The 141,621-nt window shown below is 44.2% G+C and overlaps 10 protein-coding genes, 1 long non-coding RNA gene and 1 other non-coding gene across 19 annotated transcripts in view; 9 read left to right on the forward strand and 3 right to left on the reverse strand.

Moving 5' to 3' along the window:
• The window catches only part of nova1 (NOVA alternative splicing regulator 1), a 27,023-nt gene extending 7,504 nt beyond the window's left edge, over positions 1-19,519 (forward strand). For both annotated transcript variants that reach the window (XM_068600124.1, XM_068600125.1), the window contains exons 2-4: positions 1,820-1,963; positions 10,369-10,535; positions 10,913-19,519. In XM_068600124.1, the coding sequence (XP_068456225.1) occupies positions 1,820-1,963; positions 10,369-10,535; positions 10,913-11,932 (1,331 nt within the window). In that variant the 3' untranslated portion in view covers positions 11,933-19,519. The remainder of the gene's footprint in view (positions 1-1,819; positions 1,964-10,368; positions 10,536-10,912) is intronic.
• A 6,382-nt stretch (positions 19,520-25,901) lies between these two features.
• capns1a (calpain, small subunit 1 a) lies at positions 25,902-32,795 on the forward strand. The gene is made up of 11 exons (XM_068601120.1): positions 25,902-26,012; positions 27,143-27,199; positions 27,290-27,326; positions 27,424-27,516; positions 28,057-28,114; positions 28,291-28,355; positions 28,798-28,866; positions 29,298-29,376; positions 29,912-30,028; positions 30,890-30,948; positions 31,040-32,795. The coding sequence occupies exons 2-11, from the start codon at positions 27,153-27,155 to the stop codon at positions 31,064-31,066; spliced, it is 651 nt and encodes a 216-aa protein (XP_068457221.1). The 5' UTR covers positions 25,902-26,012; positions 27,143-27,152; the 3' UTR covers positions 31,067-32,795.
• A 245-nt stretch (positions 32,796-33,040) lies between these two features.
• On the forward strand, positions 33,041-36,067 carry zgc:153990 (uncharacterized protein LOC768125 homolog). Of its 2 annotated transcripts, none has more exons than XM_068600877.1 (5): positions 33,041-33,297; positions 34,047-34,253; positions 34,529-34,939; positions 35,034-35,087; positions 35,176-36,067. In XM_068600877.1, exons 2-5 carry the CDS (start codon positions 34,127-34,129, stop codon positions 35,631-35,633), a joined length of 1,050 nt encoding a protein of 349 aa, XP_068456978.1. In that variant the 5' UTR covers positions 33,041-33,297; positions 34,047-34,126; the 3' UTR covers positions 35,634-36,067. The 2 variants fall into 2 exon arrangements, with proteins under 2 accessions (XP_068456978.1, XP_068456979.1); XM_068600878.1 differs by lacking the exon at positions 33,041-33,297 and adding an exon at positions 33,312-33,729.
• A 10,162-nt stretch (positions 36,068-46,229) lies between these two features.
• dlb (deltaB) lies at positions 46,230-51,159 on the forward strand. Its single transcript, XM_068600790.1, has 7 exons — positions 46,230-46,524; positions 46,628-46,867; positions 46,987-47,044; positions 47,209-47,466; positions 48,594-48,955; positions 49,350-49,566; positions 49,696-51,159. Exons 1-7 carry the CDS (start codon positions 46,474-46,476, stop codon positions 50,412-50,414), a joined length of 1,905 nt encoding a protein of 634 aa, XP_068456891.1. The 5' UTR covers positions 46,230-46,473; the 3' UTR covers positions 50,415-51,159.
• A 1,380-nt stretch (positions 51,160-52,539) lies between these two features.
• ppp1r14aa (protein phosphatase 1, regulatory (inhibitor) subunit 14Aa) lies at positions 52,540-59,732 on the forward strand. Its single transcript, XM_068600819.1, has 4 exons — positions 52,540-52,752; positions 55,365-55,445; positions 55,682-55,714; positions 58,040-59,732. The coding sequence occupies exons 1-4, from the start codon at positions 52,549-52,551 to the stop codon at positions 58,217-58,219; spliced, it is 498 nt and encodes a 165-aa protein (XP_068456920.1). The 5' UTR covers positions 52,540-52,548; the 3' UTR covers positions 58,220-59,732.
• Positions 59,733-64,571: 4,839 nt separating this feature from the next.
• Positions 64,572-73,351, forward strand: exoc3l2a (exocyst complex component 3-like 2a). Its single transcript, XM_068600092.1, has 12 exons — positions 64,572-65,110; positions 66,118-66,335; positions 66,819-67,569; positions 67,676-67,790; positions 67,873-67,983; positions 68,067-68,167; positions 68,349-68,459; positions 68,544-68,679; positions 68,966-69,088; positions 69,194-69,349; positions 70,252-70,373; positions 72,580-73,351. Exons 1-12 carry the CDS (start codon positions 64,572-64,574, stop codon positions 72,899-72,901), a joined length of 2,805 nt encoding a protein of 934 aa, XP_068456193.1. The 3' UTR covers positions 72,902-73,351.
• A 5,965-nt stretch (positions 73,352-79,316) lies between these two features.
• On the reverse strand, positions 79,317-79,398 carry trnas-cga (transfer RNA serine (anticodon CGA)). The gene has a single exon. It is a non-coding gene; the product is annotated as a tRNA-Ser (tRNA).
• Positions 79,399-83,393: 3,995 nt separating this feature from the next.
• LOC137802399 (uncharacterized) lies at positions 83,394-86,926 on the reverse strand. Its single transcript, XR_011079967.1, has 3 exons — positions 86,816-86,926; positions 84,498-84,645; positions 83,394-84,399 (listed from the first exon to the last, which is right to left on the reverse strand). It is a non-coding gene; the product is annotated as an uncharacterized lncRNA (long non-coding RNA).
• mark4a (MAP/microtubule affinity-regulating kinase 4a) lies at positions 85,723-111,619 on the forward strand. 6 transcript variants are annotated; one of them, XM_068600209.1, is made up of 18 exons: positions 85,723-86,480; positions 89,164-89,361; positions 90,385-90,438; positions 95,051-95,099; positions 95,469-95,534; positions 97,616-97,686; positions 97,782-97,838; positions 98,406-98,642; positions 101,099-101,218; positions 101,310-101,409; positions 101,524-101,633; positions 101,830-102,016; positions 102,859-103,070; positions 103,654-103,757; positions 104,256-104,540; positions 105,917-105,999; positions 107,541-107,597; positions 107,646-111,619. In XM_068600209.1, exons 1-18 carry the CDS (start codon positions 86,427-86,429, stop codon positions 108,026-108,028), a joined length of 2,427 nt encoding a protein of 808 aa, XP_068456310.1. In that variant the 5' UTR covers positions 85,723-86,426; the 3' UTR covers positions 108,029-111,619. The 6 variants fall into 6 exon arrangements, with proteins under 6 accessions (XP_068456310.1, XP_068456307.1, XP_068456306.1 ...); XM_068600206.1 differs by having other exon boundaries at positions 102,844-103,070; positions 107,541-107,585; positions 107,692-107,841; XM_068600205.1 differs by having other exon boundaries at positions 102,844-103,070; positions 104,256-104,539; positions 105,904-105,999; positions 107,541-107,585; positions 107,692-107,841.
• A 165-nt stretch (positions 111,620-111,784) lies between these two features.
• On the reverse strand, positions 111,785-115,765 carry ckma (creatine kinase, muscle a). Its single transcript, XM_068600210.1, has 8 exons — positions 115,670-115,765; positions 114,171-114,378; positions 113,888-114,042; positions 113,565-113,697; positions 112,923-113,094; positions 112,675-112,798; positions 112,399-112,588; positions 111,785-112,272 (listed from the first exon to the last, which is right to left on the reverse strand). The coding sequence occupies exons 2-8, from the start codon at positions 114,361-114,363 to the stop codon at positions 112,094-112,096; spliced, it is 1,146 nt and encodes a 381-aa protein (XP_068456311.1). The 5' UTR covers positions 114,364-114,378; positions 115,670-115,765; the 3' UTR covers positions 111,785-112,093.
• Positions 115,766-125,029: 9,264 nt separating this feature from the next.
• nccrp1 (P1, F-box associated domain containing) lies at positions 125,030-129,595 on the forward strand. The gene is made up of 6 exons (XM_068600785.1): positions 125,030-125,257; positions 126,457-126,537; positions 126,631-126,727; positions 126,887-126,982; positions 128,310-128,445; positions 128,530-129,595. Exons 1-6 carry the CDS (start codon positions 125,122-125,124, stop codon positions 128,674-128,676), a joined length of 693 nt encoding a protein of 230 aa, XP_068456886.1. The 5' UTR covers positions 125,030-125,121; the 3' UTR covers positions 128,677-129,595.
• A 702-nt stretch (positions 129,596-130,297) lies between these two features.
• The window catches only part of slc8a2a (solute carrier family 8 member 2a), an 18,546-nt gene continuing 7,222 nt past the window's right edge, over positions 130,298-141,621 (forward strand). The window contains exons 1-4 of the mRNA XM_068600170.1: positions 130,298-130,430; positions 139,879-140,297; positions 140,913-141,050; positions 141,495-141,621. The exon at positions 141,495-141,621 is cut by the window's right edge and continues 101 nt beyond it. Of these exons, the coding sequence (XP_068456271.1) occupies positions 139,950-140,297; positions 140,913-141,050; positions 141,495-141,621 (613 nt within the window). The 5' untranslated portion in view covers positions 130,298-130,430; positions 139,879-139,949. The remainder of the gene's footprint in view (positions 130,431-139,878; positions 140,298-140,912; positions 141,051-141,494) is intronic.

A 141,621-nucleotide genomic window follows, 5' to 3' on the forward strand; every position in this document is an offset into this window, starting at 1 on the left:
GGAAATATAAAGATCAGATGGCCAGAGATGAACAAAGCTGCTTACGTGATGTCTATGTTCAGGTTTATCTTTATTTCTTGAGCATCTTCTCAGAAAAAGGACATACTGACCAGCACCTGATATATTTACTAGCTTCCCGATGTTGGTGATGTCTGGGCTCTTGGGTAAATGCACGTAGGATTTGCTCTGAGGTTGTCTCCCCAACTGTGGCTAATTAATCTTAATCAAAAGGGAAATTCCATTAACAATCGTTTCAATGTCTGCATACTTGTCAGAGCCATTGATTGTGAGCACAAAAACAAGCCTGTGTCTGAATGCAACATGAGGGGCATGTTAATGCAATAAGGAGACGAGCTCCTTGTGGGCTGTGAAATGCCTTAATGTCACAATGCCATGTTCATTCACATCTGAATCTAATGAGTGTATTACTGAGGCAACAGGTTGGTCTCAGTGCAGGGTGGTCCACCTCCATCCATCGTCTCTCCTTCCCACCATGCCGGTCAAGCCCCCCTCCCTATCCCATACCATTCACGAGAAGATGCAGTGAAACGGTGGCGAACCGTGCGGCTTCGCATCGGGGGGAAAAAACGTATCACGCTACGCTCAAAAAGCGTGCTAGAAATCTCATCCTGCAAAGATGGACAGAGCCTTTCTCCACATCTCTGCCCGCTCGAGTGACGTCACCCTTGAGGCAGCTGCAAAAAGGATCGAACATGACGTCATTGCATCGGAATCAGCATGCAGAGGAGATCATTTGTAACCAGTGCTGATAACGCACCTGTGCCAAGTGTTTACCATGATGTCATCAATGTGATATTCAGAATTCAGCGGGGAATCACATCCGCTCCACACAGCTATAAATAAAGCGGTTCTGATGTATTGTTGGTGGGTTCTTTAATCAAATTGGGGTCCGAGCTCAATATGTGGCTGATTGCTTTTTACTAGATTAGCGCGCACGTGATCTGGGTTTTCTTGGAAGGGACGCTTTTCCCACTTTGGTGCTTATTAATTGTTAATTAGCATCGTAGGAGAGAGGAAGTTTCTCAAACTGAGACGGAGAACCATGTTTGCCTGCAAATTCTGCAAACTGACGGGCTGTCAATCAGCGACTGCTACAAGCCACTGTAAGCCACAGAAGCCCCTTCCAAAATGGAGGAGATTTAGACCATCTTGGCAGTATACCCTATGAACAAATCTGTGGGATTGGTTCCCATATGTTCTTCTCACGTCTGTTAATTACGAGGGATCACTCTGCATTGGCATCCATAAGCGGCATGGGTAATGGCTTCATGTGTTTGCGTGTAGTCCTCTGTGTGTACCTTTCTGTCTCAGAATATCGAGGCTACCTTTTGCAGACAAATTGGACTGGCGCTGCACGCCTTCTGGTCATGCTCGAAGAACGATACGTAACACTGGACTCTGGTTTTGTATCCAGTCAAGAGGTTTTCTAAAACTCCTTGAAAACAGTTAAAATTAGACCTCTGCAAACTGGAAAGGAGGTCATCATTTACTCTACGAGGAAAATCTGGGACAGGACACAGAACATGTCACAGTCTCTGATAAAATGTGAACGCACTGAAAGCTGCTCAAAGGGCTTCTTCCAGATCCCTTCCCTTCACCAGAGGAACACAGACACAGGATATATCATCACCTGTCCCCATATAAGTTCAAGCTACGTGTCCCTATTGTGAATGTTCTGCTTATTCAGGGTATTGGGGTGGGGGGGCTGGGCACCAAGATGGCATGTATGATGATGTGCAGAGCTGCTTTATGAGACGTGACTCTTTCCCACTCTCTCCCTCCCACTCTCTCCCCACAGAGGAGGGCGAGTACTTCCTGAAGGTGCTGATCCCCAGCTATGCAGCCGGCTCTATAATCGGCAAGGGTGGCCAGACCATCGTACAGCTGCAGAAAGAGACGGGTGCCACCATTAAGCTGTCTAAATCCAAAGACTTCTACCCAGGTAAGAATGAATGACTCCGTCTTTAAAATCGTTGACCATATATTTATGTATGTATATACTTATGAGAGGAAAGGTCTGACTTATTACCCAGCTTTGGTGCAAGAGCACTTTTGATATGTCCTCTTCGTTTGTCAAGTAATTCCAATCCATTTTAATCACAGGCCGTCCGTAAACACTTAGAACTTGAGTATCCTGAAGTCCTTGGGGTGCTAAACATGTTGCAGCGTACAGAAGCAGCATTTAGCTCTGGAAGGCCATTTTGAAGTTGCTTGGCTAGCAGGTTGCGCCACTGTGCGGCACACCCGGGGGCGATTGGGCGGCCCTCCCTACCTGGTGCCTCGGCGTAATGCAGATGTCTGCACAGACTCCACGCGCAATGTAAGCCGATAAGATTTTCATGGACTCAAGCCAAGACAATCAACTAGACTACACACACTTTGCACACACATCCCCAAGGCTAATATCATTAACAATAGGAGCCACTTTAAATCTTGTGTTTGCCAGAAATGTTCTCATACGTTTCTTGGAAATAAGTCATTGAGCATGAGAGAAGCATTAAAAACGACTCCTCAACAAAATAAATCTTAGTTCACTGAGCCCAAAGCCAAAAAAAATCTATGTTGCCTTAAAAGAATAGACCACAGAGGCCCGATGTCAAAACAGAACAAAAGAAGGCCTTCCCAGGAACAACCGGGTGTTCAATGACATTATAAGAAAGAACATCACAGCACTAATTTACTACATTCATATTTGTGAATACTCCTAGACATAGTCAGATTTTTAATAGACAGAGACCAGACAAAATGTAGCTGTTGAGGCTTTCAGGGGGTCTCAAGTGTTGCACACTGAGCTGCGCCCTTCATTGCAGGTTTTGTTTATAGTATTCACGTTTCATGTCGATGCATTCACTCACTTATTTGGGAAGATTGCACAGGAGGAGGGGGGGGGGGCATTTATTCCCCCCCAGAAAATGAGAACAAACTCAGTGACGCAGAGGACACGGCATGCATGGAAGGCAATAATTGTGCCGAGGAGAGTCTCGCTCAAAAATGGCAACAGGGGAAGGGCACTCGTGCAGCTCGCTGACCCCCATCACACGGAGGTCACAACCGACCCGTCTTATCCTCCGAACACAAACGCCTGAGCCGTACGGGAATCCGTCCGTTTGTCCTTCATGCCTCAGAGGAGGCTCCGACCTGCTGAAAAATAACAGGTGCTGAGCGTCTCGCTGCTTATTAGGTCCAGATGTTTCGGTGATAACTGATGCAAGCAAATAATCCCTGTGTAGTTAGTATAGTTTTTACTGTATCGACATATAGAATATATAATCACCTCTTTCGATAGGACATACTTAGCGAGAAATACAACAGTTTTTTGTTTTATTATTTTATTATATGGTCCACAATCCGTCATTTTGTTTTATTTAACTACTTCACCGATAAAACATAAAGATTGAAATCAATTGTCCATCATTATGGCGAAATTCATTATTGAATCTGTCCCGTGACCTCTGCAATTTCAGTTTTCAGTTTCGATAATTTCGAGCCCAAAATATCACGCTATAGGAAAAAATGCACAACATGGTTTGAATTTGACGTGTTCTGTAGGGAGTTACGTGTGATATATTGGACTGACAGAATCGTGGCAAAGAAGTAGCCGGCAGAGCGTCGGGGGAGAGGGAAAGAAGGATGTGCGAGCAAATATTTCTCCTGTACTTCTCTCTTCGGGCCATGTTTCTGCTCGCCGCGATGAAAGGACCCTCGTTCAGAGGGCACGGCCCTGAAATTCTCCACATACGAGGCCAACTATGTACGAGAGGGAACCAAGCATGGCTACTTTATTGGCATGGCAACAAATGAAAAGAAGCGATATGTATCCTTATTTCTCTCTTTGGATTGTGGATGTGTTCATAGGCCACCACCTGCTCGGCCCATCCCCCTACTCATTATCGTGATGAGTGAGAAGAGGAGTTCAGGGAGAGGGTGCTGGCAACGATTTGATTGGGCGGTTGCTCGGGCCCACACAAGTAAAATGAAAGAAGTACTGCTGTACGCTGCACAATAGTTTAGAAGTCAGTCGAAGCTAAAACTTTTTAAAAAACAACTTGGTGAAGTTTGAAACTGTAAGATATACAGAGTTTTTGAGGCCAGCAAATCCAGCATGTCAAAGTTCCCAGCTACATCCGGTTTTATCGCACGTTCATTGTTGAATCAGCTGCAATATGGGCTACTACAGCATGCTAATGCCATTACACACAGTTCACGCCCTCCACTCTCATCCTGCGGCAGCCTGAGCACACACTCCAACCACAGCACAATCGCACACTAGAGAAATCAAGGGACAACAACCGATGCAGCCATTTTCCCCTGCAATCCTTTCTGTGACGGCTCGGTCTGAGACTCCCACACCGACCTTCGTGTCTCCCATCCGTCAGCGTAAACCGCGATGAGACCATCAATGCAAAGGTTCTTGATGGGGACTGTGCAACTGTGGTGGGCGGAGGTGGACGGGCGGGGACGCTGAAGCGTTGTGTGGTTGAGGCATGATTGTGTGACAAAGGGGAGCAGGCCCAGAAATAGCCCATTTCATTCTCTCTCTGTGGACATGACCCCTTCTCCCAGCTGTAGTCAAGCTGCTCCGACGCACGCCAAGTTTCCTCTTTCCTCCTCCCCACTCACTGTTTTTTCTCACATTTGGTTACTGGTAGTTGGGCGAGTTCAGGCCAGATAAGATGACATCATACTCCTCTTAGAATTCTGTTTGCATGCTTGCCTCTTAACGCATGGGCAGTTACTGTTTTTGTTTTCACTATTTGGTTTGAACCCACTTCAACTGTTGCGCGGCTGGATTTACTCAAGCCCCCATAAATGCAGCGTGCTATGCGTTCACCCACTTGTACCGCGCAATCGGCACACAGACACACACACACTCACTTGCACACATCCGCATATTTAAGCAGCTGCAGTAAGAGCCGTGGGAGTTCACGATTCGCACACAAACTTAGAAACTAAACTTCAAACTCTCTCGCTTGGTTCAGCTGGCCTCTGGCCAAGTAAGTGTATTGAGTTACTTTAAGCAGCACTAACAGATCAGGGTGTTGTGATGTCATAGAAACACTGGGTGTATGTTTTCCATTATGTGATCATTAAAATATCAATCGCAATATGTGACCTCATACTGGCAAACACCACTGTTCCATTTCCTTCCAAAAGTAGCAGACAGAGAAACTACAGCAAAGGCACAGTTTGCAGTTTTTCAGCTGTTTCTCCATTTGCAGTATATACTGTTCTCACTAACACTCCCTATAGGACAGTATTGCATCTGTCTGGGATGACATCATGGGCGGTGATTTCAAACTAATGGGAACTGCAGTCTTTTTCTCTCTGCAGATTCATGTTTTTGCCTTCAGTGCACAACATTTCTTCCTGGTGAATAGTTGTTACGCTGTAGTATTCTGAAGTACTGTTAAGCTTTATGATGCAAGCACATGACCTGATCTTAAGGAGGTTAGTTTACTTGTCGCAAGGAGTGCTGCTGAGCCTGTGAACACAGATGATGATGCAATCAGGGCTATCGCAGCTTGAGCTCATTGAATTATATGTTTAACTGAGAGCCTCATTTTTTAACTATGAACAAAAGGTCGAAACAACGTCTTCGACCTTAACCAAACCTAGACATTGTCAGGGAGTTGTACATATGTATATCTTACCTTTCCATATCCTGTCATTTTCACCAAAATCCAGTGTAAGCAAGCTCCATCGCACTTCACTGTAACTGGCTGGTTCAAGCGTCATGATGAGCTGGAGGCTTGACAGGTTACATATAAAAGTACTCTAAAACGGTTTGCTAATTAATTTATACTCAATAACATCTACAATGTTTTTAAGTCTTGTCATTCTGTGGTTTAGTTGCGACATGCACGCCATTTCAACCCGTTTCAGGCGAGAGGTTTTGTCAAAGACCTGCTGCCCTACCCCTGCGTTGATGAAATCTTTGCTGGGACACGACAGAGTTGCATTATGAGAAAACATGATTCAGCATTTTTGGAACCCAAGTCCACACTAAAGACTAAAAGTCAGGACATCTCATTCTTTGTATGTGGTCAATTGCAAAACCCCCCATGACTCAGTTCAATGCTAAATGTCCCCCAAACCAGTGGCTAGCTTGGCTGTTAAACGTATTCTTTGCCTGCACACTTTGTAATCTTACTTCCGTTAACTTAGCATCACCAGCTTTTGTAATTCTTTACTTGCCAAAAACTTGTTTCTCAGTTTTTGAAAAAGATCAGGCAAGAAAATATCAATTTAGACATCCCAACGTGTGATTAATTTCCGCCAAATTTCCGCTGAGGAGCTGCCAGCTGTTGTTAGACCGGCCAGTCGGCGTAGAAAGGGCATGTCTACAGCATTTTTGCAAAGTAGACACAGTTCTGCGGTGAATGTTAACCTTAGCGTATTCAAGAAATTAAGAAAATGAAATGAAGAAACGATAGTTATCCAGTTTACAGCTAGCTGACTTGCTCGCTAGTAGCATGCTTGCTAGTAGCTAGCAGATCGACAAACAGACAGGTCGGTTTAATTTGCTCGCTAGATGAACTGCTACTTCAACTCTCTGTGAGGACCATTGTCTACCCTTTTAGCATTACGAGGTATTGGAAAAAACACTATCGGCATGTTCTCTTTAATTTAATTCAGTTCATTTTGTCAAGCCCAAATTCATAAATGACAAATTTGCCTCTGAGGGCTTTACAATCTGCACACAATCCCTGGGACCTCACAGCGAATCAGGAAAAACTCCCCCTCAAAAATCTTTTGTCTGCGGTGGGACTGGCAGGTGTACCGTGTACGTGTTTTGATACTTTGATCCAGATCAAAGTACAAAATATTGCACAGTGACGACCAGTCGTTTTCCAGTTCATGTCTTGTTATAATTGTGTCCGCAAAAATTTGCAATTTGATGTGATTGACATGTATTCCTGATGCATACTTGCCTAATTTAATAGTCCATTTTGATGGTTATATATTTGTTAAAAGAGAAGTCTGGTGCTATTCTCTATTTTTCTTGTTGTTGACTAAACCGGTTTTATAGACCCAAACCAACTTTGAATGTATTCTACTAACAAGCATTGTGTTTGTGTACCAAAGCACCAATGAGCCACACCGGTGTACTGGGTGACGACGTGTTCCTTCATTACCATGAACACACACACACCGCAGGTTATTTCGCAACCACCGACCTGCTGCCCCAGATACTCACTAAAGCAGTGGTTCCGAACCTTTTTTCAGGCATGTACACCCGTGAAATATTCTTTTGGCCAAGTGCCCTCGAACCAGTGCAAATAATTTGTGGTTAAAAAAAAAGATGTAATACACAGCGCTGTACCATTAGTGTCTTATTTAATATTGAATATTTACAATTCTGTTTATAAACTATTTTTAAAGGATTTTTTAATGGGAGCTAATTTTAAAAATATATTATTTAAAATCTCACGGACCCCCTGGAATGCCTTTGTGTACCCTCATTTGAGAACCACTGCACTAGAGCGCCAAATGAGTATTGAAAATAGTCTGCGACAAATGCCCATTTTCTGTTGTTTGCACAGTTATTTATTAAAATTACTGAGCTTTCGAAAAAAAAAGCCAATGGGCTCGGGTCTGAGAGCCACTGACAGGCTGGTGAAAGTAGTGAGCAACGGACTAATGCGTCGTTGATACCAGTTTTTTCATGATATTTGTTGACATATAACAATAAAGTCCGATATTGCCAACCTTACCCATTATCCCCTTAAATGACAGTGTTCGACCAAAGATTGTTTATAGCAAACAATTGCAGTTGTTAAGCTACACATACCTTTAAGTCCATCCTGCGAGACTGCACTTTGTGTCAGTATTTCCTGTAAAAGTAAAGTCCCAGGTGCATTTTAATGCGACACGGACATCTGATCCTACTGCAGATTTCTGCATGCAGGTATCCTGTTTCTCCCTACAATTGTAATGTATTGGTAAAAAAAAAGCATTATTTGACTGTCATACTGCGTATTAGTACCAGGTCAGTCAGTCAGTAATTTATCTGGCTAATGCCAGAAACAAGTCTACGATAAGCAAGGTGTGTTTACTTGTCTTTTTCAAATACGGCAACAGTGATTGTTCTGGTCAGGTGGTTTCCGAGTTTGTTTTTGATTTAGTGGATATAAATAGCATGCTACAAAAGTTCCCCACATTAAAATCCCTGTTTACGTTTAAGAAAAGCGTGCCATATGGCAACAGCGGGACATGATGGATAGATACAGCACTCGGATATCCAGCAAAAACATTTCCAGCTCAATTTGTAGTGTGAATAATTACTTTGAAAAATCTGCTGATGTGATGACAGTAATTACGGGTGATACTTTATGTGTGGCACGCTAAGAGTCTGAATAAATCCAACGAAGGAATTGGACCAGCTGAGGCAGAGGCAGGTTCTCATCGCAGGAAAGTACAGGCGACAAGACAGAAGTCTTGAAACCTTCTTACTTGAAGGCTGAGATGTGTTCTCTCAGGAGCACTGACACCTTGTTCACTCCCCTCCTGCAAAACAAGAGGACGAGCCAACTCCTAGCTTTTATTATGAAATTTGTAGCCTTCCAGGCAAAAGATGATGTAAGCAATTTAGAAAGTGAAAAGCGCTGAGAAAGTAGCATTCAGATATAATCCTCATGGTGTGTGAAGAGTTGTCGTCATATATCATGGTCTCTGCCTTAGGATGAAGTGACCTGGGAACAGCTCTGTCAATTCTTTCTAGATGTGGATATGTTTAATGAGAGGTTGCTGTACCAAATGAAGCAGAGGGACCTTCTCACCTAGCAACGAATGTTGGAAAAGTGAAGAAAAAGCAACGATTGCTGAAAGCAATATGTCTCTGAAGGATAATAAGGAAAAAAATCACTGTCAGAAAGCCCTATTTTTTATGTTCACCTCGAGCGTAATTGAGTTTTGCACACGTACTACTTCCAACCTCATCATATTTTATATTTTGTATCCTGGCTGCATACACAAGAGCATTTCACACACCATAAATAATGTCCTTTTACCATTTCCTCCGGCATAGAGACCTTTTAATAGAAACCATATGGAATACCCAAGTTTATCTCGTCTTTTTCACTGTTGAACTGACTGTGGATATAGGACATTATCATACATGATCTTGTATGATGAATACATGTGCGGACATTAAAAAACAGGACACGCTTCAGTCGGCCAGGAACTTTTTTTTTGGTTTAATTTGGTCACTGTAAGTAAAAATAAGGGTGTAAAATGTGCAGGACCTGTATCTACAACTTTTTTATTTATATATTCGTTGTGCATTTATGTCTGTTATTGAGAACTTAAGAAACTATGGCAATAAATAAATGGCAAAATGCGGGTCAAGTGTCATTTTCCCCATAGTGCCCAATTAGAGGTTCCTACTGCTTTTCCTGAAATACTTGAACCAACCCTATTGGCTTTTTTTTACAATCATTATTAGACATGTCTATGGCATATAACCAATCAGGTTGGACGTTGACTAATTTCCCTGGATTCATTTTTCGCATTTCCTATCCGGTTCTGATAAATGGCCAGGAGGGCCGATACCGGTCTGTGTGTATCTCCCAATCTTGCAATTTGAGATTCACTTGGATTAGAAATGAAAAGGCCAACAATGAAGTAGAGCAGCGCCTCTCCGAAAGGCCGTATCAGCTGCTCTTCCTATCTGCAAATTCGACTCAATTAATAAAGAAACTGTGACACTTTCTTTCTCACTAAAATATTTGCCTTATTCAGATTCATGCCGGGAGACATTTCCTATTGACTTCAATCGGAGTGAACAGTGAAACGCTAAAGAGGCAGGAAGGTCGATACAAAAGGGAGAGTGTTTTAAAAAATCCTGCAAGCCAGCATAAAGGACTCGCTGTTGCATCACCTGTTTCCACAGCTCGGCCCCTTTTCCATGGCAACGGAATGCCGGTTGGGTCGTCAATGTGGGTGTAGAAATAAGCCGAGAGGAGGAACAAGCGTGTGTGTAGTCTATTAGAGCTTCAAGGCAAGGACGGGCTCAGTAATACAGCCCTGAAAGAGTTACATCATTGAAGAGGAATCCTCCCCCAACCGCCACCCCCCCTGTGGCTTGCGAACCAAACACGGCTCTTTCTTTAAGCCGTTTCTCTGTTGATTGTGTAAATGAAGTAAGCGAGGAATAGCTTAGTAATTGCGTCTCTTTGTGAAATGTCAAGGAGCATTTTTCATTGCCGAGACTTCATCACATAAATGTAGACTTTCGTCCAACCCCGAGAAAATCCCTCAAATCTGCTCGCCAAGTACACACTCGGAGCACATTGCAGGAACTCATCCTTTGTGTTTGTCCTCTCCCTTCTTTTGTTTTCATCTCAGGAACAACAGAACGCGTCTGTCTGATACAGGGTACAGTCGAGGCCCTCAATGGTGTCCACAATTTCATCGCGGAGAAAGTCCGCGAGATGCCCCAGAGCGCCCAGAAACCCGAGCCGGTCAGCATACTGCAGCCGCAGACCACGGTCAACCCAGACCGCGTCAAACAGGTGAGATACTGTACAAGCAGTGAGGTCACGAGGATGTGTGGTTGCTGCGTGGTGGGGAGAGGTCCCTTTCAGGACACCCTATTTATTAGTCATCTGCCTTACTTGTTCTCTGGGCCATGACCCGCAGTCTGGTGGGGTCAGGAAAATGTGAGAGTATGTGGTTATTTTTACCTACAGTCTTTCATAGCAAGACAGAGCCGTGTGGCAGCTGCAGCCTAAACCCTTGGGATTAACAAATCGCTGAGTAAAGGGGGGGGGGGCTGGTACAGTACTCTGACTCAGTGAGAGACATCCCTCTTCCCGTCAACCATTTATGCTGTTAAACCTTTCCCTTGTTACCTTTTTATGGCTACTTCAATCTTTCTATTTCTCTACAGGCCAAATTGATCGTGCCCAATAGCACAGCTGGGCTGATCATTGGCAAGGGCGGAGCCACGGTCAAAGCGGTGATGGAGCAGTCAGGGGCTTGGGTGCAGCTCTCTCAGAAGCCAGAGGGCATCAACCTGCAGGAGCGAGTGGTGACCATCAGTGGGGAGCCTGAACAGAACCGCAAGGCCGTGGAGATCATAGTGCAGAAGATCCAGGAGGACCCTCAGAGCAGCAGCTGCCTCAACATCAGCTATTCCAACGTCTCAGGCCCAGTGGCCAACTCCAACCCCACCGGCTCCCCTTACGCCAATACGGCCGAGGTGCTCCCCAATGCAGCCGCAGCAGCCGCCACCGCCTCCAGCCTTCTGGGCCAGGCCGGCTTGACAGGAATGGGCGCCTTCCCCGCGACCATGTCAAGCTTCTCTGGCAACGATCTGCTGGCCATCACCTCGGCCCTCAACACGCTGGCCAGCTACGGCTACAACACTAACACCCTAGGCCTGGGCCTCAACCCTGCAGCCGCTTCTGGGGTCCTCGCTGCAGTGGCAGCTAGTGCCAACCCGGCCGCTGCCGCCGCAGCCAACCTGCTGGCCTCCTACGCTAGCGATGTCTCCGGCGGTGTTGGCCACCATGCTGCGACCCTTGGGGGGTTCTCGCTGGGTTCTCTAGCAGCTGCTACAGGGGCTTCCAATGGTTACCTAAATGCTTCATCCCCACTGATGGCCTCCTCCTTATTGGCAACAGAGAAGCTGGGGGACGGGGCCAAGGACGTGGTTGAGATCGCTGTGCCCGAAAATCTGGTCGGTGCCATTTTGGGGAAAGGAGGGAAGACGCTGGTGGAGTACCAGGAGCTAACGGGAGCCCGCATCCAGATCTCCAAAAAGGGAGAGTTCATTCCTGGTACTCGGAACCGTAAAGTTACCATAACAGGGTCGCCAGCCGCCACGCAAGCAGCGCAGTATCTGATCAGCCAACGGATCACTTACGAGCAGGGCGTGCGCGCTACCAACCCACAAAAGGTGGGCTAAAAGGAAAAAGAAGAGGAAAGAAGGAAAGGATGAAGACAGAGATAGAAGGGAATTGAGAGGGTCACGATGAATAGAAAAAAGAAACGTCCAAATATCTGTTCAATATTTCCGTATCAAATGAAAGAATCACAAAAGGAGGAGGTGGGGGAGACAACCAAGATAAGTGTGTGTGATATGTGAATGTGTTTTTAGGACTGACGTCCTGATGTTTTTTAAAAGTTTGTGTCGAGTCCTTTTGACGATGGTGATCAGAGTAAGCTGAACTGGTCCACTGCCAAGCTGCAGATTCAAGGGTGAGGCCGCAGGGTTTCACCCTCCTCCAAAACCTCATAGCTGTTCAGTTTTTTTTTTTTGGTTTTGTTTGGGTTTTGTTGGTTTTAATTTGAGTTGCAAACCTCAGCTCCCGGTGAGTTGAGCGAGTCGGATGAAGCTCCAGCCAGCTGATAGAGCTGTTTTACAAACCTTGCTCTTTGCGTACAATGCAGAAGGCGTTGTGAACAGGAGAGAGGTTTTATGACAAGCACCTGAGGTCATCTCCGTCCACGGGGAAGCAATCTGCGCATAATTTCTTTAAAGAAGTCATATCTATGTTGACGTCTGTCGAATTCTGGCTCATATCATAATTGAAGTTTCTAAATTTGGGTATTTTATATTTCCATCCTTTATTTATTGACATGGTCTCATTCAAACACAAATAGATTATTTAAACCTGTGAATGCAGGTTGATCTGAATGTAAAAACAATATTAGCCTATCGCTATTTTTTATTTACAGGGATCAAATATTGTGTTGCAGTGAAAGAAATGTATAACTTAAAAAAAAAAAAAAACCCGGCCTGGACTTCACTGCTGCTGAGTATAGTTCAGGGGTTGAATAATCAATGTGAGAGGATAGAGGAGACACACAGGAATGTATGAATATATATTTTACACAAAACACATCCTCGATGATGCTCCCACAAAACCCGGAAGCACATTTGCATATTCAGTCACAGCTACAAACACACGGAAATATGTCGTTTAACCCTTTCTTGGTGCTATAGGATTAGGTTTTTATCTCCTTCTACCATGAAATCAGAACCCCTCTGGCGACTATTAAACTAAAATAAGCCGGTGTGTCGTCCAGCCCGTTAGACGCCCATTGGATCTCACCCAAACGCTCACCTTATAAAAAAGGATTGATTTCAGCCTGTCACGACGAAAAGCAATCCAGTCTTAATATCTCAAGTCCATCCTCGCTCCCAATGCAGGTTTTTTATTTTCTTGATCTTCGGAGAAAAAAAAAAATTGTCCATACTACATTTTCCCTGACGATACGTTTGCCTTAGTCACACATTTCCCAAGAATTAACTTAAAGCTCAGACTACCTTGAAGCAGTGTCTCACCAGTTCAGTCGGCACTACAAACGCGTTTTGATAAGAAAAGCTGTATGAACCAATATCTGTGAACAAAGAAACTAATGCCTTTACATTAAGGGTACCAAATAGTCAAGAGACACACACACACAGACACACACACACAGACAGAGACACACACTAACGAAAGGGAAGTAGAATGACACTTGAAAAGAAGGGTTTGGACTCACTTTGTTTTCTGGGAGCCGTCCTTCCCAATTTGCATCGAGACAAAACAAAACAAAACTTCAGTTCATCAGGCAGCCTGTTATCGTTCCCAAAAACACGTTAGCGCTCACTAACTGCGGGCGGATTAAAACGCCGCGCAATGTTTGGGCATCGTTGTCTTTTTATGGGCAATCGTCGGTCTAATGCAGGGAGGCTAATTGTCCCGAGCACTCGAAGATTACCGTGGCTTCCTTCTGTGCTGCTATCCATGGTGTTAATCCTGAGTACACTGGGTCTCTGAAGACTGCACTGTGAGACATTAAGACAACACAATGTAAAGCGTGTCTGTCCCCCGCTGGGACGCCAGTATATTTCAATGTGCACATCTATGTCATGTAAACCAGACCCCACCAATACTGACAGACGGGATATATTATATTATCCACAAGAGCATTTATACTCCAGCGTCTTGTGATGTTTCTGTTTACCAGCACCAATGCACTGCACTTCAATTAGCGGGCCGTTTTCGTTCTTTTTTTTCTTGGTTTCCTGATCAGCGTATCACAAATTATTCCCACCGCACGTTCCTGTTACGTCCACGCTCTAAAGACATCTTTCAATTGTCCCCATCAACCCAAGCTCTATGACCAGCTCCCTGAATACGCGGCTGTGAGGGTTGGTGCTGAGTGGTGTCCCGAGAAATTCAGAACCTCTCCCGTTTGGGTTTTCTTTTCTTTCTTTTGGGAAATTTAACGAAATGCCTTTTTCATTTCCACAAATTCACGTTTGAAGGTAAACGGATTGGAACCGATCCTTCGCGTCCGAACATTGCAACAGTGAGCCTTTTACTTCCTAAACTGAAATCTCTCCTTTCACACACGTCCTTGAAGGCTTTCACGCTCATCCATGACTACAATCTGGCCACTAGTGAAACCGTAGCGTACGGTTAACCTTTTACTGCCCAAGATTTTTAGCATATAATAAGATACAAGCACAAAACAAGGGGATGTTTTATCAATGCAACTGGACTGCTTGACTGCAAGGGGGGCTCTCCGATCATGACATTGTGCCAAACGCTATTTCTCTCCGCCCTCTCATTGACTTTACTCTTTCTCTCGACATTCTTACCCCCCCCTCCCTCACTCCATTCCCCCTTCTCCTCCCCCCGCATGTTGCTGTTTCTCCACGATCCGAGACTCCTCCCGCGTCTCCCGGTCTGTCTGTGCTTCTTCCTACACCGTGCTCTCCCCCTCTTTCTCCCCCCAACGTCTTGTCTTCTCATGGGTGGCACGCTGGCGGTGGGAGTTATGCACTATAGGTCATGAGGGTATGAAAATATTTCCCCCAGGCCGTAGAGTTCACAAGGCTAAAAATGCACAGAAAACACCTGCCTCCGAAACTGTGACGCCCACGAGACCAACCAGCAAACGTTAGCTCAAAGTATCAAATCCCCTCGATTGAAGAAGAACAAGCGTTTAGACCGTCGACTATGGCCTTTGAAGGGAAGAGAAAGTGTTGTTGTTGTTTAGTTTTTTTTCTCTTCCTCAAGAAGGCAAATCTCGCTCGATTCGATATTCACTCGCCGGCTGAACCGACCGTTAGCAGCCTCTCTAAAACAAAGCGCAGGAAGGAACGGAACGCATACGATGGCGCGAGCAAGGCGGGAAACGTGTTTGTGACCTCAAGCCGAAAACAATGACATCCTTTATGCATATCCTCTTATCTGAAAAATGACTAGAATTCATTTCTGTGGAAATACAATATGTCATGTCATATGATCTATATGTACTTTATTGTAGCTATTCTAGTTTGTAGTCCAAATGCAGTCCAGCGTTGTCGATACAATGTGAACTATGTTATATTTGTGTGGATGATGAGAGTGCCAACTAAGCCTGATTAAGATTAGCTTCGCGATTTGTTTGTGCATTATGATGACTCATCATCAACCGGTGGTGTCCATATTTCTGTCATTGATGATTTAGTTTGACAGTAAGAAAATGTAAAGAATATTGGAAGCAATATAGTAGCATGTTGTCCTGTTTTGTGTTCTATGTCTGTTGTATGAACCTTTGAAATTACTAAGATTTTGAATGAATAGGTTTACATGTACTTTTTGTAAGTTATGAAAATGCTGCTATTTGATAAGTAAACTATACAAAAATATTTTAGTTGAAAAGATGTCTGGTCTGTTGATTAGAAACATGCTCTAAAAGGCTGGAGCATAAAACGAGGTGTATAGAATGCTATACAGTATTGGTAAGATAGTAAAAGTAATAATAGACTCCATAGTACAACTTGTGCCAAACTAGACCTCCGCAGCTTCTGAAAATTGTAGATGTGCGATCAAATGTTAGATATCAATAACTTGTTTAGAAGTGCTGATCAAGTGCCAATCAAACACCGTCTCTTTTAAGTTAAGAAAAAGATAATCAAATACATGACTTAAGAAAAACAAAGGACAAAGAACTTTTTTGTGCATTGTTTTATCCCATAGGTACATAGAGTAAGAGTTAAAGATTGTGATTTTTATGGATCCATGTTGTTTTACACACCATGCATCCCTTGTGTGTTTGTTTGACCTGTGGCTTCAGTACTGCTGTCTCACAAAATGTCTCTATAGGCCAGCATGGACTAAAGCATAACATGTTATAAGCATTCATAACATACCATTAACAATCAAAAATGTGTTTGTGGAGTTAGGTGTTATCTTTTTGCACGTCTTCTATTGCATGGTATCAAAGTCAATTATGGAGGAAAAAAAAAAAGCTACAAAAATCTGCGAGGTGTTTCTCGCGAACATTCAAAGACATAACGCTGCATGCGGTCAAATGTAAAGCACTTAAGTTTACTCGCCTCATGTTAAAAAAAAAAGAAAAAGTGTTGTTTTTTTTATGTTGTGAGTTGGGAGGGAGCTCATTATCGTCATGTTGGCCCGAAAAAAAAGACACACACACACACACACATCTCAAATCAGATTCTCATCTATCAAGTTCATGTCTCTGCACATCATCAGAGAATATATTTTGATTTTCAGGTACAGTGAGGAGTATTAAAAATGTGAAACAAGCAAACGTGAAAATGTTATTCAGTGCATTGGCTCCTTGTGTTTTTGTTTTTTGGAGGATATCGGGCATGCGTTTCTTTCTACTAACAGGTTGAACCTCATTGAACCTGTCCCATAATGTACTTTGGATTTTTGTCACAGCTTGAAAGCCCAGATCTAATCTATGAATGTACCCATTTACTCCTTTTTTTTCTGTTGAATGTTATATCAGTCTTTCATGTAAATTCAGGGCAGGAATGTCAAATACATGTAGAGTTAATATCTATGTCAATAACAGATTTCAGCTATAGTCAGGTAGGCCTCACGCGGCCACAGTCATGATCCAGATATGTTTTTAACACAACTTCCGATTCGCTGTCAACATTATCTTGTTTGTTTGGTGTTGCATAAATGCACTTTACTGATCAGTGGGGTCATATTGGGTATGAAATGAAGCAAACCATGTTGGCTTTCAACAGTTAGTTCTTTTCTTTATTGTCATTCTTTTTTTGCTCTGATGTTACTTTTATTTATTAATTCCCTTTTCCTGTATGGTCTCATGAATGATGGATAGGGCTGGAGTCTCAAGACGACATATTGAAAAGTAGCACCTGTTTCCTCACTTGAAGGCATCTCCTTCACATTCCCTTCAGCAGAGGTTTGTGTCAATCACCGAGTGCTTTGTTTTTACCCACCGTGCGAAACTCGGAGGGGGATTTGAACATTTTCGGCCCTTTTTTTAAATTACTAATTTAGAATGATGGTTTTCATTTCTCCAGCAAATTGGGATTGGGCTGAATGCACTGAGGGCAACCCTGTCCCCTTCAAAGTCACGCTCCCATACAACGAAACTGTGCTCTCGACCACGTTCAGAGGGGAACTAGTTTTCTCCTGGAACACTGTTGCACTTTCTAAAAGGTCTGGAGAACGTGGCAAATGACGTAAATTGAAAGAAACCCCAAAAGATGCCATAAAACTAATTGGTTTGGTTTGGTTTGATAAAAAACTTCCCAGTTTGGCTGAAAATAACCAAGAAATTAAGACAAAACACAACTAAAGTATTTGGTTTAGTTTCGTAAAAAAAAACATATTTTGCTTCAAATCACACCAAAATTGAAATACACCAAACAAGAACGCAGCCAAAGTACTGGGTTCACATGAAACAAGTCCTGTGTTTGTTTGACCCATCCACCACCTTCGTCTCCTCCCTTCGAGGACACACGGCGACTCATTTGGAAGTTATTTTGTGATGCGTCAAAAGCGAAACGTGATCCACGACAACCTTTGCACTTCACTCTGCGGTTGTGTTGTATGGGAGCGAACCTCTTAGGAGACGGGCCTGATGCACGCTCAACATCTGGCTGATGTTCCAGTCAGATCTTCCACCTCCACGTGATACAAATCACAGAGGAAAGCTATGAGACTTCGGAGTGGTCAGGGCCCGGTTAATGTCAATTGATTGTTTTGTGCCACAGACCCCTGTCGCTGCGTCTACTGCTTCCCATCTGAATGCCAGTTGAACTACAGTATCATTCCAAAAGTTGTTGTGTTTGTATTTATTCTCACTCCAAATGCGTCCTGGACGTTCATCCGCCCCCCCACAGAGCCCTCTCACGAGAAGGCGAGGACTGGTTTTTAAAACACCTCAAACTGACTACACTGCTCGTTCCTCTCTTAAAACAAGCCTGTTCTCCCTGAGTGTCACTCTCTCAGCCTCCACGACGTCGCCCTTTGTGTTTCACCGAGCATCTGCTACTGTGTCCGCCCCTTAAAAATGGATTAAGGTATTAATCTGAGCCCTTTTCGTCTGAGAAAATGCAGGATTCTTTGCCAACCTGACATGAGGCCATTTTTGTCTTTGAACCTCTGAACCTCCCATGAACTTAGTTGACCTTCTTCAGCCACGAGAACTCATTCATTTATGTGTTGGATATTTGACGCCACTTTATCTGTCAAACTCTGCGAGACTGTTCTTTTCTTTGCTGGTTATCTGGACAATTCTGCAGGGGTTGAACGCTTGCTTAGGTGTGAGCTGAAGGGAGCATGCCAATACCTTGCAACCATTTCCACGTCATTGTACATTTTCTTTCCGGGTTTCGGTTTTTGACTTTGTTTAACCTCTGTTCTTTCCATCTCAGAGAAGAAAAAAATGGACTGACAGCATAAGATCAAATATTCCAACCTAAGAAAAAGTGATGTTTTCTTGTTGATTGGGTACATTTCTCTTGGATGTTAGCGACAACGGTTCTGTCTTTCGTTTGTGACGAGGAGAATCTGTGAAAGTCCACAGTGTTAACTACCTAAAGGGCTTTCTAGGACAGCATTTATATGTCTTTTAAAATGAAACTATTCAGAGATGAGAGGGAAATGTCTTTTTGTGCCATTTTAGAGAAAAAAAAAGAGAAAAAAAAGTGTGAGACCTTTTTATGGCAAATATTTGTCAGCGAGAGTGCCAAATAATTCCATACTGAGCCAAAAGGCAGCCAGCCTACATAATTAATGTTAGATCACTGGAATGGTTACGTCCCATTTCCACTCCCCTTGAAAAACATCACCCTAATTGTACAACGTTTGAGCTCATGTACCATTATTGTTATGCTGCCAGTCTGTTTTCTGCTTTTGTCAGAGAAACATCTCAGAAGCAGTATATTTTCTAAATGACACACTGTTGGTGAAAAAAAAAGAAAAAAAAAGAAAAGGCAACAGCTACTATGGTGAGGAAAATGAGAAAATGAGAGGATTTTAAAAGTGTCATTGTTTTTATTATTAGTTTATTTGAACATTATTCATTAATAGATTTAACGGTAATGACTATTTAATGTAACTGTAGTACTGTGTTTGTAAAAGAAATTCAGTGAGTTGTGTTTTATGACTCGTGGACTACCAGTGAAGTCAGCATTTCAGTGTTAATAATTGAATTGTTTTTTAAAGATTATTTTTGCGACGGCAACAAAGAGTCATTATAAATGTTCATTTTAACATCACTTGTCTTCTGTTCTTTTTTCTCCCCACCTTGTCCCTCTGCGCCGTCTCACTTGAGTGAAAGGTTGAGTGTTCGCACAATTGCAGCCAACACGTTCTATGAATAGATCGATTTCTGGGGTGCTGAATCCCAGCATTTCTTCTTTAACATGTTTACTAGGACTTGGATGCTCATATATTATGAGGAGTCAGAATGCGGTGCAGCAGCTATGTGGTGAAAAGCAGAATCACTTTCACACCTGGTTTACATGGAGGGATTTGATAGTTGGGTTTGTTTCATAAAAATAGAATAGGAGCAGAACGGACGATGAACTGTTGCCGTGGTAATGGAGTGCTACAGGAACGAGTCCTTAAAAAACAGGAAGTGAGTCAGCGCGGCTCCTTCGTCTCCAAGTCAACAGGTTTTTTTTTTTCAATGTCTTTTTGGTCAGATGTCTGAAACAATGTCTCTAAAAAAAGGCGTTTTTGCTAACAAGAGTCCAAATGAGAGGACTGAAGGTCCTCACTAGAACACAAGTCCCCCTTTAGCTCGGTGGTGGAGACGTGAGGTCACGTGACCGTGGTGCAGTTCCTTCATAGCCTGACATTAGCGTTTTACTGCTGCCAATGTATTCACTCCTAAAAAAAACATAAAAGTGGAAAAAACTTCCAGAAAATAAGGTCTGTGTTTGCCTCAGAGATTATTTACAATGTAAAGACCTTGTTGTCTTTCTGTTGAGGGAAGCAGTGTGATTCTAACTTCTGGATTTTATTAAAAAAATGCATCATCCCTGCAGCACTCTAGTACGAGTACAAAAGAAAATAGCGATAGAGCTGAATCGACATCTGTTAAGGCCAATTCATACTTTCTTTCTTACATACTTTGTAAAAGGGACAGCCGGTGTTGTGATAAATACTGTTTCCCTCCAACCGTTATCCTCAGCCTAACCATGGGCAGTGATATTTGAACAGGAGGGGAATCGATTTGACAGAGGATGACTTTGACATAAACCCGGTATGGCGGGACAATACACGCACACACACTAGACGCTGATGCAGTCGTTTTACACGTCAAACCACCAGGAGTGAGTCCACAACTTGCCTTAAGTCGGTGTACTACCCGACGGTACACATAAAAATGGCCGCCGTTCTACTGGAGACTTCATTTAGGACCTCGTTACGCGAAAGGTCGCTCTGTTCTGGTCAGAACACACTCACACACGAGCATTTGTTTTCATTTTGTTAATGCACTAGGTTTGTAACCTCCTTAAAAAACGTGTTTTTGTGATATTTGTTGAAATTCTTTTAACATCCAAACAGCCATCAAAACCTCAGGACTGTAATAAGCTTCATTTAGTTTAGCTCAAATGTAACGATTGGGCGGTCTACCTGCTGACCCCGCTATGTTCATGCACTCGTTGTTCATCACCGGAGTCTTCCACAAGCTGCTACTCTGTCAGCTGTGAGTACTAACAACGCCCATGTTGGTTGTTTAAGTTCCTCCTGATCATTTTGGGGGAGTGGCATCGGAGGGAAGACTGAAAGGAGGGATGTCAGTGTTGCCGACTCAGCGACGTTCTGGCTAGATTTCGCGTCTTTAGGAGCTAGTGCTGCTTTCATTGGATAAGAATTGGCAACACTGGGCCAGGATCTTAATTTGGACACTTTCAAGCGTGCTCTTGCTGGTTTCTCAACATTACCAACCCTATAGATTTAGGCCTCTAAAGGCCTCTAAGGATAGTTGCCAGGAGATTTGTCTCCTCGTGATCACATATTGGTGTCTACAAAGTAAACTGATTATGGGATTTTACAGGCGAAGGTCATTACACTATTTTCACAACCTAAATGTCCAGCCCATTCACAATGGTATTTACATTATTATGGAATATCTGAACCAAAATTGTTCAAACATGCTGATGAAGAAGTTGGGAAATGTCAATCAAGCACAGTCTATGCACACCTACACACCCAGAGAAGAGGTCTAATGAGGTAATATCAGTAAAAACAGCGCGCTAACATGCTATCATATTTAGCAGGTATGCTAAATACCAGCTAAACATATGCTGATTAACAGGAAACATGAGTTTTGGACGATTCTATCAAAGCTAAATATTTCAAGTTGGTCACAAACTAAAGTATTGACCATTGAAATGTGTTTTCTCAACGAGTCTCCAGATGAAACATCAAAAGGTATCACAAGTCATCCTGATGGGAACATGAATTATGTCCCTCAGGATGAATCCAGTAGCTGATGAATGCAGTCACCCAGAGGTCTTTGAGATATTTCAGTCTGGACCAAAGTGTTGTAAATTAGATTTCATTTGAGAGTTCTCTCTGTTATGTCAGGGGATAATATGACGGGCATCTGATATTCAATGCGAGCCAATATTGGTAGAATACATCAACATAAGCCAGGCATGGCCGGGTTGATCATGAATACGCTGCCAGAGCCAGGTTGACACAGGATTATTGGTGCACTGCACAACCTAATGAAAAGCCATTTACTCTCGTCCGTATCATGGAAGACGATCTCTGTATGAGCTCTGAGCACAGCTAGTGGGTACAATTCAAAGTTGACTTACAATGATGTCCATGAGCCACCCAGCGCGCGGCGATCCTCCTATGCCCTTCGACCTCGTTCATCATCCAGCCAATACATCCCTAATCTGCTGAGCTTAGTCACACAAGGGAGCACGGCGATATCACACACACACACAAACACACACGTACAGGGCCGTAGCCTTAGTAAGTGCCCACAGTATTTCCTCTGGGGATCTGGGCTGTTTCATCAACCCCCCAGCTGCAGTTTAGGTTGTAAAAAGTTTGGGTGTTGAAACTACGGTCCGCTGGTCGTTTTAAATAGCCCCGCCTTTGTCCTCTTCACGCTGCAGCACTGAATTCTTCATTTTCTTATGCGAAATCATGACGTCAAAAAAATCTCAATCTCAATATTTCGGAGAGTTACAGCGCTTTCCCTCTTTTCTCAGTTTCCAGAACTCAGAGATAAACGTTTATTGCTCATTTGACGAAGATACCTTTGCAATATAAAATATAAAATATTGTTCTCCCTGGTTGCTCGTGGATTTCAGTGAAAGAGACGATCCTCTGAATGACTAACGACCTTGCAAGTACGGCCTGACACAAATGCAGGCATTATAAGTCATCGGCTATATAACTACCCTGAGGTGACTGCTGTTTGGGGAACGACATGCCGCCATTTGTATTCATGAACTCTCTCTATCTTTAAACCCTGGAAGTTAGAAGCAATATTTAGAGAGCTTAAAATATCTGCTACGTAGTTTAATGTCTCTATGAAAGACCACCGTAATCTCAGTCTTAATGATCTCATTTTAAACCTCTATCTGCTCTATTCCCACTGTACAATTTGTTTCTTCCAACCAAACAAAAAGCACCTCCCTTCACATTGCAACAGCAACAAAATCCTCCCACACGTTGCAGTGAAATCTTAATGTAAAACATTCTGCACATCTCAACCCATCCGACGTCTCCTTTCCACCTAGAATTGAGGTGTAAAACCCTGCAGCAGTATACATTTAAGGCACATTTGATTCCGGCTGTGAGAGAGGGCAGCAATGGGCTTGAATGATAAAATAGCGTTGTCAAGGTAACAAGTTGTTCTGAAGACTGCAAATATGTCGCACCGGGGGATGCTCCTATACAATATCTCAACCCGCAGCCTCCGTAGCGCTGAACCACCCCGGCTCCTGCGTTTCACTCCCTCGGCGTCAAGCAGGTAACTGCAGATGTAATATGGTTTGCATTCATAATTCAGGGATTTTTTAATAGCCGGTCTACCTGCATCAATGTTATTGAAATTATTCCCCTGCAAATCTCATTTGCAAAATCAAACCATTATAGCTGTCGGAAACCTTGAGGTGGCACGTGGGTTTCTTTCATGTGATGAATGAGAGAAAAGAAAAGGTGGGGACTGCTGGAGAATAGAGATGCACTGACTGAGGCACCCTTTAACATGGCTCCTGATGTAACCATGGATACCTCTATTTCATGGATGGAGTAATTTTAGCTGGAGTGGGATCTGAAGGACAGATATCACTGTTTCAGCTCTGGAACATCACATTTGATCACATCTTAAATATCAGGTTACACTCTTGAAGCACAGCAGTAAACAGCAGTTTAAGCCTGTAGGGTTGAGAGGATTATAAGCCCAGCAGGTGAAGAACGTTGAATTTGAAGGAAAACTGCAGAGTCGAGGTCAGGAGGGGAAAACTGAATCATAATCCCGATCCCTGCCACAAGGCCGATGCTCACAGATTCTTCGTCCCGTGAGCTTTTTAAGGGGCCAGGAAGGTGTTTTGAAATTGAACATGATTTGTTGTTCGTGGACACGCTGCCATCATACATGAATCCAGTCTCTGAGTGCAGGATGCTAGTGAGACTTATCAGTGGGGTGAGAGAGAACTAGAGGAAGTGTCTGCACTGTCACGGCGACCATGATCGGGCCGGCCACGAGGGATTAGAGGAGATGTAGCTGCACGATAAAGACAGAGCAGCACCTGTCTATAAGACAGGCAACGAGACACTGCGTTGTCAAAGTGTCAGAACACTCTTCTGCCAAATAAATTCACTTCTTTAGGGGCGGCTTTGGACGGGGAAGAGATTATTCTAATCTATCAGGAACTGTGCCATGATTAAATCTGGACACCAACCAACCAACACTGAGCTTTATGGGCCTGACTTGAATGCAGCAGTGCAGACGTAGAGAGTCTCGTCAGCAAAGGAAAACAGTGACATCAGCCGTGGCTATACGCTGAGCTAATTGTACACTTATGGAAATGACCTGGACCTATTTCTGAATGCAGAATATCCAGTAATATGTGTGCTATAATTCAGCTCCTTCAAATGCTCTCTAACTCCACCTGCTGGTATTATCCAGTGATTACATTTACACACACACACACACACACACACACACACACACACACACACACACACACACACACACACACACACACACACACACACACACACACACACACACACACACACACACTGGCAAATAAAGAAATCTGCATGTACAAAGACTGGCAACTGGAGGGGGGCTGTTATGTGGCTGGGCCTCCTGGCCTGTGCAGGGCGTGTGGCAGGAAAGGCAAATGATTGATGTCGATATTTGATCTTTGTGCCAATATTCAAATTATTTATACTCGCCCATTTTCAGGCCAGTTGGCCCAAGCATTTTGGTGGAAAGCGAAGTGCAGCTTGCTTGATATGTCACCCTGTTGAGATTACAAGGCGATCTGACTGATGGATCTTCCTGTGGAGTGACACTGAGTAGAATGATTACACTGCAGGCTTTTGTGGATTCTTTTTTTGGGGGGCTTCTGTTGTTGGTTCAACATTAGAGATATGGCAGAGAGATGGGGAAGAACAACAAAGGACCCCAGTACAAGCCAAATGGGCTGTGAATTGGCAAGAATCTGGCGATCTGTTTTTTGCACGCAATAAGGTTGTTTTGAATTTGAAAGTATTACTTAACAGCGTATATATTAATAAATGTATATGTGTGCATCACAATTGTACACAAAATGATTAATTAAGTTCTACTTATTTGTAATGGATTTCCTACGACAATGCACTTCCGAACATCGCACTCCTGCTCATCCATTAAGCGATCATTGATCGTCATCTGCCGGTCTCATTTTGACCTTTCTGAAGGTCATAGATTACATTAGGCCTCAACATTACTTAAGCCCTCAAACAATCAAGAAAGATTAGGATGTGACAGACTATACGTTTCAGATCATAATAAATAAATAAAAATTGAACCAAGGTAACTAATATATGTAAACTTGGCACGTACTGCTAACTGTTCATACTAATGAGAATCTGAATAATCTTTATTGGCCAAGTATGTGTACACATGCAAGGGATGTGACTACATTTTTTAACATTGATTGATCTTACATAGACATTTAAGCAAGGAACAAGGACAACAAAACTGGACAGAAATGCTGAATGGACATGGGACTGGATGATTTGTAGGCTACAGCATGTGCATGTGTATTATAAAACTATTGTAAATTGATGCAATTATGGACTACTCATTAACAAAAACCTCTGTACTGCGCATTTATATTGACTGCCAAGGACTTCCTGGAACTATGTGTGGTCTACCTGTGTTGGTGGTCGGCTCTGCTCCAGGCCATAGCCCTCTTACATGTAATATTTAATATGTGTTGCCTATATGAAACTCATGTAATGCACGCAGCAAGACGGCGATAGCAATTGCGCAAGTCTGCTTTGGCCCGACTCTTAAAATCTCATTAAAGTGTTTCGCATCAAATCGAACCAATCGATCTCGAGTCTGAAACCCGAAGCGAAGACGGAAACGACTGCGGTGAACCATCTCGCAACACAGCTGTTCTTTGTAGCGCCAGTTGGGGCGTGTTGACGGACCATCCTGCAGGCTGAGTTTATAGCAACTCTCCAACTCCAAGTACTCTGCTCGACTCGATAGAGCGCTGTCGCCTCACGGTAACGTTACATACACACGTCAAATTTTCGGTAACCAAAGTGTCGTTTACCTGAAAAGAAGATAACAATATTGGAACAGATATTTGATAATAACGGTGGTTTCAAATTTTGCTGAACATGACAGATAGTTAGCTTGACGTTAGCTAAGCTAGCTCGCGGTCGCATATTTACAGGCTGCCGTCAGTACATTCCTTTTTAAATCCACCCTGTGGAGAAAAGAGGCTGTATGGCGTCGACAGCACTTCACTGAGCTGAGGCAGTCGTAATTGATTAGACAAACAACAGAATGCTGACATAATGCTGTTATACGAGCGTAATGTTACGTTACAGTGCAACGGTGGAACACGTTAACTCACCCAATCTGAGCAATAACGTCACGTTGACGCGGAAGTGGCACATTTAGTTTCGTTCTCATGCGCGTTTTAAAGTTCAAAGAAGACATGTTAAAATGTCCGATTAATCAAGATCAGGAAAAGCTTTAATTGTGAAGCTGTTTTTCGCAATTTGGGTGCGGCATTGCATTTATTTTCCATAACAGGAAAAGATTTGAAGTTGGGGGGGTGGCCACTAATTGGAATGTGGGATCGAGAAAAACACAAGACATGGCTAACAAACTGAACCAGGCTGTTGTTTTTGTCGTGGGTGAAATTCATATTGAATTGCCTAGTCTCGTCCACGTGTTTTTGTTTTGTTTTTCAGTTTTTGTGTGTGAACCATTTACTACTGCTTTATGATTCTTTTTAATTAATAGTATTTGCATAGCTATAGCTATATATATATATATATATATATATATATATATATATATATATATATATATATATATTACCAGACACTGATTTTTCTTGGGATTTCTGAGACGCAGACCTTTCCACTGCACCAGACAAGAGCAGTCGCAGCACGTTGCAATTCAGCCGAGCTCTAGTGAATTGCTATAGTGACTAATACTTTTTACCACAAAAATACCACAAGTGTATTACTCTAACCACACGTGACCACTGCTGCCATTCATTTCTCATTGTTTTTTTATTCTGCTAATGACATGTAGATTTACATGTATTAAACCCGTGCTGCTTAAGTCAAGAATCAGAATCGTTTCCCTAAATTATTGTTACGTTTTGCATTCGCAGTTAAAGGAAGATGTTTCTTGCCAAGAAATTCCTCGGTGGCATCATCGATGTTGTCAGGTGAGAATCGCAAAGTTTTAACTGTCAAAGTAAAAAAAGAAGTGTGGTTTGAGACTTAACCTTTTGGCATTTTTAACCCTCTCTTTACAGCAACATCGACCCAAACCAGTTTTTGCCTTCTGACCCTGTGAGTGACTTTACGTGACATTACCTGCTCCGTCTGACCATCGCTCCCCTAACTCTGGATTGTAATGTTTACTGTGTACTGTGACTCTCTCCCGCAGCCTCCACCACGCAGGCCAGTTGTATATGCCGAGCAGCATGAGAGTGACGAGGAGAAACAGTTCCGCAGGGTCTTCCAGCAGCTCGCCGGAGAGGTGAGTGCTATATCTACCTTTACCTCTCTTTGAAGCTCTGTTGGTTTCAGCAGTAATCGCACAATGAAGTTGAATATATATATATATATATATATATATATATATATATATATATATATATATATATATATATATATATATATATATATAGATATATATATAGATATATATATATATCTATATATATATAGATATATATATAGATATATATATATATATATAGAGATATCTATATATATATAGATATATATATATATATATATATATAGATATATATATATATATATATATATATATATAGATATATAGATATATATCTATATATAGATATATATATATATAGATATATATCTATATATAGATATATATCTATATATAGATATATATATATATATATATATTCAACTTCATTAATACTCGAAAATTAACTGTTCAAAAAACATTTCAGCAGCATTCATTTTGTTCCACCATACAGTTGAGAATCTGTACAGGTTTCTGTTAACTTTGTAATGTTCACACTGTAAAATATTTGTCCTATAGGACATGGAAGTGAGCCCGGCAGAGCTTATGGACATCCTCAACAGAATCATCACAAAGCGTAAGAAGTGCACCATGTTGAGAATCTAAATGCCTTTATACACCGGGGCGGGGGGGACTTGATAAATATACAACACGAAAATGTACTTTACAAAAAATATTGTATAGTATGTATACCCATTTGTATGTGTCCTTTGAAAAGAGATGTACAACATAACATGGTTTGTTGCATTTCAGATGGAGACCTGAAGACGGATGGTTTCAGCATCGAGTCTTGTAGGAGCATGGTTGCAGTCATGGATGTATCCTTTCTATCAGTCGTGGCTTTATGTGTTGTATGATCTTGGCGGCGGTGATATGAAGCCAACCGGCACAGTAAAAAATACACACACACTCAACTGACTATAAAGAGATGTGTTTGCTCACCACACTCCATCACACCCACAGCTCGTTGAAACACAGTGGACTATTACTGCCACAATGTGGACATCTGGATAGATTTCCACAATCGGGTCGCGCCTGTTCCCCTTTTGTCCCGCTGTATTGGATGTTTGGGGGTTAAAATGAAAACAACAGTTGACACTAATTCACTACTGTGAATTCTTTACCAACAAGAATGAGGAAGTCTTGTAAATTCACGCCTTGGGCAAATACAGCGTGTCCACAGGTAATGCAACTGTTTGTTTAAGATGGAGCTAAAAAAGAAAACAACGTTGTTGTCTGTTCTCCTGAACGCTGTGACAGAGTGACAGCACTGGGAGACTCGGCTTTCATGAATTCAAACAGCTCTGGAACAATATAAAGAAATGGCAGGTGAGTACAGCGGGCCCATTTCATCTGAATGTACAGTGTGCCACACTTATTATTTGATTAACTTCCATTTTTTACATATGCATACATCCATATACTGTGTTTATGAAGGGCACACTATTAATGTGGAATACATTCTTTAATTTCCTATTGAATTTATCAAAGTAATAGCCAGTTTTATCTGTGACGTGAGACACGGTGTTGGTGCTTGTTCAATTAATGCTACCAGACATTCCCTCACTATTTTTTCATTCTAAAATCAATAAAATAATATTCCTTTCTAAAGGAATTCTTTAATGGCATTTCTCAAATGGTTGACACACCCATATTGACAGGTTGTTAGAAAGAAAAGTGTTTATTCTTTTTTCTAGGTTGTGAATCATCTTCTAAGGAATTGTCTTAATGCTTTAAGTACTTTTCTGGTTATTGTTTAGGGAGTGTACAAAAGCTATGACGCAGATGGCTCCGGTGTCATCGGTGCAGATGAGTTGCCCAATGCGTTCAGAGCCGCTGGTGAGTTCTTAATTCTTTTTTGTATTTCACCTATTGTTTAAATGTTTGCAGAGCTGCTGGAATGATGCAGTCAAAATGTAACTTTATTAATGCAAGTAGTAGCTATGAACAATGAGCACATTGTCTGCTTTACAATTTAAAAAAAATTCTAATATACACTTTTTGCAAATATCTTCACACGTCATCATCAGTTAGTCATTGCCTGATGTGTATGAGTATTCAGAAAGTGTGTTTTAGTTATGCAAAAACCTGTAAAAACCACAGGTAACGCGATGAGTCCAGCAGGACTTCCAATGATGCTTCTGATTAACAGTTTGACAGTCATGTGGCTGTGCATGTTTAACCAGAAAAGAATGCGTTTTTGTAAAGTGGTTTCATAAGACAGAAACCTGCATAGAAACAAGAGAGCAGACAGTCAACCTTTTCTGAACTCTGTTGAACGCCTCACGTCTTTGAGCTGCAGTTAATGGTTTGAATATCACACCGGTGTTTTGTATATATTTGTGTTCTCATCATCTGCCTATCTCTTCCCCAGGCTTCCCACTCAATGACCAGCTGTTCGACATGATAATCCGCAGATACAGCGACGAAAGCGGCAACATGGATTTTGACAACTACATTGGCTGCCTTGTGAGGCTGGACGCCATGTGCCGTGAGTCTGAAAGACCAGTGCCGAAATAAATGGGTTCAGTGTGATGGTTTAGCAGCTGTGTGAGATGAATGATTAAGGCTGAAGATAACATAAGATAGAACTTTATTGATCCCGGAGGAAGTTTTATCAAAGATTACAACAGAATAGCAAAAAACAATAGAATACCAAACATATACATGACTAGAATAACAATTATGAATTGTAAAATAAATAATACCGACAGTATAATATACAGTAGCAATAAAAGTAATGCTGCGTTCACATGAATTTTTGCGCCTCGTCAAAGGGGGCGTTGCTTATCTCCGTGAAAAGAGCTATCGTTTCTGCTATCGACCATGAAAGAACTAACCACTTTCTGCGTTCCACTTGTTGTGGAAGTCCCAAAAACGTCAAAACATCAAACGCCCTCGTGTTTGAGTTCATAACATCATCTGCAGCCGCACACAGCTCAGTGAATTTCACCGACTCCTCCAAAAACTGGCTTATCGCCATGAAAACAGACACCATTTTTGCCATCCAGCATGGAAATAACCACTAGTTCTGCTTTATACTTGTTGTGTAAATTCAACAAATGCGTCAGAACATCAAAACTCCATCGTGCGTGTGTTCATAATATTATCCGTAGTCAAATGACAGCATCTGAATGACGGCCGCTACCAGCGCTAGTTTTAGCAGCAGTTTGGTGAATAAATAAATTCTATAGCGTATAAGAAGTGACGCTTTCACCAGTGCCTAACCAAAACTAAAATAGAAAAATAATATTGCGAATCCTGAAAGTTATATTGTAGTGTCCGATTTGTCAGTTGTTCTTTCTGTAGAAGGGGGAGGTGTTGGTTGATGATGAAGTCTGTTCTGATTCAGGTGCCTTCAAAACCCTGGATAAGGATAACAACGGGACTATCAAAGTCAACGTTCAGGAGGTAAGCAGATCTCAGCTCTTTGAAATCTCAGTGGGGTTTGACTGGAATTCAGAGTTCTATAGTCACCCTCTCTGCTCTTGTGTCTTTTCAGTGGCTTCAGCTGACCATGTACTCTTGAGTCCAGATGACGTCGTCCCTTTTGCTTGGAACCACTTTGTTTGTTAGCACAGCATATTTTCTCAACCACCCCTACAAACTCCCTGTTATTCAGCAAATCCCTTGTGTGTGCAGGTTTCTTTTTTTTCCAATTTAAATCAATGCAGGCGTAGTGGGATTGTTTGTCGTTCCATTATACTTATGAGACAGGAATTACTGTATTGACAACCCAGAAAAGCACAAACCTGCACCCACAAAGGTCCCCATCAGGTTCATAAAGACGACCGGATGCTGAACTGGTGTCATTTTGGTCCGCTCTTTTGGCATTTGCTTTTGACCTTTTCCGTGCCCCGAGAGGCAGGCCAATATCGAGATGTTTTATAGGCAGTGAAATTTGTACAAATGTAATGTGAAAAAGCAGGAAGCTTCATGTTTGTATGCGGCTGGTCTCACAAAGATTATATGTCAAGAGGGATCTGTGGCGGTAGGCCAATCATAGTTTTTGCTCTGATACCGTTTTACCGCCAAAATGCAGACGTTGGACAAAAAAAATACATTTTTCTGCTGGAGTGAACAGAAGTAAACAATGTAAAGCTGTAGCTTGGTTAACCATGTTTCTGTTTGTCGTTTGGATGCGTGCACAGTTCTTGACAATGCTTTTGCCTAAATATATAGCCGTCTTAGAAGTATGTGGGCTTGTAGAGATGATTGATCGACATCGTCGCATCTGCTGTTATTTATTGTTTTGCGTTACACCTTTAACGTTCTCATTGGCACACATAGTTTAAGTGAAGTCTCAGAAAAACTCCACCCAATTTCAACCTGAGCAGAGTGACTAACTGGAAAAACCTGGGAGATTGTGCAAGGGCCTTAAAGAGAGCGTTAATGTAACCAAACAGCAAATCAGTCCTTGCCGTTGCATGCTGCATGTTTTCAAATTCAGAGAATAACTCCAGTCAGTCAGTGTGTGCACACACCTGTGTATCCCAAAGAAGAGGTCTAAATGTGGGTAGGTTTAGGGAAACGGGTATGCGTGGACCACGACTTTCATCTTTATAATGTTACACTTGTAGCTAAAGTTTTACTATTTGTTCCGTCTGACTCGACATTCTCCACCTCTTCTGCTGTCTTGCATTGGTGTTCTATTTGTTAGACCACATTCCTATTTATAATCTTTGTGAAACCAGCCCTACGCCTCACTGACTGGAGATTCTTCTTCACTCAAACAACAATGTGGGACAGCTTGCCTTTTTTTTTATTACTTAAAGAATATTAAGTTAGATGTGTAAATTATGGTACACTCGCACCACAGCCTATTGCAAGCAGATTATAGTTGTATCAGAGTTGCACTGTATATGCATAGAAGTAAGGAATGCCAATGCTTTCTCCTACTGATATACATTAACATCCGAAGAGGCATTGACTTGTTTGGGCATGCTAATATGTTGCCATTTCAATGCAGGTAATGCAATTTGAGCATAGCACCCTCTTATCTTTCAGCTCACCAACCACTTTACTTATTGCTGTGTACTTGTTCAAAATGCCTGCACCGGATAACTCCAGCACAATGTGTAAATTGATAATATATAACGTGTGTATGCCACTAATGCATGCAGCCAATAGTAGAGACAGCATACAATTAAGTGTTCTTAACCATGTAGTTATAGCCACAGCCATTAAACTGTTACTGAAAAAAATGCTGGGTGAAATAAATACCTGTGCCATATTTGGAATAAAAAGGGTATATTATATGTGTCAATCTCATTTTTGATGCACTACGAACACTATGATGCACTATGCTGTTACTGAGCTGTGTGTGTGTGTGTGTCTGTGTGTGTGTCTGTGTGTCTGTGCGCGCGCTGATTGTTGAAACAAGTCAAGTTAGTCTACGACACTAGGGAATATGCATGCTTTTCAAAATAAAAGCACCGTGTTACAACAGGGAAAGTGTAAGAAATAAAACGAAGTAATGTAATTAGCGAAATCACAAGATGGATCTTCGTTGTCGTTTAACGTTGAACGTGAAAGCAATACTTAACTCCTGTACTATAGCTATACTAAAATCAGTACGTCCGTCAATAATCATTCAGCCGGCTGCTCCGACTCAGCGAGCCAACTCTCGCTTACGAACGTTACCGGACATCTTTTGTGTAGCGTTAGCTTCGCACTGGCTAGCTTGACAGTGGCTATATTGTCCTTAAGGAAGTTTATCATTACGTTTCTGGACCAAATCCCAACTTCTTAGACTTGGGGGTATGTTCAACATCTCATTAACTTTTTTGTCGTTATGGTATCCCTCATGAGGCAAGGTTACGTGAACCAAGTGCTTCATTAGCCGTTTTTGATTAACGTTGCGTTAGCTGACGTCTTGCTGCAAAGAGAGCTAGCCGAGTGTGTGCTGTTGTGTAGCATTAGACCAACGCTAGTGGACGAAATGCATGTTCCACCAAATGAGGGACATTAAAGAGATTATTAAGCGTAAACATATCGGGGCAGTTTGGGTATCACGGTGTCGTTAACGAAAAACTACGAGTGGGCGCTACATATAGCTTTAGCTAGCTAGTTAGCTAACCAGGCTGTCGCGTGCGTAAAGCGACTGTAGCATCGTCCATTGTCCATTCACTCTCACAACTAGCACTGACATGTTTTCATCACGATAAACCTGCTCCATTCCCCCGATTCACGGTATGAAAACCGCTAGACCTGTGCATGTAACTACGTTACAGTTAAAATGTTGACCATATTAATTCATTATTTATTCAGCGGTCATATTTAACCAACCGGTGTCGTTATTCCCGCACCGCACGGTCATTGCCCAGCTGTTGAGCCTGAACGAACGTTAATACTCACATTACTTCCCTTATCATATGTAAAGTCAACCTTTTGTGCGGAGACTTTATTCTCGGTCTCAAATGTGATTTGTGAGCTCGAGTTCATGAATTGATACAGAAGTGATCCACGTGATTAGATTCATCAACGTGCTCTTTTGACTTTGTTGTTAGCACACCACCGCATGACAGACAGCTGAAGCTGAAGCTCAGCAGAAACTACCAAATAGCTGGACAAACACCGCGGAAGGAGGATGTCTTCGCCAGTGTACTCCAACCAGGAAAGTATTATCCGCTTCAAGAAAAGAAAAGCTCGCTTCTCTTTCAGTGAAGTCCACATCCTGTTGGACGAAGTGAGGAAGCATCGGATGGTTGTTGTGGGTATGTGATTTTTAAGTTTTTGCTGATCCCAATCAGAGTTTATATGAATACACTTCAGAATTTGTGTCTGGGTACCCAGGAAGTGGGTGATAAAAAATATGAAATGAATAAAGCTAAGCAGACGAAGTACAAGGGGTTTGGTGATTCACAGGCATAATAGGCATTACATTAAATCTGTGAATATTATACAATGTTGAATGTGACCTGATCACTGACTAAAGGCATTGGAAAGGATGTGGTTAAGGACATTTTCTCTCTCTCCTTACCTCCCCAAGGCAAATTCAATCGTGGTGTGCAAACAGACGTGAAGAAGCGAACGTGGGCAGAGATCACCGCACGTGTCAATGAAATCGGGGAGTGCCAACGGGAGGTCATCGAGGTCATCAAGAAATGGTCAGACCTGAAGTGTGACACTAAGCGGAAAGTGGCTGCCATGCGGTCGGGGACGGTGCCCAACAGGGGCCTCAACTCTCGTCTCTCCCGAGACCTTAATCAGACTGAGAAAATAGTGCTGCAGATCCTGGAGATGGACAGGGAAGATCAGAGCTCGGCTGACTTTGGTCCCTTGGGAGATGATGACTATGTGCCAGATGAGGAGGAAGAAATGGATGAGGAGGATATGATTGGAATGCAGAGTTCTCCAAATGGCGCGTTGGACGTGCCCCCAGCGACCTCCTACAGCACGAGTGAGTGCCCTAAACGTCTTGATCCCATTAGTGAAGCTCAAATTTCTATGTATCACACACACACAAACCATTTAAAATGCTTTGAATGTTGCAGGGGACACTTTACAATCAGCCTTTGATGTGCAGTATGAGGTACCTGCAACAGAAGGTGAGTTGTCAAGATTTAGAAGAATGTTCGCAACATGTTTGAGCAATAAGAAAACATTCACGAGCATTTTTTTTTTCTTTGACTCAAGATGCTGAAGCTGCATTTGGCGACTCGGACGATGACCAAAGGGATGAGGCGCCTCCTTCCACCCAGGCTGCAAAACCAACAGAGGATCACCAAGCAAACAACGGCCTCCAGAAACAAGGACTGCCACAGACGCCGTCCGCTCTGTGGTCCGCGCCGGTGCCACCGGCGACGGCCTCGCTTCCAACGTCCGGTCAGCGCTCACAGAGCACGAGGGACAGCATCCTGCACAGCGCATCGCTGAGCCTTCAAGAGCAGCACGCCACCAACATCCTGCTGGAAACGGTCTCGCGCTCCCTGGAGCTTCTGTCCGAGTCGGTGCAGCAGCTGGCGGAGACCCAGCAGGAGTTTGTGCGTGAGTCGCTGCAGCTCCAGCGGGAGACGGTGCAGGTTCTCAGAGACTTCACAGGCGGAGCCATCTCGCTCATGCACGACAAACTGAACGGGCGGCCAGCGTTATAGTGGGCGGCCGGCGTTATAGTGGGCAGACGCCCAGTTGCACCACTGACTTTATTTTTTGCTACTGAAAGTGAGTCTCCTATCACGCTGTGTAAGCGTTGTTTTTTTTTTTTTTTTACAACCCATACCCTACATTAATAGTCTTTTCCATTCTTTTAATGTTGACGTGCAAAGAATGAATCTTTGATTTAGAAAGAGTCTGGACAAATCCATTCATTTGTCCTGGTCTAAGTTCTAGTTGCATTAGTGTCTGGAGATTATCACAAGTACTGTAATGGTGAGTGGATTTCTGCACCTGGCCATTATATGGTCTATATGTCTGAGTGCTAAACAAGGTGTGTTAGATATTTTTGAAAATACCTGTAACTGAATAAGTTGTGGTTGTCTGTCTGATTTTTTTTTTTTTATTTGTACAATGCAAACATGAACACTTGAATAGGAACGTTTTAATAATTTCTTTTAAATATGAATAAATCCCTCATGTATTTAAACAGAACAAGCGTAATTTTACTTGCAGTGAAGTGCGCCAGCCACTGAATAAGGTGTCCCGTCCACTCTATTTAATCCATCTGGATCTTCCCTGTCTGGTGTTTTATCGTCTTAAAGTCCGTATTTTGTATTGTTTACGGAGCTTAACAATTTTAAATATTCTTCGAATTTTCGAATAGAATGTTAGAAACCCTAAAACAGCAGTAATGGTTCAAATGTTTTCAACAACACTCAGGATCCTCATTGGTTCGGAGGTTTGTGCTCAGACTTTGCTCTAAAACCTGTAAATGTGGCGTCAGTTGTTTGGCATTGTATATCGTAGGCACCGGCCCCCTCTGTGTAGTAATCCGCCGCTGAAAATAGTCCCTAACACACACATTGCCCTCGGTTTGAATAACCTCCAGTACCCAGCTGAGTTTAACCTTTTCAAATGAAACTATTTGTGTCATCTATTTTAAAGAAGTAGGTGGGATATTTACAATATGAACAAAGACTGTAGCTGTATCCTTTGAGCGTAGTCTTTTAGGAAGTGTAAAGTATGAATCTTTGTTGTGCTTTACTGAGACACATCTTGACTCTGTGGTCAGATGGAGACAAAGGCCCAACAGCCACAGATGTCCAGCCAGTGCCGCAGCTTCACAGAAGTTACAGTAGGGGGCTCTGCAGCCCAGTCAGAGGCCAGACTGCTGCTGAGACATGTGATGAAGCCGTGTCCATTGTTGCCTCTTCTTAACAGTGTACAATGCACATGGCTATGTACAATTGAAATAGTTTTTCAAGTTCCGTGAGTCAGTGTCACAAATCCTGCCGGAACCTGTGCTCAGAGCTGCAGCCTCTGGCAGACGACGGGCCCCAACAGGAGACGTGAGAAAGAGCCAACCGCGACGAAATGGGGGAAATACAGTACAGTGCAGGGCACTAATTAAAATGATCTATCGCTAAAAATGACACGAGAGAGGTATTTAAGACAAATGATATCAAAAATATAAAATCTGAGCTGGTTGTAGTTCAATTAGACACCGGAATAAAGCTAAAACTAACACTTGTGTTTAGTTTCCTATGTTAGTAGCTTTATTGCCTAACGCACTGCACTCCTTGTGGCATTAGGTAATCTCCACAGCAATGAAACCGTCTCATTAACGTAGAGCGATACTGTCAAATGCATCTTTCCAACAGAGGGATTTCCCGTTTTTTTTTTTTAAATGTGTGCATCCTAAAATGCGAGCCTTAAAATACTTCTTTCCATTTACAAAGTTTGTTAGACCAAGCTAAAGCTTGAGATGAACACTTGAACGTTTCCACCTTTTATCATAAAGATGCATCTGCAAGGATGTTATTAGATTTTAGGAGGGGGGGTGAGGGAGGGGTTGCCTGATTTGCTCCATTCTTCCATTCTTAATTACACATGAAAAACACAGACGCGAACGCATGCACACACACACACACACACACACACACACACACACACACACACACACACACACACACACGCATAAAGAGGGAGAGTTAAGTCACACTGCATTGTTCCCCTCTGCAGCCCCTTCTGCTCTCAGTTGGCTAAACAGCTGCCGGGGGGCGGCCCTGCGTGCCGCAGCAGAGAGGAGGAGGAGGAGGAGGAGGAAGAGGGGGAGGAGGAGGAGGGATGCAGCAGGGGTTCAGCAGTCCGCTGGGGGCTTCCCTTCCATATAGTTGGAAGGCCGGGGGGCAGCATTAGTGTCTAGCTTGGGGGGGGGGGGGCTTGAATAGGCAGCTGTATTCACATTGTGCTCCGGTCTTTTACCTTCAGTTCTTTACGGAGCCCTTAAACCTGAGACTTAAGCCTCTCTGAAAGGGCATTATTCACTTTGAGTACCATAAAACTGTATTCTGCCCCGTCTCCTTTCTTTAGAATAAAATACGCTCTCTTTTACTTAGAAAGGGAATATTTACACTAAATCTGTGCTTGATTAAATTCAGATATTGAATTCCTGCATAGCTGCATTTCTCTGTATACTTTCCCACAACAGTTTATGTGAGTGAATCTCATGCTGCATGATGTTAGGGATCAACAATCGGCTTATCCAAAGTGAATATATACAGTGAGTTAGAACTTACCTTTACTCGCTTTGGATGAAATTGTTATCTAAATGTAATGTAATGTAACTAGTTTCATGACATATAAACAAACTGCATATAAGAGAGGAGTTTGACGCCAGTAGAGCCGTTATATGTTGCTCTATTCTTCATCTTTCTCCCAGCGGTATCCTGTAGACATTTGTTCACGTTTCTACAGAGTTGCTGGACATCTGGCCATAAGAGGCCTGGACTTAGAGAGCCACAATGTAAAGGGGGGAAAATAAATCTCTCCATCGATCTGTCCCTCTGCAAGTCTATATGTAAGTTCCCTCCCCCTTTCTATTGGCCCAGTTGACCCCTGTGCCCTTTTCCTTTTCTTCAGTTTTCCCCCCCACCTGTTCTCATTCCCTCGTTCCTCCCAGCTCCCTCTTTCATCTGCCATCTGCCAGCAGAGGACCGAGTCTGGGCCCGCGGAGCCAAAGGTAGGAAGGGCTGGAGGAAAGGCCGCTCAGCCTGGACGGGATTGAATAAATGTGATGCCTCCTTTTGTGCCGCGACAAAAGAGTAATTATACATCTGCTGCTGAGGCAAACAGTTGTGCTTCGTTTTCCTCGTCGTATCTGTTGACTCGGGGTGGAGTTACGACGTGATCACATTTGTCAGGCCCATATGTTGAGGCAATCATCAGATTGTATATTAGAGGACTTTCATATCACATGTTTTTGGTAACGCCCATGTCTATGATGCATTATAAACATTGTTATATTGTTAGAACCTGTTTATAGCACTGCAACACATAATAAGTACTAAGACAAATGTCATAATGCGTTAATGGTAACACATTATAAGGCATTTAACAACTTGTAAGGTTACGTTTCATAATTAGTAATTGCTGGTTTCTCTTTGGCCTTTCTTCTTCGAAGCCTCATAGTGTACTATAATTCATAGGTCTAATGCATATAATCTTTTTAATAACATAGCATAATCCCTGGTATAATGCAATATAATGAAGCTCTGCAAGGATGAGTTCTACACCAAGACACGAGTCAGTACTTTTGTTTTTTCCAATGTGTTGTTGGTGAGATATAAGGTTTGATTTAAGGTCTGTGGTTGTGTAAAACATGCCTGGTGTATATTGGGATTAGTTGGGCATACTTACTAGAGGCTGTGCAGTTGGGTAATGGGGACATGCATGCTGTTGTTTTTTTATATATTGAATGTTGGCTAACATTATGGTGTAGGGGTTTAAGCTACTGCCTCTGAGCTGCTAACATTTGTCACACATAAGTCCTGGGTTCAAGTCCGAATACCTCGCAGTGTGTGGATCTCCTCATGTTAGATGAGTGTTACCTGGTTTCCTCCCACTGGTTTAGTGACCCATGATTATGACTACGAAACCCGTAGTTGGAAGTCAACAATTCGAAAAAAAGAAGAAAAAAAACCTTTTGCTATAAAAAACAAAACCAATTTCCCTTTGGGGATTAATAAAGTATCTATATAATATTATATCTATAATATAATATATCTATTTTTTTAATATATATTTTGTTGTCTCTGGGATTTAATAGGTTTTTATTTTGATATTTTGATATGTGTGTATATATATATACATTTTTATACATACTATGGTTCAAAAGAAAGTTTGAGCTCACTTAGAAATGTCCTTATTTTTCAAAGAAAAGTACTAATTTTACATTTTTAAATGAAGATACATTGTTAATGTGGTAAAAAAAACTATTCTAGGTGGAAATGTCTGGTTGCTGAAGAGATTTAAAGGTTTTGTCCCACAATATAAAATATGTCAGTAAATCCCTCTCTGGTGAGTTTTGAAGCTTTCATGTGTCTTAAAAAAGAAAGAGAACCAGTGTGACGGGAACTTGGTTAATCTACAAAGAATACATCAAACCTGCAGGGCTCTATTTAATTAATATTACTCTAAGTGGTCATTGTTGGCTTTAAATAAATACATGCATGAACAACACACAAAACAACTCCTTTAGCAAACAACAACTAAGTTATTATCACATTATACTGAATTATAACAGGGATAATAATACATTATAAGAAAAATAACACAATACGTTATAACTATGGGAATTAAAAAACAAATGACCCAAATTATTATGATACCTGATTTCTTAAACGTCATTATACAATCAATAGCAGCAAACACCTAATGTTTATGCAAAGAGAAAGTAATATGACTGTTAGCAATGTTAGCACTGTTAGCACTGTTAGAACTGTTAGCACTGTTAGCACCATTAGGACTGTTGGCACCGTTAGCACTGTTAGCACTGTTAGAACTGTTAGCACTGTTAGGACTGTTAGCACCATTAGGACTGTTGGCACCGTTAGCACTGTTAGCACTGTTAGAACTGTTAGCACTGTTAGAACTGTTAGCACTGTTAGGACTGTTAGCACCATTAGGACTGTTGGCACTGTTAGCACTGTTAGGACTGTTAGCACCATTAGGACTGTTGGCATCGTTAGCATTGTTAGCACTGTTAGAACTGTTAGCACTGTTAGAACTGTTAGCACTGTTAGGACTGTTAGCACCACTAGGACTGTTGGCACTGTTAGCACTGTTAGAATTGTTAGAACTGTTAGCACTGTTAGAACTGTTAGCACTGTTAGCACTGTTAGAACTGTAGGACCCGTTTTATTTTGTTGAGAAATGCTTCCGGTCCCGTGTAGAGCACCTTAAGGGGCTCAGCAGGAAACAGGACCATCAAGCCCCAAAAAACGAGACAATGAGACGATTCACAGCAGCACATTAGCGGTTGGTCCCAGGGGATGATGGATGCGGTCGCACCACGTCGAGCTTGCAAGCTGTTCATGAATAATGGGCCCAAAACAGGACGGAGACACCTGAGCCCAACTCTTTGTCTCCAGTAGCCAACATACCGACATTATAGATCAGAACAACGTTAGAGAGGCACTGCCCAGCAGCAAGGAGGCCCTGATTTGAAGTTTATGGAATAGTGATAATGGGTGAGTATGAGTTGATGCATGACTGGTGATTAATGGCACATTATGATAAGGTTGCAATGGATCAATGAAGGAAATGTCATGTTAAAAAATAACAGTTTTTGCTAAAAACTTCTTTGCCTAAACTATATAAAACAGCACAGAGACAGCATGGTGAACATGACTAATGACCGTCTAATTGCATCAGATGAAGGACTCATGTCTCTACAGTATCTCTCTCTCTCTCTCTCTCTCTCTCTCTCTCTCTCTCTCTCTCTCTCTCTCTCTCTCTCTCTCTCTCTCTCTCTCTCCCATCTGTTAATGTACCATGATTGCACATAACTAACTTTGCTTCTTTCCCAGAGTCTTTGTGCTTTCTCTCCTCACAGGTTGACATGGATCGTGGTTTTATCTGGACCATGTTCCTGCCCCTCAGTTACTGCTATTTTTATTATTATTAGTATTGCCAATATAATTACTGCTTTTATTATCCTTATTATTCTAATACATCCAATGTTGCTGCTATTATCGGTATTCATAACTTCTTCATCATCCTACTAATCTCATGACATGAATAGTTTCTGTAATTCATGGAATCTGCTGTAACTCTGTTAGGTTGTTAATTCTGGTCACATGACATCTACAGCTTCTGTCCACCCGGGGAGAGGGATCCTCCTCTGTTGCTCTCCTGAAGGTTTCTCCCTCTTTTTCTCTCTCTTCCTGAACTGATGTGAGGTCCCGGGACAGAGGATGTCTATGTGTACAGATTTTAAAGCCCTCTGAGGCTAATTTGTCCTTTGTGATTTGGGTTCTATAAATTAAACTGAATTGAATTGAATTAAAGACGTACACATAAACAATTGTATGTTTTTAAAGGCAAACAATTGTTGATTCAAAACTATATCAACTCTTCCAAAAATGATGTATTTGCATCACATAAACAGCTCTCACATGAGTTCAAACAAGATTTTTTTTTTTATATTTATAGCGTGCTGTGAATAAAGACTATGAACACAAATATATATATTCTCAATACTTATCATACTATCAGACACAATTACGTTAATTAACGGGAGATGAAATGAACATTTTACAGTATTACAATGTTAATAAATACAATACAAATGTAATTACAGTCCTCTAACACACTTTTTAACTGCCCTACACTGCTCATTTAGAAAGGATCTAATTGGTTACAGGTGTTAGTGCAGAATATTGTATATCTAATATGTATTTCTAAATTTTAAAGTCTCTCTGTAATGCACGGTGGTCTAGATTAGTGTCTAAATGCTCCCTGTAAATATTTCCACTTGGCTTAACTAATCTTCAGAAGTCTAATCATGAGCCTTAAAGAGGAAGTAAAGCGTGTGTGTGTGTGTGTGTGTGTGTGTGTGTGTGTGTGTGTGTGTGTGTGTGTGTGTGTGTGTGTGTGTGTGTGGGCGTGAGGCTAAAGGAAGAGTAGACTGACTCAGGAGATACAGTACAATATTGTCCATCCTTGTCCCGGCCAGCCAGTGATTTGCCTACTAATGCACCTCCAGAAGCCTCCCGCCCCTCTGAATCAACCATAAATTAGCCGAATGGGGGATGTGTGCATGTCTCGGTACCCGACGTCTCTGCAGCATCCAGCATCTTAATGAGATCAAACAATCAGCCCAATGACATGCATATACATTTTAGACTGTGTGCGCACCTCCTATTGTCCCGCAGGCAGACAGCAGGCTGGGGCTGCAGGAGCGGCCACAACAGGTCGACTTCTCCCCCGAGAGCCTGCGGGGGTCAGATGTGCAGCAGCTATACCCCCCTCTCTTCAAGAGTCCTCAGGGAGAGGGATCTCCAAGCTGCTGTGTGCCGTGGACGAAGCAGATGCCGGCCACTCAAACTCGTGGAGGTCGGCCGGGTGGGGCGGGGGGTGTCTGACATGACTCCTCTTTGGTTCCCATGCCCCGTGGCACACTCGTGTCACACTCCTGCCAGTAATACAGATGACAACAGAACGGGGAGCGCCGCACACTGTCCATCTGCTGCCCTGACACAAAGACACCGGCCTCCTCCGCCGCCGCATGGACACACGAGGACGAACGCTTACGTCCCCCAAAGAACACAAGATGATGACTGTCGGACGGTGGTGTGATGGATGGGAGGATGTGCTACACACACACACACACACACACACACACACACACACACACACACACACACACACACACACCAGGGTTGATATAGACACAGGTGTCAAAGAGGTGTTAGTCATATATCATTTCCTTAGTCACTGTACATACTTGTATTTCACTATATTTACTTCCTATATATACTTTGTATTTTTGCACTTTGTATTTTCTTAAATTGAATAAGCTCTGCTATTTTATTGCAATGTATATATTCAATATTTATTCATACTTAATATTGTAAGTCTCCTATATAACTTTGCTTACTGCTGCCACAAACAAATTCCCCCTGGAGAGGAATAAAGTATCTATCTATCTATCTATCTATCTATCTATCTATCTATCTATCTATCTATCTATCTATCTATCTATCTATCTATCTATCTATCTATCTTTCTATCTATCTATCTATCTATCTATCTATCTATCTATCTATCTATCTATCTATCTATCTATCTATCTATCTATGTGGTCAGAACATTTTCATTATGACAATATGAAACAGCTGATCAGCTGTGGGGGTTTGTGATTTTTTCTTTTTTTTCTTCAGGATTGTGATTTATTTATTTTTTGATAGAGCAGAAGAGGAACTTTCATCTTGTTTCACAGCCCAGATTTCCTTCCATTCTTCCCTGGAGATTTCATTTTGAATCCGAGGTAAAGTACCACAATCCTGTGGACCGGGAGCAGCCACTGAGCCGTGTGGCTCACAGTCACTGTGAGAAGCATCTATTTACCAGCTCAGATCATACTGTGTAACTTTGGCTTGTGCTGTGTGTGTTTATGTCCACAACTCATGTTGTCTCATCTTTGTGACAGTTCAAGCTCAAAATATTAGTCAGGAGAGCACTTTAAAATAAAGCCGACGTTGTAAATACACTGTTATTGTATCTCATATTAGTCATTCTTATCACTCTTTTGTTTATGAACTACAGAAAAAAATCTACTACAGTAAATCTAAATGTCTCAATGTTCTAAGGGACAGTCCTGGGATTCCTTGGAGACCTTTGGGCCCCCTTTTTAGAATCCTTGTTCTGGACTCAGGAGTTTGACCTAAAACTTTTGTGAGCTGCTCCTCAAGTCTTTGTGTGCTCTTCTGCTTACTTTACATGCGCTTGTTTCCTTCTCGCTTCTCCTGGTTGTCCTGGAGGAAGCGTGCCAGGATACAGAGGACGCCTCCTCAGGCACGCGTCCTCTCTGCTCGTTAGAATATGAATAGACCCCCCCTCCCTCAACACCACCCACCTCCTATCGCCGTACAGACACGTGACGTGCTCAGTGTGGGATTCATAAACAGGGCAGACATTTTACACCACGTTGAAATCTTTGACTTTTCCTCAGATGTTTTGTCCACTCAGGTCTGAAAACAGTTTTTATACCGTGTGTGTTATGTGAAGATGGATCACATCTATATGTCAATGACATCACTGTTATGATGCAGAAGTGTTAAACTCGCCTCCTGGCGACGTCCAAGAGAACCAAACACAAATCAAAATGTTCTTCTTCTTCTTTTACCCTTTTATCATGTGTTGTCTTCAACATTTTGATCCGGATGCTGCTCATGGTATAGTCAATAATGCGGGTGTATGAGAGCAGAAGGTCGGATCTGTGTGTGTGTGTGTGTGTGTGTGTGCGTGTGTGTGTGTGTGTGTGTGTGTGTGTGTGTGTGTGTGTGTGTGTGTGTGTGTGTGTGTGTGCATAACACACAGTTTAGGTGTGTTTAGCCTCGAACCAGCGACAGGTGCTGAAGCTCCTAAAATCAATACGGGGTGAGCGGTTTGTGGGTGCGTGTGCGTGCGTGCGTGTGTGTGTGTGTGTGTGTGTGTGTGTGTGTGTGGAGGAGGGTGAGGGGGACGCTTTGGGGAGACAATAGACGCGGCTCGGAGCCCCCACACGGTCGACCATGTGCCGTTGATTACCATACAGCTGTTCGCATGAGCTCCAGACAAAAGCAACATGATAGTCCAAATTCCCCGCGCGCGCACACACGCAAACACACACACACACGCGCGCGCGCGCACACACACGCACACACACACACACACACACACACACACACACACACACACACACACACACACACACACACGCACGCATCTCTTCCCCCTCCCCGCACCTCCTGCCGGCCCAGGAGCGCGACATGGACTCCTCATGGAGGCCTAGAGACGCACACAATGCGTTCTTATCCGGGACCCTGCCCCTCTTTGTCAAGCACACACGCGCCAGAGCAATTATACTGTTGGGTGTAAAGAAAGAAAAAGGCTGGACGCTATTCTTCCCCGCTTCCTTCTGATCTTTGTTCAGGGTGAGGATCCACATAAAGAAAAAGAGAAACCTTTCCAAACAATGATCTATAAATTGTTGTTCAAGTTAACTGGATGTTTGATGAAACGCGGAGGCCTTCAGATCGAGATTCACTGTTGACACATTCCCCCAAATCTGATCGCCTTATCTGAAGTTTATTCTCTTATGGCGTGTTTTGGGCTAAATAGTCGTACTTATTTCACCCCTTCACTTATTTAAAACAATATATAAAATGTACTGTATCACCAAAAGTTGTGTGTTTGCAGTTTTCAAGCCTTTTGCAGAGGGTTAGTTGAACATCGATGCTTTATGGTCTCGCTCCTCTGGCCGCTTAGGATTCATGCAGTAATATAATACGCATATCTGCCGGCACCAGCTTCTTATGCATATTCCTATGAAGCCCACGTCCAGGTGTAATGTGGGTTTTCTAAATCCCCAGGCGCCCCCCAAGCCCCCTACCTTCTCCCTCTCTCCCCCTCTCCACTGTGTCCCCTGGGGTGTGCTTCGGCTCCGCCTCCCTGGCCGTGACGCGCAGCCCCGGAGGGTATAAAAAACACCCAACGCCGGTTACGCACCAGAACCAAAACAAGAGGAGCGCGGAACAGCAGGAGGAGAAGAGACCACCATCAGGAGAAGAGTCCACCATCAGGAGAAGAGTCCACCATCAGGAGAAGAGACCACCATCAGGAGAAGAGACCACCATCAAGAGACACGGATTTTATAAGAAACACCGGACTTATCGCAGAGTTCAAAGTGATGACACTTTTTTGACTTTTTCTTCAACATCTATTAAGGAATATCATTGCACGAGACGAATGCGCGCATCTACTTAGACGTGGAAAGCAAACTTGTGAGAGGAAATGGCACATCTCCACCTGAGATACCTCCTGGCGCTGGCTCTAGTGCACGTGGTAAGTTGGCTCTTGTTGTTGCGGGAATGACGCACTCAACGTGTCTTTTACGCGCAGCGTGCCTGACGTTGCCTTTTCTTTTTTCCCTCTCTCGCTATTGCAGGTTTTGTCCTCCGGTGTGTTTGAGTTGAAAATCAACTCCTTCCACACGGCGCAGCGCATCTGCAGGAGACACCGGGACTGTCACATCTTTTTCAGGATTTGCCTAAAACACCCGGAGGACGTGATCTCCGCGGAGCCGCCGTGCACCTTCGGCACCGGACACACCAACGTCATCCGGGCCGATCACACCTCCATCTCCAGCAGCGCGCCCATCAGGGTGCCCTTCCACTTCAAGTGGCCGGTAAATAGAAGCTCACTGCGGTGGAGACAGTTCAGACCAAGTTGATCTCCCGTTGATGTGTCACATATGTCGATATGCATCATGGCCTGAATCTAAACGACTTGTTTCCTCTCTTGTAGGGAACATTTTCGTTGATCATTGAAGCCTGGAACGCGGAATCTCCGACAGAGTACACAGGTACGGTTTCCTAAAGCACAACACTCCCTGCAGCGTTACACACCAGAGGCTTCACACACGCTGTTGTGTCGTGGAGGCTCTCCATCCATCCATCCATCCATCCATCCGGCGCGCGCAGCATCCTCCAGCATTGTGCGGTAAAGATGTCGCTTCCTTTTCCGCAGACAACCAAAACAACCTGGTGAGCCGCCTGGCCACCCGCAGGAGGCTGGCCATCGGAGAGGACTGGTCCCAGGACGTGCACTTCGGCGAGCAGAGCGAGCTGCGCTACTCCTACCACGTCTTCTGCGACGAGTACTACTTCGGGGACAGCTGCGCCGAGTACTGCCGGCCGAGGGACGACACGCTGGGCCACTACACCTGCGACGAGGAGGGCAACCGCATCTGCCTGGAGGGCTGGAAGGGGAACTACTGCTCTGAGTGTAAGAATAGACCCAGAACCCTCGAGCAAGGCACCCACACTATGTTGTTTCCTTTGGAGAAAAATTCAATTCATTCATTCAATTCAAAAACCAGATTCAACCACACATTCCCTCAATGAGATGGATTTTAATGTTATTTTGTAGTGTTGTATGATTCCCAAAATATAATTTCTTAATAAGTCATTTATAGTTGTGACAAAAGCCTATTGACTCTCGACTTTGTTTGTAAAGCGCTTCTCAAATCAAAGTCACAAACTATTTGACACTACTTGGAAACACTTTAGCTCCAGTGAAATATGATGCAGCGAAGAGAAGTGCAGCGTCCAGTCAAATGGCAGGAAAGGAATAAAGTCATTAAGTTAACAGCATCCTTGTGAAAACAGTTTACTTAAATAGAGGATGGCTCTGCACGAGTTTCCAATCCGGAGCTCTCCAAACACCAACACAAACCAAACACACTTCAACATGTGAGCAAGTAAAGATGTTCAGAGGATAGAGGGGGCTGAGTGGAGAAGTACACAAGTCAGTGATGGACCACATATTTGCAAAGAAAAGACCACCCAAACCTTTACTCCCCATTAGACTTGTAAAATCTAGACTCAAGTTTTGTCAAGGCGGGGATGAAAAGTGTTTTTATCCTTCTCTTTTTTTTTGATTCTTGATTTTACACAAAGACTGGAATCTTTTCAGAGTGTTTTATTCCTCTGACTGATGTCCCGCTGGGTTGTGTGTCACTCTTTTGCAAGACGGTCTCCAGCGTTCCATCTGCTTTTTGTTCTCTGTTACAATGAGAGAAAGAGCTGAGGCCCCAAATACACACATATACACACACACATGTACACACACACGCTAACACACCCAGATCACCTTGAAAATGTGTGTGTGTGTGTGTGTGTGTGTGTGTGTGTGTGTGTAATTGGGAGATAAAAGAAAGCGTTTTTCTCCGGCAGTGTGCCTGCCAGCTGCTTGGCTTAATACTTAACCAACAGTGAAGTCTGGAGCAGGGCTGGGGTCAGACAGGGGGCCCTTTACGTGTGTCTGTGTGTGTGTGTGTGTGTGTGTGTGAGATGTATGAGAAGGCGTGCCCATTGTAATCACACACCCTCCCTTTCCCCGCTCCTCCGCAGCCATCTGCTCGGCGGACTGCAGCGAGAAGCACGGCTACTGCGAGGCCCCTGGGGGCTGTACGTGCCGCATGGGCTGGCAGGGCCCCTCCTGCAAGGAGTGCGTCCGCTACCCGGGCTGCCTCCACGGGACGTGCAGCCAGCCGTGGCAGTGCACCTGTCAGGAGGGCTGGGGGGGTCTCTTCTGCGACCAGGACCTCAACTACTGCACCAACCACAAGCCCTGCGCCAACGGGGCCACCTGCACCAACACGGGCCAGGGCAGCTACACCTGCACCTGCCGGCCCGGCTACGGGGGCACCAACTGTGAGCTGGAGACCAACGAGTGCGACAGCAACCCCTGCAAGAACGGAGGCAGCTGCAACGTGAGTGCACAGTTATGATGCAAAAAATGTAATAAACAAACCCTTTAATACTCATTCTGATGTTTTGAGTTTTAAGAAAAACAAACAGTTGGGTGAGGAGACAGGGATTTTGCAATAGCAGTATAATATAAAAAATTGCACCTGAGGGAATGGAATCTGGTGTCAGCATCTTAAATGCAGCTATTGCACTATAGTGGCACCAAAAGTGTGTCTTCTAGTGTGAGCATAGTGGAGCAAAAGGTGAAATTGGCGATGACGTTTCACGCATTAGTTGTTGCTGCTGCAGCTGGACCGCATAGTGAAGATGAACAGCCCTTCTAAAGAAATTGAACACCTCCAACAACCAGACGTCTCCTCCTAACCCTCCTCGTCCCCTCCCTCCCTCCCTCCTCAGGACCTGGAGAACGACTACTCGTGCACCTGCCCGCAGGGCTTCTACGGCAAGAACTGCGAGATCATCGCCATGACGTGCGCCGACGGGCCGTGCTTCAACGGCGGCACCTGCGTGGAGACGACGACCGGCGGCTACACCTGCCGCTGCCCCGCGAGCTACACCGGCTCCAACTGCGAGAAGAAGCTGGACCGCTGCAGCAACAGGCCCTGTCTGAACGGTGAGCGGGCGACACCCGGTGGCCGAAGTGCGAACTGTCGCTGTCGACGCTCCTCGCAGCCGACGGCGCTCGCACAAAGTTCACGCAGAGAGCGTAAAGTGTTAACGCGTGTCCTTCTCTGTCCCGCAGGCGGCGACTGCCTGGACCTCGGCCAGAGTGTCCTGTGCCGCTGTCAGGCGGCCTTCACCGGCGCCAACTGCCAGGTGAACATCGACGACTGCGCCTCGAGCCCGTGCCAGAACGCCGGCACCTGCCAGGACGGCGTGAGCGACTACACCTGCTCCTGCACGCTGGGGTACACGGGCAAGAACTGCAGCGTGCGCTCCGACGCCTGCGGCGCCCGGCCGTGCCAGAACGGCGGCACCTGCTTCACCCACTTCACCGGGCCCGTGTGCCAGTGCCCCAAGGGCTTCATGGGTCCGAGCTGCGAGTTCACGCTGCAGCCCAGCTTCAAGCCGGCGCTGCGCCAGACCTCGCAGCCGTCCTCCGCGACCCTCACCGTCTCCTGCGTGCTGGCCGTCGTGGCGCTGGTCCTGGCCACGGGCATCGTGCTCTTGAGGAGGAGGAGGAGAGGGCAGCAGGGGAGGAAGCAGCTGAATGACAGCGCGGTGTACAACGACTTGGAGACGGTGAACAACCAGGGAGGGAGCGAGAGGGAGGCCTTCCTCGGCCCCAACGGCTTGTTCAAGATCAGCAACGGCACGGCCCGCCTCAGCCTCTCCCTGTGCCCGGACGGGAGGCCCGGATACCGGCAGAACCCCGCGGAGAGCAGCCTGGTCCGAGGAGAGCGCCAGGACTTCATGTGGAGGGACGAGGCCGGTCTGGGTTCCGGCGCGGGGCTGAGATGAGAACACGTGCACGTTCTGGAGGAATAATATGGATATTAGCACTTGCTGCTCCTCGCGCTTCACGCACAGTGAAGAAGGAGCGAGATGAAAACCACTCTGCTCGTGCAGAAGATAATGTACCATTACATATGTAAGCGTGATATTGACAAATGATTTACTCTGATGGAGACGATTTACAAAGATTATTGAAAATGTATATGGGGCAAAGCTCTTCCACGTTCAAGACCCAAAGACATGAATAATATGATTCCCTCTTCTTCATAGGACCTACAACTCAAACCAAAAACAGGAAGTCACACTTTGGAAAAAACTGCCCCCAAAAAAATACGTTTGCCTGGGTTATTGTTTGTAATATGTTTGATTGTTTCTCGTTTGCTTTTTAAAACATTGCATTTTTTATTTTTTTTTGCTTTTTCAATCTTCCTTTGGACATTATTTCCTTATTGTGCGTACCATCATTTTGTATTCTTTATATTATTTATTTATTTGAGAACGTATGTTTAAGGCTCCACTTTGATTGTCACAGATGTTGAAATATATATTTATATGATGCCGAATGAAGACCGACGCTTGATGTTGTACTGGATGTTTCATTGTGTGGAATGTCCCAAAGATATTCAGAGCAAGTGTGAGAAAGAAAAACAGTCAGCCATTACTGTAATTTATATTTATATAGCGTATATACTACTGACCACATTGCTCCTTCACGTGCCATTTTTTGTGTTCATACCAAAGTTTGTGTTATGTCATGTTTCCACTCACATTATTTAATTTCATCATGTTGTGTTTGTGATGCATAATAAAAGATTTGCTTTGATGCGACTCTGGATGGAAGTCTCTGTTGTGATGGTTTTCTCAATTCATCGGATGCTTTTTGTTAGTATAAGAAAAGGTATCTTTCCTGTTTTCTCCAAAACTAAAGCAGCAAATACTTTAAGAAAACAATAAGACATTTTTGACAATCATATCAGTTTCTTCAGACTTTGACCCTTTCAATGGGACATTACATGACGTACGGTAATAATGATGCTGCTTGTTGCTGCGCTATCATGAGCATGCAGATGTTTTAACATATTTGGAAGCTCAGTCTGAGATCCTATAAGCTTTATTGAGTCTATAATAATCACAGACACTCAGACCCTTAAGGACAACATACCCCTAATTACAATCACAATATTTAATATCACTGCCACTACAGTATACATCCAGTCTCTTAATAATGTATATATATTTTTAATAGTAGTTTTTACAATATTTTACCACATTGGGTAATGGTCTCTGATGCTATCACCGACATATTGATGCTATCCCAGACACCAGACATATGCCAGACTGTAAACACCGAAGAGGAGCGGTGCTGTGGGAGCGGCGGCGGACTCCAGGCTGTCGGTGCGCATGCGCTGGAGGGCAGCAGAGCGCAGCTCTTTCGCCTGGATGCGCCATATGAGCAACCGCAGCGCGTTTCCCCACCTAGAGGCACGATGTCGTGTTTTCTCCACCAGTGACCTCCAGTACACTGACATGCTCTATACGCTTGGGGGAGGTTTGTTTCAAATGAACTCCCTGGAGTTCAGTAGGACCAGTCATTCAAACATCTATATTATCTATAGGACACTTTTTGAAATGGATTTGACACCTGGAACAAAGTCCTCATGACCTCTGCTTAATCTCTCTCTCTTGTTCTTTGTGTGTGAGTGTGCGTGTGTGTGCGTGAGTCTACATGATCACAGGAGTGGGGATCAGGTGAGTCTGCTAATCCCCAATCAACTATCGGCTTTAAAGACCGGGGTTCAACTCCAGCATGGACTCTTTTTTTATGCACAAAAACTCATGATATTATTATGAAACTGGAAACCTGTAATATCCTATAACAAACATCCTCATGGGCTGTTTTCGTGTGATTGAATCATGCGATGGCTCACTTTGCTGTTTGTATAGAACTCCTGTAAATAAACACGCAGGACGCGACGTCTCTCTCTCTCTCTCTCTCTCTCTCTCTCTCTCTCTCTCTCTCTCTCTCGCTCTCTCTCTCTCTCTCTCTCTCTCTCTCTCTCTCTCTCTCTCTCTCTCTCTCTCTCTCTCTCTCTCTCTCGCTCTCTCGCTAACCAGTCGGACCAGTCTCCGGACCACAGCCATGGCAGCCGATCGGAGTGCGGCGACGCGCGAGGAAACGGACGAGCTTCATTCATCGGAACCGGGCTCGTGTCTTCTCCACGGCGGCCCCATCCCGAAGAGGCACGCGCGGGTCACCGTGAAGTACAACCGGAAGGAGCTGCAGAGGCGGCTGGACTTGGAGAAGTGGATCGACGAGAGCCTGGACCGGCTGTACTCTGGTCAGGTGGGTGCAGACCGACAGAAACCTCTTTTCTTTTTTTTTTTAGAATATCCCCTACTGATATATAATAAAACATACAAAGTCCCTTTAGTGAAATATGGCAGGAAGCTTTAAATACACTGTCTGGCCCAAAAAAAAAAGGTGGCCACCTGGATTTAACTACTACTGCCTACTGTACAAGCCTGTGGGGGCAGTGCAATGATCCCGGGTTGCTGCAGTTGCTCAGGTCAAGGTTCAGCAACGACCAGGTTCAGCAACAACCAGGTTATTCCATCAATGGATTGTTTCTTCTCTGATGGCACGGGCATATTCCAAAAATGACAACGCCAGGATTAATCAGGCTCAAATTGTGAAAGAGTGGTTCAGGGAGCGTGAGAGATCATTTTCACACATGGAGTCCAGACCTGAACCCCATTGAGAATCATTGGGATGTGCTGGAGAAGCTTTGTGCAGCGGTCGGACTCTACCATCATCAATACAAGATCTTGGTGAGAAATGAATGCAACGCTGGATGGAAATAAATCTTGTGACATTGCAGGAGCTTATCAAAACAATGCCACAGCGCATGCGTGCCGTAATCCAAGCTGAAGGTGACTTTTTTTTTGGCCAAGCAGTGTATGAAGTTATTCGACTTGCAGAAGGCACATTGAGAGTCCTGAGGCTCATGGGGAGGCCTCCTGTGGGTGAGCTGGTGGGGTGGGGCACCCTGCTTCTCCTTACAAGGCCATCAGCATCCTATGTGCAGGTCCTCCTCGGTCCCCTTCTTGGAGATCTATATCTTTCTCTCAGCTGGCCTTACATGGGCAGTGTGCAATGGAAAGAAGGATGAATGATTTAGAAAAAAAGGGAGAGAGGGGAAGGTTACAGGGGAAGGAAGGCGCCGTTGTATAAAACGCTCCCAGGAGGAGGTAAACACTGCACATCTGGCTGCAGAGGCCGCCGCTGGGAACAATTACTGGGGGAGAGGACGTGCATATGTTTGGACATCGAATGCAGAGTTTGTGTTGAGCCAAATATGTTGATCGTGAGAAGATATAATTTTAGAGATTATCTCAATGATTCCTATCACTCAATCAGCAAATTCCTATCACTCTCTTGAAACACTCCGTTATAGCGCCTGTCTCTTTAAGACCTCAGACTGCTCTGATTGGCTTACAAAACACCTGTGGAGCACCTTTGCAAAGGTATGGTTAAGCCTTAGGTGTAGATATGGACTGGTTCTGTATATTCTAATGCGTCGGCATGTGAGGTATGAAGAGGAGCCACATCTGATTGGCTCGTTGAATCACATGACAAGCAGCCCACACAAAAACTGGCCAGGTTGCTTATTCCCCAGTTTGTGTGGTTGCTACTCCAGAAGTGTGTGTGTGCACGAGCAAGGGACTTCTTTGTGAGGTGTCCCCTTTATAGGGTTTGAATCTGTTTTGTTGTAATATGGCCAATTATGATGGCCACAACAAGACAAGTATGATTTCGCTGGACCGCATCATGTCACACACAGACTCAGAAAAGCCGTATTGTTGTATTCTAGAGGCGAAGGACCTGCATGAGTTAAAGGGACGAGAGCGAGGTGGCTGCGTGGAGAGCTGGAGTCCTGCATGTGTCACGGTGTGGACGGGACTGTCCCGTTTCTTTTTGCCTGCTCAGCTGGTACAATGGCTGTTTGTTCCAACAGAGCGAGCCACTGTTCCAGTATGACATGAACATTGTTGCTATTCAGCCCCCAGAAGCCCAAACATGCAAGTGATGGACGTGCAGTGTGTGCAGGCTCTGGGATCCAGGTCTTCAGTTGCACGTCACACTCGTGACATTGTGTTTATTGTGCAGAAATACGTTTAATATGTTGTCTTTGGTGGGAGAATTTAAGAATTGTTGGGTTTTCAGTAACCTATAAATATGCCGTTCATATTCACGTGTTAGCATTAGTTGCCGTGCTCCTCCTGCACATTGGAAAGGTTTCAGTTGGTTACAATCTGCAACTTCACCACTAGATGTCCCCAAAACCTCCATATGTCTGAATGCTGCTAAACTCCATGTCTGACTGCTGCTAATACACACTATACTAGAATAATATAGTCTTTCATAGTTTCCTAATGTATGTTGTTTACATGTTAGTTTAAACAGTTTGGGACTTTATTTTATTCCTATTATAACAATTCACTTCATGTTGGACAGAAGAGAAACGTACTTTCAATCTTCTGTTTGTTTGCACAAATGGAAAATTGACAATAAAACGGACTTTTGACTTTGAAAACAAAACCTCCTCACTGGCCCTTTAAAAAAAAAAGAAATCTAGATCCAAAGAGTTTCAAATAATCCCACATTTTTTAATCTGAATTACAGGGGAAAATAAACCTTGTGCATATAACATATGTACTTTACTAGAAGTGTGATGTACTGTACGTCTCGCTGACGCATCGGAATAAATGTCACTATATCAGGACAATATTGGTTACATTTGATGACCGAAGGGAGGACTTCAGAGGAAGAGCGAGGTTCAATCAGTTAAACCAGCTGTGTGTGTGTGTGTGTGTGTGTGTGTGTGTGTGTGTGTGTGTGTGTGACATTGCGCGACACTCTTTAAGCTTGTGTGTTTCTCCATGTGTTCACATCAGGAAGGGGAGATGCCAGACGAGGTGAACATTGACGACTTGATCGACCTTCCTTCTGACGAGGAGCGGGTCAAGAAGTTACAGGTAACGTAACCTGCGTGTCTATGAAGCTGCATCATCTTCTCCTGCATTGATGGCTTCATGTTACTTCACAAGGAGAGTTTCTGCTCAGAGATCAACACATGTTGTTCAGAATAGGCCTGTTTTGAAAGAGTTAATATCACTGTGCAGTTTGAAGGGAAACTGTTTATGGTGGAATACTGAAAATGAAGATAGGATTGTGAGGCTGCGTAACAACATAATCTCCCTTCTGTTGACAGGAGCTTCTTCAAAGCTGCAGTAGCGACACAGAGGTACGTTGTTAACTCTGAAATGACATTTATAAAACGACACAAGTCATGATGCATAATCAAATGCAGCACACACACACACTGCCACGCTGTCACATGCTCTTAAAGTGATGCTGCAGCTTCCGACACCTGGTCCCACAGTCACTCCGCATCCCTCAACAATGGCTTTCTGTGGCCGTTCACTCTCCATTCGAAGCCCAAGACAATTGGATCTTTCTGGACTGGAGTGTCGCCTCGCTGTGGGCCGGTGGGCCGAGACAGCACAGTGCGAGAGAGCGGGGAGGGTCAGTGTCGCTGCTGCTCCTCTGGCTTAGTTTATAGGACTCTGGCGTGGAGCAGCGTTATAATAATGCATCGCATTTATATGGTGCTTCTCTAAGTACTCAAAGTCACTTTACATAACAGTTAAAATATCCTAAAAGATAAGCAATAGAATCAAACAAATACAAGCGGTAAGAGAGCACACAGTCAGGCATTAAAAGCCGTTCTAGAGAGGTTTTGATTTGTGATTTCAATGTGGGGAGGTCGCAGCAGTCATCATATGTTATAACACTTTGGGGTCCTGAAGTATATTGAAGCAGGTTTTTGTTTGTAATCATTCTATCCGGTTTGAAGTGGACATTGACGCTCATCTTTTTTTAAAGCGTTGCACTCCCCCATGTACACATGCTCCTCTGTCAGCCGGCAACAGGTCTAACGTTTGCTTACACAACAAATACCCCAGTGTATATGGGGTTCATACGAGGTTTATGTGGTTATCAATGAAGTGGACTTCTGCCAAAGTTACATTTCTTTTCCAAGACAGCTTCTGTAATGTTTTTTTTCATACTGAAAAGACCATAACATTAGAAGATTGATCTCCAACCGTTAAAGCCTTATTTTAACTTCAGGTAAACTCTGGACTGTATATTTGGACAGTGGATTTAGTTCCTCGTCCCTTTCACTGGAAATGCGTTTAAAAGGGGATCTCCTAAAAGCTCGTGTGGTACAATTAAATGTTTTATTCAAACAGAGATGCTTTCAACAAAAAAAAAGGTTTCCAAGAAATAGGCCTGAGTTAGTAATCTGGAGGCACGGCCGGACAAAACCCTCTCATGGCTCTTCCCTTCCAAATGTAAAATAGGCTCAACATATAATTAACTTTATTATTGTCCATAAGAAGAAAAGATAATCCGTACTCATACAATTGTTTACAGTCGGTCTTAATTAATGACCGGAGCTGCTTGTTTTTGCCACCTCAACCTGTGTGCTGTTGCCATAACACAGTCTATCTGGACACATCAGCTGTAAACTGAGTACCACACTAAGTCAGCAGCACAAGAGGCCAAACAAATGCTCAAAGCAGTGGAGTCGACTGGCGACTTGTTTCCCGTGTTCAAAAGTTCTCACCCTCCCTGGACTCCGCTGCTCTCGCTCGAGCTTTTCCATCTATGGATATGTATATATACAAACGCTCAAAAGGCTCAGAAAAAAGTGGTGGAAAACGACTAAATGCTACACTTATTTGCCACTATTTGAGTTTCTTAACTCCTACTTGCTGTTTGTTTAATGTTCTGGTCAAGGCTGTTTTGTTTTACTCATTTAACGTTGGTCTTGGAACACATAGCTCATCTAGATTACTGGCTTTTACTGTAATAGTGGTTTCATTAATGGTGCCAGTCTGGGATTGAGATAAAAAAAAAAATCTGTTGCACCACAACAGATCTTTTCTCACGGTATGCTTTATAAAAGCTCTTTCTAAAAATGCCTAAATTCTGCATGCGTTGCCCATACTTTTAAGCGTAGTTATTCTAACAGCTTAACATCTTTTCAATCCTGCTCATGTTACACACCCTGCTATTGACATTCAGGGTTTGACCAGTTGTTTGGTCAGTTGTACATTTCAGTGTAAAGTCAATATAAACTGTCTTAAGTTGAAAGCAACACAATTAGTGTAGCAGAGAAGTTACAGTCATTAAAAAGCTTGAGGAAAAGGTTTGTGATGTCCTTTATCTTTGGAAATGCCAGCAAATCCCTTAAAAAGACCAAAAGCAACAACGTGTTGGACCGGCTCTCGGTGCTCTTCGGCTTCCTGTCTGTGGCTCTAAACAAAAAGACATCTTTACCAGATGTAAGAAACACAGGAGAACATAATGGATTTGTTGAGTCCGGGCTATATGTCAAGATGAACAGTGATATTCGATAAGCTAGTGTGGGAATTAGGACTCACATTTATGTACACAAAGGACAGTAAATACTCCCGTACGTGGTCAGATACCAGGTTGTGGACACATGTAAAAGACATGCTGGAGGACTTCTCTGCCCCATGTGACCTCTGCTCCTCCTCAGACCTTCACCAGAGAGCTGGTGGCCAAGCTGGAGGGAGTTCACAAGCAGGAAGTGCTGCAGAGCGAGGGCATCGAGCATCCGGTCATCTGCCACAACCACCCTCGCCACGAGCCCTACCACTTCAACAACCCACAGCACTCCCACCACACCCGGGGCCAGAACCAGAACCAGACCATCTGACTCCTCCCTCGCTCCCTCCCCTCCTTCCCCCACCCCATGGAAGGCAAAGAAGGAAACTTCTATCCTAAAAACTCACTAATTCGGACGTTTTGTGGCGTTAATGCTCACAGTGATCATGAGGCGGTCACTGCTCCTGAGCAAAAAAATAGTCCGGCATGTAAAAAAAACGACCGTAAAAACACAACCACGACACTTTTTTATATTTTCCAAAATATCAAACTATTTAACCACATAAAAACCTGTTGACGTTTCTCATGGGAGGATTAATAGAGCGCTGCAGGAAGTATGCTATGCTACATTTTTGAAAGTAATGTAAAATAAAGAAACAGGACATTGACTCAGGAGACTGTTGTTGATGTCCTGTGTGGCAACAAAAGTAGAAGATTTGTACTATTATTACGTAGCGTTGTTACGCTTGTTACGTAAGAAAGTTTGCTAAGTTCTTATCTATGCACACTAGTTATGTTTTGTCAATTTTTAAACGCAAGCCATGATGTGTTTTTTACCCTGAAACACATAGTTTTGACGCCGGATAACCGCCGTGATACGAGGTTGATATGAATTAAATTATGAAACCTGTTTTTGTTTCAGGAACACCATCAATACATCCCGCCGTTTGCAAAACTGTACAATGCCAACATGGTGGGCCTGTAAGAAGGTCTGTGATTCACGTTTTGTTTTGCGATGTAAAATTTGACCATGAATGTCCCTTTTTTTGTGAATTTTGAATCCTTTACGTGTCTTAAACCAGCCAGGGGCAAACAAATGGCTAAATGAAAGTAGGGGACTGTAACATGAGCTATTTACTCCTGGTGACTATATGTACATCAAACATGGAACGAGTGTTCGCGTTTGAAGATGAACTCGCTGAGCGACACGTGTGAGTCTTCATCGTAATCGTCCGTTTGTCACAGAGCCTTTTTGCTGCAATAATCTAAAGTCCAAGGGAAGAATCCCAGCGGCTCTCGACGAGGGAACCAGTGTGACGCTAACTTCCGGGTGGACCTGAATAATCCCTGCAGCACTTTATTAGCCAAGGATGAGACGTGGAATAGAAATAGAGTTACAGCTCTAAGAGCAAGGGCTTCGCTCTCCAGATGCCCTTCATCACAAATAGTCCGTAATCATACAGGGAGAAATGCGTCATAGAAATATTCGTTTTTTCCACTCAGTGTTCCCAAAAGACATTTTATTTGCGGCATCAAAACCTGTGACTCTCACTTTTACTCGACTGGAACAAGCTGTCATTATCTTGCTCTTTAGTAACACAGATCAGATGCACATATACGTCTTATTTAACATCTGTTCGATTATGACGGTCATGAATATCATTTATCATCATGATTACGGGACACGGAGATAAACCCAACATGTTATGATGTGACACTGTTTGCATTGTGTGTAACACTTCACTGTCATTCATCCTTCTGTTTTCCAGATGTGTCGTTACATTTACTACATTTTGATTCTGTAAAGAGACACTAGTACTTTGCAGGAATTGCTAATAAAACAATTTATCTCACAGTGTGTGTGTTTCATGTACTCTGCTGTGCTTTGGCAACGCATGTGTGGATCATCTGAACATTGAGAAAGGCAGTACCAGTTGATTTACGCTGTCACGTCATCGTCTTTGTGGCTTCAATGTTCAGTTTATTGACACTGCAGAGGTTGTAATCTAAATCTAGTCTTCTTACAATGTTCTGTATCAGAGTGGTACATTAGATATTCATGTTTTCTTGCTGGCCAGGATGCTCTCATGGAACATTTGTAGCTCTAACTACAAAATATAATGTGCCATAATTTGTAGATATCTCTCAAAATGACTTTTGGATGTCATCCACGTAATCTTGACGAGTACTTCAGTAACGATTATTTTTTAAGTGTTTTTGTTACCTAAACCTAACTAAGTTGTTTCCTGTGAAGACAGAAGTTTATTTAGAAAAAGACTGCACGCAACGAGTTGAAATCGACTGGATTTCATAAGAAAACGCAAACAAAATGGATAACCTGCATTGGGAGATCTCACAGGAACTATTGTAAGTCGTCACGTAGCCTTCGTTGGAAACAACTTCTAGTCACAGGAATGAGGCATCATCCACGATACATGGTGTCCACTTCCAATGTAGTGCACGGCAGTTGTCAGGGAAAGAAAAATACAAAGCAAGATCTCAAGTCAGTGATTACGAAAAAATATAACGATCCTAAACTTTTACTAACAAGTCCAGAAAAAAAAGTCTACATAAAATCTAGGAAGCTTTGTTTCAAGAACGAGTCACTTTTATTAAAAGTGTGATTCTTCTGCTGACCACAGGGACTTCTGAGTGTTGATCAGAATAAGGACTACAACGCATTTCCTCGATGGCTGACCTTCTAAAGGTGATCCATAATGGAGACATCACACCAGTGGCCTCAGCATCATGCTTCATGTGGACCATGTCATGAACGAGATGCCTGGAGCTGACCGGCTGAAACACATTGATTATGGCAAAACCAGTAAATAACTCCACGTATAAACATGCGCGTCGCCTCCAGAGGGCCTTTACAGACAGCGGCTCTGCAGCTCCCTTTGGCTGCTGAATGATGATAAAACGTGACAGCCGAGACTCTTCTTCCCTTTCAGCCTTTTTCCCACTGTGAGACTTCGTCCTCACTTGTAACACCAACAAAGTTCCTGCCGGTTAAATCCCTTTGGGCGGGTTCAGTGTTCGGAGAGAGGCAGTGATTTGAGAGCCTCTTGCTAATACTGCTGGGCTTTACTTTTCACTCTTTCTCTGGGGAAGTCGGTATTGGCAGTAGAAAAAGTACACAAAAATGTTTCTACAAAAATAATAAAACTATTTATACCGCACAGTAAAAGTCATTTAAATGTTTACTTCAAGTAAAGAGTGAAAGGGAGACCTTATTATAATATAAATGGTCTTGCAATACAATATGCTGGTTTAATGTATAATAATGCTAGTTTGAGTTTGTAAACGTAAACAGTAACATTTTAAGGACACAGGAAGTAGTATCGAGTTGAAGTATTTTTGGGGCCTTCTGTCAGTTACTTCGAGTAGTCACACGGTGGCTGTTTGGATGTTTAATTTAATTTGATTTATAATTTTGATAATTTTTCACATTACATTTTTTGTCTTTGTCAAGAATATTTGTGGTTATGCTGGGACAACATCCCAAGAAAAGCTTTCTCGTTTAATTTGATCATATGGTATGTGGATTTCTTGATTTTCCATTCCATTCCATTATCCGAACCGCTTATCCGGACTGTGGGAGCAAGCCGGAGAACCCGGAGAGAACCCACGCTGACACGGAGAGAACATGCAAACTGCACACAGAAGGACCTGCAGACCAGTACCCGAACCCCGCCCAGACTGGGATTTCCTGAATGGTTCTGTTTAAAACAATGTATGAATACATTAAATAATATAAACAGAGAAGCATGAGCTAAAGGCCATGTTGGACTACAGGTTTGGCTGCTGTCATGTTGCTCACTGGAGAGGGCTGCCGCCTGCTGTCCTACACCAGACTGTCCACTAGGTGGCGATGGGCAGCCACGGTGAGGAGCCTACAGGTTTGTTTGCTGCTCCTCCATGGGGTCTCTCTGAAGTTTTTTGCTTTGCTTGGTTAATTTGTTTTTAATCACACAACTCTGAGTCATACATCCCTCAACTGTTAACGCTGTGTTGTCTGTGTGACCTTGAAGCCGCAGACAACATGGCAGCAGCGGCGGCGGCGGCAGCGGACCGCCACGTTAACTCGTATCAGTCCACTTAAAGTCTTCCGCTGAGGAAGATGACACTGATGATGCTGCGTGAATGGAATGTCGGACTCAAGGCCACCGAATCATCCTCGTCCATCATTATCGAGAAATCTGTCTCAATGAACACACGCACACACACACACACACACACGCACACACACACACGCACGAACACACACAGGGTGTGTGTGGAGCTGATAAAACACGTAAAAACACCACAGAGGAATGCTCCGTCCTATCCTCTACTGTATGCAGTTAGTGTAATTAGAAGGGTCCCCAGGGTGCCGAGGGGGCGGAGGGTCACTGGCATGTGGAAGAGGAGGGGGCGGAGAGGGGGGGGGGGGGGGTGAAAGGACGGGACGGGCCTTTCCTCAGGAAAACATATCACCTTCCACCACAATAGAGCCCGTCAGGAAACCACAGGCAGCCACATTGCTCTCTTGAGTCACAGAGTACTCTTCGGGCACGCTCTCACACTCAGCGGTCGCACACACGCATGCAACACACTCCACAGACCTGGCAGCCCGCACAGCCAGCACACTCCAGGATGACACTGTGCTGAAAGCACTGCAAGTTCAATCTCATCGGGTAAGTGTCAATGTGTGCCTGTGTTTTCTCTGTGGACGGTAGTGTGTGTGGGCATTTTCTTTTTTGTTTGTGTTGCCTTTGAATAGGGTTGAACCAGTTGATAGAATTAGGGGGCACAAATGTGATTTCAGGGGGGATTGTGGTCTGACTTTAGTTCTTAAGATGTTTCAAGCTTCGAGGGCCGAAAGGGCTCGATGAAGATGGAGAGCCCTAAAGGATGGCTGCTCTCCTCACGTCCCTTTTAGTTGCTCATCAACACCTTTACAGGGTTTCCTTGTCCTCTGAGATGTCTGTTTAATGGCAGGAAGATACAAGGTACAAGGCTGTCAGTCAGAGAAATGAAAGTTCAGGTAGTTTACAAAGGCATGCCACAGTTTGAGTTTGCCTCAAACTGCATAAAAGCTGAGAGAACCATGGACAGCACAACAGAGTGTGTGCTTCCTTTAGCCGTACACAGCATTGTTTTTAGGATGTCAAGCTGATGGGCAGTTTTCGAAAGTTTCCTATCACCCCTCCAACAAAATAAATTGGGAATTAACAAAGATGTTTAAATTTATTCAGAGTGTATCACCGAGCCAGAAATCTGGGGACGTGGATAATATTTGTCTCGGATGTATTTCTACGACTAAATGATTTCAATGCCAGGGCGTCAATTGTCCCCTTAGTTATAGACGGCAGCTTGTTAGCACAAAGTCATTATTTTGAATTTAATGTCCCACTAAAAACAGACGGTTGTCCCCACGATGCAGTGGAGCAGCTCAGTGGGCAGCAGCAGGAGACTGTAGGGAGACAAGGAAGCTCCAGGTCTGTGCATTCAGAACGACGAAAGTAGATGTGCATTTTGCAAATTCAAAATCAGGAAGGTGGCTATTAATTCAGAGTGTTTGCCCATATGTGCTCTACCCAACAGCCATTGAAATTCCAAATATGTCCATTTATGTCTCCACTGTTTGATTCTTTAAGTTCCCATCGGATATGATTTATTATTAAGGCTATATTATTGAACTACTGTATGCAATTATCTGAGCATATCTTGCAGGTTGAAGTGTTTAAAATGTCTTATGTCTACATTGGCTGATGACTAAGCTCACAAATGTCAAACACACCAATTTTAAATGAAAGGTTCCTATTTTAAGTCTATCTTAAAACAGTATTCACATGTTGTATATATATATATATATATATATATATATATATATATATATATATATATATATATATATATATATATGTTGTATGTTTATCTACACACATATAAATAGATAAATAAAAACATTAAAAAGTTAAGGTGAAAAGTCTTTGTCGTGCAAAAGTCTGGCTTTTTGTTTCCTCACAGAAGCAAAAACATCACTTGATGTCTTTAAATCAGACTTAACTTCAGCTGAAATGCATTTTTGCACACAATGATGAGTCTTTACAAAAAACTGTTTCATTCTCCATATGGACATGTGTGTTGTTTAAGGACAGACTATACCAAATGTGAACCCATCCTTCAAGTTGTGTGCCAGATTTAATTATGTATCTTTAACCAAGACAACTCTTGGGATACACCAAGTCCATCAAAAAAATAAATAAATTGGGCCAAGTAAAATGTGACCAAAATCAGCAAAAGTAAGGAAACATTCAGAATTATTATCTTTATATAAACTATTTCTTTCTGACTTATGCACTATTTTTATAAGGCTGAAGGTCAGCATGTGTAAACGCAGCAATATTTTGGATACATATTTCCTATTTGCTAAGTAACTGCATTGCATAACCAGGCATGAACGGATGTTTTTGCTCCAAGTTATATAAACTGTCTGATGGCTGATGTAGCACCAGGGGAAAAGTTTTTCACGACTTCAATTTCCTCAGCACTGCAAGGATGGAGCCATGTGTGGATATCCTGCGTATTCATGCTCTATGGCAGCAAAGTTGCCATATGGGGCTTTTTTATAACTGAACATTGGGACTAAATCTGACATTGTCTTTGTTTTGCAGTTTGGTAAAATCTCAAGTGCAACCATGCCCATTCTGAAAAAGCTCCCGGGAAGGTCCAAGAGCTGCCATGAGTTCCCCAGAGTGAACGGGGAACTGATCCTGCCCCGGCTGGACATGAATGATCTCAATGATCTCAATGATCTGAAGGATCTGAAGGACATAAAGGACCTGAACAGGAACTTAAACCCCTTTGAGGATGTGGACCTGTACGAGGGCGAGAGGCACGGCGGCGACGTGGGCCTCATCATGGGGGATGTCAGGGGCAACCTCCAGCTCAGGTCCTGCCGCGACGGAGAAGAGGAGGAGAACGAGGTGAACGCAGAGAGGCACGGTGCCGGGAACCCCAAAGGGAAGCCCCTCAGGGGGACCCTGGAGCGCATCTGTGGATCGTCGCCCCTCAAAACCCTGGGGAAGCTGGGCAAGGGTCTGCGCATATCAGGACGCAGCGTATGGGGGAACAACTCCCCCCACTACACCCCTGGAAACTCAAACAGTCTCCCACCAGAGAGGGAGAAAAGGAAAGGACTACGCAGGGGCTCCGAAGGAATTATGACCCTGCTCCGGTGAGGAGGGGATGGGAGGAAAAAGAGTTAGAACCCAAGAAGATTGTAGCTGCCGTGTTATTGATGTGAATTTCTTATATAAAATAGTAAGAAGTGCTTCAGTTGCTGTGGATGACATGTCTAATGCACACAGAACAAGATTAAGATAAATTTTCCTATATTACTTGCATAGTATATTTACTATAGCATGCAATATATACATATTGAATTAATATGGTTTTGTGAAGATTAAGTAGGTAAAAAAGAAGATGGGGTTGTGGAAAATCCCTCCATTTTCTCATGAAGGAGAACAAAGTCGTGCAAAAGACTTAGAAGAGCACATTTTCAGGATTTTCAACAGCAAAAGAATATCTAAACAAAACAAGTAACGTCCCAAAACTCAATTTAAATCACAAGGATCCTTACAAAAAAACAAAATAAGTCATGTAACTATAACAGAAAAGTCATAATTCAATTCAGTTAATTTGTATAGCCCAATATTACAAATCACAAATTGGCTTCAGGGGGCTTTACAATGTGTACAACATACAACATCCTCTGTCCCAGGACCCTCACATCCGAAATGGGAAAACTCCCCCTCAAATAAATTATATAAGGGAGCCATTTTGAGCATCGGTGCATCAACAGAGCTCTAACAGTGAGATTAATTAGCCTCAGCGTCCCAGAGGAGAAGTTAGCATTGCTGCTGGACAGTGCTGGAGTAGCATACAGTGTGCTTATTTCCTTTTTTATTATGCTATTTGTTGATCTACGGAAACTCTTTTGTGTTTCAACGACTTGTTGATTACTCAATGCGACTATTTTTATGCTCACAATTTTGTGAGAAGTATGTAGCATTACAAACCTAGCTTCTACTGGCCTGATTGTTGAGTACAATACACACCTCAGGTCTCATTACTGTTCATACATTCCTGTGTATGCAAAAATGATGCGGTCTGATAAAGGGCCTTGTTTTTCTTGGCGGGAAATCATTCATCTTCTTTGTTGCTGCTGTGGAAATTGTGCAGGATTACAGGTCGACGCAAGGAGGAGCGTAGAGAAAGCCTGCCCTGCGGGAACCTGAGCACAGACGGTGAGGCGGAGGCCTCCAGACGGCCCTCCTTCCTCAGGATGGTCAGTATGGGCAAGCTGAAGAGGGAGTCCATGTCAGACAAGGCGTCCCAAGAGGCCGAGGAGGAAACAGATGACGAGGAGCCGGCGGTCAAAACCAGAGAGCCTCTCTCAGGTAACAATCAAGGAGGCCACAGGTGTAAAAGGTTCAGGTCAAGAGTTTTAAAACTGTGACCTAGAATAATCTGTCTTACGCGAGGAGTTCCCCTTCCAAATTTGCTCTTCCTGGTCAAGCTTCGGCAGTACTTCCTCCCAATCCTAGACGACTCTCTGATGAGGCTGAGAGGTCCCCAGATCCCTGAGTCACTGGGTTCAATCACCACCAGGCTGTGAAATCAGGAAATGACTGCACTTCCTCCCACCCCAGATTCCTCTAGATAGAAGTTCGACCAGGCTACTGTTCACAGGCTCCACGGGGAGCCTCGCTAGGAATAGAAGAGTGTGCAGAATGAGCAATGAATAAGCCAGTTTGTCAGTCAGGCACATGCACAGATACTCAATAACTATATAACAGATCTCCTAGTGTACATGTCAACCTTTAGTTTTGTTGAAAATAAACACAACTGCCTCTTTTTGTCTCTCTTTTGGCTCCCACCAGTGCTGGAGATCCTTCAGTTGGTCAACCACAGGGATCTTCTCCTGGCCGACACACATATTCAGGAGCTGGAACGAGAATGCGAGCTGCTGTCTCTCCTTCCCACCGCGGCTGCTTCCACCCTTACTCCGACCCTTACTCCCAGCACCCCTCCCGATATGACCCCCTTATCATTCTCACCCTTCGATGACTCCCTCAGCACCAATGCATCATTGGACTCAGGCCGGCGAAAGGTTAAGGACGTGGAGCTCCTGTACGAGGCCCTGCAGAGGGAGATGTGGGACGTAGTGCGGGAATCCCTCCGCCAGCCGAGCGCTGGGCCCAACCTGGGGCTAGTGGTGCTGGTGATCCAGCAGGAGGAGCATGCCGATGCGGCCTGGGCCCGGAGAGAGGAGACCAAGACAGAGCAAGAGCCCCCCCGGATCCAGCCCGACCAGCGCCCTCGGCGACTCAAGATAAAGTGGAGGCAGGCTGTGATGGAGGCGGCGGACTGGAGCCTGCCGCACCAGGCGGACACCCAAGCGGGCCAGCTGGCTTCGTACCTGGAACGCCTGAGGAGTCGAATGGTGGACGACCTGGATGCCGCGAGGAGGAATGCCGTGTCCATTTACCCGGAGGAGTTTGCTGCCTTCCAGGTGTACGTGGACAGTTACCATCGAGCCGTGGCCAAACGTCTCCGAACCATGACCAGGGGGCCGCTGCAAATCACAGACGTCTACTCTTTATTGGACTGGTTCTACAACATCTACAACAGGTAGGGTGCCTTCTCAGACAGTCAACCTCTCACACAATCAGACAATGATGATGCTACAAACCTGGAAGCTGGACTTGTTTTGTAATGAGTTCTCGCTTTCGACCAGGGATGTTCTCGGGACCATTGGCACAACCGCACCCATCAACTACGCGTCACTGGAGCCCATTCTGCCTCAAGACACAGTGGAGCGTCTGGAACAAGACTGCATCAGTATCGTCAGGGTGAGAAAGGCTCTTTTTTTACAAAGTTGTTGTTCTCGAATAGATAGTAGACAGGTTTTAAATTTACACTGTGATTTCTCAGGAGAAGGTGACCATAGAGCTGATCCAGGTTCTGGATGAAGAGGAGAGGCGATGGGCCCAGACCCTGCACATAGAGGAATATCAGTCCCACCTAGCACGCTCAGTCATCCAGGTATATATTGTCATGTTTTCTGTAAAGTGTCCCTTTAGTCTAAAATGCAGCTGTCTTATTGATTGTGTCTTTCTTAATTCCAGAGGTTGAAGGTGGACTTGGACAGATCTACATCTGTCAACCAGTGTCTAGGAGCAAGAGTGGCTCGCTGTAGTCTTATTGGACTGGCTGACTTTCTCTACAAGTGAGTATTTCAATGAAGCATGAATAAATGAAGAATTATTTGCAAGATGCTGGCAATATAGATTTAAGGATTACAGTTGGGGGGGACGGACCCCAGTTCCTTTTACAGGATAGGAAACGATTGTTCATTTCTAGATCGTACTTGTATTCAGTAGGTCTTTATAATAGCTCTATGTGTCCAGTTTCCAGAGGAAGGCGGAGATGTTTCATGAGACTCAGGCAGAATTTGGAGACAGAGGGGACGGATATGTCTCCAGGACCATATCTCTGGTCAACAACTGCCCTCCTCTCAGGTAGATTCATCATTCAACTAAAACAACATTTCCTGCAACAATTTGCTGAGAGTCCAGCTTCCCTTACTCCTGTGTTTCCTGTAGATCCCTAGTGGAGCGCTGCCGGCAGTGTGACTCACAGGGCAGCGAGGAGACAGCGCAGAGAGCCGACTCCTCCCTGGACAGGATCATCAACCAGTCAGTGAGGGTGCTGACCGACAGGCTGTTTGAGCACATCAGAGTGAGTAAGCCTCATTTCAGTCCTGAAAGTGGAACTATTCTTATTTTAGAAATGATCCAATGGTAAAAAAAATTTAAAAAAAAACTCCAAAAGCACACACTTATTACAACCTTGCTCCAGATTCCAGATTGTTTTTTCCAGACATTTGATTCATTGATTGCTGTCAGGATATGAAGATCATTCCAAAAAAAATACAACAGAAAATGTTTTTTAAGCAGCTTGCTATCAGCAGACTTCTTGAGTAAATGTCTTCTATTAATCCAAGCTTTGTCTGTTGTCTTTACAGCCTTTCTTTGACAAACTGGTAAGGAGAAAATGGCTGAACAACACAGAGGCCTTTGAGGCCATTGAAGCCAGCATTAAACAACACTTCAAGAAGTTCAGAAGGATGGACTCTCCGCCTTATCAGGTAACACTTGTTTGATGGAACAGAGGTCGTGTTTAACACTTGACAGCGTTTGCTTCAGCGTCATATGTAACCAGTCAGTGATGAGTTGTTTTGATGGACTGACAGACCCTCGTGGGAGAGGTGCATCGGCGGGTCCTGGTGGAATACGTCCGAGCCATCATGCGGGGACGGGTCATCTGCACATCCTCCAAGATGAGAAAGAGGATGGCTTTCCGCCTGCAAGATGAGGCCAAACAGCTGAAAGGACTCTTTAAGGATCTGGTACGTCATGTCATACGTCAGCCTGAATGCCCTGCAATGAACTTTTGCTCTGTAGGGATAAGTACAGTCAGGACATCTAGAAGATAAAAAAAACAGAGGTAATGATTGATGATAAACATTTCCAACTTGCTGATTCTTAAAAACACTGAGCAGAACTGGCGCAGGCAACACAGAGTCTGACCCTCCAACTTCCTAGGTCAGGAATACCTCAGACAGTGTTGATACAGCAGCGAGCTCTGAAAAATGGCTGCCGTCAGTGAGATGGAGATGGATGGACCGCGCTTACGTTAGCACTTGCCAGAGGAGGGAAGTTAGTGTAACAACTGGGCTTGACAGCGTGGCGTTTGCCCCCTTTCTGTGCGCAAGTTCAAACAAGTGTCCGTCACCTCGGCTGACAACAGGAAGCTGCTGTGTTCAGGAGGAACTTCCTGTTCCTGTCAGCTAGCCGGCTTTGATGTGGCTCTGGGATGGCCTTGATGGCCTCTTTTGCTGTGGAGGGGGATGAAGTGTCCGTGGAAACTGGGGGCTGGGGCAAGGGGGGATGAGTTTTTAATGGCTGTCTAAAAAAGACTTAGTTATTTTTAGTGGATGCCAAGCCAGATAATTCTGCTTTCTTTTTCCTGAGTGTTTGAAGGAAAAACACAACCTAGAAAAACAGAGGTGGAGCAATTGTTATTGGCTCAGTAAATCAGCTTAATATTTGGCCTCCGGCCTTTGGAGGCATTAATCTACGTTTCCTCTGAAGGCTTCTGAAAAGCACACAATTAATCAGGTGAAGAGGTCATTTGGACCAGTGATAGCAAATGCTTTTGAAACAAACAAAGTCCAATTGAATGCTGACTTGTTGTTGCGTGCTAATTTAAAACTGTCGCTGTACTCTTTGTCTCCCCTGTCTGCTTCAGGACTCAAGCTCCTCCTGGTTAGACAGCATCGTCTGCCACCTAGCTGACATCATTCTCCTGGAGGACACTCCGTCCATCCAGATGGAGGTGGCCGTGCTGGTGAAAGAGTTTCCAGATATACGGTAAGTGGTTAACAAATGAACAGTGCTAGGACATTTTTGTTGCAACCAGGAAACAGATCTTCTCTCTACTGTACCCCCGAAGGCCCTATATTTTTTTCTGCTTATTGCTACACATTCCCGGTGCTGTTTTTGGCTCTCTCCCAAAGCAAGGAAAAAGTAAGACTATGTATGTCCTTTTTCTTTTTTTCGGGCACAATGGATCAAAACAAGGAAAAGGAGTGCGGAAACATATCTACATTAACGTTGCTATTTTTGGAGAGGGGAGCGGGTCTGTTTTGAGAATGGATGAGGTCTCCAGGGGACTGAGAGGGGGTGTCCCAGGACTGTTTGTGCACAAACTCAGGTGACGGCTTGCAACTTACGGTTGAGCGTGACGCACAACTCTCAGTGGAGCAGACAGGAAGCTGCCGCCGAGTACTTCCTGTTCCTGCCACCCTGCAGGAGACAGACTGGTGCCACACTTGGAATCAAAGGGGAGAGGTGTGGAAAAGGAGGGCAAAACATAGTAGTTCGGACCTGGAGACATGCTAACTCACCGCTTGACCTACCCCTTTTGTTTACCCCATGGCATCCCCTGCTGGAATTGTAGGAGATCAAAGGCTGTCGGCCTTTCTTGACTTTTTCTGGGTGCTTTGTTGAACTGCAACAGAGTCCGTTGGTGCACACGTTGCTGTGTGACTTGGACAAATAAGTCAGCGTGCCAAACACAGGCCCTCTTTATACTCAATTGCTTAATAGAACAGCTTTGGGGTCTCAGTATCTTGACACTTGATATCACCCTTTCACTTTCATGCTTTCGTTTCAGCCAACACTTCAACACTTGGTTTCTCGTAAGAACCCTGTGTTTATTACATTTCCTGCAGACTTGACGACTTATTGGAAAGTGAGAAAGCCAAGAGTTTTACCAAAAGTTATGACTGCCTTATTTACAGATAGAAAGTATAAACGTCAGTCAAACGGGATTCTTCCAGACAATTGTCTTAAATAGCATTTTTGCATTTCAGTTTCCCCCGATGTGTTTTTGGTGGGCTGACATAAGGTCTGTAACACAAGCTGAAGGGTTGAACTTTTTGTTTTACCACATAAATATGCCAGTCAGTAGCCCTGCTTCGTGACACTAGTCTTCCTTTAGCTTAGTGATAGTGACCTGAAGTCATGTGACCGTGGTGTTCGTTTTTAGCCAAACATTAACCTTTTTACTACTGACGATTTCAGTTACACTTTGAAAATCATAAAAAGAGGAGTTAATTTGTGAAGCTTATCTTGATGAACAAAACATGTTATTATCAACTTCTTGTTTGCACCCAGTTTATGTTCTGACATCCACAATAAAATGGAAAAATCCCATTGGCCTTTTGTCGAGGGAACTGGTGCGATTATAACTTCCTAGTTGGTTTACAAAAAACATGTCTTCACTGAAGCACTTTTTAATATTTATTGTCAGTCGAGGGGCAGTAGTAGTTATGACAGGCGCAAAGGAGGAAGTTGACATACCATAGCGTTAAAGTCTGCAGTGGGAGGTCACGATAGATAAAAAGGTTACGCTGACTTATACGTAGCGTATTTAACTTATGTTCAAAGCCCAAGCTACGTAACAAACATGCTTATTTAAACCCCATCATCTTTCCCTTAATCGAACCAAGTAGGTTTGTTCCTATTTACCACATTTTTTAAACTCTGTGAGTCATTGGCAAAAAGCCTGTGCTGTCATTTAGCTGACACTTTTATCCAAAGCAACTTACTTTATACATCGTAGACACAGCATTTGGGGTTAAGTGTCTTGCTCAAGGACACACATATATAGCGTAGCCGGGACTCAAATCACTGATCTTCTGATTGAAGGGCAGACCTGCTAACCATGCAATGTGTCATGTTCCTAAAGTTGTTTTCAGAAAACTTGTGTAAAAAAAAGAACTACAAATAAAAAAGCAACCAAAGACAAATAATTATAAATTTGTGTAAATGTGGACAAACACACTTATTATTGTCCTCCATTCAATAAATAAAGCATTAGTCATGATGTATTTACAGAAAGACTCTTGTGAAATCTGCCTTTCTGGGAAGTAGAACCAAATGTTCTGTTCCTTCCCAGGAACTGATGCTCTGACTCTGTCTGTCATGACAGCCTTTGACGACACCAAGCAGACCCAATTTCCATTAACACCCGTCTCGCCCCTTTTCCTCCCCGTATCCTTCCTCCCAACAGGAAGAAGCATGTCTCCACCCTGCTGAATATAAGAGGGATGATGCGGCAGGCTGAGCGCCAGGAGATCCTCAACATCGTCAAAGACTTTGAGTGCCGCAGCGCCTCGGTGTGCCGGGACCGCGCCCTCTTCTCCGACATCCCCATCACCTCGGAAGTGCACTGCATCAGCCTGGGCCTCCTCCGCTTCGCCATGACCATCTCCAACTGGTTTTCAGAGCACCGTCCCAGGCGGAGCCGCGGGGCGAGGGGCGGAGCCCCGACGCCTCAACCTGCCGAGGGCCAGAACATGGAAGACGTGAATAAACACCACAGAGAGGACTAGCGGCTGGCGTTCGTGCTGGGAGAGCGGTCGCAGACACACGCTGTGAAGATAGCGATGCACCTTGATCCCAAAATGATTGCACCAAATATTGTTACCAGAAACTTGACCTCAGGTACTGCTCGTACTGTACTCACTGACATTTCTCCATCTCCACATGTGCGTTATCTTTTAATGTGAAACAGACTGGGCAGCGTAATAATCACAATGATTTCTCGTGCTGATCTGCAGAAGCAAACCAGTGGTATCAAATATCCTGAAAATGTAACTTCTTCAGTCTTTTTTTCTTCTTCTTTTAATCCCCCTCACCTACAGAAAACAACTGCTATCAGATGCAAAGCAATATGATTTAGGCTGTTTAACATGTATTTACCCAACCATATATACCCACTCTCTGGTATATAGACCACATGTATGCAAGGATATAGTGTATTGATGTGGAAATGTGTTGAACTCACACTGTGAATGAAATGGATCTGTTGCTGGAAACATAATAAAAACCCATTGACTGGGTAGACTAAACAGACTCAGCTGCTCCGTCATTGTGTCCTGCTTATCAGGTGTTTGTAAGCGTCAGCTCTTGGATTGTCTTGTTTAGGCAACTTTTAGCTTTAGTTGGGTGAGACACTGAGTCTACAGTTATGTTAAACAAAGGCACTTTGACAAACAGACGACGGTCTGACGCAGACGCATGTACACTTCATGTCTTCATTGTTTATGTTGAGGATTTGGCAGCTTTGTTCTGAGATCTTGAAATATGGGGCTCTGCCGCGGCTGCTATGTAACGCTCTCACCGCCGCACAGCGAGCACGGGGGTCACGCACCCCGAGGCCAACAACGGGATGTTTTTGGATAAACAAAGATTTCCTGTTGTCCACCGAGGTGCCAACGGATGCTTTTATTGGAGCCAAGTTTACGTTATGCACTAGGAGGGAACTTCCTCTCTGCTGCTCAGAGTGCACAGCAAAAGCGGCCACGGAGCCTTTTCATGTCCGAAAGCTGCTCGTCGGCTTCTCAAAACAAGAGCCGGCCGGCCTCGGGAGGGGTCATTCTGCACAGTGACCTCTCTGAGTTGGCAGGGTCGATATCTGAATGTGAATGAGCAGCTGGCTGCATGGAAACGTAGAAATAACTGCTGTCATCAAGGCGTTGCGCTGTAAAGCTGGTGGCCGAACACACCACCAGACTTTATTGTGGTAAAGTGTGGTCATGTGTTTGGGTCGGTGGGGTAACGTTTGGTCAAAGGTCATCCAGGGGACACGATGCGCGCCAGCTGATCTTGGTGATACAATGCGTCTATATACTAGATATGTTAGACCAATAGCTTTTTTGTAATAAATTAGTTGTTTTTTTAGTTTAGTTTTAGTTAGCACAATCAGACCATTAAACCATTTTTTTTTAAATCCTGTGTTTTTTATTTGTTCCATTTAAGTGTAGCTACTACACTGTAAAAAAGGATATAAAGTTTTAGTTCATTTAACTCATATCCCTAAGTCAGTTCATCTAAAGTGTTGAGTGTACTTTCCCTTTTGTCAACCCAACTATGCATTCTTAGTTGAATAAACTTGAATAGAAGTTGAAGACAATTTAAGTTTATTAGCTTGTCCAACTCAACATTTTAAGGCAGCCAGGTTACACATTCATTTAAGTTGAACGAGCTTATATTTTTTACAGTGTGATGGAAGCAGAAAATATCAGATACACTTTAATATATAAATAAAATAAATACAATACAATATTTTTTTTATTATTTGATTAATTTACCCAAATCTTACTTCTCCTCCTTCGACCCTCATTTAAATATCCAGAATCTATACCGTAACTATACCGTCACATTTGTGTAAGTTGAATATTGGACGATGATTGGCTCCCAAACAAACTGTGATGTCATAAATCCTCATGTGGTAATTCTGCACAGTTAAGCTCAAACACCACAGTGAAGGAACTCAAAGCCAAACACAGTTTGGAGTGGACGGGGTCTTTCTCTTTTAGTTTGTTTGTTGAGAGTTCCCTCTGGAATGCATGTTTAGGGCTTTTTATCCTTTAATACATTAAGTATGATATGATTCACATGTTAGAGGTTAAATGCAATTTAAAGAGCAGTTAAATCATTACGCCATTGATTTAACAAGTTACATATTGGCTTGGAAGTAGTGCATTATAGTCATATATGATAAAGATGGAAGATATATACATTTGGACTACGGTAGGTAGCTGAAAACCTTCACAATAAACAATAAGATATTTATTAAATGTACATTACATACGTTGGCCTTTTTTTAATACATTGCTATCATATTTTTAAGAGAATAATACTTGTGCTTTGAAGTTGTATCTTCTCTAAATGCATCATGCCGGACAGTTCAAGACAAGTCATTTCATTAGAAACATTTTAAATTGTTCTGTGTACAAGCACTTCTATAAATACCAGGTATGCTATGATAATATTAAAAATGATTATCTCTGATGATGGTCATAATGTCAAATGAAACGGTTGGGATCCGGATATATCGACCTACATGATGAGCATTTGCTTAGAGGTGAGCTATTTTTACTCATTTCGTGACTTTAAGAACAATGCTTCTTACTTTTTTGTTGCGTTCACACGTTGAGTGTCTCTGACTGTCCACTTTGCAATGCGTCCAGTCCGACAGTCACTTCCTCCAATTGACATGTGTTTGATTTACAGCTAAATATAAACACGGTGCAAACTTGTAAATGCGCCACAAGGGAAAAACTCATACATGACATAAGTTTCAAACATCCTCAACTGTTTCTTTTAGCTGTTTACCTGCTCACAGACAATAGATCTCAGTTAACTCTGACCCTGGAATCCACCGCACGCGTGTTTTTATTTTGAATAAATTCCTCGAATTTGTGAGCCAGAACAGGAAGAACATTAAGTGAAATTGGCAAGGACCGAATGTAAAGTTTGGCAGCGTGGCTTCTGAGTAATATGTACGTCTAAGAACATTATCCGACATCCTTTGGTATAGTAGACCGAGGGCGGATGTTGAATCGCTGTTTTCCAGGTATCCCAGACGGGGATTACCATCTCGGGCTGAGGATCGCAGGTAGGACGGAGGGCCAAACTCTTGGAGGTTCCCCTCCATCAGGCTGCTGGAGGTGGAGCGGCCCACGGTATCACAATGCAGTCCCTGGGAAGCACTCCCCTGCTTCCTCTCATTAACGCAGCTCTGCAATGGAAAACCCATCTGGCTGTATTCGGACTGTTTGTTTTCGGAAGCGAGCCGTGCCCTGTCTTTGTTCACACTGTCATGCACTTTCGGTGCTTCCACTCTTTTCTGCTTGCTTGCTTCTCCTGCAGCATAAATAATATTAATTAATTAGACTGCAGTGGCTGAGAGGGGCACTAGTCGAAAGTTGGTCTTGAGCACTGGAGCTTGTTTAGTCTAGACAGGGACGATTTAACCCCCGTTCTGGCTTTAGCAAATACACATATGTACATGAGTACCTGGGATATGGGCCTCATATAGCAGCTCAATGAAATACTGGGCTAATATTGAGCATTTTATATAGACATCAGGCAATCAACCTTGTCCACTTCCAATAGATAGATGGAGCATTAGTATCATTGAAAAGCTATGAAAACCATTCTTCCTTGATTATTTTGCTTTAAAGGATCCCTTTCATTACTGCCCACTCTACAATTTTAGATTGACTTCTAAACTTATAGAAAGCGAACATCAACTTGATCGAAACATATAGTTTGCTGTGGATAGGTGACTGAACAATTTCCCTCACTCGTTGTCCTCGCTTGCAAATACAGTCTCCTTTGAATGTTCTCCATGCTGATGCACGTGAGTTGTAACTGGTAAACAGAATCCTTTAGATGCAGAAAACAACAGCATTAACATCGTCTTTTTAAAAATTTTCTGCAAGGGGTTGATCGTCAAACAGCAATGTTTTTCAGCAAAACAACTCTCAACGCTTTGGTGTCAGAGTCCTTGAACGCTGAAAAATGGTTCCTGACTCATGACAAGCCTGAGTAAGTTTATTCACTGCTCACTGTTATGAGTTTCAACCAAACCGAAGTACCTGCAACATGCATGCTGAAATAAATGGAAACCAACTGCTGCTTAAGGAAGAAAGTGAAGAAAATCGTTGCAACGTGGCTGTCAGGAAAACATTTTTTATGCAATTTGTGGTACCTGGGTTTCATGCAAACCACAACATGTCACGCCATCATTTTTTTTCTCCAAAGCAGTTAATAAGCGTTTTGGGAAATATGGCAACAGCCACAGCCAGGAGATGGTTAGCTTAGCATAACAACTGTGTTGTGTTTCCATCATTCATATCCATACTGAACTGGACAGCAGGTGTCCCGTTTCAGGGGAAGTGTGATTGTGTTTTTAGGGTGTCAAGTGTTTTTAGGAATGTTTTGCTGAGATGTAACTAAGCAATTGAGATTATAGTCTGACTTTTACATCCATCTTTTTTAGTGTACAGATCAGTGGTAAAATGGAAATTTGAAGTTTAAAATGGCCAGATGTGTTGACCACCTGGTGACCCACAAACACGTTGCCTTCCTGATGCTGTACTTTAACAGCTTTAAACCTTCAAGCCTTTTGGGAAACTTCCATGGTTTAAGTCCCAGTAAAATGAACGTCAGAGTGCCTTTATCTTCCGTACTGTGGAACGGAATAATTGAGCTTAGTACAGTTACAAGAGGGACTCCAATCAAATGTGTTGCATTTGATTGGACCGCTGAAAGGTTGGTGGGCTTATAATGTAACAGAGGACTGTGTCTCCACACCACACCTCCCTAAGGCGATATTACCAATCCTACGATGGGGAATGGCTTAACCCGCCCTCATCTGCCTCTGATTGGCTTATTCTTACCCGAACCCCAACTAATCTCATTCCTCGAGCTAACCTAAACCAAACAACAACCGACCAATGAAGGCAGTAGCACGAGCCAGTCAGAGACAAGTCACTCCATCACATTTAAAGGACTTGTTGGTTAACCTCCCCTGCCACGAATAGTTGCAGATTGATTGATGAATGGATTTCTTATCATTGGTTGATATCGGTCGGTTCTCGTGGGCTTAAGCACACGTCATATTTTGTTTCACGGAAAGAGAAATCTTTTCGATGTTCATAGAAAAATATATGAATAAATTGTTTGGTTTTGTGCACATATTGGTAAACTGGTGTACAATATTCATTAGATTGCAATTCAATATATATAATATTTAAACATATTATCAAAATGAGCCGTCTTACACAACCTTAGCGCTGGGGGGTTTTGGTCGAGGTGTGGCCCTGTCAGTCATCAGCAACGGGTCATTTATTTGTGGTTATGTAAGCACTTAGGAATGACCTGTTGTGACATGACCCGGCAGGGCAGGATTCAATAGAGTGAACCTCCTGTCCTCTCCCATGTCCAGTTTACACTGTCTGTCAGGATGGCTGCCCACTTGAACCAAAACAATGGTGCACTCCGTCACTCCTGATGGGATATCCTGATTTATGTTATCTGAGCGGATCCATCAAGTGGATCTTTATTTAGCGACGAGGAGGTGCACGGCCCTGCCTGCCGGTGCCCACTCAACTCCAGATCGAACAGACACGCCAACCTGTTTGTTTCGTTATCAGCCGTCACACTGAATCAGTGTCCCGGGGCCTCGGACGCAGACGGAGCGGAGGAAGTGCAGCTTTGTTCAAAGCAGGGACCACAATCTAAAATAAACTTTGGCGCTATCTTAAAATCGTTTCTCATTCGTAAAAAAGTATCCGCAAAACAAGCCTTTTATTTTTTTTCCACATGCTGATACGCTTGATTTGTGCTAAAAGTCATCCTGGGTGGATGCAGTGATATAAATATTGTTGCTCAGGTCTCCGCTGGCCTGATGCCATTTACACTGTAAACATCCCAACCTGACCAGGTTATTTGTTTTCCTTTGTTTAAACTATTTTGACGTCTATATAATAGTGAGAAAAAAACAGGGGGAGGCGTTGTCCTGAATGTCTGTATTTATGCGATCACATCCCCTGGCCTCACAGACCCGGCCAACGTCAATCAACCAGTGATACAGCGATAAACAAGACGATGGAAAACCTCCAACCTCCAGGTGAGGATCATCCTAAAAGAAGCAAACAAAGTGAATTAGGATCTTAGAAATCAGGCTTTTTAGCCATGCGTGGCTCTCGAGAGGGCAACTAGCCAGTCTGTCTGTTGCCTGATTGATGATATAAATGGTGGATGGTTTACCATAATATTTTGTGATATTCCTGATCACCAGCGACTTTGAACATCGTGAGCATAATTTAAACACGTAAGGGAAACCCTAGTGAATATCCAGGTCAACACCTTTTTATGATGATGGTCTTCATAATCACTTCTGATATCGTGTTAGAAGTATTATGCATGACAACTTAATGTCATTCACAGACACGCTGTGAGTAGGGTTTGAACCTACGCGGGAAGACCCCATTGGATTTCGAGTCCAACGCCTTAACCACTCGGCCATCACAGCTGTTGATACCTAAGTACTCCACTGTCATCCGGAGGGTCGGCCCCAAAAAGAGTTGTATTTAATCGTAAACAAGCTGCGTCGGTTTATAAGTCACTGTTGCTGCAGTTTCCACTGCTGCTACTGGTACTGCCTGCGTCCCGGCTGCCCAAGTTGGGCAACGAGCTGCCCAAGTTGGGCGAGACATGCTAGCGCTCAAGAGCTAGCGCTCGTACCCGGGCGCTAGCTGCAGCTGCCCCAAGAAATTGCAGCTGCACTGTTTGAGCTCAAGTAAACAACAGTGTTGTCAGTGTTAGCTTGAGTATTTTGTGTGACTTTTGTACCGTAGCTATGTCTCTGCAACTGCTGCTAAATTTAGAATCGGCAAAAATTCACAAATTAGCTCTACTGATATTAAAGCCGCATGGGTCAATGTTGAGAAATAAAACAGTAGCGGCTTATAACTCACATTTTACGGTACTTAAGTCCGATTGTATAAGAGTCTATGAGAAAATGACTCTATACTTCTTTCTTGATCTATTCCTTAGAAACATTGTAAACATGGGTCTCAATCTCTAGTTTCAAGTCTTCTTCAATACAGCAACATGTTCATTTCGTAAATTATGCTCCATTTAGAATCAAATAGACCATAAAGCAGGGGATGCTTTAGGGCGGGCTTACTGTGATTGACAGGTTGCTACCGCTACCAGAGCTGTACTGCGTCACAACGTCACTCCACCACTTTACAAATATGGTAACATCACTCATTGGTTGCAAAAAAGGAATACATCGGTATTCCAATCAGTCCTCAAACCACTGAGTATGTTGGGCTTTAGCGTTATGCTACACACTAGAACATGGAGGCAAAAGACAAGAGAGGAGACGAGCAATGACAGTGAGCGTCAGATCTTTTCACGGAAAACAGGGTGGACATGCGGACATCCTTAAACGCTGTGTACTTGAGAGGGAAGGCTATCCTAAAGGCCTCACCTTTACTCCCTGGGAGGAATTTCTGCACAAACATGATCATGGCAGCCCCTGACAGATAGAAAACGGCACTAGCTAATGCTTGGATGCCCTCGGCCATGGCTTGCCTTAGGTGAGTCTCTCTGGTTGTGCTATCACAACTCAGTCGATCAAGAAGTTATTTAGCTTTCACTTAAAATATCTCCGAATATTTTCCTGATGATGACATTCTCTTTGTCTGCCAGTGTTTCTGTCATTAAACAAAGCCTCCCCTGCTTGTGCACTACGTTATGAGCGAAGACGGCTCCCCCGTGTTGTATTGTCGTGTTCTCCCCTGTACCTGCCAGCAAGTTGTCTGTTCCTGCCCCGAGCTGCAAATTTATTGACCCAGGCCATTTGCAAGAACGGAAACTACTTTGCATGGCAAGGAATAAGTCTGGGAGCGAAACAATGGCTGCTCTTGTGAAATATGGCAACAGGGTCTCACCTTTGGCTCCGTGTGACTTCTCCCCCGCCTTGTTTGCGTAAGCAGGTTGTGTTCTGTACCCCATCAGGAAGAGGTGTTGCAGGAAACCCAAATTTGAGGTGATTTTAGAGTTCACTTACACTGTTTGGACCCCAAAAAAGAGCATATCTGCTCTCTCTCTCTCTCTCTCTCTCTTTCTCTCTCGAGGAAGTGAAAGTCAGGGTCGAACATGTGACCGTTGGCCCTGAGGGGCAGGGAGCCAGAGATGCTCGGCACCGGGTCTCTGATTGGATGGCGTGTTGTTGCCACATTGCTAAGAAGTTATGCTGACCTACTGTGTAACCTGTCTATTGTGTTAAATTCCAGCAATACCAATTAAAATTATATTAAGACATTATAAACATCTTAAAGAGGAAATAGACGTAATAGAAGAAGTCACTGACACACTGTTGTACATTGTGTGCAGACTGTAGGTGGAAGGTGGAAAAGATGGGAATAGATATTCATTCGTCACTCGTTCTATTTTTTGCAAATTGAAGACTGAAAGCTATTTCTTTCTTTTGACTTCCGATCCCAATGGACGAAGTGCCTTTACTTCATAAAACCACAATGTAGACACTCGCTTTCAAATTAAATTAAAGTTGCACAAGTAGCACGAGGCATCATATAATGTGTCTATACTGCACATTACATCACTGTATTATTTTTTTATTTCTGCATAATTGTGTATGCAGCATGTTAGTGCTGGAACATTTGCTAAAAAGCCACAAGGAAACCGGAGCTGGACAGTAACAAAAATGATTGTAGAGCCTATTAGAGGCTGTTTTGGCTGTAATTACTTGTGCTTGGCTCAGTCTGCATTGTGTTTCCTCATCGCCACCCACAACAATAAACAGATTTTTAAGTTGTCGGTGGTCATCAGTATGAAAGGTAATTCTAAGTCGTCCATTCTGCGCTCTACAGTGTTTTCGTGAACTAAAAAAGAAACGTAATATTCATGATTAGACAAAACATTTCTTTCTCGTTAAAATACATCTGGCTCAGAAGAGATGATTGAGAAGAGTTATCAAAAGAATCTGTGGAAACACCAGACTTCTTCTTGCAGTCCAGATGAGTTCTAACAAATACAAAAGCTGAAAACACCGCCAACCGTAATGGGTCTTGAATGCAACATGTAGTTCCAGCAGCATGTCTCACCCGCTGTTGACCCCCAGACATTATTCATTAGCAGAGGGTTAAAGTGTGAGCCTCGTGACTCCACATCCTCTGTCCTCATGCTGACAGTGCGACACACTCCCTCACATTTGCCCTCGCACACTTCACAATTTTGTCCGTTTGACCTTTGACACTTGAACTGACTTTTTTTTTCCACACCTGTCAGTGCGAGCAGGCCATGCATTCTCCTGTCTGTGTTACACAGCAGGTCACAAGCATTGACTGGTGTAAGTCCAGCTGAGGGGCTGTGGTTCCACTTAAATGAAGCCTTACTAGGGACACCTATAGGCTTCACAGAGGTATTACATGGCAGGGTAGAAAAAACACACTGTCCTATTATACTGCTTGTGGTGTTTGTTAGAAAACATAAGTGAAACAGCCCCTGACCCACCATGTGGAATACTTGGCAAAACAGTTCATTGTCCATGTAAGGTGTCTGTGTTTCCTATGAATTCTTTTAAAAAAGAAGAAAAAGACATCATGTTGCTGCTCCTACTCTTGATAAAATAGAAACATAGGCCCACCCCAGTGCATTCTGGTCCTATACCTGATCACTTACTTTTAAATAGACTAAACAACAAAAAAATCAAACTAAACAAATAACTATCAAAAGAAAAATCTCTCGGAAATATAATCTAAATAAAGCAAACATCTAGAATAGGCCAGGCAGGTATATTTGTATAGCACATTTCAACAACGAGGTTATTCAAAGTGCTTGACATAAAACCATTAAAAGCACCTAATGCAGAAGAAAACAAGATTTAGTCAAAAACAGTCAAAAAAAAATAAAAATAGAACAAAAGTTTAAGTGCAGTTGAAAAAATAAATTCAGCAGTGAGATGCAGAAATTGAAAATCCTTGAAACTGGTTTAATTAAAGGCAAAACAGCAAACAGAATCATGAAAAAAAAATACTACTTATGAGGAAAATAACTACAAACAACAAATAAACTATGCCTACCAAATGAGCTTACAGAATAGTTTAACCGGTTGATTAATGCAGTTTATTATCAACATGTTTAGGCATATAATGTATTTATTTTTTGTACTTTTTAAATGAATATTATTATGTTTTTTACATTTTCACAAAGCCAGGCAATAGTGGTTCTCTGTGTGGTCATCAGCTACACAGTGCCATCCTCTGGTGGCGTTCGGGTGACATTACAAGACCAAGCGTCCGGGCCTTCATCAGAGTGAAAATGCAACCGAGTACTGATGCAATCAGCTCAACGTGAGGTGAAGAAACATTCAAAAACACAATAAAAGAAACAACATTAGAAATGCAGTTACACCCTCACACATCTTTTATTTTCTTATATATAGTATATAGAAGTATATATACTTGTTCAAACGTTCTGTTTGTTCTTTTTATCTTTATATCTTAATTATTGCACTATGTGTATTATTTGTATTGTTTTATTCTACATATATGTTCATTGTTGTGCATCTTTCACCAAGACAAATTCCTTGCATATGCAACATACTTGGTAAATAAAGAATCCTGATTCTGAAGTGTCTTTTGTTTATAACTAAGTTGGTATTACATGTTTTTGAGTCAAGTCAAGTTCATCTTTCAGAATTTGCATGCACTCCATTGTGGTGCACATTGGGACCGAATTGTAGCCCTCTGACATCCTGAGCTTGTAATACTTGATTGGCAAAGTTGTTAAATCATGCAGTTCAAACATATATTAGTCCTTGATTACTCTTCTGGTGCATGCCAAATGATGACGTTGTATTACTTTGAGATGAATTATTTGACAGCTCCTGACGCTTCTATTTCCACCCCAGAAGACATCTTCTTCTTTTTTTACGAAGAAATAGTGGAAGCTAGTTTAAAATAAATCCATTGCTAGATTTCTGTATTAAATCTTGTTTTCTATCATGAGTCCCTACTGTCTGTACGGAGGAAGCGTTTTTTATAATCTCTGGTTGTGCCAGGTCATTGGAGGCGATGTTGGGGGGGAAAAGGAGGAAACCTCAGAGAGAGCAACAGAGGAGGATCCTTCTTTCAGGAGTATCCCTCTGGGTGGACAGAAGTACAATAGATGTCAATGTCATGTGTACACAATGAAAAACAACAGAATTGCAACACATCCATGCCAAAGGAATCTTATAATGAGAGTAGTACGCAGAATAATGATATAACCTGAGCCAGGTCTAACTATAAACCTGAGCCAGACCTAACTATAAACCTGAGCCAGCTTTATCAGAGAGGAGGTCTTGAGCCTACATACAGTTTCCGGTGTGCTGAGAGGTGGACCGGGTGAGCATGAATCTTTCAGGGTTTCGTACATTTTGATGGCATTACAGAGACATGGTGACATTTGAAAGGATTCCTATGAGAGATGATCCCTTGGCACTCAAGTGCTCTTCTCCCTGTGCATGAAAACACAACCCAAGATTTAACACCCGATCATATAGAAGCAGAAGACACTGAACTGAATCAAAAGCTTTTTGGATGACAGGGTCTGTACCTCGGACATATCTGGAGAGTTTTCTGCTAATTTACGCACAAATCTACGCTGCTCACGCCGGCGGTGCGCTGTGTTGTGTTGCTGGACCTGTGAGCGTCTCTGATGTGGCGCATCTCAGCTGCTTCAAGCCAGCCGGGGTTAGAAAGATCTGATGGGAAAGGAAGCGATAGTGGTTTTCAAAATAAAAGTGTAACATTTGTGGCTTGCGAGACAAGAACTGGGGCATCCATCATTCCATCATCCACACGTGTATGAAAGCAAGAGAAAATATTCATGTTAAAAGCCAAAATGTGTGCAAAAAATAAAAAATACCACAAAGATAAATATCATTTCCCTTGTTTTATAAGTAAACAGATGAATTGATACACACGTGAGCACACCAGCCCTCAGTAAATTCAATCTAGCGTTCATGTAACGGTTGTTGTTATTTGTTGTATATTTACTGTGGAGTTTTTTTTTAATATGTATTCAACACCTTGGATCTTATAATGTAGTAAAAATCAATGTGGTTCTCTTGTCTTTAATGCAGAGGAGCACACTTCTTTCTTTCTACAAATGCGACAACAGCTAAAAAATGAGAATAATATCAAATAAAATGTATATGTTTGATAAATATGTTTATTATGAAGTAGCTCGGTCCTAAGTGGGCTACAAGGTCTTTAGCTGCTATGTGGTCATACTTGAGGAGCTCAGACAAACTAATCAGCATCATAAATTCACTTTATAGATGGTTTTCAGGCTCGTCTGTTATCCTCCTCCTGTCTGATGGGCCTAGTGTTTTGATGGCGCTGCATGTCTGAAACGTGAAAGGTGATACTGTCCGGATGTATTATTAGTAATCAGGAAAGGTGTTCTACTGTATCCAATAAAGTAGAACCACGTGTCAACATCATGGAATACCAGCGGCACCACACACTTCATAAACCTTCAGGACTGCGGGACTTTTCGCTGTCATACGTATGTTCCAACGAATTAGTGTTGATTCATAAACGCCTTTACGTCGAAAGCGAGAGACCGGAACTACCTTCCTGAGTGCATTCTTCCGGACTTGATGGTGGTGCGCATCTCTCACCGACCGGGAACACCGATTTCTGAACATTCCGGCCTCCCCACCCCCCCCCCCCCCCCCTCACACACACACACACACACACACACACACACACACACACACACACACACACACACACACACCCCACACCCCCACCCCGCCGCCGCCGCCGCCGCCGCACCGCGAGCTGTGTTTTCCTGCGAGCTTGCTGCAAAAAAAGGGGGAGCGGGCTGCACTTTCGGCGTCGCGAGGTTCTTTAAAGTGAACCGGGCCGTACCGGGCGGTGGCACCGGCGGAGGGACATGACACGCATCCCGCAGCAGCCGTGTTTGTTTTGCGTGGCGGAATGAGGCAGCGGGTGGAGAGCCGCCTCGGAGACGCTGGGCTCCGGCCAAACACCGCCGCATTCTGAGCGCCTCATCCGCTGCTCAGGACCTGCGTTGCATTGCATCTGCTGCATCGCTGATCCGGCCGTGTTTGCTGTATCTTCTTTTTTTCTTTATTATTATTATTATTATTATTTTTTATGTGCAAAGTGCATGGTGGAGAAAAAAAAATGCAGCTTGTTTGAGAGGACCCCCCCCCCACCACCACCACCTCCTCATACACACACACACACACACACACACACACACACACACACACACACACACACACACCTCCACCCCCCCCTCTCTCCTCCAGATATCCGTCGCTGCCATGACAGGCAGAGGTCTCCTCTCGACCGCGGCTCGGCCGGCTGCAGAAGAGGCGGATTGATTCGGGGACGGTCGGGGTCGCGTCTGCGGATGTTATTGTGTCCGCTCGGATCCCCGTGAACAGCACCCGCGCGAGCGCACCGCGATTCTCACTCAGGGAAAGAGGGGAGAGAGTAAAACAACATGTCCTCTCGGTCTGCATTACCGTCTGGGAACGACAGGAGTACTGGAGACCATGTAAGTGCAGCTCTGCAGCCGACAGCCTCTGTGTTTGTGTGCATGCAAAGGATAAACCGTGCATCCCTGCAGACAAATACACAACTAGATCTGCTAATATATATATGTGGCCTTTGGCATCCATTCACTAGGTTTGTTCACACAGTGTAGGCGGTGTGTGTGTGTGTGTGTGTGTGTGTGTGTGTAGAGGGGGGGGGGGGGGGTCATTGATGCTGCTATATGTTCCTCATTGGGTGAAAGGATATGGGCAAGCAGGTGATATTGGATGGATCTTCTTGAGCAGAACAGACTCTTTTATTTATTTATCCCCCCCCCCCCTCCCCAAAAGGGCTAACCTTGAGTGTCTGCGCAGGGAGAGAGCCGATGGCGAGCCAAGCAGCCCGGAATGAGTCCATCCGCATACGATAACACTCCGCGGATATGCGCAGAAAGCCTGAAAAACCAGCCGTCACCTCTTATTATAAGGAGAGATAGTGATGTCACATTAGACTCCTTGCTGCTGCTGCTGCTGCTGCTTCCTCAGTGTGTGTGTTTGTGTGTGTGTGTGAGTGTGTGTGTGTGTGTGTGTGTGTGTGTGTGTGTGTGTGTGTATGTGTGTGTGCGCGCGTGCGTGTATTCCCCAGAAATTGGATGGGTGGGACGTGAGCGCAGAAGGCCACAGTAAATGTATGGAGAATATCTGGGTTTGTTCGCATGAAGCGAAGGGGGATTACTGCGTAAAAGGATGTGCAGTCCGTTGCTGCGCAGCCTACAAAGCGCCCAACCCCAGAGCCGGTGGGTGTCAGACAGCGCCATACATTCAGTACAGTGGAGAACAGTAGCGGCCTCTAATGAAGACAGAGGCAGAGGGGGTTTATTCATGTGAGACAGGCGGAATGTGACAGAGTCTATCTCTCTATCTGCACACTCAGTATGCATGTACCCGCCATCAAAACGGGAACATGACTGATTGGCGTTGCATTATGGCATTTCTGCCCTAACCCCCCCCCCCCCCCTCCCCTCCTCTCCTCCCACCCCCCATCTGTTTGTTAGCAGAGCTCTCAGCACAGAGGGATGGTTAAGCCAGTAGATGTGTGTGTGTTTGTGTGTTTGTGTGTGTGTGTGTGTCTGTGTGTTGTGGGGGGGACTGGATGTGCACAAGCGTGTGAGTTTACACTAAGTGTGAGTGCACGATTGATTACGAACACACAGCCGTTTCCTTCCACTTAAAATGGATCTCTGGCTCCTGATGTCGTCCCTTCCACAATGAAACGGCGGTGACAGATGAGGGAATGGGTCGGGGGGGGCGTCGTGTCGCTAGGCGTGAGGCCCTATAGCACCCTCGCCGGCGTCTTTAGATTTGGAGAGACGTGGGTCCAAATTGGCTCAAGGTGGAGCATGAGCAAGGAGGGAGTGTGTGAAGGTGGGGCGTGAAGCTGTGTTTGTGTGTGTGTGTGTGTGTGTGGAGCTGAGAGCAAGGGGGTAGGGGGGGGTGACTGGCCAGGGACCACTGTGCCGGCATCTGCTCCCTCTTTCCTGCTATACATCCCTCTCTCTCTCTCTCTCTCCTCTCTCTCCACCCTTCCTTCGGCCATCTCCTGGCGTCATCGTCGTCATCCTTCCCCCTCTGTACTTTCCTGGTCACATGACAAGAAGCTGCTTCACGCTGGGACGCATCCGGCTTCGTTTGTGTGAACGCACGTTGTTGTCCTCCCTCCGTCTTCCGCTCGGCTTCCTCCCCGAGCGTTGTCCGTGACTCAAGCTTCCGAAAGCGTCGTGGTCCAGGGGAACACGCGGCCAGCGGCCAGCGGGGCCTGCCGGCGCTCCACGGCCACTTCAGGTTGTTTTTTTTTGCGATGGGAAAATATTACCTTGACGCCCTGTTGTTACTTATCGCATGAAGACACCTTCCGGAGGTCAAGTGGCAGACCTCTGAAGGAGAGGATGCTGAAAACCCCAAAACTGAAAACGACACGTTTCACATGCCTGACAACAGCTGTTCACATAGAAAACAAGGGGCATGTATTCACATGCTCGGCTCCGCGGAGCTCCTTTTAAAACAAAAAACATCTGGTGGGACGTTCTGGTGTGGCCGCTCGGTGACTCCCACAATCTCAGCAGATACTCTAGAGTGAGGTCCCCCCCAACCTTCCGACCTTTATCTTTAAAACAGTTTAGCTGCTGCCTGAAGACAGCTTGTTGTCCGCATATTGTTTGGTGAGCAGAGTTTATAGCTTATAGTTTATAGCTTTAGAGGCAGAAAGAACTAAAGCAGATTGTGAAGCTTCTGGAGACCCCCGGTGCTCCCTGGGTAGAGGTAGTCTTGGAAGGCCCGGCTGGGCAACGTATCGATATCGTGATACGTGGTGAGATAACGTCTTCCATTTTGGATATCGTGATATGGCACTTGATATATGGCCTATATCAACATTACTGATGTTTATTTATCAAAACCTAACGTTGTAAAACCTGTAATATCGATATCTAGTCTCCCTACATGAATGTTCATGAAGTTTGTGGTGCATCTCATTATGCTGATGTCATACGTATACTGGTATTTAATGGTCTCCACATAGCCCAGCCCTATAGAGGCGGTATGGTGTTGGCACTTTGAGTGACCGCCATTGTCTCTTCTCTCTTTCTTACCCCCCCCCCCCCCCCCACCCTTCATTCCCCCCCACACTCGTTTTCCTTTATTTTCCAGCATGTGGCGTTGGGAGCTAGCCGCTCCGACAAGGCCACCAGCCAGTCCAGCCGCTCGCTGGGCGCCCGGTGCAGGAACTCCATCGCCTCCTGCTCCGACGAGCAGCCGCACATCGGCAACTACCGCCTGCTCAAGACCATCGGCAAGGGAAACTTTGCCAAGGTCAAGCTGGCCCGCCACATCCTGACGGGCAAGGAGGTAAGACACGGGGCAGTAGAGGGCCGTGGTGGGAGGGAGGGGGGGAGGGAGGAGGAGAGGATGATAAGTTCAGGGTGAGGAAAGAAGGCGGTCAGTTGATTTTGCTGCTGTCATGAAGATGTGATTCGTCGAGTATTGGGGGACATATCATGTATCTGTACCCACGGCTGGAGAACGTCCTGGTATACCATATTCTTCTCATAAGCCAATTAGAACAGAGTATGTCTCTTAAAGGGACAGGAGCTAAAACGGAGCGTTTAAACACATATATTCAGACAGACAGATGAGCAAAATCATATGTTTAAAAAAAAAGACAGCCGGTAAACATGTTGCAGTAGAAACCCTGAATACAAGTATGAACCTGAGAATGAGCACGATATGTTCCCTTTAAATATGCAACATCACAGGTTTCAACATATTTGTGAAGTAGTCAATCTTATGGGATGTAAATGTGACCTATATATAAGCTTCTCTGGTCAACAATGCTCTTTCAGTCAAATATTAAGCTTGTGGATTGATTTAAGGCAAATTATTTCTATGCACAAGGGTAATATGTTATGACGAGGTACATGTTATATTATATGTTGCTTAATAAATATGATAAAGCTTAATAGATCACTGATAAACCATTGAAAACAACTTTTGCGATTCTTTGATGGTTATGATCACTTCATCTTAATAGGTTGTTAAAAATGTATAACTGTATTATTACCGGAAATAATTTCCAACCTGGCAACCCAAAATGTGTTATTATAAATGACTGGAGGCTTAAAGCTTTAGCGAGATGATTTATCTGTCAAAAGGCCATTAGTTGTAATTTCGCCATTGTAAAAGATGGCTCCATCGTTGCTGGTGCACCAATAGATGTTATTTGTGTTCCTCTGGGATCGGGCTGTGTGTTGTTCAAGAGGTAGAGCTGTAATGAATCTGTAGGAATAAATGGAGGCTGTCATGAGGAGAGGTATATTGTAATGGTGGTTTGTTTACTTTTCTCATCAAAATCTTGCTTGACATCTCTTCCAGGTTGCAATAAAAATCATTGACAAAACTCAGTTGAACCCAACCAGCCTACAAAAGGTGAGTGCCTCGAGTCCTCAGGTACAGAAGCTGAAATACACAACACACACACACACACACACACACACACGCACACACCATCACATACAATCGACCCACATCGGCAGCAGCCAGGCATCAGGCATGTGGAGGGTTTTCGGTCACATTGATGTAATTCAAAGAAATAGTCGTCACGCCGTCGGGGACTTGGAGAGGTTCAGGTTTATCCTCAGCTGTGAGGGGGGAAGGGGGGGGACGGGAGAGCAGCTGATAGAGCGAGAGAGAGAGGGGGAGAGAGAGAGAGGAGGGGGGGGGGGGGGGGCTCGCGGGATGTGATGCTGTTTGGCAGGTGCTAGGGACTGGATGGGAGCGAGAGGAGACCTCTGCTCTGGAGATCATCTCTCCCCTCTCTCTCTCTGGGGCTAATCACTGCCCTGAGAGGAGGGGGGGGTGGGGGAGGGTGACTCATCTCGGAAACCGCGGTCACCCAACTCATCCCTTTTGTGTGTGTGTGTGTGTGTGTGTGTGTGTTTGTGCGTGTTTGCATTCTTATTTCGTCTTCCAGACTGTGATGTTCGAGCTTTGGTGGCCATTTCGTCGTGTCTTCAGAAAAGCTTTCTCTGTTTGTCACAAAGAAAGGCTTTTGATGGACTGGACTCTTCTTTACTTCTTCTTCTTCTTCTTCTTTTTCCTGCTGTGGTCAGCAAATGTGGGTGTTGAGCCTGTACGGTGGACTCTGGAGGTTTGTTGTGCGTGAAGGTCAGAGGCGGGGGAAAAAAAAAGTGGACACTTTGGTTTCGCCACTCATCAAGGGCAACCGCAGCGTGGCGCGGACGCACACGTGATTCAGACACAGGGAGCAGGAGGGCCGAGAGCGGGAGCGCCGGGAGCGGGAGCGCCGGGAGCGGGAGCGCCGGGAGCGGGAGCGCCGGGAGCAGGAGCGCCGGGAGCAGGAGCGCCGGGAGCAGGAGCGCCGGGAGCAGAGGGCCATGGAGGAAGGAGCACCAGGAGCAGGAGCGCCGGGAGCAGGAGCGCCGGGAGCAGAGGGCCATGGAGGCAGGAGCACCAGGAGCAGGAGCGCCGGGAGCAGGAGCGCCGGGAGTAGGGGGCCATGGAGGCAGGAGCGCCGGGAGCAGGAGCGCCAGGAGCAGGAGCGCCGGGAGTAGGAGCGCCGGGAGCAGGAGCGCTGGGAGCAGGAGCGCCGGGAGCAGAGGGCCATGGAGGAAGGAGAGCCGGGAGCAGGAAGGCTGGAAGCAGGAGTGCCGGGAGCAGGAGTGCCGGGAGCAGGAGCGCCGGGAGCAGGAGGGAAGGGAGCAAGAGCGCTGGGCGCAGAGGGCCATGGGGGCAGGAGGGCCGGGAGCAGGAGCGCTTGGAGCAGGAGTGCTGGAAGTAGGAGTGCTGGAAGTAGGAGGGCCATCGGGGCAGGAGGGCTGGGTGCAGGTCGATATCCGGACGCTCCGTGACTTGACGTGGAATGGCCCTCGGTCACAGGTTGATCCCGTGCTGGGATATATCTCCAGTTCATCTCAAGAACACATTAATCTGGATCAGGTCAATAAGTATCTCACAGTGAGGGAATATTAACACAGACAACCGATCAATTGACCCATATTTGTCCATGATGCTGCTTATACATGCACATATGGGCCAGAGCGTCCCTCTCTTATCTCCTTATACCTCCCTCTTGATTGTTTTGATTTTGTTGTTGTTGTAAATCATCTTTTCCTCAATCAGTGCAACGATAGCGGTGACCTTGGGTTGTTTCAGTGTGATCAAGGCTTTAGTGCATAAAAGTTCTCTTTTCCCAGAACCACCCGTTGGCCCTTTGATCGCTCGCTTCCTGTAATCCTGATACTTTGACTCATCATATTTCTGCTGCTCATACCATGTACCATACCTGCCTAGAATATTAGATGCTCTGCAGCAACTGTAATCCCAATTTGTATGTTATCCTGCTTGGCGCTTTTTTTTTTTTTCTTCTTTTTTTTTTCTTTCTTGGACCGGAAACCGGCTGCCACGAGGGACAATGGAGAGGAGAGAGGCGGCCGCTGATTGGAGAGATTGCTCTCGGTGTTGGTCGGTGATGATAGCGGGGCTTCTTTACATACCCGTGGGCTCCAGAAAATCCTCAGTACCGAAGACATGAAAGAGCCAATATTAGCATAATCTGGACGGTAATGTATGGAGAGAGAAGAAGGAGAGAGGGAGATGTATTGTACAGAGGAGGGGAAAAGAGGGGGAGGAAGAAAGGAAGAGGGAAGTGAAAATCTACACTCAACATCCGTGAAGAGGAAATGCCAGGTTATCGGAGGAGATCTGCATCCTGTGGGAGGACACCACACATGTGTCAGTTAGAAATGATATAGCTATGTAATACTTACATTTGTTTCCATCTGCTATATTGGTAATTGCAGTCTTTCTTGCCACGGAGCTCGCGTGTCCCTCGCCGTCTGCTTTATCGTCACGCTGCTATTTATTTGCGGTCATTAGCGATGACCGGGGTCGAACATGTTGCCGGGGGGGGGGGGGGGGGGGGGGGGGTTGTTTATTGTTTTGATGGATCTGACCGCTCAGCCGGGATTAACGGGACGCCTGGATGAGGAGACGATTCTGCACTACGTATCCCAAGATTCCCTCCGAACACAGCTGGAGAAGCTGGGGAAGGAGCCCGGTCTTAATACCTGGGTCGCTATGGCAACAGTGACGTGGTGGGGGGGGGGGGGGCGCCGCTTGAGGAGAAGACTGTCGGAGAGGAATTAAATGAAGGGGGATGGAGGGAAAACAGGAAGGGGGGGTTGAGAAAAGAGGATAGAAAAAGCGTATCGCACCATCTTTTACCATCTTCTCACCATCGCACCATCTTTTTTTTTTACCCCCGGTTGGTGGAGTTGACGACGTGGAGGAGAGTCACCGTTTTTTTCAGCGATGGCCTTTTTGTTGTAGACATGAACCAGGAGAGCTGGCTCAAATGGGTCCCCCAGAGGAGGCAGAGCACACCACAGGGAGAAGTGGTCGGATGGAGAGGAGAAGTTTTGGCTGCAGATTCGTCCCGTTTGTTGTTGTTTTTAACGCCGAGTGGGCTTTGTGGGTTGTCGTCACCCTGGAACATTTGCATTTGGATGAATATCAGAGACGGCAAGTGAGGTGTTATTTTTAAGACAAATAGTATAAATGTGAGTGCTTGTCCTGCCCCCCCACAATCTCTTCGGGGGTGTTTGTTTGATTTCAGCAGCTGAATTGATGGCACGTTATTGTGCTATGAAGACTGTATGACAAACAGCCACATCACAGGGGCCATTTTATTTGAACGGCCATTTAATCTATGAAGTGATGTTTTAAAACAGTTGCTTTCCACCGTTGTGGTCATTCATATAACGCTGTCAGACTCATGATGCACGGTTTACAAGAAAAAGTATCAGAATCAATGCAGCACATCTTTTTGTATTACCCACCTTTGTCTTTCTTGTAAAACCTGGACCCTACATTACCCACAATGCAACTCGACCGCTTACGGTTTGGTAGGAGATTCAGGCATGGCGTTGGCTAGCAGCAGCTAATGTAGCATGGAGCCTGTGGCAGAGAATTTGTTCAAATGTAGTCTTCAGACCCAACTCGTGACATCACTTCCTCAGACTTTGCACGATGTGCAATCTTTTTCATAAATGCATTGCAGCGGTCCTCTCCAACACCCTACACGCTGTGATGTCTCCCCTATGCTAATACAGTAGCTACGGTTACAATATGCTAATCTTCCGCCACAAATTCTTAAAATTTGCCTTCTTAAAATTTGCCTTCTTAAAATTTGCCTTCTTAAAATTCTTAAAAGGCCTGCCGCCTTAAAAAGCCACATTTTGCATTCAGAAAACTTAATATGAATTTTGATACAATTTAAGGCAAAAATTATGTTATTCCTCTATTAATCAATTTAGAGATTTGGGGCACTATAGCTTCCGTATCATGTCTTCTTTAAGACTCGCAGAGAGAAAACATCCTAAATACACATGAAGGTGTTTTGGTCTATTCTAGATTTTGTCTATTACTTTGTCTACTGGAGATACTTTATATTTCTCCTAAATTTACCGAAAGCTACAATTAGAAAATGCCTCCTTTACATGTCTAAACATACAATTTGTGAAAAGTTGTAATTCAAAGGAATTGCCTTAATTCAAGTCATGAACTGGAGAAGTTTCATTGCGATATCTATCGGTTATATTGTGACCCGACTCACCCGGGTGACCATTGACAGTAACGGGAATGGACTCGCAGGATTCACAAGACATTAGTGTCAGCTGCACCGTCCAGGTGAGCCTCTGCACCTCTGACAAGTCTGACTCCCTGTTGGTCCTGAATCTCATCCACTTATTCCAGAGCGACTCAGCGCACAGGATTGTTTTTGGGTCTCAGTGTTTCTCAGCTGTTGAAATGAACCACTGTCCTAAAATGAGGCAAACGTAAATACGCCGTTCTCATTTTTACTCATCATGCTGACCATTTGCTGCCCCTCGTTGCGACAGATGCACAGATGCACGACAACGTGGAGACCCAGTGTTGAACCCTCAAAGGCAGCGTCTGCACCAACAGGTCTATTCATGTCACCACCAAGGCATTAAAACTCTCTTTTCTTCTTCCCCAGCTCTTTCGGGAGGTACGAATAATGAAAGGCTTAAATCACCCAAACATAGGTAAGGCACATACATGCATCTCAGTATGTTTGTGTGTCTGAGTGCTGCGAACCTGCCTGGGTGTGTGCGTGTGTGTGTTTGCGTCCGTGTGTGTATGTGTCCAGACTGAAGTGTCATGCTTTGAGTAAGCTTCCGAGCGTCCGCTGACCGAACCGTAGCGAGCGAAGTCTCATGCCTCACGTGGAGGTCACGAGGTTGGATTGCATAAAGCTGAAATGCCATATGGTTAAAAAATAAATAAAAACACAGCATCATGGCGGGGTCATTGGTATTAAGACAGACAGGCAGCCGTCTGCGCTGTTATTTATGACGGAGGCAGGATTTGTTGATATGTATTTGATTTTAATCTGCTTCTGTTTTGGGCCACAGTGCAGCTGTTCGAGGTGATCGAGACGGATAAGACCCTTTACCTAATCATGGAGTACGCCAGTGGAGGTGGGTACACCGGGCCGGCACGTCCGGGAAATACCATGTGTGCAAAGGATGCTGAAGGTTACAGGTTCGATAGAACTGCGGTTTGACTGGGAATTGCCAAATACAGTTTGCAAGAACAGTTTGACACATTGGGAAATACGCTCACTCGCCTTCTTGCGGAGAGTCAGATAAGAAGAAGAATAATGTCCGTACGCTCGATACACGGGCTAGCTGTTTCCCCCTGTTTCCAGTCTTTATGCTAAGCTAACGGTCCTTACGTTCACAGTACAGACAAGAGAGCGCATGTTTGTCAAAAATGTTGTAGTATTTCTTGGTTATACATTACAGTTGAGGGTAAGTATAAAATATTGTAAAATAAAATATTATATTAAATACTGTTGACACCAAAATGGGACCTTCGGTTTCTGTGAGTTTAATGTTTTATTTGAAGTACAAATCAAGTGAAATTATTTACCATTGTTTAGTGTCTTTTCCCACTGTTCTAAACAAAAATGTAGCGTTGAATTAGTGTTTTGAGCGATACACGTCTATCTATTAACCACATTACTAGTTAATTTTACTTTCTGTTACGTTTTACCCATCCAAACTCATGATGCTCCGGCACATTGAGATATTGGGACCGTGCAGTCACCATAAGACGACTGTGGACTCCCACCTAATAGGGGCTGTACGGTTCTATATCCAAAAGTAATAGAGTATGGAACCACATCATAAATGACTGAGCAGCCGCCATGCAGTAATGGTGCTGCTGTTAACTTTAGACACAGTTTCAGGAGCGATGGCAGCACATAGCATCCAATGCTGCGCTCCTTTTCTTTCTCCTTTTCGCTTCCATTAGTCTCTTTTATGGTTCTATTTGTGTCGGTTTCTTGTCACCAATCCCGTTTTTCTGTGTTCTGGCCCAAACCGTATCATTTGCTCACTGTGACCTTGGAGAATGTCACAGACTCAGTTTCAAATGTGGCTTTCTGTCAAGCCCAAAGTGTTCGAAGTTGAGGATAAAAAAGACCATAAGGATGTATTTTAGGGAGTAGTAGTGGTCCCTGAATGTCAAAAATGAACTATCTATCATTATAAACAGTATATTCAAGTTTGCATAATATAGGGGTGGGAATCATCAGAGGGCTGATGATGACATAATGACATTTTGGAGCAACATGTATGTAAACTGCAACATGATTGGTTGACGGGGGCATACAGCCAGGAGGCGGTGATTCTAGTTTATGAAGTGACATATAAGATTCAACCCCACCACTCCACCGTAGTCATTTACAGTTCATTCTTCTTTTTCTCCTTTACTCAGGAAAAGGTTTTCCGTTATCGCGAAGTTGTATTTCGACCTCATATTTCCTGGCAATGGAAAAAATCAAACTAAATGTAAAGCCGATGCCAAATGATACCCTGTATGTTCTGTTTAACAGCCGTGCATACGCCTTGGAAATAAAATAGTCGGACGGACATTCTCATCCAAGTCAACGTAGCAGGATGACACCTTAACTTTAGCCATATTAGCCCGTTAGCCATATTAGCTGCATAGCCCCTGAGTGTATCTCATTGAGCTGGGGTGCATTGTATTGCTTGTAAATTCAACTTGTTCATGTTTAAGAGGAAGATTGAGTCATTTACTTCATCCAAAGCCACTTTAATGTAACAAGATATAACATTTGAATCATATTTAATACTTTCATTTAGCTTGTAGGTGGATTTTCTTACATTTCGTTACCCTAGCCAGGCTAGCCGTTTCCCCCTGGTTCCTGTTTGTAGACGCTAAGATAACACACGCCTCACATTGATGAGAATCACTCTTCTCTGTGATCTTCTTCTGTACGTGAATAAGCGTTTATTCCCAAAATCTCAAACTCTTCTTCTAAGTCTGTGTCATTCTCTGTTTTCCCGTCGCCACGAAACAAATTTCTACTGGCGGACAATAAAGTTGACACCTTGACAGCGCCTGCACCTTATAAATATTAATAAGTGAACTGATGTGATTGGAATTGATTGTGTGCATCAGCAATATGTAATCAAATAGCGATAATGCTTCTGGCTTCATGAGCTGACTGATCTGTCCCCGCTGCTCACAGGTGAAGTGTTTGACTACCTCGTGTCTCATGGGAGGATGAAGGAGGTTGAAGCCAGAGCCAAATTTCGACAGGTAGGAATACATTGCCTCTCGGACGGCCGCGTTGTACCGACCCTCTCGCTCAGTCGACAGCACTTCAGCTTTTGTCTGTCTCCTCGTGTTCACAGATTGTCTCCGCTGTCCACTACTGCCACACCAAGAACATTGTCCACAGAGATTTGAAGGTGAGAGGCTCTGAAGATGTTTGTGGGGGGCTGGTGGATTAGGGTTTTGTCCAAAGCTAGGGGCATTTCTTCCGCTGACAGATTACACTGAACAGAAAGTTATAATCTGGGACTAGTCTTAATCTGTGTCTGTGAAAAAGGGTCCTTTAGCATCTTAATCGCACGGTGAGGCGCTGGTGAGTGGAGCAGCAGGGAAAGGGTAGGAGGCAGCCCGGGCCTGTTCTAATAGATTATTACAGCCCCAAACACACGCAGTGACATATAAACAGTGTGAGTCATGTACAGTATTCATGTTGTTGGACAACGCAAGCTCGGCCTTCACCCCCCCTTCCCCATCAGTCTCTCATCTGCTCTTTCTTCTTCTTCTTCTTCTTCATCACAACTCCCCTTGTGTCCTGCTCCTTCCTCTTTCTCCTACCCCATCCCCACTATTTCCTCTTCCTCCCACCAACTCGTTGTTCTCTGTTCCCTTTCTACCTTCTCTCCCTTCCCTGCTGCCTCCTCTTCCTCCTCCTCCTCCTCCTCTCCCTTCTTTTTTTTTGTGACATCAATATATGTGCCACTCAGGCGGAGAACCTTTTGCTGGACGCCGACGCCAACATCAAGATCGCCGACTTTGGCTTCAGCAACGAGTTCACGCTGGGCAACAAGCTGGACACGTTCTGCGGCTCGCCGCCCTACGCCGCCCCCGAGCTTTTCCAGGGCAAGAAGTATGACGGGCCCGAGGTGGACGTCTGGAGTCTTGGAGTGATCCTCTACACGCTGGTCAGCGGCTCGCTGCCCTTTGACGGGCAGAACCTGAAGGTAAGTGGAGGGGAGGGAGGTGTCATCCCTCAGCGGGGTTTCGGTAACTAACGGGTTAACATGTGTTGAAATGTTTCCAACAGCCACCTGCGTTAGTCAAGATGACATTGTCTGTTTCTATTCTATTGTATATATATATGAAATATATATGAATATGTGGTGTTTTCAAGCTGTGGAACCATTTTATTTGGCTGTATAAAACCCATGTAGTTTAGGGTTTAGCGTCATTTAGGGCTGAGTGGTTTGCTTTGCTTTCAACGTTATTATCTCCGTAAGATGTAAGACTTGGGAGATCATGCTCTGAGTTGTGTTTGTGTGTATGTGTGTGTGTGTGTATGTGTGTGTGTGTTTTAGCGCTGATGCCTATTAGTCGACTGATTGGTCGTTTTGGTTGTACAGTCGAATATTATAGATTTATTTAGTGCGATAGTCGTATTACATGCTTTTTTCTTTCTGATTGACTTATTTCCTAGAAAATGATGAGCACGTCTCTGGTAAACGAAAGTTTTAAAGTAGTGCTTCTGTGTGATTCCTTGTGGAGATACTCTGAGACGACTGATCTGTCAATCAAATCGACTAATTGTCTACTTGTGCGTTCACACCAAAAGTGTTGCGAATTTTTGCAACGCTTTTCCCCTGAGTTTACTCGCGAGAGTTTATGTGGTTAATTCGTGGCTTTTCTGTGGCTTTACTCCGTGAAAACAATTTGCGTCATTCGCGATGCCCGGCGGAAAATTCTCTTTTTCACAACCATTCGCGTCCATTGTGCATTGACTCTGCATGTAATCTCCTCGCGCGAATAATTCCCAACACTTTTGGTGTGAACGCAGCAAGTCAACGAAGCATCTCCTTGGTCGAGGACAGCCCCCGTTAGTGTGTGTCTGTATCTAATCTCTCCTATTACTTGACCCATCAAGTAACATTTTAAGGCCCGCATGTGATGAACAACTGCTTCAGTAGCAAAAGGCATTTCTGGATAAAGATAAAACAAGCTGTAATAAGTCTGTAGGGCGACTGTGGTTCAGTGGTAGAGGAGGGTTGTCCTTCAGTCACATGGTTCTGCTAGTCCACATTGATGTGTCTTTGGTCATGACACTTCACCCCAAGTTGCTCCCAAAGCTGTGTCTACGGTGAATGAATGCTGTGTGAATGTTGGATAGATCCTGATGGCAGGTCCTTGCATGGTCCCTCCCATTAGAGTATGAATGTGTGTGAATGGGTGAATGATGATGTAGTGTTAAAGCGCTTTAAATGGTTGAAAGACTAAAAAAGAGATCTACAAGTACAGTCCATTTACCATGCCGCAGGTCTTTTTGGGCCTTTGTCGTGCACTACACATACTTTGCATTTTTGCACTTTATTGTTTAAATGTAATCAATACACTCTGCGCCACTTTGACGACAAATTTCCCCTTGGGTATTAATAAAATATATATCCATCTATCCATTATAGATTATTGCACATTTAATCTCTCCTCCTAATGTCATCCCGGTGATGTTTAGTAGCGTCGAAGCAATATTCTCGGTCTTTATCTGTTGCAGTGTTATTGTGTAATAGAACCCTGCTGTTGAAAACAAACTCTAAAAAAATGGGATTTTATCCAAAATCCAGCAGATGGCAATGGATGGCCCCCTAGAGCTCCACCAGCGGACGGAGACAAATATGTATTTAACCCATCTCAAATCTGACCGCACCCCGGCGTACTGCCTGCAGTGAGGACCTGTGGACTTCTATGCAACAGACACATCTGACTGGTTTCATGGGATGAATTATTTTAGATACAGTATGTTGTGATTTAAAAGTTCTACATAAAGCAACGTGGTATTTATGAGTGGGGCAGTCAGAGTGTGTTTTGATGCAATGTGCTGTCACTATTATATTTCCTCATGCAAAAGTAGCCTCTTCTTACCATATTTGTGTAAAGAAAAAAATGCATCTGTGCATCTGGTTCATCGACTGTATTGAAGAACGCCACCCGTTGGTTTGTGGGCTGCCGTTTTGAAGCCTGGAACCATCTTGGATTGCGGCCATGTTGTTGTTTTTGCAACCAATGAATGGAGTTGACCAAATTTGGAATGCGGAGGAGTGATGTAGCGACAGCAACTTGTCAATCACAGTAAGCCCGCCCTGAAGCATGCTCTGCTTTATGGTCAGTTTGACTCTAAATGGACCATAGTTTACTAAACAAACATCATGCAGCATTGAAGAAGTTTTGAAACTAGAGATTGAGACATAAACTTATGTTTACTGAGGGAATAAATCAAGAGAGAAATACAGTCATTTTCTATAGACTTCTGTACAAAGTATTTTTGCAACCAGAGTCGTCGCCCCCTGCTGGTCCGTTGAGAGGATGCACGCTTTAAGACACTTCAGAAATAGAGGTTGCTGCCTGGTCTGGTTGCAGAGTTGGAATTTGAAGAGCTGAATGTCTAACGTGTGATGGATCTGGCCGACAGGAGCTGAGGGAGCGCGTGCTGAGGGGAAAGTACCGCGTGCCCTTCTACATGTCCACAGACTGCGAGGGGATCCTTCGCCGATTCCTGGTGCTCAACCCCACCAAACGCTGCACCCTAGACGTGAGTACACACCAGCACGGGAGGCGCAACTCAGCGTCGGGGGAGAAATTGAAACGCAACTGAAGCTTTTTCCATGTCTCTGTTTCTACAGCAAGTCATGAAGGACAAGTGGATAAATTCAGGGTACGATGCGGATGACCTGAAGCCCCACATAGAACCTGTTGAAGACTTCAGCGATGCGGCTCGCATAGGTGAGTCGGCTGGGCCGCTGCTACTGCTAAGAGGCCATAACACACCTGGTGCAAGATGTTTGTGTCCACTGCCTCTTCTCTGGCCTTACACATGTGGTGGTTTGTGCTCCTCAGAGGTGATGGTGGGGATGGGCTTCACTTCAGAGGAAATCAAGGACTCTCTGCTCAATCAGAAATACAATGAAGTCACCGCCACCTACTTACTACTGGGCCGCAAAGGCGATGTGAGTTACATGGATTTACCCAATATTCATTTATGCATACAACATATTTGGCTGACTTCCTAAGAGCAACTGGCAATGAATGAAATACCAGGTTAACCTTTTCCCTTGACCGCCATTTTTAAATGCATGCGTTAAATGTCATCTGCAAACAAGGAAATATCTGTCATCAAACTGGAATACCACTGTGCGTTCATAGGAGGCCAGCGAGGCTCGGACAGCCAGCAGCCTGTCCCTGGCGAGGGTACGGCCCAGCCCCATCACCAATGGGACCAACAAGCACTCCTCAGCCACCGGCTCCTCTTCATCCTCCACCTCCTCCTCACATAGCAAGACGCAGCGCAGTGCCTCTACCTACCACAGGCAGCGACGACACAGCGACTTCTGTGAGTCTCTTCTCTAACTTCTCTGACGTTTTATAAAGGTTCCACCTGGAGCTCTTTCACAGGGTTCTACCCAGAAGCCCCAATGAGAGATTCTTCAGAGAACCCTTCTATTATGTAAGAACCTTTTCTGGAAGCTCTATCCACAGCCTTTCCAACCTCTAATGCTACATTCACACTTTGACGCGTGAATAGATTACATGCAAAGTCAATGCACCGACGTGATAGGTTGCGAAAAAGTTAATTTTCCCATCTCTGCGGAAACATTTGCGTGACGCTGAGTGACGTAAGGCCGTCATCACCGCCATCCTGTCGTTGCTGAATCAAACTGCTGCTGGTCCGCCTGAAGTAACGCCGGTAGCGGCCGTCATTCAGACGCTGTTGTGGGACTATGGATAATATTATTATTTTTAGTTATAGAAAGTTAATATCGTTCCTTCTGTTCGTGGCTCGTGCTCTTGAGTGTGCGGTGGTTTGGTGCCGCGGTTTTGTTGGATTGTTTTGTCATGTTTTGTTATAACTAAATGTGACTGGTTCTTGTGAATTTGTTTTTGTTGATGTGGACAACATGCATTGTCCGTTAATGATGCGGCATCCCGTCATGTGCACATTTATGTATATCAGACGGCACAGAAAGCCCAGGTAGAAAATGCACAGCTCGCCACTGTCTCAAACCCAGCCAGGAGGTGCTCCAGAGAACCCTTTTGGAACCCTTTTCCTAAGACTGCAAGGCTGTGCCTGGTTGTGCAAAGGGGATATATCTCGAACAGCCCACCCGAGTGTATTTACAGAATATTCCTTATACGAGTCTCTGTGTCTGTGCTCTGCTGTCCTCCACAACAAAGGCGGGCCCTCCATGCCCGTCATGCACCCCAAACGGAGCCCCACTAGCACGGGCGAGCGCGAGCTGCGGGAGGGACGAATGCCTTCCCGTAAGGCCAGTTGCAGCGTGATGGGAAGCCACAGCCTCCCCCCCTCCAGCCCAATGGTCAGCAGTGCCAACAACCCCAACAAGTCTGAGATCCCGGACCGCCGCAAAGACATGACCGCCACCACGGTGAGTGACGGACGTGCTCCTCAAGCAGAGAGAAGAAATCAACAACAACAAAAAAGGGCAGCGCTTCTAATTTCCGTTGTTGGCCCATATGTCATCACATTGGGACTTTTTCTTTTGCACGTTTTTAAACCTCCAGAGCTGAAGTTAGGACGCATCTCACAAGTCATGAACCAAGACAGCTTTCAGAATTTTGTCTTCAAGCTTTTTTAAGCACTGACACATTTCCACCTGGATCTCCTCCCATTGCGTGCACAACCTCCATTTTGAAGTAACACAACATGACTCAGTGGTCGGTGACAAAATCCTGAAATTCAAACTTCCATGTTGTCATTGTTAAAGCCTCCAGCTCTACTTACTATTCATTCAATGTACATTGTTTAGTTATTTTTGCATGTTTTGGGAGCAGCTTAAATCATAGATAAACATGAGGTGTATACCAGAGTATAAAACACACTATAACAATGAAAATGTCTCGTTTTTTGTGTGTACTGAATGTGATGCTGTCACAGTGATGTGGAATTGGTTCCACTGAATATCAAAGGGACTTAATATCCCGCCTCTTACCTTTTTCTCCTCTCTGCAGAATAACATCCCTGGAAGCGCCATGACACGCAGGAATACATATGTGTGCACTGACCGCTCGGGCGCTGACAGACACTCTCTTCTGCAGAACGGCAAAGACAACAGGTACAGCTTGTGTGTGGGAGGTTTTAATATTTGTCCGTCCGGATCTTTAATAGGTAGATTCATGTGGCAACTCTTCGATGGACACAGCCTCAAATCAAACATAGACTTAAAAAGGTTCTGTTGTGAGGAGGCCGTATGCACATCTGAAATAGAACTTCCCAGAATGTTTTGTGTCTTGGACGCTCGCCAACGCTACAGTTTTACTCACGTTGTGCCCACATCGTCGAAATCCTGAAGAAACAAGACATATTTCTTCCATCATACAGCCATAGAGGCTGAAAATAGACTAGAAGTCAACATAGCGTAGCGTCAATGGTGTACAGAGGTAAACCAAATTTGGAAAGTCTCAAAGAATTCCATGAAAAACAGTTTGACATTTTATTTAAGTGGTTTTTATAGGGTTTAATTGTGTATTGTACGGCGTAAGTAAGAAGTATGGAAATGGGGGCTTTATCTGAACAAAGTATATACACAAGCATTCCTTTGTCTACCCTGCAGCTCCCTGGGCCACCGCCTGCCGCAAGCGTCTCCCTCCACGCTCAGCATCTCTGGCGCCGGAGCGGCCGCCTCCTCCTCGTCCTCGGACCGGTGCCGCCTGACCCGGGGCTCCACCATCCGCAGCACCTTTCACGGGGGGCAGCTGAGGGACCGCGGGCCCCCGGTCTACTCAGCCCCGCCCACTTCCCCCACCTTGTCCCACCATGACGCCAGCCCGCTGCCCCACGCCCGCACCAGGGCGACCTCCAACCTCTTCACCAAGCTGACCTCCAAACTCACTCGCAGGTAGATGCATGCCGCGTGTCACGCACCACAAGATGGATGCCACGCTCAGAGTTTGTGCTTTACATATGAAGCCACAGCTAGGAGACTGTTAGCATAGCTTAGCATAAATACTTTTTTGTGCCAAACCGAGCTAATAGTCTGTTGGCTCTAGCCTCGTATTTACAGTACAGACATTCGTGGTATCGATCTTCTCATATTTTCCAAAATGTCTACTAACTTTTGAGTTGTTTCTACTAACTATCCAGAGCTGCATATGTCATAAGTTTAACTATAAATGTTTTGGTTTGACTTGAAAGGGTTTTTGTTTTATACTCAAACTACTAATTTCCTTATTTCAGGCAATACATCTTTTTATGCTTGAACCTCTTTAGGAGAACTACATGTCGATGTTGTCATCAGTTGCCACAACTCTTCCTACCTCTCTTCACTCCACTTAGCTTTTATCTTATTAGCCGTTCCCGAACGTTGTTCTATGGTCATATGAAAAAGAGAATAATTGATCAGGATTATTTTTGGATAACAGTATTGGAAATGCCTCTGATACAGCTTAAAATTCTGAATCGGGTACTGGAGAGTGAGTCTGTGCACCCATCTGATATCACCTTGTCTTATCATTTATTAGCTCATTAACGCAACACACAAACAACAATAACAGCACCAGTCACTCGCTACCCGTACTATCGGTACTGCACATGTGCAATCTGTGTGTGCGTTCAGGCCCTATCGGTGAAGAATTATAGTTAGGCGAATGTCATCATGACGTGGACAAAATATAATCTTGTAAAATGTAGCGCTTGGTGAAAAACTAGAATAAATCCAGTTGTTTGAAGGAGATTTTTTAAGCAATATATTACACAAATAATTCTGACCTTCCAATGCTAGCACTAAGCAGTTTATTATACACCATTAAAACTTCTCATGCCAGGATTATTGTTTTAATCAAATCAAATACCTAGTTAAAAATGTCATGAGGTATCAAATGTAAAATATGTCTTCAGAAGCACATATATCACAAACCAGGAATATCAAACACACAATATGAAACATGCCTTTCAGCCTGAGCACAGCGCTGGGTATGGATCCACGCTTATCAGAACATTGTATTCACCCCGGCCTTTTGGCAAGCCCTTCTGTGGCCCTGGATTATCCTCTCGCTCCCCGCTCCCTCACAGTCGTCATAATCACACATGTCTAATCTTATCAAACCTCGGCTTTATCCCCTACCAATCGGCTCGTGCGCTGCGCTCTTATTCCACCACTTGCTCTCCTGTGATTCAATTATATTCTCTCTTATTCCCCCGAACCCACCTCCTGCTCTTCCCTCTTTTTCTCCATCTTTATCTTGTTGTGCTTTCCCCCCACTGTCATGGCATCAGGGTCAACCTTGACCCGTCCAAGCGCCAGGGCTCAAACAAATCAGTCTCGGGTTGTACTCTGCCACAAGGATCAAAAACAGTTAGTAAGTTCCCATGTCTCTGGCTTCTCTCTTGTCTGCCTGTGCTGCCTGACTTCTTCATACCTCTATCTATGAATTCTTGCTTGTCTGCATGCCTTTGTTAATCATCTTCATACTGTCATGGGCCCACACACTTGGTTCCAAGCATGGTTGCAGTCAAGGAAGATTCATTTGATTCCTGTCTCTTAACTTTCAGTTGTTATCCGTGTCATTGTCAGTACAGGCTGGCTTTAATAAGTCTTGTGTGACCCTGGGTGTAATTCTACCCTTAGAAATTGTGTTTTATGTTTTCATTTAGTATTCGTGGTAGATGGGTTGACAGTCATTACATGTTACTCCATGTGTTGAATGGATGGGAATGCGTAGTGCCATGAACAGAGGTGACTGAGAGTCAAAGGACTGCATTTATATCTGCATGCTTTGAAACTTGTGAGATAACGGAAACGCGCATTCCAGTCAGGTGAGGACACACACATGCTTGTTGTTGTTGTTGTTGTTGACGCTCGCTTGGTCTCACCGTATGATACCCAGCAGGGCTGCACAATTAATCCAATATCAATCGCGATCATCCGGATTTTCGGCCTTCCGCAATTAAATCAACAAGGCTTTTTCTGCATATCAAACAAGCCAGACACCACGGGGGCGATCCAGATGTTTCGGCTTCCTGTTTGGCTGAGCGCCCAAAGGATGCTTTATGACAAAGATGAAACATTACAAGCTCCACCAATGGTGTAAAATGGCACACACTTCCTGTCTCCTAAGCGGGCGGGGCCATGGCGCGTTTGACTCTCCCCTCCACCTCGTTTGGAAGAGGTCGTGAACATCGTGTGAATGGATAAAAGCAGATTGGGTTACATGTGCATAATGTAATATATGTAAGTTTCTGCTCACACTAGTTCTTTACAGCGCTAACAGCTATATTTAGCATTACGAACATGTGTGTGTGTGCTGCTGAGACAGTTATAGGTCCCCAATAAGAGTTCATTTCCCCCCCTGATTCTGAAAAAATGCCATTTCTGTGCCTGAACGTTTGGAAGATATGTGACTTGTGAACAACAGAGCGAAAGAATCGGTTGTTCACATTCACTTCTGCCATTAGAGGTGATGGACTCAGGACCTGAAGGTCTCCATGCGTGTACCCTACAGAAGTAGCCTGTGTCAAAGTGAACTGAAAGAGTAGAATAGTAAATGTGTAGATGTCTTGTTTTAAAGAGCAGACGGGCAACACGTAAATGCACTGAATTGCGGCAAATATTTGCACAATAGCAAGAATGATGCGCAACGTGTAAGTGAAAGCAGCGCTCTGTTCACTTACGGGTGAAATTGCAAAAAAACAACACAAAATTTGGCTAAAATGAATGAATAGTCGGGATGATTAACCATGACCTATGTTATATATATTTTAATATTGATCAAAAAAATAATCGTGATCATCACTTGGGCCTTAATGGTGCAGCCCTAATATCCACTACTGACTGCCATCCCATGTGAGGGCTGCTGCTGCTCTGGTGGTCCGCCTCTCACTCTGCCTGTTTGTCCCACAGGGTCACAAATGAATCTGAGGGAATCAGGAGATTTGCGGTCACAAGGTCAGTGCTCTTGTTCCTGCTGCACCGTTTTCTGCTTCTTCTGTTTTTTAACGAGACGAGTGGAAAGAAAACCGACGTCTAAACATGTTTCTCATGACCTCCCTAGTTGCCATCTACCTTGGTATCAAAAAGCGTCCGAGCCCCGGGCCGTCGGACGTGGCTGGGATCTGAGAGGCGGTATGCGGCGGGACCCTGCGGAGGTGGTTCTGGCCCTGCGGGAGGCGGCGCTCGGGTGTGGCTGCCAGGTCCACCATGCCGGCCCCTTTCTGCTCTCCTGCACCCACGGCGTGGCAGGGGGCCGCGTGGCTTTCGAGGCCGAGGTGTGCCACCTTTCCACGGGCACCTCCGAGACTTCTAACGGGGTGCGCTACACGCGACTCTGGGGGACGCCGCTTGCTTTTCGGGACATTGCCACCCAAATCTCCAAGGACCTTGAACTCTGAAGTGAGGGGCGCGATTGTGGACGAGTGCTTGTTGTTTGTGTGAGCGGGTGTTGGATGTGCGCGCGCAAAAAGGGAGGTGGGGGTGGAAATAGTTGAAGAAAAAAATAGCAGAGAAGGGACGAGGGGCTGGACCCGAGAGAAAAGACTACTCCTTCTGTCTCTTTCATGACGACCCCCACACATCTCACACCCCACACACACACATACACACACACACCCCCCCCCACACACACACATGCCCCGTAAAGACACACAAACTGAGGCACCCCAATCACCCCCACCCAGCTCAGCCAACTTCTCCACTGAGCAACTGCACCACTGGACCTGGATCAGATGGAATCTAGTTGAATATTTTTTATCGCTACTCTAGCCATACTGACTTTATTTTGTTATTTATTGCTCTGATCACTTTCACCACAACAGAAAAAACATCCTCTCTTGTGTAACGGACGTCATTAATCAGCCAGTCCTTTTTTTAAAAATTTGTTTGGTTCTTTTTATATGTCACTTTTTACGTACACCATATTTCCCCACCCCTCCCCCTCCTCCCCTTACCGATGATTATCTGCGGACTCTCCGTCACCTGGGGACAATAACATGCACAAACGTGGATTAAGGTCCGACTCAATGGTCAGGCAGGCCGCCGCAGAGGCTTGCGCTGCTCTGATTGGTGTACATACGGCAGTGACGACCGCACTGGATTAAGGTCAGAGGGAGCGGGGGCTGACAGGCCCGTGAAGCAGCCAATCAGAGGCCGACCCCGGAACACAAAAAAGCCGGCGACGTCTTCCACTTCTCGAACCGAGTTGTCGCCCCTCAATCGCATTAGATTTCTCTGCAGGGGAGAAATTAAAACATGTGGACACTGTTTATTGAGAAACCATCTCCCGTTGTTGGCACTAGTGTTATGCGTGAAAAAGAAAAAAATGCTGGTGCTGTAACACCACGCTCCGTTTTAGATTTTTGCCACGGAATTAAATCAACACTGATTAGGTCAACTATTATCGAGTTATATAACTCTCATACCATTGTTGTCATGACAACTGCCTCTATAAAAGAATGAATACAGAGGCCTGCGAAGGCCACACGCTGCTCTCTGGTTGGCTGGATTCATTGTTTGTCAGCGCTGGTCATTGTCAGTACAAAGTTCAAAGCGTTTGGATTTTCCCAACCTCCCTCCCCGTTTCATCCCTTTACCTTTATTTCAAAAAGCATCGCACTGAAGCTGCGACGAGCGGAGACACTCACGTGAGAATACCTTTCAAGCTATAAGGCCTCAACTGTTTGGTTAGGTGATTTCAGGTGGCGCAAAAAGGCGACCGACGCGGTTTGTCGTTGCAAACCTCGCTCCCGTGAAATCTCGCAGTCGTCCCGCCGCAAAATAACAGCGATGCTCTGGTTTCTTTTTTCCGGTGCAGTGCAGTTCTTTGGGTTCTCTTCCGGGCCATGTGGCGGCATCTCAGTACGTCGATGGGAAAGCACCAAAAGCGGATCAGGCCGAGCGGCGACAAAACCTCTCAGTGACACACTCACCTTCACACTCTAAGCGTGCACCCTCTCCCGTTTTGGGGGTCCAGTTTATGAACTGGCCCGTCCGTCGTCGGTGACTTTGTGGGCTGCGGGGATCAGGGGGGAGTGTTCCGAATCCGGAAAAGGCACGACGAAGGCAGTGTGCACAGTGTTTTCTTCTTGTTAGTCCAGTTGCCTTTAAAGCGAAACAACCCCCGGCGCCTTCATACAGTGCATATTTAATGTAAAAAAAAAGAACAAAAGAAAAAAAGAAAAAGAGAGACAGAAAAAAAACGAGAAAGCTTTCTATTCTCCCTCCCTGTTTTTAGTGAATAACGTACTGTGATATTTACGTAGGCTACAGAGATCATGTTGTTTGGCTGCTGATTTACTGTTAATACTATCTCTCAGTTGTGGCTTTGCTCATGGTGACCCCAAAACGTCCCAACCCCATTTCCCCCCCCCCCCACCCCCCATCATAAACTCCCCCAGCCTCCCAACTCCCTACATTTAACAGGGACGCCGACCGTGACCCCTGTCCACCACCTGCGCACGTACGACCGCCTCTTTTCTAACGTCACAACGAGCGTTTGGCTTTCCTCAGCTCTTCGTTTGAGACCCCGCTCTCTCGCGGGGCGACACTCAGCCATCGTCCACACTCTCGCATCGTAGACCCATGTATGACATCTTCTCAGTCCTGTTTGGCGTGTGCTGTTTCACGGAGCCCGTCGGGGGGGGAGACCTCCTCAGGGTGAGAAGCAGACACCAATGTGGGCACCGGGAGTCTGTCCTTGTCCTCTCCCTGGACGTTTCTCATTGTGGTGTATATTAGCATTAGGTAATATAGACCTCAATGCACTTTGCTTTGACTTGAATCAGCTCCTTCCAGTGTACCTGTACAGGTAATACCCAGAACTAGCCACTGGAGGGCGCCAATGTCTTAAATGTGAAACACTTCAATTTGTGGATATTTGCACAGGTACTTTATTTATTTTTTAGAATAATATCATTTAAAAAAACAGGATTTATATCAGTCAGTTGATGGCTGTATATAAAATATATGAATATAGTATATATCTTAGAGCTCAAGGTTTATTTATAGCTAGAGCAAGGGAAGTACTTCTAGTTTAAAGCAGATTCTGTCAGTGACAATGGGGAACAAAACCAACCTGCAATCCTGCATGACTTCAGAGTTTGGGTTTTAGGGGAAAAAATGAAACATGATGCACACCTAGGATTGGAAGCTTTGTGAAATGCAGACACGATCGTTTTTAGACATGAATTAATACAAAGAAACGGTGCTAAATGTAGCGCCCGGTCCTTCCTCCCCGTTCACAAAAAAAACAAACAGTGCGGCTTGGGTGGAACACAGTGACTTAACTCCAACTTGTTTGCTAGGGGATAGTTTCAGTACACTCCCAAGTGTGCAGACATGCCATGAAATGTACCACAATGTACACAATGTATAAGAGAAATGTTCAGTTGTAGTTCCAGAAAGGACACTTACATCGGGAATCAACTTGAATTTACAATAAGCCCTGAACGTGTCGAAAGCCCTGAGTTGCATTCAAGCCATAGAAATGTTACATCACTGTCTCCTGATGGCAAACACGATTCAGGTTATTTGCGAAGTCTTTCAGAGGCAATTATTGAGGTGAAACAGGTGAAAAAAGCAAATAACTTAGTGTAAAACAACTCACTCTTAGTATAAGGTGGATGAACATTGTCTTAAGGTGGAATCTACTGTGAAAAAATCTTGAAAAGATTCGGTTGACCTGCTTGTTGAGTAAACGTATGTACCTGCTCAGAGACTGGTCTGGTTTTAGATGGTACAGTATTAGAACGCCAGGGGGCTCAGTATTTAACATGCACTGCCATTTCTAAACAGATGTTTGGAAACAGCGGGATGTTATATGCAAAAGAGACTGAAGAACACACACAGTTTGACCTGTATGAGTAATTTTACACTGCTCCACTGTTTGATTCCTCCCCTCAGAAACAAACTGTAAACTGAGATTGAGTGGTTGTGGTTTATAAGAAGAACACAGAGCTGAAGATTAATAAAATTCACTGATGTTGGCATTTTCTTTTCTTTCATTTTTGGTGTCTTGTCATAGTTGCAACACACAATCTGTTTGTCTTCTATGGCTTCATATCCTCTGACACGGTGAGTATTGATTTGTGAAGATTATACTTTGTGAATTGTTATTTCTCATGCTGCGACACAAAAGATTGTAATGATTCATGTTTTATGGGGTACTATTGTTTATTGAGCTTCAATAGTCGTTACTTTTTAGAAAATGTAGGTGATGCCACGTCTGCCGGGGCGAGCCCGGCTCAGTGGATGCCGATCCCAGGATGTTACCAACCAACACAGGAGAACGTGAAAAAAAAAAAAAAAAATGGACGAAAGAGGAAAGAAAAAAAGCTGGAAGGAGGAAAAAAGAGGTGCGCAGAGTCAAGAGTCTCTTGGTGAGCGGCTGTTTCCTCTGCACGCCTGTCAGCTGGCTCGATTGCACATGAATGGTCACGAGATAAAAACAAGATTGTCCCTCTTTACTTCTGTGCGGGGATCATGCCGTCGATGGCCTCTCCCTTCTCCAGCTTCTTCTCCATCTCGACCATGAGCTTCACACCATCAACCACCAGCTGGACCTGAGCCACCTCAGAGGAGCCAAGACGGTCAGCGTTGGAGATGTCGAACACACCACCCACGGAGGCAGTGTCCACACCACCTAAAGAGGAAGAGAGGTTAAGGGACGATGTTCGGATTACGCATCACACCTTCGAGTCTAGAATTCTGCAGAATTTCAATTGAGATCTTGATGGACCTACAAGCTAAAGAGTGGATAAATTAGTACCTGTTCCACGCTTCTGCAGACGCAGCCTGGTGAGGATCTCATCAAACTTGGCGTGTGTGCTCAGTTTTGGCAGCTTGACGTGGACACCGCCACGCAGGCCGGTACCGAGGTTGGAGGGGCAGGTCAGGATGTAGCCGAGATGCTCGTTCCACATGAAGCCGTGGTTGTGCTTCTTGAAGATCTCCTCAATCTGGGAAGAAGAAAGGGGAAAGAGTCAGAGTTGTATCAAGCGGCGATCCACAGTTTGTTTTTTGACCTTGTTTTATTTGTATGTACCTTCTGCAGACCAACGCAGAAACGTTTGAAGACTTCCCTCATGTTGCCGCCCTGCTGCATGGAGATGACACGCAGATGGTCCTCCTCGTTCACCCAGACCAGGAAGGTCTTGTTGTCGTTGTGCCTGGATGGAGATTGATGCAATGGATCAGCATACGGAAATAACATATTTTTGACGCCTTCAAATGATGGTCGTTTTGAAGGGTGTTTCAACTGCTGGCCCGCTGACAGTGATTGATGGTACTCACATGATGCCTCTGCCGTCGGGCCAGTCACGGGCCATGCCGGCGCAGGTCAGCAGGGGAGACACGGGCTTGTCAAACAAGAAGTGATCACTGATCAGCTGCTCCTGCTCGGCGTCAGTCATGGACTTCAGGGGGTAGTACTTTCCCTTGAACTCGCCATCCAGGCTGGTCAGAGCTATAGGGACACATGTACTATTAGGAGGCTGATTGTACTACTTTAATACTTCAATAGATCTCAAGCATTGAAGAGTGTCTCCTGCCAATTAACATTTTGCTGATTTCATAATCAGTTAACAACCAGATCAAGAGTGTTTCCTTGTCGGGTTGCTGTAGATTCAACCTCTTATCCTAAAGGGACATAATCTATTGTTTGGGGAAGGCCTTGCTTACATAATCTAAGGCCTTTTGGGGAAGGCCTTGTTTACATAATCTAAGGCCTTTGGGGAAGGTCTTGTTTACATAATAATCTAAGGACTTTTGGGGAAGGCCAAAACATAATCCTTGTTTACATCGTATATTGTTTGGGGAAGGCCTTGCTTAGGTAAGCAAAGGTATTCATTTGCATACCGAAGCAAGGCCTTCCCCAAAAGGTATGCAAAGGTATTCCTTTGCATCCCTTATTGACTCAAACTATTAATAATTTACCCTCAACAGACAGCTTCTCAATGGCTCTGCGCTCCCCACGGCTGTTGTGGGGGGGCAGGGTGAATCCCTTGATGCTGCGGCCGGTACGAACGCGGCTGGACAGAACGTAGTTGGGGTCCAGGTCGTCACCACCCTAATGACGAAATGCTCAATTACAAAGAGAAACAGAAGCATACAAATGTAGACCACTGGGAATCACCATGTGGTTAGTTCCTATTGTTTTAGCTGGAGATCAATGAACCTGTTCCTGGTTTCTGTTCCTAAGTGTCTTTACTCAATGAACTAAAGGGTTCCCTGTTCTTTGACGAACTGGTGTACTGCACCTTCAGGTTCTCGAAGTTCAGGTCGGTCTTGTGCTTGTCACTTGGCTTGTATCCATTATGACGGTCGGAGATGACGGGGTCCAACAGCTCCTTGAAGACCTCGTAGGACTCCTCATCACCAGCGACGCAGCCAACAGTCATGATGAAGGGGTGACCTGGAGGCAGAATAGGGAAAGCAGCCGTTAGAAGATGTGAGGAAAGATATGCGATGTGAAGTTTTATTTCAGTAAGAGCTATGTGTCTAGATGATTTGATCGACATTGAAGTGTCTCTCGTGTCTCACCAGGGTTGTCGACACCAGTCTGGATGACGTCATCCACGGTGTAGCCACTGGGTGTCTGCCTGTCCCTAATCTTGCCATACATCTCCTTGGTCAGGATCTTAGCCATATGGTTGTTGTGCTTGGACAGGTCGGGGAACTCATCCTCAACTTTGTAGTTGAGTTTGAAGTTGTTGTGGGTGTTTCCGAAAGGCATGATTGCTTTCTAACACTGCAAAGAGAGAGAGGCACAGGTTGTCATACTTGAACACAGGTTCTAGATAATCAAGAAACAAATTGTCCTAATTGGGTACTACTCTACCCCAAAAAAAAACATCTTTTGGAGATATTGGAATTTCTGATAGACAGCTGCAGAGTTTAATGATTGTTGGCAGAGGAATCCTGGTAACAAGTGTCACTCAATTCCCAACAGCTCGAATGTCCATTTAAAATAGAGTTGGGGCAGGAGCACATGTTGCCTGGCTATTTTTAGCATCAGCACATCTGACCGTATACCGTTTCTTTAAAATGTCCCCCAGCATATATAAGTAGAATTTTAATTCTCTTGGCAACCTCAGTTCGCCAATTCACACGTTGACACCTAGAAAGAAATTAAGAAGTCTTTGCTGGTCGTGCTTTACATACGTGTACCCTTTGAAAACACTCTGCACCTCTTTTGTATCACACGTGTATCACTGCTAAACCCTGCAGCTTCAAACACTTAGTGTATCCCTTAAAGCTGTCGCTATGTCGAACTCCTGACACAAAGCTGACCAGCTTCTGATGCCTTCCTTCATTCCATTGCTCCAGCCAGATATAATTATTCCTAACTGTCTATACAAGTTAACTTTTTGTACAGTAATTTGTTTCATCTTGCCTTGATAGACGGATCACATGATTAATAAAAGACTGACGCATGCAATGACGCACTTGTGCCATCACATGAAATGCAATCCAAGTTTTGGTAAGGAGCTAAATTGGTTTAGGAAAGTGAGATTTTGAATGCAGTCATCACTTTTCCAAGGAGTAATTGTCTTGTTAAGTTAAAGGCCAAAAGGTCTGTCTTTGAAAGAGCTAAAATGATTTGTTGGATACCCAGGGCCTTCAGGACGAGTCTTACGTGCATCAAACTGTGAAGCACCTGTCCACATAAATCAGTATTCAATTGAGAGCATACATATTTGCAGTGATAAGAGTTAATGCAACTGCCTTTTTTTATGACAAGAAACAAAAAAAAATGATCTAGCCAAATTCAATGACCTTGATAACCTGTGGGTCTTTGTTTTTTTTAAAACCAGAATGCATCAAATTGATTCAAACATCCAGGAATTGTTCTGCATTTATCCTTCGATTTCCTCACAGAGTTCAAGTGCAAAACCTTTCAGCACAGGCAACAAAACAAAACAGCCAAGAAGAGTTGTTTTCTCCGTTCTAAATGTTTGAATGGTTCCGAATCCGCACTTCACATCTTCCCCTGCTTCTTCATCTCCACAAAACCAATAATGTCTGTGATATTTATTTACCTTCACAGAAGACAAGAACAGAGGTAACAATCCTTGAGACCAGATCCTGTTCACCACAGCCAAGATAGGGGTCACCCAACTCTGGAGGTCTTTGGGCCCTCTTTATATACCCGGTGACAGTCAGCCATTGGCTTGCCCATTTTAGTGCCTGCTGCGCCCCCATTGGCCAGATGCTCTGTACTGATACTCAGAACAGTTTATGAAAGGGACGCATTTACATCTCAGTCATCCAAGACGGGTGGCCTACTGCAGCTGTACCCTCACCCCTCTCACCTTCCTCCCCCAACCTTTACCTCCTCTCCCCCCTCGAACACCCTTGGCCCATACATAGCACCAGACGATGGAGGGGGTCTCTGAGGGCGGTTGTTGAAGCTTGCCACTGAAAGAAGCTGAGCTTCGCTTTTGCCAACCATGTTGTGGAGATCAAGGGTCCTTCGGTGAGGCATGAAGGTTGGAAAGAGTTGGCATTCCCTCATCAAATGTCTGCCTCAAAGACACATTTAATCCAGAGTTGTCTCTGACTGATATCTAGTCAGGAGGAATGCTAAGTATGTTAATCCTAAGTGGTTACCGGTTGATGGATACCTCCTTGATTATGAGCAATGGTCCTCTGGGGGCAGAATGGTCAGTTTTGCACTATGGAAAGTATGGACACACTATATTTGACAGCAGCAGTTTGTTGGGCAGTAAATCATGTCATGAACTGGCTCAAGGCTCAACTAAAAAGGTGGTAGTTGTTGAGGTAAACTTTTGGGATGAATTAAATCAAGGGTGTAGGGATGGGTAAAGAATGACGTCTACAAAAATCAGACAATAAATCACCAAGCAGGCCATCTTAAAAGGCCTCTCAGACCAGAAGATCTTCCTGACGGCCTCAACTCTGCTTGGTTTCTTCCTGACAGCGGACTGCAGTCAAATAGTTAATTTTCTCAGGACGGTTCATTCCTAACTGAGTGAAATGACCCAGTACCAGTTATGATAAAAGCTGTTTGAATCTTTTAAATGTTAAGGAAAGTTTCTTCAATGCTTCCTTTCTTATCTCCTTTAGAAATTGGGTACACTGGAAGATGCTTTTCCAAAGGACAGGGAATAATAGTCCCACAACTCCTTGTGGCAGCACCGCCTACACACAATTGCGTAGCTTTATGCTCTGTGCATGCTGGTTTAACCCCACAGACCTGCAGAGGGAACTACGTCAAAACAGCCAGGAACCATTCCGGCTCTAATTGGTATGGCAATTATCAGGCATCTCTGGCGGTAATACGGTCTGTCAGAATGTTGAAGATGAAATATGATGCCATTTTTGACATTAGCTTCATTAGCTCCCTTCTTTGATTCTGTGTTCACTCAAATGCTGCGCACTAGTTTACCAAAGCGACTTCACACATTGCTTTCATACAGTTTTGCCCAGGAGATTTGAAAAATATATATTTTTAATTCACTTGCAGTATTATCAGAGCTTTGTTTTTTTGTGAGGCTACCAGTGAAGCTCAGCGCTGCAATCTGTGATCAAAATGTAAACAAAACGCCCCTGCTTTCTAACATGGCTGCTCTTTGATCCAGTTCAGGTCCATAGGGAACCATACCTGCCAAATTTTCAAGACAAGGTACGCCACCCACAACTTTTTCAGGAACACCACACTCGTTGGCCTGTACCCAAAGTAAAAAGTTACTCATCAAATCCAAATCCATCTTACACTATCGAGAAAGTTGGCTGAGACACCGCTGGTGGAAAAACTAAAGGTGTGGTACCAAATTAAAAGGGGGACCATAGGAGCTTTATCGCAGGCTCTGTTTCAAGAAGGGGTTGAAAGCAACTGTGTCTGTGGGATGTCCCAGTCATCTCTGCCTGGCAGCTGACTGGCTGACACCTGCTTCATCCAGTCCTCAGTATCATTACCTCCCCTCCGCCTGGCTGTACAACTCCCCCTCCCTCCCAAAAATCCAACCCAACCCAGCTACATTCTTCAGCCTTTCTGCCGTCACATATGTTGTCCACGGCATGCAACACTGGTGTTGTCTTGTGCATACAATTGAAGCACAGTGGAGACGCCTGTTTTTTTTTTCATGTGACATGTCAGTAAGACTCGCAATAGGTTTGGCTCACTTTGAATCCCTAGAAGGAAACGGTATCACCTGCAAATGTGACACCAGAGAGAGCGAGTCGCTGCTGGCTGACATTTCATCCAGAGCAGTTGAATAATGTCAGTCGAGAACAGTTACGCAACAGGGCAGCGACATGATGATGTGCCTTCTGCTCATGCAGGCCAAATTTCTCAGGCTCCACAAGATGTTGAAAGCTCTATTAGGCCTCTTAGATGTTTTTTTTTTTAATTATGTGGTTACAGCGAGAATAGTTTCATTTCACTCGTCAGGCCTCATGCAGCGATATCACTGATTTTGGTTCAGATCTAGTTTGATCTTAATTCTAGTAGCCAGTTTTCCTCTTCTCTGAAGGAAAGAGAACATTTTACGTGGTCGCATTTATACCAAGATAACAATGAAAAAGAAACACATGATATTCTAAACTTCATGAGATGATCTGTATATTTTAGAGTAACATTTATGTTGGGATTATAAAAGAAATAGTGCACCAACCCCAATAAAGATAGCATAACTAGTGGATGCTATTGGGTGCTTCTGAATGGCTTACATATGGATCTACGATGCTTTTTTATTTTCCTCTAACGTCAGGACTGATGCTTGAACCTCAATTTCTCTCCTGCTAAAATTCTTCTTCTTACAGAATTCTTGGGCATCTCCCATAGTGTTTGCTGCTCATTGCACCACACCTGCATTTACATCGGGAGTTACGTACGGTGCATCTGGTGTTGACCGCTTTATTTTTTCTCTGAACAGAGACGTATGTAAAAATATATGAGAATAATGTTGCTGAATGAGGCCCAATGTATTTCTTGAACTCTAGGAGTGTTTAATTTCAACGATTTCTGTCTTCTCCTCCCACATCGTATGTCAGAGGAAGTGAGCGTTAGTTTGTAGCCTTGCAGGACGCTCTGAGACATGCACAGCTTGATCCCCGGAGAGGAATCTACACCAACTGCACTGACCTGTGTCAGAATAGCACAGTGTCAAGCGGCAGCTGCGTCCAGTGACCCACTCTGGAGTGTGAAGTGAGAACGTGCTTAACACACAGGTCCGAAATGGGGGAAATGTACAATTTTAATATCTCCGGCACGATTATTGAGACTTGTTAGCAGTTCCATCGCTATGAAACCATTTCAATGAAAACCTGCCTGCAAGAGTAACATTACGGGCTTGGCAAACACAATGACATAGCGAGCCCCTATAAATAACATCTTTATGGCCGCAGACTATATTTACAACTTCTCTCCCACATCAAATTCAACACCTGTCTGTGGAGAACGAGCCTGGAGATGCACACAAGATTCAAGGGGATATATTTGTTTCATTTGCAAGATAAACATGTGTTTGTGTTCAACTTACAGAACACACTTCACCTCTAGACTGCCTGAGGCCTTTTTTTCCAGCTGAAAGCAGGAAAAAGAAATCTGCTATAACAGGGTTAAATAATGATTATGCAGACTACAAATGGGTTGACTTGGATATTTTGCAACTGAACATTATTTTGCACGCCTGCAGTGTTTAACTTGTTTGAGTGTTGGTGGTTGGACTGAAATCTAAGCCGCCAGGGTCACGTGGACAGTGTGGTCAGGAAGAGGCTATAATTGTACCAGGCTCGCTGGTCCATCTGCACGCTGTCAAACAGGAGCCCCCGCCCCCCCAGGACCCAGATTCAATTTCATCGAGTCAGTTCTCTGTCCAACACAGACTGGACCAGACCTCTCCAAGCTTCACGAAAGTGGAATCCATTTAAGATTCAAGATGTTTTTACTGTCATATGCACAGATAACAGACAGTTATTCTAGACAAAAACAAGCTTATTTTGCTCGGTTCTCCTGACACAGAATTACAATAAACTTAAAAATGAATAAATAAAAAATAAGGCACACAATATAAAAGATATATCAGTATTGCACAACATTATGATAATAGTATTGCTGTGATAAATATGATCAATTATGATATATTTACTAAACTTTGCAAAAAGAGTCAATGAAATGAAGCTGCACCGATGTGCAGCAGCCATTCAGCATCGTGTTGAGTGAGCAAAAAATACCAGGAGAAACAACATGTGTGCTGTTTTTGTACACAGAAGTTTAACAGCTGCTTTATTTTCACACTGTTTATTGTCAGAATAAAAACGCTTATAAACTACCGACTACAAAGAAAACAGCAGGTACAGTGAGATTAGGGATTTGTCATTCGTCCTACGCCACAGCTTTAACAAGTGAGTCATGCAGGTGCTGTTGCTCAGGAAATAGGTCACGGCCCTTTAAATAGGATTAACTGGACCCGAACACATGAACACAACATGCTCTAGTTGGAGAATGCTTATTGAAGCGTATCAAACATGTATCGGTGCATCTGAATGAATGAAGGGCCGGCATTCCAGAGGCTTGGAGTACAGTGTGTGACCGTGGATCATTGCACATGCTGCATCGTGACATGCACACTGTGCACTGTAACATGCATATACACCTGGCTCAGTGCCACAACCTGGGGGACAAATATATGTGTATATATAGTGTGTAAGTTTCACCTTCGTCGGCTTGTCATTGGTTTGTGTTCCACAAGGTTGATTTCACATGTGTTCATTTTAATGTTTATATATTTGCCAAATACATGTATTTTCACAGTAAACCTCAACAATGCAAATAATAAATCACACTGCACCAAGTTGGATCATAGACCTTAAGACATCAAGACAATTATACACCACCAGTAATGACTATACTTTTTTATTTGAATGAATATAATGAAGGAAACTCAGCAGGTCATCTGAAAAAAGCAAAAATAAAATAAAAACCGAGCATTCCACAGGTTTACATTTTGGTCAAGTGATATCCAAGTCAATTGGCGCTTTTAATATATCCGTTTTTTATATATCCTCCCATTTAAGAAGGTTTTCTAGCGATTTGTTTAAGTTTTGCAGCTCCAGAAAGTTGGAGGACCTGTGAGTGGCAGATTTCTGTTTTTATTTTTGTATTAAAAAGGGTTGAAAATCAAAGCAGCATAGACTAACATATATAACAGATACAACATATATAGGCTGTGTGATGCTCTTCATACTAACAGACCTTAATGTGTAAAATCAGTAGCCTGCCCCTTTAACCAGGGTTAAAGCAGTAATATTAGCGGTAATGTTGCTACTTATCAGGCGGTCAAAGTTCAGCTCACAGTAGTCAGTAAACCCACAATGCACAAGAGCACAAGGGTAGACGACAGGTGTTGCCTCTATACGGACGTTACCAGGTGTCATCACAGCAGCCTGCATGTCTCTCTGTGTGTCTGCGCTGCAGAGCCCTAACAGTTATTATTTTCAAAGCAATGGTGCTGTCAGGTTTTTTTTTTTCCTAATATAAAATGATCGGCCTTCAAACAGACTTGTCATTTGATGCCTCTATTGTAATGTCATTTAAAGGGAGTTCATTTTAATACATGTCTATGAAGTCACTATCTCACTAAATGAGGAAACAAATGGCCGAGCATTTGGGCCGCCGAAGAAAGTATTGCAATATTTAAGTATTTGCAGTATTAGGAATCGGGGGTCCGCCCAAAAAATGGCAACATGCACACCATTCTGTAAAAATAGCACAATATGTATGTCAGCTCAGGACCCCAGACTGCTAAACTCGGAAATTCCCAAACAACGACTGGAAACCTTTGGGTTGTCCCTTTAAACACCTGTCCACAGGCTCCTAACACATGTCTGACAATTGGCAGCTGGTCGTATTACTGAATGTCTGTTACATAATCTCACCGTATGCTGTCCTACTTTTTCAGCACAGCCTATGGCCTCTAAAGATTAAACATTTGAATGGCAAAGCTTTGGCATTGAATTTAAATGGAGTCCGCCCCCGTGTGTAGAGCGTGTGTGCATGTGGAAGCAGTGTGTTGCCCTGCAGCAGTATCTCTTCAGACGTAGTGTCTGCTGCCCCCTGTTGCTCTGCTCTGGCCCTCTGCCAGCCACAAACACTGCTGGCTCTCGCTCCATCTCACGCCAATGGCAGCTAAGCTATGAATTAACCTCCTTGACATGAAAGAACACAAGTAGTTTTGCGATTTTTAATTTGTGCAACATCCATCTGCTATGTCTGCCTTGTGGTTTTGTCCTATACTTTTACTTCCTCCTTTTGTGCTAGCTTTCATACACGATTCCATTTTGCATTTCACATGGAGACAGCTACAACTGCATCTAAAGGTGCAAAAAGCTGAACCGTGAATCTTCATCGTGATCCAAGCAAATACATAATCTGCTTCTTCCTTCTAAGCCCTCACATGTGCCTCAGGCTTAACTGAGAAACAAACTGAATTCACAGAAATACACATTTTAACTTATTAGAAATATCCCCAATCTTATAGGTAAAACTGCTTGTAGTCTGCGTTGAGTCAGGTTTACACAAACACACACACACACACACACACACACACACACACACACACACACACTCACACTCACACTCACACACACAATACAAACACAATACAAAACTTACACTAATAGTCATCACAATTAAGTCAACTGTATGTAGTTGGTTGGATTTCTTTACTCACAATTATATTTTATTCAACATATTACAACAATTTAAGGATTTTTTTAAAAGGTCAAAGGTCAGCAGATGTATTTAAAATGTACAGAAATGTTACAGAAACAGCATTCTTTGCTTGTTGCAGCGTTGAAGCACTTAGAAAGAAACTCTATATCACTTTTAGACATTAAGCACACTTTGCATTATGTCACGTTTAACCACTTTGCACCTTTGCACCCACTCCGTGCTGCGAGTCTGAACAGGTGGATTTGAGATCTGTGACAGAAGCTGTGTAGTTGCTGCTGTCCTCGTTCCAGTGTTGGAGAGCCAGGGTTTAGTTCAGGAGAGAGACGATTGGCAGATCGAGCAAAGCATAGTGGGCGGCCAACTTTGTAATTAGTTTTTACAAACAATATAATATTAATGTGGCTGCAACAAATAATCAGCACTACTTCCAGAAAATGCCATTCCTCTGTTCTGCTTCTAAAAGCCTCAGGCAATGAATCAGCCTACACCACATGTGAACAGTTTGAAGTTGAATTTGCTGATGACTGCGCTGCTGACAGTACTGCTGGAGTCCACAAGGTGGAGACATTTGTAAAGTATTTGCAGTGTAAGTTGACCCTCTGCTGTCATCTCTGCAGCTCCACAAGGTTCTCTCTGTATGTATGTATGTATGTATGTATGTATGTATGTATGTATGTATGTATGTATGTATGTATGTATGTATGCATGCATGCATGCATGTATGTATGTATGTATGTGTGTGTGTGTGTGTGTGTGTGTGTGTGTGTGTGTATATATATATATACATATATATATATACATATATATATATATATATATATATATATACATATATATATATATATATATATATATATATATATATATATATATATATATATATATATATACATATATATATATATATATATATATATATATATATATATATATATATATATATCCACTACCGTTTAAAAGTTTGGGGTCAATTACAAATGTCCTTATTTTTCAAAGAAAAGCACAGTTTTTTTCAATGAAGATAACATTAAATTAATCAGAAATACACTCTATTCATTGTTCATGTGGTAAATAACTATTCTAGGTGGAAACGTCTGGTTGTTAATAAAATATCTACATAGATGTATAGAGGCCCATTTCCAGCAGCTATCAGTGTTCTGATGGTACATTGTGTTTAGAAGACTGATGGATGAGTAGAAAACCCTTGTGCAGTGATGTCACACAGCTGAAAACAGCTCTGCTGGTGAGAGAAGCTATAAAACTGTTCTTCCTTTGAGCTAGTTGAGTATCTGGAGCATCACATTTGTGGAGAACTTTCATGTGAAGCTTGCCAGTCTAAGTCTATTCTTGTTCTCAGAGATGAAGGCTATTTATTCCATGCGAGAACTGAAACTGAAAATGTGTCTGGGTGACCCCAAACTTTTGATTGGTAGTGTATCACGGTAGTGAATCACCAGACCATTACCGAAGCGGCTGACGGAGGCTGTCCATCATCTTTCTTTATAATCCTGAAAGAAAACTATGAATCATTGAATACAAGGCAGGGTTTTACACAGCTACATGTTCATAAGTCAGTGTGTGTGTGTGTGTGTGTGTGTGTGTGTGTGTGTGTGTGTGTGTGTGTGTGTGTGTGTGTGCCATGATTATTCTTTTAGTTTCACATGATTTTAATAATAGCATTTTGGTTATGGTAACAAAACTTACTACACATTCATTTAGGTTTAGTAACATCTGTGGACTATCTGTATGCTATACGGTCAGGAATTAGAATAATGGTGCATTATATATATATATTTATTTATATATATATATATATATATATATATATATATATATATATATATATGTATGTATATAGATATAGATATATATATATAGATAGATATATATATCATAGTATATTCTGGATATACCCTGCCTGCAGATGTTAGCACAGTAGAGCAGACCTCCTTTGCGTCTGTGCATTGTTAACCTGCTGAAGAGAGGGCACACATACTGAATATGGCCAAGCAGGCCGGCTCTGTACAAGTCAGATGATTCATAGTTCACGTTTACATTAAAATACACAAACCTTGCATTGTACTCCATTATCAGTGCTTCTCTGGTTATAAACCCCCTATGTGGTGCAAAGGTCCGGCTGTATCAGTGCTGTCACCATGGAGGACCCATATAGTGCTCGGTAAAGAAAGAAGAGCTAGCAGACAGGCTGCATATGAATTATAATACTGCTTACTGAGAGATGCAAGTGATTCATAGGTGCATTCAAAGGAGTCTGCACTGGAAACACTTGGAAACTATCCCAGTGGTTACTTATAACTACTTTGAAATGATATACAAATGTCTAACATATACAATAAAAGAACAATGTTCCAATTAAGGGATTTATTTCATATTTCTAGGTTTTAAACTATGTCTATATAGTTAGATACATAGATAGATAGATAGATAGATAGATAGATAGATAGATAGATAGATAGATAGATAGATAGATAGATAGATAGATAGTCATAACACACCATGAATCATAACTGGTTTGCACATTAGTCATTATTTCACACCCGTCAATATGTTTTCTTGACTTGCTCAGTGTTGGGCTCCATGATCACAGCGCGTCATCATCTCGCTGTAACGCGCTGTGGCTTTAAGAGGCCGCTGCAGCGCTGCAGGCTGCAGCGCTGCAGCGGCCTCACCTCATTGCAACACCGGGGTGTGGCGTACAGAGCGCGGACCGGAATAAAAGCCCTCAGACTTCCTGGACCCACTCGTGGAAGAGTGAGACCTCATCGCACCATCATGGCTGAGTGGAAGAAGAGATGTGAGGCTGAGTGGAGCCTGCAGGGCGCGCCGATGCCCGACAGCCTGGACTGGAAGTCCGTCTATGACGCCAAGCCGCTGGGGAGGAATATGCTGAAGAACCCGTCGCCTAATGGTAAACACAACAACAACAAAACACCAACAACAACACCAACAGCGTTAGAAACACTGCTGTGCTGGCCTACCTGCTGATCAATGGAGTTTATTTACAGCACTGATCCAGAGGAGGGATCAAAGTTTCAGATGTTAGTACTTGTTGCAAGTTTTTCAAAGTAATTCAAAGTGTTTTAAAGTTGTGGTTTGATGCTGAAGTGGTGTCGAGATGCCTCCCCTCATCTGTCCGTCAGCACCAGGCTGCTGCTTCTCTCCAGCAACGAGAGCTGCCAGCTGTGCGGCGGACTGGGGACGCGCGATGCTGCTCTCTCGCTTTGGGGTCTCCGTGCGCGCGCTGACTGTCTATATCACGTGGTTTCCTTTGAGCTGGTAGTTCGTGGACAGCCACTAAAACAGGAACATTAGCCAACTGTCTGTCTGCGATGTGATCCATAAAAGTACCACACATCTATGAAACAGAAAAAAAGTGCAACCGTATGACATACAAGTGCAGAAAAGTATGACTTGTGACAATGAATTTGCATCACTTGTCACAATAATATTCCATAATGGCTATCTCTAATCCTCAATGTAACTGTAACCCCTTGCTGCATGCATGGAGCCTTGCAGGTCGCCTTGGCCTCAGATCTCTTTTTGAGTCAGTAAGTTTCAAAAGCATCTGAAAATGTATATGAAATGCTCAACGCCAACGTTTTCAAAGCTGTGTGGAACATATTTCAGAGAAATAAAAAACATCAACCAGAGAGGGGAAATAGGACGACAGAGACCAAGGTTTGGGGTGAGGTGAGGCTTTAGGAGGTGTGTGCACCATTTACCATGCTGTGTGTACGTATTTATCAACAGAGAAAACGTTGGTCCATCCAATCTGTAACAGGTCAATGTTTGAGAAGAGAGGCCTTGGTAGATTATGTTGGGCTTTACCTCCATCTCCATAACTTCAAGTGACCGCTGTGTTGGCTCAGGTTGAAAAAAGAAGAATGTTGTAAAGTCGGATTCTTCAGTGACAGCCAACGACACTGGAAGTTGACTTGTCCCAAATAATGCAGAGGTCAGCGTCATGAGCTGTTGACTGATACTTACAGAGTTTGTGTGTCACACAGAGGCACACCCTGTCAGAGACTTATCCTTTGGCTTTGGGAGATTTACGGTAGCTTCAGCGGGCGTGGTGCCATTTACAATTGCCCCTTTGTCTTCTCTCAGGCGTCAGCAAGGACATCCCTCCGCCTGAACCCGACCTGCCTGAGGAGCCAACACGTGGACCTCCACAGGTCCAACCTCCCGGTGAGGCGCCGGAGTGTTTTTGTGTGGTTTGAGCTGCGGAGCCAAAAAACGCGGGAAAAAAATGTATGATTGTTTTTTTTTCTCAATTCGCAGGCGATTTCAGCGGCTGGACCACGAGCACCGAGACCCTCCCCTACGACTCCAGTGGCATCCCAGAGGGTGCTGTGTGCTGCCAGTTGCCTCTCTGCAGGTGGGTGTCACCGGAGGGGTCAGTAGTTCAGCGATGCAGCTGGTCACAGCAGGGATAACATGTGGGCGTATGATTTCACCACAATAGAGAACATAAGGACACTGACTCATGTGCGTGTGGTGAATGTGTCTCGTCTCTCTTCCTCTCTCTCGTCCTCAGCTGGTTCACCATGGAGCAGGTAGTGGACCTGAAGGCCGAGGGACTGTGGGACGAGTTGCTGGACGACTTTCAGCCTGAAATAGTCATCCAGGACTGGTAGGCTCCGGTCGTAGATGACACTGTGACAGTCTGTGTTTTTACAGTCTGTGCTTGTCATTCAGGTTTTGCAAAGCGTTTGAATCGCCCTAGCGTGGATGGGCCTCTGGCTCACAAGCCACCATGACATTGGCTCCATTAGCGTAGCATTCAAAGTGCAAATGCTAGTTGATATTACATTAAAACAATCATTAAACATGTCAATGATGTATGAAGCTTAAAAGTACAATCTAATGGGACTAAATATATGTGTTCTGCTGCGATGCAAACCAGGAGAAATATTGCATTTTACTTGTGTGTTTAAATATTTAAACCCATTGTTTTTTTGCCGCTGCTGGAGGTCACAAGAAATCATCAAAGTCTAACTTCATTCATTATCCTTTCAGGATGCATTTCACAGTTGCTACTAATTTTCATAGGAAATGACTTCCGGTCATTTGGTACTAATGGAAGCACGTTCTGGGTTTTCCTCGTAACTCTAGTCAACTCTCAACTCTCCAACCGCACAGCAAAGTCCCCGCTCTCGCCTGCAGATGCCTGAACAGCGCCTACTAGTGGTCATAACTGTTATCTCACCATCAACTTAACAGAACTAAATATACTAATACTAAATATGTGTATACGAGAAGATAGACAGCAACTCAATATCATTCTAAATGTATACTTGCACATGTATAATTTCTTAACCCTGTGTTTACTTTATCAAGTTTACATCGCATAATTTCACTCTTTCTTAATTCTAATGAAATTCCCTCTAGATTTAAAGATCTTCCTCTCCCGGTCCAAGCACATGCAGGTTAGGGTGAATTGCTGAATCCCAGTTGTCCGGAGGTGATGATGTGAAACAAGAATGCTTGTCCGTCTCTCCGCGTCGGCCATTTGATTGACATGTCCAGGGTGTTACCCCGCCTCTCCCCCGTGCCTGCTGGGATCGGCTGCCGGATGCAGTTACTTATAAAGGAATGGATGAATCCACTTATCATTGGACTCTTAATTCCTCATGCATGTTGAATTGTGTGCTTGGCTGTCCTACTGGTTGACCTGATGTGCCGTGACTTTAAAGAATCTCCAGGTTTCACTCACAACAATCCCATGGAATTAATCCATTTGAAGTGGAATCAAATGACACCGCCTCTATTTCGCATTTAAATTATTACAAACAGACAAAGTTGTTGCCAGGAAGCTTCATGGAAGTTGACAGGAAATAACGTAGGTAGACCTGTTAAATAAGTTGTTATCCACATCTTCTATCGCTCTGCGTTTGGCAGCGTTTATTAAAGTGCTGCCATCTGATGACACACTTTTAAAGTATCTGTCCCTCCGTCAGGTACGAGGAGAGTCAGCTGCATGACTCCATCTACCAGCTGCACGTGAAGCTCCTGGGTGCAGACAAAAGCGTGATCTCAGAGCACACCGCCCACCCCACCGAGGACCGCAGCGCTTACTCGCACACCTGGAAGGAGGTGAGTCCCCCGAGCGGCCTGAGAGCTGGCCGTCATCAGGATGACTCCGGCCCTTTGACTGCACGTCTCTCTGTTGACCTGCAGGTGTCCCACGTGTTCTCCGGCTACGGACCGGGGGTGAGGTATGTCCACTTCCAGCACCGCCTGAAGAACCAGTTCCTGAACGGGTTCTACGGCACGCTGTCCAGCGGCAGCTCGGTGGTGGTCAGACCCACGAGAACCAGCGCCTAGGCCCCAACCCTGCAGAAAGCTGCAATGTTGCTATCACACTCGATGTCACCAACCAGATCAACACATATAGATCAACACATATTTCCTTGTGTTGGGTTAGGTGGTAAAATGGTTTGATTTGAATACACTAAGAAACATTGCAAAGTATGCAACCACACAAGATAGATATTTGCATTCATTTTGTATCTGCTTTAAAAAGTAAAGGGTGGAAAGATCATTTCTTTTTGCTGTTCTTTGAGCATCCATACACTGTTTTGTGCCATAATAAAATATTTTTCTTATTTCAAGCTATGTTTTATTTGTCGCAGAGTTTAGCTAATCTGCATGGAGTACATTAGATAAATGTAAGATTCACAGGTCATCTTACTGCGGGGAAAGGTTTCTGCCCTTAATGACCTAAAACTCATGAATTGGGGAATTTTTGACACATTTTCAAAATGTTTTGCGGTTCATTTATTCTCAAATCTACTCTCCAGAAAATAAATATAACAAATAAAAAATGAAATGGGTACAAACACTATTCCAACTCCAGTACCTTGATGTACATCTCAGGCAAGACTGACTCCTTAAAGACGCTTCTTGTTGGTTTGAAGCCATTTTCCCTCTTTTTGTTCCGCTGCTCTCCTTTTAATAATGCATGTGACCTCAATGCTGTATTGCACGATCCTTTTATTTATACATCTTTTTTAGGCTTTTATCAGAATATGTATGCTACAGGGATGTCACATCAATGTGTAATAGTATTAGTTCCACCATGAATACCAAAAGAAAGACAAACGTTTGAATTAAATCTCACAATACACATTAGTGATGAAGAGTTTTGTCTTTTGAAAAATATTCATGGTCTATACATCCACGGAGTGCTCAGCATGCTTTGTTCACGAGCCTTCTAATATATTCAACCGCCGCAGAGGATGAGAAAGAGAGAGAAATAAAAGCTCTTATTTGACATCACGTTTTGTAGAAAATCCTATTTGTCTGTCTAATTGTAACATTTCTATATATTTATATTTAAAAAATATATATTTTGTGGTTCATAATGATAAAGCTAATTTATCCAACATACCAAACTGAGCAGCAAAGTGTTAAACAGACAACAATAACAAAGGGCAGCATACAACACAGACAAACAAAACACATAAATACATCCAAACCAGTACCAGTAGCAAAGTACAGGTAGGATTGTGTAATGAAGGTTTGATCTCCAAACATATCTCACGTGGTTTATAATAATACATATATATTAATATAATATATATATATCAAAACGAGCAGCAAAGTGTTTGACAAATAAACAGCAGGATATACATTGCCGGATGGACATTTCCACCTAAATATATATTTATGAACCCACGTGAATAAATCCAAACAAGGTGTGCAAACTAACAGGGTGTGACTGTTTCTCTGTTGTCCCGCCAGAAAAACACACATTTCGGATGAGTTTTACTTCCGACCACAAACACCATCAATCCGCGTCAACGAACCGCTTTCTTTTTTCTTTTTTTTCTTTTTTTCCAACTCCACCGTGTTCTCCGAAGCAGGAACTTCGGAGGTGACCGTGAACGCAACACGTCATCCTCGCAGGCGTGGGCTCGCAGCATCAACGGCGATGCGCGTGAACGAGGAAAAAGTTCACTCTCGTCTGAGTTCAGCGGCGTGTCGGCACGGGGAGAGTTTGTTTACCGGAGCGCGTGTTTCCAGACTTCCAGAGGCGATGCCAGGCTCCGGAGGAGCTGTGCCGTAAAGCCCCGAAGGTAAGAGAGCAAAGCGGGGACGTGAAGGGGAGCACAGGGGATAAACTGGTATTTTGGGAGTTCGCTCACGGCGACGCCCTCGTGGCCATCCGTAGTTTTGATTGATAACGTAACGCGGTAAACAACTACTTTAATTGGAATCATTTGAACTTAATATATCATTATTAGACTCGTATAAATAGGCTTTAAAGTTCGCCATGAAGACAGGGGGACATTTGGCTCAAAGACCCACATCAACTCAAAATAGTATCTTTAATTTTCCCAATGAATCCTATAGTTAAAAAAAGTTATGATTTAGCATAACTCATTCTGAGGGAGGGATGATGTCAGTATAACAAGAGGGGAAAGGAACAAATTACCCACTGGTAGTGCTAATCTTATAGAATGAGTGAGTCTCCACCACTCATCCTCCACCCTCCATAATATAATATCACATTTTTTTCTTTTTCTATGTAGCAAATTGGGACTACAATCTAAATTTATTTGTGCAACCTTGTCATACAATGACAACATTTTTTTTGTTTTACCTAAAGTAGAAACTATTTCCTTTTAGTATACTTAAAAAAATACTTACTTTAACACTTGTTTACTTACTACACCATAAATAATAATAAATAACAGAAGTATGAGCAGAATACTGCTCTCCCTGGCACAGCTGGCCGGAACAAGTTTAGGCCATAATCTTTGCCTTATTTTTGCCGTTGGTGTTTGCATGGTGTACATCCATCACTGAGAAATGTTTTACCACAACTATTTATTCACCGTGCAACATTCAGTTGATGCTGTAAAAACGTCCTCCGCCCGGCGGCAGTAAGACGACGCCTCCACCTGCCCAACGACGCGCTGCAGGTGCTTTAGTTATCAGCAGTCTTCTGCCACTCATCTACTACGTGAAGGAATACAACTTAAAACATGATTTCCACTTAGTGTGTCTGTGTGTGTGCCCCCCACTGGTTCACATAGAGTGAAAGATCCCTGTTCCTTCCTCCCTGAGGAGGCCTGACCTTCAGAGCCGACATTTTAAGCACCGGTCAGACGCAGACCGGCTGCGTCCCACCTCGCCCGCCTCTTGTGTCCACCACAGCACTGCTGCCCACGGGCGTGTTGGGGGTTGATAATGTGTGAGACAGGGCGGCGTTGACTGCAGACATCACCCCTCATCCATTACATTTGATTACCACTTTTCAGAGAAGCACTGCATTGTATTTGTATTCATACATGTGGATCACAATGGATGAAGATTAACTTTCAGCACCACAGAACAGGGAAATAACACCACACGACAAACACACTGTATTTGAGATGATTACACATAATTGTAGTAAAAGTCATAGGCTGAAAACCACAAATAAATGTAGATAATACACTATATACACAGCTATTAATAATTTACAAATTGATTGATTAATCTGCAATTTATCAGCAGCTATTTTCAAAATGAATCCTTCATTTTCATGTTTCAAGCTGAAAACTGCGAAACACTTGCTGTTACCAGCGACTTGTGTTTTCTCTTTTCTTTTTCTCTCTTAAAAAAATAAAAAATAAAATATTTGGACTGCCATCATGAGTGACCTTGGGCTTGTGATGAAATTGCAATGGGACTTTTATACTGCTGCATTTTTATAGAGAAAACCCATTAATCAAGAAACTAATCTGAAGATTCATCCGTACTTTTTGTCTTCGGGCCATCTTGTCTTTCGGTGCCTCCCGACCGCGAGGACGACGATAGGTGTCGTGGTTTTAGACGCTAAATCCAAGCAATCCGCCACTAAAGCCTGGCTGACACTTAACCTGAAACACGAACCCGCCCCCTGCGTATGTGGCGGCTCAAGTAAACCAATGCTGCATCATTGTGCGCAGGCACCGATATGCCGCGCCGTCGCAGGTGCCACAGGACAAAAGGGCCGCGCCACACCTCGCGTTTCTCTCGGACCCGACTCTCCCGCTGAAAGCCTTTTTCATCCACGTGATTTAGGGAAGCCAAGACCTATGGATGGGTCTCTCTTACCCCGAGCGAATTAGATTACTGCACCTCACTTTGTTATTGATGTATGCTACGATAATGACCTACGGAGGCCGAAAGCTCCCCACCACATCCATGAGGACCGGAGAAATGATCTATTTCACAGGCCCAGATTTGTTTCTTTTTGGGGCTTTGCATCGTTGTTCAACAATCGTAAAGCTGGAGGTGACGGCAGTGTACAGTGTACAGTGTTAGTGCGTATCGGCCTCTCTGTGAGTGTGTGAGAGTGGGAGAGGAGAGTTGGTGGCTGTGGGGGTCTGTTTTGTTTTCACTGACCCCCTCGTCTATTGTGTCGTTCAGGCCCGCCGGCTGCCTCTGCATATTTTGTCGGCCTAAACTCGATCATCGCCCTGAATTGAAAGCGCCTGCATTGAAGAATAAAAGGCCCGAGAAAGACGTTTGAAACGGATGTGGTGGGTCGTGGTTACACTGCCTTGTCCACCCGTCTGTCCGCTTCCTGCTGTCACTCAGGTTGCTCCACCAGGCAATGAACCTTAAGAGCAATATGTTACCTGAGATAATAAGTAGAGATTTCCTCCTGAATACGTCACATGGAGGGGGGGGGGGGCAACTTCCCTTCAAAGATTAGTGATTGCTCTCAGCAACAGAGCCGTTGCCACAAAGTGAAACCAGTGCGTCTGTTTTTCTGGTGTTTCTGGCTCCATCCTGAATATTGCATAGCCCGGTGTCCTTGTCTGGGTTCAAATCCAAGTTGAAAAACGCTGTTCCTTCTAAGGTGACATGGCTGCAGAGGCCGGGGGCAGGGCGTCTCAGGTAATGGAAACCCCAGGAGCTGCTGTCTGCTCGCTGTCAGCTGTTTGTCTACCGGACCCTCTCCTCCGCCTCACCTCGCGGACCCATGCGGGCCTCGCTTTCTCCGCCCCGCCTCCCGGTGAGCCCGGCCCGAGGGGCGCGCGTGGAGGAACCAGGAAAAAAGGTGTAACGTTTTTTGGTTTTAAAGCAGAGGCGGAATCACTCAAGGGGGAGAAACGAGAGTGACGACTCGGAGACGTCAGATGAATTCATCTCAGAGTCAAAGTGATTTAGAGAAGGAGAGAGACGTGGAAGGGGCCTGTTTTAAACTGTCACAGCATCTTATTCATGCTGAACCTGAAATCACACTGGAATATAGTTGCACGGTGATGCAACATGTATACCGTGAGATGCTGTAGTATTATGCCACAGTGTTTATACAGCAATGCAAACACATGTATGTCATGTACCGCTTGTGCATCAGGCCGTCAGGTCCAACATTGCAGATCAGTGAGAGTCCATCAAAGCCACAAAGACCTTTTGGAATGGATGGACTTTGATGGATTTTTCTTGTTCTATGTGATCTTTAAATGATGGCAGTGATAACAGTTCCCAAGATGGGTAACCGTCATGAATACTGTCACAGTCGCAGGACAGTGTGAATCCTGTCAGGGAGCGAAGGAAGCGCTGTCACCAATTAGACTTCCCCCCCAAAAAAGTACATTTATGATCCATGTAGCAGACATTGAAAATGAACCATAAACCAGGCAGAGAAACAGAGCTGGTGACATACTGAAAAGTCCATCGCCGAACTGGAGGACCTGAACAGCGTGGCAGCGTGCCCGCCGCCGCCGCGCTGTAAGCTAAGCACCCGCGCTCAGCCGAGCTTGCACTACCGCCGCTCAGATTGATGGTCATGTTGACCCTGTGGACACGGGGCGCGAGGGGGGGGGGGGGGGTGCCACTTGGGGTTGTCTTTCATCTGGGCTTCCAAAAAAACAATTAATTCGGCTGCCGGTCGTGATTGAGCCCGCGTAGGTAACTTAAAGCACTTTGGAAGTGGTCGGCGATCGGTCTTCGGAGCTGGAACTCAACATCACAGGCCCCTCTATTGATGCACTTTGCATGAAGGACACATGGAGGACACGTGAAGGACACATGGAGGACACGTGGAGGACATCCAGCAACATCCTGTCAGTGTTCTACAATCCATCAGAACATAGTCATATTTTCAACTCACTGCTATTCTCTCTAACTCTGCTGATCCAGTTGCCAAATATCACACGAGTGCGCACCTTAAGTGACATTAAAGGTATACTTCTACCACAAAATAATCATTGGTGTGTCATATACTCCCCTCAAGTTACACTGAATTCTTGAAGGATCTGATGAATTTAAGTAAACACACAAAACGGACCCTGCACACAGCCTGTGCGGTGTAATCTGTGTCTGTCACATGTACAAGTGTTTATGATTGTTTTAAATAGTAAGATTTGCGTGAAGATTTGCATGTTTGCGAAGTAGTGAGACCCTGACGTCCCCATTTCCCTAAATTCATTGAGACTTTTTGGAGGGGGGAAAGGGCTGAGATTGTTCCACCGGTCAGTAGCCGCTGTCTAGCTCTTGAGATGTCTTTAAGAACAGCGATGCGAAGTGAAGCCGTGACTCAGACGTTCCAGCTGTTTAAATGTGTAATCCGATGTGCTCTCCGTCCCGACAGGCTCCTCACTCTGTCAAAAATTGAAGTGCATTCATAATTCAGTCCAGTGACTAATGTAACTTGTTCAAACATTTGCAGAGAACTAACTGCGCTCTGTGGAAACAACAAACCCTGACTTGACGGTTAACTCGATAACTCTTTAACCAACCCTGCTCCGCTTCATACGCTCTGTTCTCAGGACCGGGATTTAGTATGCATGGAACTCTTTGACGTTTTTTTTTATTTTTAAAGGTTGATATTTATTGTTTTTACTGCATCTGTTGTGGCACAAAGTGCCGTGGACACGATCCAGCGTGGTCGGGCGGTGAAATGTGAGAAATGTTGGATGTAAATAAAACCATGTTTACAATGCGGCCTCCACGAGATACCTTTAATGCCTCATTACGGGTTTGGCCCGGTCTCTATCTCTCTATCTATCTGTCTGTCTGTCTATCTGTGCGTCTGTGTCCTGGAGGATCGTCTTTCACTCGGATCCATCGGGGGTTCATTGATAGGCCCATCGCAGCCGGCCAAAGCCCGTGTTACTTATTAACGGGGTGGATCTCTTTCCTTTCTTTACTTTAACTGCGAGCAGAGAGACCATCTAACTGCCTTGATTTGTGTGCGTGTGTGTGTGTGTGTGTGTGTGTGTGTGTGTGCGTGTAGCAGTGGAGACGGTTTTTTTACCGTATTGCTCAAAATCAAAGAGAAAATTGCTTGGCGCTGCAACCCACAAGGCCGCAGGGGGGAAACAAATGAATTTTCTCAAATATACGCGAGAGTAGCGCTAAAGCAACGAACATGCAGCAGCAAATTCTACAAAATGAACATAACCCTCCCCTAAATTACCTACATGTCCAGACTATGAAGCAGATGGCCAACACCACGATTTCATCAGTTTCCTGTGTCCCAAAAATAAAAATCATAAATGGGGAGAAAGAACTTTCCCAGACCAGTTTGATTATACGAGTATTATATAACTATTTCAATTGGCCCCATTCTTCCACGGGCAGAATAATTTAAAGCTGCTATAATCAATGTTTTAACAGCAGTTTTCCGTTAAACCGCTCCCAATAACACTGCACACCAGCTGGCCTAACAGCAGGCGGATAAAGTGAGCGACTAGCTGTTAGCGGAGCCTTTAGCATCTACAGCAGAGGTGTCAAACTAATTTTAGTTAAGGGGCCACATGCTGCCCATTTTGATCTTAAGTGGGCTGGACCAGTAAAATCACAGTATAATAACGCATACATAACGACAATATTTCTCTATGTTCACATGATATTACCAAGGAACTCCTTGGTAATATCAGTGCACGGGTTGTGACTGTGGCTCAGTGGTTAGTATCCCTGTCTTTCAATCAGAGAATTGGTGGTTTGAACCCTCGGCTCTGCTCGTTGACTTTTTTTCTGTGATTTTAAGAGTTATCCAGCGTTGTCCGGCTGCATGTGCTGTATGTTTGACACCCCTGATCGACAGAGTCGTGCATGTCCCTCAGGAATTCACGGCTTAGAGGAGAGTGAATGTTAGTGGTTGCCTTTAGACTAAGTGTTTAGGATGAGGTGTGAACACAGGCGTTGATCGGCTGTCTGTGAAACCGATGCATTGTATGGTATTGGTTTACCAGCGCATCGAGAGTACTTCCTGGAAAGGGGATCTTTGTCAATGTTCAAGCTGTAGTTGTCTTCCTGTCTGTGATGTATTGGTAATGGAGAACATATTTTGCATATTTAACCGCTGTCCGGTTTGGGAGTTGTCCGTCCTTTCTTTTTTTTTTTTTTTTTTAACCCTTTCAGAGTGTGTTTTTAGTTAATGAAAGCAACATTTTGGTCTAGTTTGACTTGTTCAGCATTCGGTTGCACTCTTGTGTCACTTCTGGTAGCAAAAAAACAAGATATTGACTGTCAAGATTAAGGCTTCAAAACTTCACAATGACTATGTCACTTGTGGCTATGGGAGACTAGCTTGATTTGAAAAGTCCATCCGTCTGACAGTGTAGGCTACGAAAGGGGTACATTTATTTTCATGGATTCTTGAATAAATCCTCTCTGTCATGAGTAGCATCCCTCACCAGTCAGTACCCCACTGTCCGGGTGCAGGACATATTAAACTGTCCAAGGTGCTAACTGGCCTTTTTTTTGCTGGCGCTGCTACCTGTGTAAGATAACCCCAGGCAATCACTTATCGCTGGTGGTGACGGATACTGGACGTGTCAGAGGCCGTAAGGCGAGAGGAGCTGTCACCCGGCTCTCTGTTCCTGTGCGCTCAAGAGGACGAGAAGCCCGCAGACCTGTCGACACCCCAGGACCCCCGGGCCCCCGTCTCCCAGGCCCGGTAAAGGCTTGAAAGAAGAGCTTTTTGTTCGCTATCGCCAACTTTCACCATGAACACGGATGACGTCGTACCTAAAGCCGGATCTAAACAATGTCTTGAATCAGTGTCACGACGGAAGAAAGCTCTGAGTGACAACGATCTGTCCATTTACCTCCCCTCTCTCTGAAGACGTACTCCCTTTATCCACCAGGCTTCCTCTCCCTGATGATGTTTACAGAGCTGCTCGCAGGTGACATGAAAGGAAGCGATATCCTGCTATATTTAGGTGAATGCATCAATCAATAATGCATCCAGCTCTTCCAGAGCTGGCCACCCTTGATTATCCCAGAGTCCTATATTGCCTGTGAGGTCTCAGCTGCATTGTGCAGGTCAGTGGCCAGGAAAAGGCACCACTTACCACAAACAGCAGATCTGGTGTTGGGACCTGGAGCTCTGAAGACGTAGTAGTAGTAGTTGTCGTGCATTTCCTGGAGGTCATATGATTATAGAAATGTTGAAGTGTTAGCTTCATAAATGTTAGTGAAAGTGTTATTTAACACATTCGGAGTGATTTGACAGAAACTCCCTGTCTCTGTTGCATGTGCGCTATTGTTCTCCAAAGACGAGCATCGAGGAAGTTATTTTTGGTGAGCCTACCCCCCCCTCCTCAAAACTCCCGCCCCCTATCAGTACCCTGCTGGTGTAAGGTGGCCCTTCGTCTGAGGTCGTGGTAACCATAGCAGGCCTTGGAAAGTGAAATGCGATGCGGCGGGCCCTCTGGGCTGTGTTTCTGAATCACAACTCCATAATGAGCTGGCAGAGCTCAGGCTGCATCAAAGATGCAGCACCCCGGTATCTGTTTTCAACTCCCGCTGCACAATAGTGCCGTGTCACCTGTGCCGGGGGAGTGGAGGGATGGAGGAGGGGCGGGGATCCTGAAGGCTTACTGCCACCCTGGTCACACCCATACTTCCTCACGCCACTTTGGACTCCCCACTTATCAATATTATTATTGTTATTATTTAATCCTGAACAAGCATTAAAATGCTCTAACAGTTTCCAAAAGCGAGATCGCAATTTATACATTTGTGCATCAACAGTTGCTGTGTTCAGATGATACAGACGTGTCTTTCTTGTAATAAAGTGCTTTTCCAAAGTCAAATTCATGTATCACAGTTTGAAATGAAGTACCATCGTGATGAATTATGACCTGTAAAATAAATAAATAAGTTGTAGTTGCACACACAGGGTTTACTCATGTAACTTACCAGCGATGGTGTCGAGCAGGACAGTGACAGAGTAAGTTAGCCTAACTGGTAAAAGAAGGCAAGTAATTCAAAACACAACGTGGTTATTGAAATTGGTGCGTTGCTCTGTTTCTTCCTCAGATATCATTTGAACATGAGCTGGCACAAAGACACTGAGGTTTTTGCTTTCCAGAGGGATTCCCACAGAGACGTCACCACAGCGCTGGCGGCAGAACAACACCCGGCGTTAGCCGTAAATGAGTGCTGAGTCATTCTCGCCACCGAGGTTCAGTGATTAGAGCCGGAAAATGAGAACCATGGGAGCTGCACGGCTTAACTACCTGGCTTCAGTTTCTCATGGGTCACTTTTAATTGCTATTTAAGCAAATCTTGGTGGCAATGATAAAAAAAAAACAACCTGCATCCCGGCTAACGGTGGAGCACGCTTCCAAATGACATCACTGAAATAGTATGTACGAGTCCGTCTGTGGGTACTCGTCACCCGCTTGGTATTACAGAGGATAACCTTGCAGGTTTTGTGTTAGTGAAGTGCATTTTATCCTCACATGACTCACAAAACTGATACTATGCAGCCGGTTAAGGTGTCTTTTACAAGATGACGATACGCTGCTTTGAGTGGGAGCTGCACAGTTGTTCAACGTCAACGTTCTCGTGCATTTGTACACACAAAGAAATGCACCAAAGTTTGAACATTTTGTACTGTTAGATCTCACATTGGTTCTTGGAAAATGGGAATGATGTTATTATATTACATCATGCAGGAATGTAACTATTATTGCATATTAATAGCAAGCCTCAGAGGCCATGGCCGTGCTAGCAGAGAGATGCAGAGATATTTCAGCGTGCGCCAAAGTGGTGGGCCGACCAACCGACAGACCTGCCGCTCGTATGCAAAATGAATGAAAATTCAACAACTATTTATGGAACGACTGTGGCTCTGTGGTTAGCATGCCTGTCTTTCAATCAGAGGATCAGCGGTTTGAGGCCCGCCTCCGCTCGTCCCCGTCCTTGAGCAAGACACTTTACCCTCAATTGCTCCCCGTTGCTGTGTCTACGGTTTATAGAGCAAAAATGTAATGTTGTCATTTGCGCAAGAATTATGGAGCAGCATTTGTTGGCAAGAAAATGCTCAAAATGCTGATTAAATATGAAGAAAAATGCAAGTAAAATAAGAATCTGAGGCGTGAAATATTAAGTTTGAATATCGGGATGCAATATAACATTTACGATTTAAAAATAAGTATATATTTTGTTTTTTATCCCTACAATTACAATCCAACACGTGAATACAAGCGTCATCTTTAATGGTCTTGATAGTGGACCACTTCTCTCCACACGAGTGTTCACAACTGTATTTACACCCAATTGTATGTTTTTGCTCCGTTTCCCCAGGAGAGTCCTCTGACCCAGTGTCTCTCCCCCCTCCGGTCCCCCCCGGTTGCCCCTCCTGACTGAGGGATATCATGGGCGACCTCCCTGTCCACCTCTCCCCGCTCCTCTTCCTCCTCCTCTCGTTCCTCCTCCTGGCCCACCCGTGCGCCTCCATCACGCCGCGGGTCCTGGAGCGAGCGTCCGCCTCCGAGCAGCCCCAGTCGTCCGCTAACGCCTCGGGGTCCGGCAAGCGGACCTGTCCGGGCATTGTGGTGTGCCAACCCGGTATCCTGCTGCCTGTGTGGATGCCGCTCGACCCCCCGATCGGGGAGCAGGCGGGCAGGGCCGTTGTCTACTTCCTCTGTCTCGTGTACATCTTCCTGGGTGTGTCCATCATCGCAGATCGCTTCATGGCGTCCATAGAAGTCATCACCTCTCAGGTACTCAACCGCACGTTTGTAGGAGATTCTTACTTTGTCGACTGTAGCGAGCAATGATTTGGTCCAATTCTACTCTCTGATTGTGAATTAGCCCAAAGGATCTTGGGAAATTCAATGCACCATTACACCACAGTGAACGCTGGAGAGCATGCTTGCTTTAAGACTTGCATTTTTAAAGAAATATCAAAGTAAGGTATACAATGTGTGTGTGTGTGTGTGTGTGTGTGTGTGTGTGTGTGTGTGTGTATATATATATACATACCCAACATATGTATGTATGTATGTATGTATGTATGTATGTATGTACGTATGTATGCAATAGACTGGCAACTTTCGCCCAATGACAGCTGGGATTGGCTCCAGCGCCCCTAATCAGGATAAGCGTTTTGCATAATGGATGGCTTTTGGATAATATATATACTCTCCAATCGTATTTGGGACCTTTGAGATTGGATGTAGAGTACATTGCTCGCTTACTTTGACCAAAACTCTTTAGTACGTCTTCAACATTCTCCCAAAAAGAAAATTATTTCATTGATTGCAACTGGAACTTGTACATATGAGATTGGTGGTAACGGCATCTTTGTAGTTGCTTACAAATGTCTGCGCTTGCAGGAGAAAGAGGTGACCATCACCAAACCCAACGGGGAAAGGACAGTAACCACGGTGAGGGTCTGGAACGAGACGGTGTCCAACCTCACGCTCATGGCTCTGGGCTCCTCGGCGCCTGAGATCCTGCTGTCCGTCATCGAGGTGCACCCGTCATCTCACAGATCTTTCTGTACACTCACCGATGAAATGTTCTGAAACTCTACATCCTTTTACATTCCACATGCTGCTCAGAGAGAGACACAGAAATCTGTGACTCGTTAAAAGTTCATAGATTGACACATAAATCAATAAATTATAACTATATGTATATAGACGGAATTATTGAAAAATTAGGGAAACCTTTTACAACACCAATGTGAACATACCGGGGTATATTTCAACTTATAAATGCATTTGATTTTCATTTTTTTTCCAGTCATATATTCATACATATCTAATATTTGAGTATTACCACAAAACAAGTCGATTTACTTTATTTTGGTTGTTTCTTGGCTCCTCAATTTAGTTCAAGATATTATAAAATAAAAAGATCTTTGATATGGATCCAAGCAACGTGTGTCTTTCTTTTCTTTTTCATCCCTAAAGGTGGTTGGGCACAACTTTAACGCAGGGGAGCTCGGCCCGAGCACCATCGTGGGCAGCGCCGCCTTCAACATGTTTGTGATCATCGGCCTGTGCGTGTGGGTGATCCCCAACGGAGAGACTCGTAAGA

Source organism: Clinocottus analis, unplaced genomic scaffold (assembly GCF_023055335.1).
Source record: "Clinocottus analis isolate CAN_PGR_092001 unplaced genomic scaffold, fCliAna1.0.p SCAF_5, whole genome shotgun sequence".
NCBI lineage: Eukaryota > Metazoa > Chordata > Actinopteri > Perciformes > Cottidae > Clinocottus > Clinocottus analis.

Excerpts from the sequence above, each read along its gene's own strand:
- ckma (XM_068600210.1), bottom strand. The coding sequence starts at position 114,363 with ATGCCTTTCGGAAACACCCACAACAACTTCAAACTCAACTACAAAGTT. Across the intron at positions 113,095-113,564 it reads TGAGAAGCTGTCTGTTGAGG|CTCTGACCAGCCTGGATGGC; the intron begins GTAAATTATTAA and ends GTGTCCCTATAG. Across the intron at positions 112,589-112,674 it reads TCTGCGTTGGTCTGCAGAAG|ATTGAGGAGATCTTCAAGAA; the intron begins GTACATACAAAT and ends TCTTCTTCCCAG.
- nccrp1 (XM_068600785.1), top strand. The coding sequence starts at position 125,122 with ATGGCTGAGTGGAAGAAGAGATGTGAGGCTGAGTGGAGCCTGCAGGGC. Across the intron at positions 126,538-126,630 it reads TCCACAGGTCCAACCTCCCG|GCGATTTCAGCGGCTGGACC; the intron begins GTGAGGCGCCGG and ends CTCAATTCGCAG. Across the intron at positions 126,983-128,309 it reads GAAATAGTCATCCAGGACTG|GTACGAGGAGAGTCAGCTGC; the intron begins GTAGGCTCCGGT and ends TCCCTCCGTCAG.
- zgc:153990 (XM_068600877.1), top strand. The coding sequence starts at position 34,127 with ATGTCTTCGCCAGTGTACTCCAACCAGGAAAGTATTATCCGCTTCAAG. Across the intron at positions 34,940-35,033 it reads AGCGACCTCCTACAGCACGA|GGGACACTTTACAATCAGCC; the intron begins GTGAGTGCCCTA and ends TGAATGTTGCAG. Across the intron at positions 35,088-35,175 it reads TGAGGTACCTGCAACAGAAG|ATGCTGAAGCTGCATTTGGC; the intron begins GTGAGTTGTCAA and ends CTTTGACTCAAG.
- mark4a (XM_068600209.1), top strand. The coding sequence starts at position 86,427 with ATGTCCTCTCGGTCTGCATTACCGTCTGGGAACGACAGGAGTACTGGA. Across the intron at positions 90,439-95,050 it reads ACCCAACCAGCCTACAAAAG|CTCTTTCGGGAGGTACGAAT; the intron begins GTGAGTGCCTCG and ends CTTCTTCCCCAG. Across the intron at positions 98,643-101,098 it reads TTGACGGGCAGAACCTGAAG|GAGCTGAGGGAGCGCGTGCT; the intron begins GTAAGTGGAGGG and ends TCTGGCCGACAG.
- ppp1r14aa (XM_068600819.1), top strand. The coding sequence starts at position 52,549 with ATGGCAGCCGATCGGAGTGCGGCGACGCGCGAGGAAACGGACGAGCTT. Across the intron at positions 52,753-55,364 it reads ACCGGCTGTACTCTGGTCAG|GAAGGGGAGATGCCAGACGA; the intron begins GTGGGTGCAGAC and ends TGTTCACATCAG. Across the intron at positions 55,446-55,681 it reads AGCGGGTCAAGAAGTTACAG|GAGCTTCTTCAAAGCTGCAG; the intron begins GTAACGTAACCT and ends TTCTGTTGACAG.
- dlb (XM_068600790.1), top strand. The coding sequence starts at position 46,474 with ATGGCACATCTCCACCTGAGATACCTCCTGGCGCTGGCTCTAGTGCAC. Across the intron at positions 46,868-46,986 it reads CCTTCCACTTCAAGTGGCCG|GGAACATTTTCGTTGATCAT; the intron begins GTAAATAGAAGC and ends CCTCTCTTGTAG. Across the intron at positions 48,956-49,349 it reads AGAACGGAGGCAGCTGCAAC|GACCTGGAGAACGACTACTC; the intron begins GTGAGTGCACAG and ends CTCCCTCCTCAG.
- exoc3l2a (XM_068600092.1), top strand. The coding sequence starts at position 64,572 with ATGCCCATTCTGAAAAAGCTCCCGGGAAGGTCCAAGAGCTGCCATGAG. Across the intron at positions 67,984-68,066 it reads TAGCACGCTCAGTCATCCAG|AGGTTGAAGGTGGACTTGGA; the intron begins GTATATATTGTC and ends TCTTAATTCCAG. Across the intron at positions 68,168-68,348 it reads CTGGCTGACTTTCTCTACAA|TTTCCAGAGGAAGGCGGAGA; the intron begins GTGAGTATTTCA and ends CTATGTGTCCAG.
- capns1a (XM_068601120.1), top strand. The coding sequence starts at position 27,153 with ATGTTTCTTGCCAAGAAATTCCTCGGTGGCATCATCGATGTTGTCAG. Across the intron at positions 27,517-28,056 it reads TCCAGCAGCTCGCCGGAGAG|GACATGGAAGTGAGCCCGGC; the intron begins GTGAGTGCTATA and ends TTTGTCCTATAG. Across the intron at positions 28,115-28,290 it reads CAACAGAATCATCACAAAGC|ATGGAGACCTGAAGACGGAT; the intron begins GTAAGAAGTGCA and ends GTTGCATTTCAG.